Consider the following 124877-nt stretch of genomic DNA (forward strand, 5'->3'; position numbering starts at 1 on the left):
GACATCAAATTCCTCATTCTATGGATGAGGAAATAAATTCCAAGAGGATAATTTATTTTTTTAATTATTGTTATTATTATTACAGGTGCTGTACAAGGCACCAATCTTGGTTCTGGGCATTCAACAGTGAACCAGACAGATGCGGCTTCTTGCCTTAAAACACACAGTTAATGGAGGAGCTGGAATCAGAAATGAGTCTGTGAATTTCTAATTGGCACAACTTGCATGGGTCAAGTACTGACTCTGGACCAGGCCCTAAGTATTTCACCTACAGTAAGTCTTGAAATCTTCCCGAACTTTAGTAAGGAGGAACATGTCTTTCCACTCCTGATGTCTCCTTCTGTGTGGTGGGAGCTCAATAAATGTAATAATCCTGGCTCTTCTCTCGACATCTGTGTTAGGAAAGAGTAATAGCTCATGAGTAGCCCAGCACTTCCCCTTCTTTAGGACTGTGCTGTCCTGAAGGGAATGTTCTTTGCTCCTTCAGGCCCAAAGACAAATAGAGCAGAAGGAGGCCTTTTTCGATCTTGTGAGCAGGAAGAGAAGTTTCATACTGGGGTTTTAAATGAGGCAGCTCTCTGTCAGATATCAGCCCTCTCATCAGTAAAATCTCTGTCAGTATGTAGGCAAGAGAGAAGCATTTCATAAAAATGAGTAAGTAAATGAGCGCATACTCTCATATTTATACCATCTCAAACCAACCAGTTTCTCTCCAGCATGCATATCTGTGCCTTGTGCTCTGATCTCATCTGCCACAGCAACCAGGGAAGAGTACCTTAAACTATTATCCATATAACCTTCCAGGATCATTTGGCCCAAACAGCAGAGCACCTTGCACAGCAGCCTGGACCTGTTGCAGATGGTACATTAAATTAACCATCATACCTTCTAAACAGATTTGGTCCAATTTCCTCAGTTTCTAAATTGTGAGGGTTTGTGGTTGGACTTTTTGAGAGACAGAACAGTGAGATGATAGGAACATGGGATTTATAGAATTAGAAGACTAAGATTTGAGTCTCCCCTGGGTAAATCTGTCTAACTTTGAATCTCTGTTTTTCCTCTAGATAACAACACAGATTGTCTTACTGAGCTCACCTGATTGTTTGAAGCCCAAAGAGGAAAAGGAATGTGTAAGTGCTTTATAAACTGTAAAGAACTCTAAAAATGTTAGTTGTTTTATAGGCTTAAAGGGCAATCTTTTAAATCATAGTTCTTATTTTTCCTATGGATTTTAAGCTTCATTTTATACAAAGGTGGTTTTAAGTTTTGATGATTCATAGTGGACGGCTGCTGCTAAGTTGCTTCATTCATGTCCAACTCTGTGCAACCCCATAGACGGCAGCCCACCAGGCTCCCCCGTCCCTGGGATTCTCCAGGCAAGAACACTGGAGTGGGTTGCCATTTCCTTCTCCAATTCGTGAAAGTGAAAAGTGAAAGTGAAGTCTCTCAGTCGTGTCTGACTCTCCTCGACCCCATGGACTGCAGCCCACCAGGCTCTTCCATCCGTGGGATTTTCCAGGCAAGAGTACTGGAGTGGGGTGCCACTGCCTTCTCCTCATAGTGCACTGCTGCTGCTGCTGCTGCTGCTGCTGCTGCTGCTGCTGCTGCTGCTGCTGCTGCGTCGCTTCAGTCGTGTCCGACTCTGTGCGACCCCAGAGTCAGCAGCCCACCAGGCTCCCCCGTCCCTGGGATTCTCCAGGCAAGGACACTGGAGTGGGTTGCCATTTCCTTCTCCACATAGTGCACTCAGTTCAGTTCAGTTCAGTCGCTCAGTCATGTCTGATTCTTTGCAACCCCATGAATCGCAGCACGCCAGGCCTCCCTGTCCATCACCAACTCCTGGAGTTCACTCAGACTCGCGTTCATTGAGTCCGTGATGCCATCCAACCATCTCCTCCTCTGTCGTCCCCTTCTCCTCCTGCCCCCAATCTTCCCAGCATCAGAGTCTTTTCCAATGAGTCAGCTCTTTGCATGAGGTGGCCAAAGTACTGGAGCTTCAGCTTTAGTATCATTCCTTCCAAAGAAATCCCAGGGCTGATCTCCTTCAGAATGGACTGGTTGGATCTCCTTGCAGTCCAAGGGACTCTCAAGAGTCTTCTCCAACACCACAGTTCAGAAGCATCAATTCTTTGGGACTCAGCCTTCTTCACAGTCCAACTCTCACATCCATACATGACCACAGGAAAAACCATAGCCTTGACTAGACAGACCTTAGTCGGCAAAGTAATGTTTCTGCTTTTGAATATACTATCTAGGTTGGTCATAACTTTTCTTCCAAGGAGTAAGCGTCTATTCAAAGGCTGAAAACCATGCTACTAAGCTTTCCCATCTTCCAACCAAGATTATTCACTGAATTAATGTAATCAACAAATAAAAACCTCTCTTCCATTGCTGTCTACATTTTAAACCATTAGTCTTCTGTATTATATAATGCTTCTCTCAGTGACTTCCTTTGAATTTTGAGCAGATTTGTAAAATCCTTGCACACTAGGAAGGAGCAGCAGTACACATAAGAACTGGAGTGGAGTTGGGGAAGGATAAAAGAAAGGCTGCAAAGGAGGTGAAAGACAGAGAAGCGTCTAGGCTGTACATTTCAACCAAAAGTACTGATAAGGAAACAGGAGGGGGCAGAAAGTCACCAGGAACAAGGGAACATGGGTTCCAAGTAGCACCTTTACACGAATTGTTTAAAGGTTTGCTCCTTCTGATCAGTCTACCAAATCTCAACCTGAAAGTCAGAAGAAATGGATTCCAATCCTGCCTCTCTGACCATCTGTGTGACATTGGGCATGTAATTTTGCCTCCTGGGGTCTCATTTTTCATTGTCTACAAAATAAAAGTTTTAGACAAATATTCTCTAAAACCATTTCCACAACAAATATCTCTAATTCTAGCAGAGAGCCCATAAATTCCCTCCTCTTTCAACATTTAAGTCTTATCTTACTCAGGGGAAAAATTATCTTAGAAGTGTGATAAGTAGTTGGGATATGTGTGTGTTTGTGTAGAGGCTAATGGTAAAGTTACATCACAATATCATAAACCAGAGAGAAGCATTTCATAAAAAATGAAAACAGAGTAATTAAGCAACTGTACTCTATCATATTTGAACCATTTCTTGTATAAGCAAAGCAACTTCCCAAGAAGTTGTTCCAGTTATAATTGTACTCTGATATGTTCATAGTCCATTTTAAAAACTGTTGAGCATTACAAACGCTACTTGAAATATTAAAGAGTACACACCAGCCTAAAAGCATAGTCTTCTTGACATTGCTTTAAGTCACTAAGAGAACAAATAAAATATGTACAATAGTTGTTAAATCCTCAATGCATTTTCTTCTTGGCTGTGGAGGACAGACTCTCCATGTTTTTCTGTATGGTGATAATTCTGTTCACTGCATAAGTGGTAGTGGTGGTATTTTAAGTGCTAAAATCTGACTCATTGTGACCCTATGGACTGTAGCCTGCCAAACTCCTCTGTCCATGAGATTTCCCAGGCAGGAATACTGGAGTGGGTTGCCATTTCCATCTCCAGGGAATCTTCCTGACCCAGGGATCAAACCTGTGTCTCGTGCTTGGCAAGCGGATTCTTTACCACTGAGCCACCTGGGAAACCCTCACTGTGAAAGCAGGTTTAAGCAAAAGGAATAATATAAAAAGTTCAGCTATATAACCTCAGGCATTGAAAACAAAATGGTTTGGGGAGGGGATTCATTGAATCAGTATTAATCTTTATGAAAATCTGGTGAAATCAAAGGTATTCCTGTGTCTTTCATATATTTCCATAAACTGTTAATATGTTTGGCACCTATTATAAAATGCCAGGGCTTCCCCAGTAGCTCAATGGTAAAAGAATTTGCCTACAATGCAGGAAACATGAGTTCAATCCCTGGGTTGGGAAGCTCCTCTAGAGAATGAAATGGCAACCCACACTAGTATTCTTGCCTGGGAAATCCCATGGATAAAGGAGCCTGGCAGTCTACAGTCTATGGGGTCGCAAAGAGTTGGACACAACTTAGCATGCACACATATACATGCGCACAGTGAATGACATCTACCTATATCACTTTGCAAATGTGCAAGGATATCCGATAAATTTCTAGGCTTACTTGAAATTACTCGGTCAAGGATGTATACATTTGTGATTTTAGCAGATACTGCTGGAGACTTTTACATTACCACTTCCCTGCTCCACTCCCTAAGCAGTTGAGAATTGTTGCAGTGTAATGACAGATGTTACTTACTGACAATGGCAATGCTTGTTCTCCATGTTAACAGTGTGGAGGCAGAAAAAATAGAATCATCACACCCCCTCAGCTTCTTTTGGCCAGTATTTCTGATTTATGAAGGAGAGAATCCATTTGACCAGGCTTGTCGTGTCCAGCCAAGCCTCAAGGTCTCCCAGAGTCACTAGCCTAGGGTTGTTTACCAGCCTTGGGTCACATGCTCAACTAGAATTCAGTCTTGTGGCTTAGGGTCAGTCTGATGAGCCTGGGGCTGCCTCTCCAGCAGGGGTTGTGGACAGAACAGGGTCTCTTCAGAAGGAGCCTCAGCAGGCAGATACTGGAATTAGGACATCTACAGGGTGACTGTAATCCCAGTTTTCCCATGAGGGTCCCAAGTTAGGTCTATGGTTTGGCATCATTACCAACAGTTTGGTTAAAAATGGCCCAGTTTGTACTATAACTTACTAATATTGAATAAAGTCGGACAGTGCTGTTCATATCATGTTGAAAGGAGCCTGGGGTTTGTAAAGGTGCCTGGGAAGAGACTTTAAGAGGGAAAAGGAGATGCCAACCAGGTGGGATTAGGGCCCCATTGCCACTGTCTAATGTGACTGAGAATTTAAGCTTGTAATAAATAAGCATATTTCTATCTAATAGGAGTTAGACGGTTCTCAAAACTTAAATCACTTGTCTTGTCTCTCCTGACACATGTGTGCTACTGGGCATTTTCTCCACCAGAATAGATCCTTGAAAACCTTTCAAGGCAGTAATCCTTTGACCTCTGCAGATATAATATCTGCACTTACCTAGTGATTTGACAGTGCAGATGTGGCCCGGCCTTAAACTAATGGGCCACTCGTGGCTATTAACAGGAGCTTCCTTAGCAGTACTTTCACCTCACGGGGAGTCAGAAAGTGGAGCCTGGTTTAGGTGAGAGAACGGGAGAGAGTGACACTGAGCTCAGTTCAAAGATGCTACACTTTGATTTACTTCCAAAGCAGGATGTAAGCAGTGCAAAGGATAGACATGAGGTAAGGCAGATGCAGCTGTCTATTGCCTCCTTTGTTTTTCACAGAGTCATCATAAATTTGTTCATCTTGGCAGCCTGAAGAGACTGAGATGTCTGGGAGGTTAGGGGAGCCCAGAGGTGTGGGCTCAATATCTTTCATACCTCCAGACACGTTAGCAACCAGAAACAATTTATGCTGCCATATAAGGCAAAAATGTAGTTACTCAGTAAGTCATTTCATGCAGGCTTATGTCCAGATTCCAGACCTTGAAATGCTTGCTGTGCCCAGCCTGGGGCAGTTGCTCCTTATCTACACCTGGGCGGCAGGGTGTAGGAGTTTTCCACTTATTTTGTAGGCAGGACCGGCCTTGGTCTACCACAAACATATTTAGCCTTTAAGTTCTCAAACAAACTCTTGGCCTTCTCCTGAATTAACACAGGCTAAAGGACATCTGTGTTGATTCTGATCATCTATCTCTGTGGGCAAGGCTTTCCATTTTGTTAATCACTGTGCCTCATCTCTTGCTGATTACCCTTGATTGCAAAAGCCCAGTTCTTCAATTGCTGCCTGATTCTCTTTGTCCTTCAGAACTATTCCTTCTGGGAAACAACTCATCCCTTACACACATGCAACTCTCATCATTTTCTCCTCATTTAAAATGTTTATTCTCTCTATTTTGGTTTCCATCACAGCTATTTGCGTCTTCTTACCAGCTCTTCCAACAGTCCCATGGTCTTTGTACTCCCTGGACAAGACAGAGTCAAGAGGGTTCATAAAGTACCCCCACATCTATGCACGATCACAGCAAACATGGCAGTGACTAAAAAATGGCCACTGACAACTGATAATGTCATTAGCCTGTACCATGCTGGACAGATGCAATTTTGCTATGGAGCATAGTTTTGTTTAAATCTATGAAAGTACATTGGTTTAAGCTTCTTAAATAAGGTAGTTTCCTTTCCTCTTTCTCCTGTTTCATTTCTTTCTTCCTTTTCTCAACCTCTCAACCAAAGATAGCTTAGGATCTTTTGTGGAGTCCAAAGAAGCTGATTATGGCTTGAAGGATGGAAAGAAAATGAGTAAAATGGCCAGTGAAAACAGGGAGGCTGCAAAAATAAAAAGGAAGAAGGGTGGAGTAGATCACTGCTAACTTGGATCTCCTACATGTCCATAAAATTAGAATTTAATTTGTATCAGTTTGCAAAAACAAACACAGGTCCAGCTCCACCTTGCTAGCCCCTCCCAACAGGGAAATATTATATTATAGAAGGAATTATACTAAAAGATGATTATATTTTCCACACACCACTATTAGGCTTGGCTTTCTGACTTGCTTTGACTAAGGAAATATGAGTAGAAGGGACACGTGACTTTTAAAAGCGATTGCATAGTTCTGCCATTGCTCTTCTCTCTGCTCTAAAATGACCAGTGTGTCACAGGTAGTGATTACTACTTCAGTCCAAGTCCCAAAATAAAAGTGACATGGAATAGAACGTTAATGAGAAATTAAATCAAAAAGCAACTTTTGTTGTAGCAAACCACTAGACTATCAGGATTTCATGTTATTGCAGTATAATGTACCTTGACCTAATTGAAGAGACATTCATTCCAGAAGGCAGACAGAACACAAGTCGGATGTGGGAGGAGTAATACAAGTCAAGGAGATTGTGGCACAACGAGACAGGAGATTTAGGTGCCAGTCAGACATCAAGAAAACCTCCAGTGAGAACAATATAGGCTCTGACAGCAAGATCCAGGATCAGTTCAGTTCAGTTCAGTTGCTCAGTTGTGTCCGACTCTTTGTGACCCCATGGACTGCAGCATGCCAGACTTCCCTGTCCACCACCAGTTCCCAGAGCTTGCTCAGACTCTTGTTCATCGAGTCAGTGAGGCCATCCAAGCATCTCATCCTCTCATCCCCTCTCCTCCTGCCTTCAGTCTTTCCCAGCATCAAGGTCTTTTCAAATGAGTCAGTTCTTCGCGTCAGGTGGCCAAAGTATTGGAGCTTCAGCTTCATAATCAGTCCTTCCAATGAATATTCAGGACTGATTTCCTTTAATATGGACTGGTTGGATCTCCTTGCAGTTGAAGGAACTCTCAAGAGTCTTCTCTAACATCACAGTTCAAAAGCATCAATTCTTCAGCACTCAGCTTTCTTTATAATCCAACTCTCACATCCATACATGACTAATGGAAAAACCATAGCTTTGACTAGATGGAACTTTGTTGGCAAAAGAATGTCTCTGCTTTTTAATATGTTGTCTAGGTTTGTCATAGTTTTTCTCCCAAAGAGCAAGAGTCTTTTTATTTCATGGTTGCAGTAACCATCTGCAGTGATTTTGGAGCCCCCCAAAATAAAGTCTGTCAGTGTTTCCATTGTTTCCCCATCTATTTGCCGTAAAGTGATGGGACCAGATGCCATGCTCTTAGTGTTTTTAATGTTGAGTTTTAACCCAGCTTTTTCACTCTTCTCTTTCACTTTCATCAAGAGGCTCTTTAGTTCCTCTTCACTTTCTGCCATAAAGGTAGTGTCATCTGCATATCTGAAATTATTGATATTTCTCCTGGCAATCTTGATTCCAGCTTGTGCTTTCTCCAGTCCAGCATTTCTCATGATGTACTCTGCATAGAAGTTAAATAAGGTGACAATATGCAGCCTTGACGTACTCCTTTTCCTATTTGGAACCAGTCCATTGTTCCATGTTCGATTCTAACTGTTGCTTGTTGACCTGCATACAGATTTCTCAGGAGGCAGGTAAGGTGGTCTGGTATTGTCATCTCTTGAAGAATTTTCCACAGTTTATTGTGATCCACACAGTCAAAGGCTTTAGCGTAGCCAGTGAAGCAGAAGTAGATGTCTTTCTGGAATTCTCTTGTTTTTTCTATGATCCAACAAATGTTGGCAGTTTGAGCTCTGGTTCCTCTGCCTTTTCTAAATAAATCCAGCTTGAACATCTGAAAGTTTTCAGTTCACGTACTATTGAAACCTAACTTGGAGAATTTTGAACATTACTTTGCTAGCATGTGAGATGAGTGCAATTGTATGGTAATTTGGACATTCTTTGGCATTGCCTTTCTTTGGGATTGGAATGAAAACTGACCTTTTCCAGTCCCATGACCACTGCTGAGTTTTCCAAATTTGCTAGTATATCGAGTGCAGCACTTTTATAGCATCATCTTTTAGGATGCCTCAACACCTAGCCTTAGGTTAATTGGCCTGTCTTGCAGTAAGCAGACCAAACTTGGAATCGGTAACAATTGTTTTATGTGTGTTGTCAACATTGTTGCTGAGATAGATAACTCCTGCCTGTACCAGATACAGAATATGAGGTCACAGTCATACATACAGCCTAGCTCTCTGGGATGCAGGGGGGCAGTATGGTTCTCAGAGCATCACCATCACCTGGAAACCTGTTGAAATGCAAATTCTTGGGCCTCATCCAACACCTACTGAATTTAAGATTCTGGAAGTGGGGCTCAGTGATCTGTGCTTTAACAAGCCCTCCAGGGATTTGATTTACATTTAAATTTGAGAACCACTGCCTTAGTGGAATCAGTTGGAATAACAAGCATGTAGTCTTTTTCTCAAGGAACATCTTAATAGCCCCAGACTAAGACTCAGATCGATGCCACACCCTCCTGAGTTTATTAAATGATCATCCACTCCAGGTTGCCAGCAGGCCTCACTGTCTTCATGCATCTCAAAGTGGAGGAAGTGATGGGTAGGTACATAGACAAATATAACTTTCACTGATCTCTTGTCTCCTTTTGCATAATGTCCACATAAGACTAAAGAGGCCATTGATGAAATCTACACTCTGAGGTCAATATTATCTCCATTTCCACACAAGAAAACAGGGCTGTGGAAACTTTAATAACTTGCCACAGCCATAAGGTTAGTAAATGATGGAGTTGGGTTTTAAATCTAGTCAAACATCAGAATACACTGGGCACTTGTTTGGAACATTCCCAGGTGCATACTTTAAGAATCCTGCTCTGAAAAATACTATCTACACTGATTTAACAGCAAATGTCCAAAGTGCCCTACTGTTGCATTAACCTGTTGTCACCAGTCATTTGCTTTCCAAAATAAGGGAATTGACTCAAACATTAATAAAAGAAGATATATCGATAATTCTAACTTTAGTATAGACATATTGTTATTTCTCTTAAACTATTTGCTTGGTAAAATTTCTGCCAAACTTAAGGGCAAGCGATGTTGACCTCTGCTGAACTCCAAGCTTTACACAGCTCCCCTGGGATATCTAATAGGCCACTCACACTGAACATGTACAAACAGAACTGTTCATTCCTCTTCCACAAACACTTGCTTCCCTGATCCTTCCTATCTCAGTAAACACACCATAGTAGTGGTCAAGCCAAAATCTCAAGTGTCATTTTTCATTCCTCCTTATCCCATATATGTCTACCTCATCAGCATGTCCTCCAAAATGTATTCTATAACTATATACTTTTCCGTTGCTACTGCTACCACCTTGTCCAAGCCAATCAAAATTCCTTCCCATGGCTCTGAAAGGCCTCATAGGATCCAGCCCCTGATGATTCCCTGACCTCATCTCCTCCATGTTCACCCTTGCTCACCTTCCTCTGCCCCTCTGGCTACCTTTCTGTTCTTTAGCAGGGCTGTCTCTGTGGCTCTTTGCTGCCATAGGGCAGCGATGCTGTTCCCTCTATCTGCAAACTTCTTTCTTGGAATCTTCACTTGACTATCCAATATATCAGCTTTCAGTTCTCAGAGCAAATGTCAATTCCTAGGAAAAACCTTCTGTAACCACCCTATCTGAAGCAATGCATCTCTACCCCATCACAGTACCCAGTTTATTGCCTTCATGGAGATTCAGAGCATGCACCTCCAAATACACTGCTTTGGTGTATTTATTATTTTGAGCTGAAGACAATTGAGAAACAGCAGATGCAGCAAGGGCTCTCTGCTCTTAACCCTTTCTACCTAAAAGCATGGCATAAATTTCCAGTGAAAAAAATGCCCCCTTGGTATCAGAAAAAATAAAACATTCTTATCTGGAGATGAATTGATACCAAGATGAATCTGCATAAATAAATCTTATTGTAATAAACTTTCCCTTCCATTAGGTCCTCTCATATTTTTCCTAGTCACATTTTCACAATTTACTACCTCTAGAAACCTAAACCCTTTCCTTTTCACGTTACTTTTCCACAATTTATCACTCTTTGTTAAAATGGTGTATAAGCCCCCGTGTCTCACTGCTTCTTTAGGGTTTTCCCTTTAGGGTTTTCTCTTTCCTCTTTAAAGCCCCCATACCATATAAAAATATGAACATCAGATAAAGTGTGTATGCTTTTCTGCTACTTAATCTGTCATTTGTCAGACAGGTCCAAGCTACAGATCATAAGGAAGAGTTTTTCCTCCTCTATGATTGCACTTATCTACCAAAATCTATATTGTTTATCCTGGAGTTGGTGATGGACAAGGAGGCCTGGGTGTGCTGCAGTCCATGGGGTTGCAAAGAGTTGGATACAACTGAGCAATTGAACTGAACTGAGCTGATGTTTTGTTCAATGTCATCCCCACTAAAATGAAAGCTCAGTGAAGATAGGAAATTATTTGCTCTGTTTACAATCATATCTATAGGCTTAGCACATAGTCATGCCCCATGAATGAGTCTCTACAGAGGGGATATAGTTTAAGTCCCAGGAAGAGTGAGATATTTGAGAGAGAATATTGATGGGAAAGTCCCACTAACTGGCCACCACCAATAGAACTGTTTGTTTCTGGTCCTCAGCACAAGCTACTACCCTAATAGAGCATTTACTAAATGCTCAGGCAACAGAGCTAGTTTAAAGAGAGAAGACAACTGTGAAGATTTGAAGGAAGACAAAGTAAATGGCCAGGAAAGAGCACTGTAAGGTACACAGTAAGAAATCTAAAAGTAGGAAAAATACCAAAGAACAAAAGCTTAATTTTAAAAAGCAGTTTTAGCAAAGAATCCTAGGGAGAGAAAACGGATGGAGCAGCAGGTGGATACCATCAGGGAGAGAAAGCAGGAAAAAGAGAAAGACAAATACAGAGAGGGGATGGAGAGAAATTAGATAGTAACCCGTATTCTGTTCAACAGTGAATTCAGACTAACTCAGGTTTGAAGCAGGGACGTTTGCTGGGTTGACAGTGATAACAACCCTCCACCAATAGTGGGTTTGCCCAGGTTTATCACAGTCTCTGATGGCCCATGATGGCCTCTTCAGATTTCATGTGCCTCCTGACCCTTCCCATGAAGAGCCTGCTGTGGTTGATCTGAGGTGCCGCTACTAGAATGACAAATTAATAGAAATTTATGTAGTGTGTGCTGCTGCAGTGATGCATCTTCTCTGGCAATTGCTAGTTTATTAGCCATGAAGTACCTATTAAGTGTTTGTGTAGGAAAGTATCAAAGCAGAAAACGAAGTGATTAAAAAAAATTTTTTTTTAATTTATATGGCTGCACTAGTCTTAGTTACAGCACACAGGGTCTTCAATCTTCATTGCAGCATCTTTTTTTTAAGTTGCAGGATGCAGAATTTAGCATGTGGGATCTAGTTCCCTAGGCAGGGAGTCCAGAGATTGAACTCAGGCCACCTGCCTTGGAACCTCAGAATCTTAGCCACTGGACCACCAGGGAAGTCTGAAATGACTTTCTAAAACATGAACTTTTGTTCATGTTTGAAAAGGTATAAGGTGTTACAGACATAGACACACACACACATAAACTGAGAGCTTCATAAACTGACATAGAGACTGTTCTAAATAATCATTTCTGCTTTAAGCTAATATTGTAGGAAAATTTTGTGTTTCTTTTTAAAAATTGATTTTTAGAAAAGGAATGTCACAAGGGAAATTATAAATAGAAAATTGTGCAAAAATAAATTTGATGATAAGTTCTCCCCTTGTCAAAATAGGCCTGGGATAAAAGGAAATGAATTTGAAGAGATTTTAAATTGCATCATCTCTTTCTCTCTAATCCATTTTCACATCATTTGATGTCACTAATGTCACTATATTATTAGTGTAGTGGAATTAGTATCAAACAGCCCTATATTTGCATTCCAACTCTAGTTAGTAGACCCTTGCTGGGTGAGTCACATAATCTCTCTGAGCCAAGTTTTTTTCATCTATAAAATGGTGACCGTAGGATTGGTAAGGATAATGCAAGATAATATGTATAAAACATCTGGTACAAAGTAGTGTGCTATGCACAGTCCTAGTGATTATTACTAATTACATTCATATAATAAATGTTTGTCATGTGCCTTTGGTAAGGTAGGCATTGTTCTAGGTGCTAGGGATAAATATCAGGGCTACCTGTGGGATTTTATACAGATCATATACAAAGCAAATCCATAGACCATCATTCAAAAGAATACTGTACCTGTGAGCTAGGACCATACAATCTTGGGAACCATACTTTGTTATTCTAACAGTGGAAATGGGTAAATCTTACACTCTCATGAGAGGAATAATATTTATTATTATGGCTTTACATTTTATAAAATCGCTCTCATTCGTTCACCCTAAGAGTAGCTATTTAGTAAACCAATAAGTGCTATTTAAGCAGTTACCAAATATTCAGTGCTATGCTAGGTGGAATAGGCAATGTAGAGGTAAGAGGGCTTGCCTTATATCTGAAATTAAGCAGTTTCAAATTCAGTTGAGAAGTCGAGATACAAAAAATGGGGACAGATTATATTTAAGTACTAATTTGCACAAGATAATTAAGTACAGACAGATCTCACCTTGCTTCAGTGTAGAATGTAAAAATGACTATGCAAGCTGAAGCCGTACCAAGTGATCTTAATCAATCAGAAATATCATGATTATTCCAAGACATTTAAAATTTTCTCTGAAAACATTAAAAATCCTCTTAAGTCTCCTCTTAAATGTATAGGAAAAAGAAAAAAGTAGTAAATACTGACAGTCTGTAAACTATAAAGCATTAGAAATATTGAGGATTAAAGTATTTTATTTCTTTGTGAAAGCCACATCAAGAGTAGTTTCAACTGTACTTATAGTCTTATCATATAACTTGCTATAAATCTTTTCCATGCATTGGCAAAATTGTCATTTCTTTCTAAGTTTGGATCAGCTTCCAACATTTTATCCCTTGCATGTTCGCTGTTGTGAAATGTCTCCAAGAGCTTTTTTAATATGACGTCTTTTCCTGGATTCACTTCCTCTGGGACATCATCACCCTTTCATCACAACCACTTTCCTCTTTAATGTCATTAGTTTGTTCACTAGGTGCCTCTGGCTGCACATGGAGAAGGGCTCACACTGCAGCAATGCCAATATCACCACAGTCTGTTATTTCTCCTATAATTCCATTCACACTGGATTCAGATTTTACTTCCAGCATTATCTCTTTTGGTACTTGGCTGCGCTTTCCCCATTGTTGATCAATTCCCTCTTTTGGTTAACCATTTCTGTAAAATGTCACAGAGGTTTATCTCTGCGAGACAAGGAAGCAGGGCAACTGCACACTTTGCTATCTCTGTGATAACAAACAAATCTGGGTGAACTGAATAACAGACGCGAGGTGACCATACAGGCTTTGGAGGAAGTGATGTGATTAGTCATGGATCGTGATGTCCATCTGTTATTTACATAGTGATTGGTGCACTGAAGTGTTAGGAACAAAGTTTGTACTTCATGCACTTGCTGCTGCTGCTGCTAAGTCGCTTCAGTCATGTCCTACTCTGTGCGACCCCATAAATGGCAGCCCACCAGGCTCCGCCGTCCCTGGGATTCTCCAGGCAAGAACACTGGAGTGGGTTGCCATTTCCTTCTCCAATGTATGAAAGTGAAAAGTGAAAGTGAAGTCGCTCAGTCGTGTCCGACTCTTAGCGACACTATGGACTGCAGCTCACCAGGCTCCTCTGTCCGTGGGATTTTCCAGCAAGAGTACTGGAGTGGGGTGCCACTGCCTTCTCCAACCATAGAGCATGCCGAGTAAGATATGAACTGTGTTATTGCGGGCCTAGTATTATTAATTAATGTGTAATAGCTGAAATCCACACATATCAAAACCATGTAAAAGACCTCCTATTCTACGTATCTTTGTTAGATTTCAGAGTATATCAATAGAAAAATATGTTCTCATGATAGAAAGCTATCTCATATGTTATAACCAAATTGGATTAAACACGAAAGGTTAAGGGTAATACATGAAAGCAAAGTGTTAAACATGTACCTTAACATAAATAAAGCTAATAAATCTCTACTAAGTCACAGATTAGTACACCTAGTATAGAGTGCCATGGCACCAGAGGTCAGAGTTCAGTGGTTGGTGGTGTTTTCTCACACTTTTTTTCTCTTCTATTTTTACCTTTTTGTTTTCCTTTTCTCCTAGTTGAAATTCGGATACAATTAAATATAATATATTTTATTGAAAATAGCAACACAGAACCTAATTTATATAAGTGTTATAGCTCTCTATCTCCCTCCTCCTTTTTACCCTTCTACTTGATCTTTCTATCTGTGTGTAAGCACCCAGATAATGTTTTTCTACTCATAATCATGATGAAGTCATTATGAAGTAGTGGAAAGTGGAATGATTTTTTTCATGTTCATATCTGTACTATGTGTAGTGTTCAAATTCTTCATGACAAGGATTGATGAACATGTTAAAAGCAGTAGCGATTTTCCTCAAAATCAAAACAATGAAATTTGAATGCATTGTTAAAAATAACTGAAGGAAATCTAGAATTTTCCTCACTGGCCAAGCAAAATTTATGAGAATTTTTCTGAGGCAGGCACAATTTGGCATTTTTACTGGGAAAATAGGTACTTGATCTTTTCCTCTGTACTCATATTATGAACTTGATTCTTCTTAAAGGGAACTGACAATAGCCATGGGTCTTCCTAGAAAACAATCAACTGCTTATTCTTTAACTCTCTCTGGTCTGCTAAAAGTTATTCCTCTACTATAAAGATCTTACCAAATTTATTTTGTTGTTGATAAAATTGTAAACTCCACGAGAACAGGGACCATATCTTCTTCATTCTTGTACATAGGCACTGATAAATATTTGTGGGTATAAAAGTTTAAAATTTTTTTTCTTAAAATATAAAATCAGTGCTTTGCTATGTTAAGAGTAAAGAGCTGGTTTAAAAGTCTGCCTAAAATTTTGTTTTGTTTGGTTTTCAAACTCAGAGCTTTCCAGTTCAGGACTGTCAACCTTCCCAGACTGTATAGAGAGGCTGAAGATTCTAGGAAAACACTCAGGTTTACATTCAAATATTATGTAATCATCAATGCGGTGGTGGTTTAGTTGCTAAGTTGTGTCTGACTCTTGCAACACGATGGACTGTAGCCTGCCAGGCTCCTCCATCCATGGAATTCTCCAGGCAAGAATACTGGAGTAGGTTGCCATTTCCTTCTCCAGAGGATCTTCCTGACTTAGAGCTTGAACCCAGGTCTCCTGCATTGCTGGCAGATGATTTACCGACTGAGCTATGAGGGAAGCCCAATCATCAATAGTAAGTGAAAATGAGAGAGAAGCCATCTGAGTCTGTTTTACATTCCTTTAAATTTTGCTTCAAATAACACTTTTTTTATAGTAAAACATATTAGTGTTTATTATTAATACATTTATATAGAATAGCTACGTGTTTCTAGCACACTTTTTTTTCCCTAAATTCTAGTTGAAAGATGGGCTTTGTCCTTTTGTCCTTGGTTGAGCAGATCAATTTAAAAAAGAAGAACAAACACCTAGTTACACTGTATTCTCAACCTTACTATGGATAAAATCAGGATTGAGGTTTTTAAAATCTGTTTCTCTTCTTTACATTACCTCCTGGGAGTTCTGCTTCTCTGTTAGCCTCAATTTCTATTGACACAAAGAGTAGTTCTAAACCTCTCTCCTCCCCTGCTCTGTCACCTCCAAAGCCTCTTTTATTTTATATTTTTTGTTGTTTATAATAGATGTCTCATGATCCCCTAAGAGTTAGTATCTTGATAGAATTCTCTCCCTTCTTAATCACCAAGGTCGCTTCCAACTCTGACACTTGAGAGTCCCTCACAACAGTTTTTCTCATCTGGTTGTTCTGATTTGTCTCAATTTGTTCTGTTTAGAGTTCGTGATAACTGCTTCCTCCCCTTCATTTCCACCACTCCTGAATGAATCCTAATCCTTCTTATGCCTGGATTGTCCAACAGCCTCTACCCAGAGCCCCTGACCCCAACCCAGTCTGCAGTCAGGAGGCAGAACAGACTCTCAGCTACCATTTTCATCCTTGTTCTGCCCGCTGGAATCTACAGCAATTCCCTAAAATTAACTGCATTTTATCAGCTTCCATTTAAGAGTTCCATTATCTACCTCCTTTTCTTATCAAATTATGCTACTTTCTTGTTGAAAACTGAGCATTTATAATCAAATTATGCTGCTTCTCTATGGGAAACCTCATTTCACTCCAGACTCCTTACCAAGGCCTAATAAAGTGTCTGCCTATCTTTCTGACCTTGTTTCCTACTGTGCTTGTCACAGTTCACTTGTTTCTTTCTGTTCCTTCTTGCCCAAAGCCCTTTACACTAGCTTTTCCCTCTGATGTGAAAGTTCTCTGCCCAGATCACTGTATGACTGGCTTTTTCTCATCATTTGGACTCAGTCAGCAACTGCTGATTCCTCAGAGAAGTCTTCCCTGATCATCCCATCTACTGCGCATTCTCTGCTGCTACTGTCACATTGTTTAGTTTTATTTTATTCATAGTACTTTATATCATTTTTCACTTGTTTATTACCTGTCTGTGCCACTGGAAAAACCAGTCCACAAAAAACCAGGATCTTGGCTCTCTTGTTTACTGCAAGGCCTAGAACAGTGCCTAGCACACAGTTGCAGCTCAAGAAGTATTTCTTGAATGAATGATAGTGACATGATTTCTACCCCCTAATTAAATCAAGCCATTCTCTGTGCTGTCTTGCCTGTCCATTTACAAATTCTTAATCAAGAATTTTCTTTATTATGTTCCCTTCTACTGAATTCCCCTATTGTTCCTTCTTATGAATTTGTATTAATCACTTCCTTCAAGATCTAGTGGGCTTCCCTGGTGGCTCAGAGGTTAAAGCGTCTGCCTCCAATGTGGGACACCCAGGTTTGATCCCTGGGTCGGGAAGATCCCCTGGAGAAGGAAATGGTAACCCACTCTAGTATTCTTGCCTGGAGAATCCCATGGACGGAGAATCCCATGGACGGAGAATCCCATGGATGGAGAATCTCATGGACGGAGAAGCCTGGTAGGCTACAGTCCATGGGGTCACAAAGAGTCGGACACGACTGAGCGACTTAACTTTTCAACTTTCATTAACTTTCAAGATCTAGCACAAATGCCGCTTGCAAAAATCCTTCTCAAATTCTTCCTGCCATGAGCATTCTATTACTTCTCTCCCATAAATTCACCCTATGGTTTTCATATCATCTTGTGCTTTAAAAAATATATCAATGTGTTGCTTTTTAACTGCAATTTGTGTGTGCATGTGTGTGTGTGTGTGCCTTTTGAAGTCATCTAAAATTGTTTTCCTGTTGAAAGAAGGTGTAGTTAAGTGATGGAAGCTTTGGAATGGGAGTCCTAGAGAACAATTTCAGGCCACTTTGAACAGGCTACTTCCCACATCTATAAAATGGAAGAGTTAGTCTAGAACAAAGGTGTTAGTCTAGTTAGTCTAGAACAAAATGGCAGCCTACAGGTTGAATGGGACGCATGCATGTGTTTCATCTGGCCTGAGGAAAATTCAAATTAGTTGGCAATGTTAAAAAATTGGGAAATTTTTGGAGAACTTGGAATTCTACCCTCTCTGGAAAAAAAAGAAGAAAAAGAAATCAACAGATGGGACAATAAGAAGCCTACATTTCTACATGGGAACAAATCCCCTGAGAAGGAAAGTGACTATCCCTTAACACAGGGCAGGAACTCTCTGATGTGACATGGTGCCCTAGTTGCCTGATATTTCACTTGTTTATGCTAACTGTCTGTTAAGAGTGTGAATATATAACCTCAAGATTGTATCAACTCTGAGGTCCCTTCTAACTCTATACATCTATCAGTTCAGTTCAGTTCAGTCGCTCAGTCATGTCCGACTCTTTGCGATCCCATGAATCTCAGCACGCCAGGCCTCCCTGTCCATCACCAACTCCTGGAGTTCACTCAAACTCATGTCCATTGAGTCGGCGATGCTATCCAGCCATCTCATCCTCTGTCATCCCCTTCTCCTCCTGCCCCCAATCTCTCCCAGCATCAGGGTCTTTTCAAATGAGTCAACTCTTCACATGAGGTCGCCAAAGTACTGGAGTTTCAGCTTTAGCATCATTCCTTCCAATGAACACCCAGGACTGATCTCCTTTAGGATGGACTGGTTGGATCTCCTTGCAGTCCAAAGGACTCTCAAGAGTCTTCTCCAACACCACAGTTCAAAAGCATCAATTCTTCAGCACTCAGCTTTCCTCACAGTCCAACTCTCACATCCATACATGACCACAGGAAAAACCATAGCCTTGACTAGACAGACCTTTGTTGGCAAAGTAATGTCTCTGCTTTTGAATATGCTATCTAGGTTAGTCATAACTTTTCTTCCAAGGAGTAAGCGTCTTTTAATTTCATAGCTGCAGTCACCATCTGCAGTGATTTTGGAGCCCCAAAAAATAAAGTCTGACACTGTTTCCACTGTTTCCACATCTATTTCCCGTGAAGTGATGGGACCAGATGACATGATCTTTGTTTTCTGAATGTTGAGCTTTAAGCCAACTTTTTCACTCTCCTCTTTCACTTTCATTAAGAGGCTTTTTAGTTCCTCTTCACTCTCTGCCATAAGGGTGGTGTCATCTGCATATCTGAGTTTATTGATATTTCTCCCAGCAATCTTGATTCCAGCTTGTGCTTCCTCCAGCCCAGTGTTTCTCATGATGTATTCTGCATAGAAGTTAAATAAGCAGGGTGACAATATATAGCCTTGACGTACTCCTTTTCCTATTTGGAACCAGTCTGTTGTTCCGTGCCCAGTTCTAACTGTTGCTTCCTGACCTGCATATAGGTTTCTCAAGAGGCCAGTCAGGTGGTCTGGTATTCTCATCTCTTTCAGAATCTTCCACAGTTTATTGTGATTCACACAGTCAAAGGATTTGGCATAGTCAATAAAGCAGAAATAGATGTTTTTTTGGAACACTGTTGCTTTTTAAATGATCCAGCTGCTGCTGCTGCTGCTGCTGCTGCTGCTAAGTTGCTTCAGTTGTGTCCAACTCTGTGCGACCGTTGGTTGGCAATTTGATCTCTGGTTCCTCTGCCTTTTCTAAAACCAGCTTGAACATCTGGCACTTCACGGTTCATGTATTGCTGAAGCCTGGCTTGGAGAATTTTGAGCATTACTTTACTAGTGTGTGAGAATTCTAGATAAATATATCTTATCTCTCTACCAAGACTTGAAGTTCTTGAAGGATAGTGCCTGGTTCTTTTTCTTTGCTTATGCAGAGTATAGTGCTCGGATAAAGCAGATGCTTAAAAGTTGTTTGTTGAATGTTAAATTTAGTTATATATACAAACATGCCGTAAAAACCAAATACCACCTAATAAAAACTTTATTACAAATGTTTGTTTGGCTTTTATAAAGAAAGACATCATATCAAATGCAATTAAAACACTAACACAGAGTTTATATGATATGGAAAATTTAACTCTGGACAGATATCAACCAGACATGAAGTTTCACATAGGCAGGAGGAAGGAAATGTCTCTCAGTCTCCTTTGTATGTAACTCCCACTAACAGTTCATTGTAGTTCTGCGGGTGCATCAAGAGCAGATGGTACTCAAGAGATGAAAAAATATTGCTATTTGCCCTCCCAAGTAACAATCATGTGTTCAACAGCTGGGACTTGCTGAGACCCTCATTTGTTATAATACCAATTATTACCTTTGCTGTATTCCCACAAAACCACAAAATATTTGGCGTAGTTCAAGACCACCATATTTAATAAATCCCTGTATTCTTTCTGCAAAAATCCATTAACTTTTAAGGGAAACACATCACACTAAAATATTTTCCATGGATTAACAGCAATAGATATTAGAGTCCACACCCAGGTTGGGCCATATATGGTACACTGAAGTAAATAGAAGTGTTAAATCTATTACTGAGGGCAGATTTGGTGCCAGGGTTGTCAAAGACTATATTCTGAACACTTTCTTCTCAATTTTTTCTATTTCCTACTATTAATATAAAGAGTACTCATAAATGACATAAATATTTCATTTGAGAAAAGACTGCATTACTCAAAAATGTCTACAGTAACAAAAGACGTAGTTGATACTGAGCCATCCCCATTAATACCAGAATAAGTCTTTTTTATGAAGTTTGAATAATTGTAATATTTGGAAAATATTTTAGAAATTTACATTTATTTGGAACATTATATTCTAAAGAATTAAAAGACAAAAATGCTAATTAAAAATGTCAACAGTTAATTTGGACTATTTTAACCTCTATCATGTGTACAGGACTGAGTTGGTGTGTACTTTTATACTATCTATGAAAATGTGGCTTAATAAGTAAATGAATAATATAAATAATATTTGAAAGGAAGCATTTACTTACCAAAGAAAGTAATTTGTCTTCCAGCACTTGAGATTTCTTTTATTTATAAAGCATTCTATTCAAAGTATAGGCAAGACCAGACCTTCTTGGATATGCTAATTATTTTTATCTATTTACCAAATCTAGGTCTTAACTGCCAGTACTTGTTAGTCATTTTTCTGGTTACTGTATGTACTTGAAAGTAATAAAGCTGCATTTCCTTCAAAATGGCCTAGTTGGTCCAAATTAGTGAGTTTTTCTGTATGTATTTGTGTTTGGGTTTGGATAATTTTCATCTTTCACTGATATCTAAACCATTGCAAATTACACAGTTTACATATTAAAGAAATCTAGTTGCACCCAACAGTGAAAAGTAGAGTAGAAGAAATGTTTTGCAATCTGTGTGATTTTAACCTTGCTGAGTCTTGTTTATAAAATGGGGGTGATAGTATCTATTTCCTAGGATGTTTTGAGATAAAGATAATAGAGATAAAGCAAGCATTCTCTCAGTAAATGTTATCACGATCATTCCTAATATGTGTTGAAGATCCTATGTAATAAATTATGCATTTTCTAATTTATCCTGCATTATTCCCATTTTAGGGCTTCCCTGGTGGCTCAGAGGTTAAAGCATCTGCCTCCAATGTGGGAGACCTGGGTTCGATCTCTGGGTCGGGAAGATCCTCTGGAGAAGGAAATGGCAACCCACTCCAGTATTCTTGCCTGGAGAATCCCCTGGACGGAGGAGCCTGGTTGGCTACAGTCCACGGGATCGCCAAGAGTCGGACTGCAGTTCTGAGACTGGTTTTCATAAACACTTTGTAGAAGCAGCCTCAGTATTTTGAGGCTATACCCATCGCAGGGAATATGCATCATCCCCTATCCACCCCCTCCTCCACACTCGGACACTCTCCATTATGAATTGAGTCCTCAGAACTTCCTGTCTCTTTACTCCCCCAGGGTTTTCAACCACAGTCATCTCTGACATGTATTTTTACCCTCCTAGTCAATTGCTTTCTTAGACCCTTCTGTTACTCTAGTCAATGTCTACTTCAGCACATGACTTTCCATGGTTATAGAGGAAGAAGTTGGCGTTTGGCTTGGTTTAGAAATGTTGTGCTTTCCAATTAGTACCACTCCCTGACCCAGTAACTTGAGGGAGCACATGGCCCTGAGTGCAGAGGTGACTCCCCATGAAGCATTCTTTCCCTAGGATCTTTTTCCCTAGTCACTTGAAGCAGGTTAGCGGAAGGAGAGGTATGGTGGTGGTGGTGGTAACCGTAGTGATGGTGCTGGTGGTAGTGATGGTATTGGTGGCAAGTGGTGACAAGTGGTGGTGGAAAGAGTTTGTTCAACCACATCTGCATTTCACCCAACAAATATTTGTATGGATGTAGGATTTCATTCCGTTCTGATAAGTGGAACTTACCAAAGTTTCATGGTTTATCAGAAGCATATGATATTAAAACTGAAAGTTCCCAAGTAAACAGTATCTCTATTCCTCAAGTGGCATATGTCTTCATATGTTTGGTTGTATTTTTTTCCTTTAAAATTTAAACTATCTCTCACCACTTGCCTAAAACAAATGCTTTTAACAGAAGGCCAGGGAGGGAATTCCCTGGTGGTCCAGTATTGGTGTTTTCACTGCCATAGGCCCAGGTTTGATCTTGGTTGGGGAACTAAAATCCTACCAGCCCAGCTGTCAAAAATCCCCAAAACAAACAAAATGCCACAAAAAACCATAATGCCAGGGATAGCATGGATTCAGGTAATGTCTCAGTTCTTGGGAATTCTAGGTATGGTACCTATGCTAACAAGACTGTAAGCTCCTAAATGGATTCTACATATTTTATGGAAAAAAGACAATATTGTACTTGTCATGTTGAGTAACTAAACAATTTAGAAGAAGAAATGTAGCTCTAAAAGTTACTTTATATCAACAAAGAATTTCTGGATGTGTTTAGAGATCACAAGCTGCCCACCTAGGAGCAAAAGGTATTTCAATGAGCTCAATCTCAGCCTTAGGAGAGGCAGATAGAAGAGTAGACTAAGACCACACCCTGTGGAAAAGCCTTAGGACAGCCTCAAAACAGCACATAAAAGAACACGGATGAAGCTTGGGTAGGGTGCAGAACAAAATTTCCTGGGCTTTTTTATGGCTCTGTCTGTTCTTGCAGTCTGTGACCTCAGGGCTCCACAGCCTCCTTCCTGGGTCTGTCAAAGGGAGGAATGCACCTCTTGGCCTGTGGAGACAACCTAAGCTCTGTACTGTGAAACTCACAGACCCTTTGCTCTAGGTGTGGTCAAAAGAACAAAATTATTATTATAATTACTAGGCATAATTTGAGTCACTCTGCATCACATCTTCCCTAAATGTGTACCCTGGATCTACATGTTGTTACCAAGAAAAAAGGTGACTGCAGGACTAGGAAAAGACTTCTGTTGAAATGATGGATTTTGCACTGTTTTGTTTTCTAGAACCTGTCTTAGTAATCACCTACAAAGCTACAATTTTGGCAACATGAGCTGGCAACCTAACCTAACGTTGCTGTATCTTGGATTATGGAAGTGTCTTTCCACATGTCCAAACCTGCCACATTCTCTTCCTACCTTCCTCCATGCTTCATCAACAATGCCTGCTTTTTTCAACCACCTGGGTCTTCATGTGCACCACTCAAATACAGCAGCCAGGAGCCAGTGTGGCCACTGAGCATAAAAAATGAAGCCAGTCTGAAGTGTACACACTGGCTCTCCAAGACTTAGTATGAAAAAAAGGAAAATATCTTATTAATAATTTTTCACATTGCTTTCAGGTTGAAATGAAAGTAATTTGGATGTATTGACTTAAAGCATGATTAAAATTAACTTTACCTTTTTCTTTTTTTTTTTTTAACTATTTTTGACTGTGGCTAAGAAAGTTAAAAATTACAAATGTGGCTTGCCTTTTTGGCTCAGATTATATTTCTATTCTACAGTGGTCTAAATAGTTTCCAGTCCTTTGCATTAGCCAGCTCTATTTAAGAAAAAAACATCTCCTTAGACAATAGCTTCTAAAAATGTTTAATCTCTTTATAGAAATATCAAATAGTTTCCAATGGATTATCAACTAAATTTAGGTATCCAAACAGCCAGTGTATGTGTGAGTCGCTCAGTTATGCCCGATTCTTTGTGACCCCATGGACTGCAGCCCACCAGGCTCCTCTGTCCATGAGATTTTCCAGGCCAAGGATACTGGAGTGGGTTGCCATTTCCTTCTCCAGGGGAACTTCCCAACCCAGGGATTGAACCCGGGTCTCCTGCACTGCAGGCAGATTCTTTACCAACTGAGCTACAAGGGAAATTTAAATCTGTTAAACTGTAGATCAAATAATTGGTCAAGCAGTGATACTAATACATTTTTTGTGTCATGCAACCATATTGTTCATTGAACAAATATTTAAATCACATGCGTACTGTTTTCAAGACTACGACAGGCTCTGAAAATACAGCTGATAAATCTGAGGAAAGTTTTAGATGCTTTCTGCAGAGGAAAAATATATATATATATATTTATGTATAAATTTAATTTTAGGTTCTTGTGAATCTTCTGAAGCCCATCCATGAATCCTAAATTAATAATTTCTAAATTTGAGAATAGAGTATGGGCTTCAGTGCCAGACAGATCTGGTCTTGACTACTGACTCCACTAGTTATTCAGGTGACCTTGGGCTATATGTTATTTTCTGTAAGTCCTAGTTTCCTCATTTCTAAGATGTGGAGGTTTGAACAAACAGTAGGATATAAGAAGAGTTAACATAGAGATACATAAAGGCATTCCTTTCTTTGTCTTCCTAAGCACCCGACTATGTAGATGCTAAATGGATCATAAATATTATTTCTCACCTTGCCTTATGTGAGAAAATGAGTCAAAAGGATAAGTTAGAAGATGGATTCTTCATGTCTGAATCTTCCTTTCTATGTCAAGTCCTTAAATTATGTAGCAGCCCTAGAGGTTAGTTGTTTAAACAAAAATAAGACTTTTACAACCAAGCCATGACCTTTCAAATAAGTTGTTCAGAAATGGTGTGTAAGCGGTCTGGGGCAATTTGTCACTACAGAACTGAGAACACATCTGCCCACACCTTGAGAGATACGCTGTGGTATGTGCATATGTTTTTCTGTGGTTTGAAAACAGATTCGTGACTGCAGACCTTACAGATGGGTTCCTGTTTGGGACAGGTTATTTTGTTTGTTTTTTAGAAAACTGTCATTATATATATATATATATATATTTTTTTTTTTTTTTTTTTTTCTTATAGGCAGTCTGAAGGCAACCTCCAGCAGGAACAAGCCGATGCAAACTTCAGAATGTTAAGTGTCCCTGAATGAATAAGAACTTGGGCTAAGAAGCCAAAGCTATTCCTATACTGCCTGTCCTTCCAATGCCACACTCTGGAATGATCCATCTTTCAAATTATTAAGTAAAAGGTACAGTGACTCACCAACTACCAGGCGGTGAGGGTAAATCAGCCTTGTCATAATTTTACAGACTTCTCTTTCCACTCATGAAAACAAGTTATGTATGGTATTTACGTACATCTGTGTTGCTGGGCATTTTCCAAATGCCTCTTGGAGAACATTAAACAGGAAATTGATGCCACAGGGCAAATATTCATTCTTCCCATCCTCTCTCACAAAAACAAGTACAGATTTGCTGTGGCTAGACTGACTTCCTACAGTGTGCTGTTGCTTATTCGATTTTACACTAGAAAGGAAAAAAAAAATCTCTGTTTCAATTTAGAGAATGTTAGAAATGGCTAAAATGCATAAACAAAAAAGCTTCCCTCATGAGAGCACTGAAGTATAGAATTCAGTGCTTTACAAAAATCACAAAATTCAAAGGTTAATTATTGTTCTTCATGCCTACTGATGAAAGTCAATTTGTATCACATTAGACACATCAAATTTGGTTTAAACAGCATGTGTTCTAATTTTCAAATGAAAAAGCTTTAAGCATCTGGTCACTGCAGCTTTTCACATAGGGTTAGTATCTCTTTCCAACCTGTTACAGTGGTCTTTGGTTAGTGGCCTCCTCAGGTCCACTTCTCCCTATTTACTTCCTTAGCAGCCCAGAAAATATCTGGGGATTCATGAGGCTCTGGAAAAACTTAATCTTCCAGTCCCAGGAATAGAGAATGTGAGTCAAGTTAAACTATTCAATGCATTCTCTCCCCCAGCCACAAAGATTTATTCAAAGAGGGCATGTAATCTAAGCTCATCCAATCAAAGTGAATCTTGAGGCATTTTCTGGGGAAAAAAGTCATTCTGTTTTTCCTGGTAAACAAGAACACTGAAGTAATTGGCACTCATATTAGGGTCATAATGGGGATCAGCCTTGAAATAAAGCAAATACTATGGAGGGCAGAATAGAGAAACTGAATTAAACTAGGCCCCAGATATCACCATTTTACTGCTGGATCAAGCTTGGCCTGAAGCTCTGACTCTACACCATTTAACAATATAAACCATTAACTTCCCATGTTGTTTATATTAGCTTGATTCAAGGTTTCTGTGGTTGTTTCATAAGTCCCATACCTATCTGTTAGAAAACACTTATAAAAGAAAGGGAAGAGGATAAAGAGAAAATCTAATGGGTTACTTTGGAGGTTAGTTTTATAACTAAATATAAAAGGCCAAGGTGAGTAAGGAAAAGAAGAGCGATTGCTATTGAGAACAGGATGAGGCAAAACCATGTTTCACAGTGATGAGTAACCACCATAGTAATGTGGGTGGGAAACAAGTCAATCTATGTATCTTCCTGGGCCCAGGCAGGGGTGGGGTTTAGTAGCAGGAAGGGTCTACCCTGAGGGTAAGACCCTCTCCATCAGCTCTTGGATTGAACTACTTAGCAACATATGCTGTTTACAATTTCAAAGTCATTTGACCTCCATCCTCTTAGTTGCTCCTGACCACCTCTCTCTGAAGAATTATAGATTTTTGATATGTCCCATTTTATGGATTGGGAAACTAAGGTCCAGAGACTCTAAGCTATATATATACTAAGCAAGCAGTAGAGAATGGGCATACAGCTCGGATCTTCTCAAGCATATATCAACCTTGAAAGCTGTCCTTTTTGCATTATATTTAGTATTTTGGGTCCTCTAGAGTGAGGCTTGGAGGTATTGACAACTGGCTTCATTCCTGCTGTTTCTTCCAGTTTTCCCTTTACCAACATTAGCCAGAGTTTATTTTGTCTGGTGTAATTTCCTTCAGTAGTGTATCATGTTCTGAAAGTGTCCCCTCTCTACCTCCCATGACCTGACACCATCAGAACTCCAATTTCTTCAGCCCCTTAAGAGAATGAACTGCAAGGAATGGGTTTGCTGAATGAATGCTCACTGAGATGTGAAAGGCTGGTAATAACTTTAAGTGTTAATCCTATCTCTGAACTTTATAAAGTACTTTATAAGTAGGTATTTGGAGAGATTTTGACTTCCATCAGAAGGAGTTAATCTCTCAGTGAAATTTCAGGCAGTGTGGCAAATTGGAGGCAGAATATGTGGGGTAGGGGCCCTTCCTGGTAATCTTGCTACATAAACCAGTCTTCCTTCCTCTACTCACAAGGCTCCGCTCTGCTCCACCCCACGACTTATCAGATAACTTTAAACACACCTTGATCCTTATACAGAACTACTCTTTCACCAGCTAACTTGGACTTGATCACTCCCAAAGTAGTTCCATACATCTCAAAGCTTGATTCAGCAGACTCTCCAAAGAGCTGCCTGCATGACAGCACAAAGCAGCCTGCAGGCACTCCAAGAGCCTGGGACGTGGATTTGACAAAGATACCATGTTATTCAGGTTTTTTCAAGTAGCAAGATGCAGAGGCCTACTTGGGATACTTCAGGAGATGGAAATTACTAGAACAATAAATAGGGCACTATGGAGTTATAAAAAAGCAACTTTTAGCTGGCCAGGTCTCACAGAGAACCAGAATGTAGTACAGTGTGCAGCAAGAGCTTCTGACACCCTCATGATACAAGAACTCTGGTCATCTGATCATTGCCTCAGGCTTATTTATCCTTGCTCTAGTGAGTCCACTATTGTGACTCAGCTACTGTCTATCTTCATTTATTTATCTTTCTTTCTGACTCAGTTTTCCCCACTTCATGATTTCTACTACCTCAACGCTTGTTTTGAGACTTTGAATCACATCCCTCTGGATCTCTGTTGTTCTCTCCTGCCTGTAACCTACTTTTTGTCTCCATTCAAAGACTCCAAGAGAGGATATGTTTGGGTCCATTGGTTATTGTCTAGTTCTGAGCATTTACTTTGGGCTAAGTTCTCAAACTAGGCCCCCTCATGAGTTCCCTGTGGACCAGGCAACAACCCCTGGTTTAACTAGTCTTGTGCTCCTGAGCATGGCAACCCTTGGCAGGTCCCTGCCATGCTAAAGACTCCACCTGGGAGAGTTCCACCTCATCTCCTTTTAGCAACAATTCTTTCCCAACCAAAACAAAAACAAAGACTAGACTAGGCACAACAGAATGACAGGTCACTGTATACACAGTGTAAAGTACTAAGTAAGTGTAAGGTGCTAAGCGACATGTGAGAAATAAAGTAGGAAAATACTAGGCTACTAAAAAAACATGATCTCATTTAATTAAGACCTAAAGAGAGTGTTATATATTCCAAATGCACCTTAAGAACAAGATAGTTGGGAATCGCAATGGTAGTTCAAAGGAACACAAAGTATAGGAGCTGGAAAGTACATGGCAGGCCGCTTTTCCAGCCCTCTCTTCATAGTTGGAAGAAGCCCATAGAAGTTAACTGCCCACTTAATTAATTCACACAATTGATGGTGGAGCCCTGACACCTGGCCAGTAAACCACCAGTCTATATTTCTGAACTAGTAATGGATTTTTCCTTTCTTAATGATGGAATGGATCACATTTAATGCTCAAAGAACTGTACTGATTGTACCAGTGAATGTGGACAAGGGCAAATAGCAAAGTTGGAACATAGTGGTTTGAAGTATTTATACAAAATAATGTCCGTGTTTTCTACAGGGTATAGAACATAGTGAGATGTAACAGAAAAAGTCCAAAAAGTAAGAGTTTAGAATCTCAGATTCAAGTCTTATTCCTGCCACCATGCAGCTGTGTACATTTGGACTACTATCAACTTTCCAGGCCTCAGGTTCTTCATCTCAGGAAAAATTAGGCCAGACAACCACTCAGACCCCATGTACCCATAACTCCTCCAGCTCTGCCTATTCTGGCAATAACAATACCCACTTTTTAGAATTAAGTTCAGTGGGCCAAGAGTACCCAACCAGATGATTGCCAGTTGACTAAACTAGGATTTAATAAGATGTTATCAGAAGTATCTAAAGGCAAATGGACTATGAAATGTATTTGGCATTTCAAGAAATCTTGGCTTAGATTTGTTACTATTTCCAAAATTTAGGAAAGGCATTTAAAATCCTAACATTTCATAGAGAAAAAAAAGAAAAGGGTTTCTATAGTGTACCATATATGGAGACGCTTAAGTGTGTCTTTATTTCTGGTAAGTTGAAAATGGAAGGGACATGACAATTATCCAGTACACAGAGTGGCATTTTAATATACTGTATCAGTAATAAATTTTGATGAATGTAAAACTAAAACTGGATTATGTAGAGAGAAGGGTCTCCTGCTTGGAAGTTATACTCTGAGTTTGCCAATAAGTCTTTAGACCACTGGCAGTTCCACCATGGATGGTTGTACCTTGAACAAGGCTAAAGGGTGCCACTCACATAGAACCTATGTGGGTAGTGCCCTCTGGAGCTGTACACTGCACAAGTCACAGTGTACTCTGTAGTGACCCTAACCATGGAAACAATAGTGATTTCTTTCAGAATGCCATGTGTGGTAAATGAAACGTAAGCAGTCTGCCTGTCTTACTAGCTCTTCTTGTATTTAGAACAAGCAGATATTCAACACAAAATTATTTCAGCTGGACAAAGAAAACATATTTTTATTTACTTAACCAACTCTCAATCACTATTACATTGAGTTGTAGTAAATACACAGTACCAAGAATAGCCTGGATTTTAATCCCAGCTTTTGCATTTCCTACTACTTCTGTGAGCCTTGGGAATGCTACTTAACCTCTCTATATATCAGTTTCCACATATAACATGAGGATGTTAATAGTACCTGATTGTAGGGTTTTTATAAGAACTGAATTAAACATGTACATATTTCAAAATCCTTAGAACAGTGCCGGGCACATACTAAGCTTTATGTATGAATTTGTTAAATAAGTAAAAAAAATACAAGTACCTGTTTGTTATCATTTCCTGACTATTCCATAGTCTATCTATTAAACAAAATATTATGTTAGTCATAGTACACTTCCAGTTATACATCTGACTCAAATTTTACTGAGACAATAATTAAAGCTAAGAGAAAAATAATATATTGAGAGTTGTTTAAAACCTCTCCTTCTCTAAAATAGACTAGACATGAGAAATAGGAGTTACATTCTTAGCAATAAGGTACTATTTAAGATTTTGAAACAAATTTTAGGCTCAGTATTTGGGACATAAGTTGGATTGTCAGTAAAGCTGAACACCTTCTTACAGGTTTCACTTCTTCTTCCAAAGTCATAAATATAAATTGCTTTCATTACGAGAATATGTAAATTCAAAGAAGTTAATTTGCTCTACTAATTTGAATTTATTACCCAAATAGCATAACAACAATATTAGAAGGAAGGAAATACCATTAACACTTATTCCCTAACACATCAGTTGTGTTTATTTTGCTTTGTTTCTTTCTATACCAAGTGGTTGAGGGAAAAAAGTAAGATGCTTAGTAAGCCTCAGTCATCTGTCCTCTTTCCTTATCCACTGGGAGAAGTTTTCATCCATTCAGTAAATATCTGTTGAACATTTCCTATTGTGCCCAGCACTGTTCCAGGTGCTGGGATATGGTTATGAACAAGACAGCCTAAGGCCCCAGTCCTTAAAGAACTTAATTCTAGTTGGGAATAAATAAGTAAATCAATAAATAAACAACATAATTCCAGACCTTTTGGGTTCAGGGAAGTCCCCTCTGAGGATATTTGAACTGATAGAAGAATGTTAAAGGAGGTATTAATATAAGCCATCCAAACGAGCTGATGCAAAAGCCCTAGCATGGGAGCCAGCTTAACATATTCGGGGAAGCAAAAGGTGGCCAGCGGGAATGGGATTTGTCAGCAGAGGCCCAGGAGATAGGCAGGAGTCAGCTTAATAGGGCCTGTAGGCCATGGTGAGGAGCTTAATATTTTATTCTAAGTGCAACAAGAAGCCTTTGGAAGATTTTAACCAGAGGTAGCACATATCCTATCGTTACTCTTAGGCTACTCTGGTTGTTAAGTGGAGAGTGAATTATGGTGAGGCAAGAGCACAAGATAGACCCATTAGTAGTCTATCCAATCACAGTAGTCAAACCAAGAGAGGACGGTGACTTAGACTCAAATGATGGCAGTGGAAATGGACTAGATGGAAGTAGCACCTACTAACTTCCCAATGGATTAGATGCAGAGAATGAGGGAAAGGGAGAATCTAGAATGATTGAGATCTCAGTTTTGGGGGTTAAGCAATTGGGTATATGATGGGAGTATCTACTTAGACTGAGAAAGAAACATATTTAGTTTGTAATGCCTATTTGGATTTCAACTGGAAATGTCCTCAGTTGGATACACAAGTCTGAAGCTTAGGTAAATTACATATCTGGGAGACATCAACAGATAGTAACATTTAAAGCCATGGAACCAGAAGAAAATGAAGAAGAGAGAATAGAAAATTAGACCCCGGCAACAGTCCAACTTTCAGATTTCAGGCAGAGGGGAAAGAGCCAGCTATAAAAACTGAGACTAGCTCAATGGTTTAGGAAGAAAACCAGGACAATGTGATGTTTCTGAAGTCCAGAGCAGAAAATGAGTCAAAAAGGAGACAGTTCTTATGGATGCAGTTAATAGGTCAAGTAAAGTGAGAGTGAAGACAAATCCATTTGATTTGGCAATGTGGAGACTTCTGGAGATTTTGACAAGATCAGTTTTAGTGGAGTCCTAGAGATTAAAGCTAGACTGGAGTGGTAGAGATTGAATAAATGTAATGCAATTGTAGTAAAAATCTAAATAGAAAATTTCTTTAAAATTGACAAATTGATTCTAAAATGTATATAGAAAAGAAAAGGGCCAAGAATAGCCAAATTACTCATAAAGATCAGTGGGAGATTTTTCATATAAGATACCAAGACTTGTTAAAAATCTAAAATAGTTATGGAACATTGATATACGGACATGCATGGCATTGCATAGTTTCCCTGGTGGCTCAAACAGTATAAGAATCTGCCTGCAATGCAGGAGACCTGGGTTCAATTCTTGGGTTGGGAAGATCCCCTGGAGAAGGGAATTGCAACCCACTCCAGTATTCCTGCCTGGAGAATTCCATGGACAGAGGAGCCTGGCGGTCTATAGTCTATAGGGTTGCAAAGAGTCAGACATTACTGGGAGACTAACACTTTTGCTTTTATCAAGACTTGTTAAAAATCTAAAATAGTTATGGAGCATTCATATATGGACATGCATGGTCAGTTTTCATTCCAGTCCCAAAGAAAGACAATGCCAAAGAATGTCTAAACTACCAAACAATTGCACTCATCTCACACTCTAGCCAAGTAATGCTCAAAATTCTCCAAGCCAGGCTTCAATAGTATGTGAACTGTGAACTTCCAGATGTTCAAGTTGGATTTAGAAAAGGCAGAGGAACCGCAGATCAAATTGCCAACATCCATTGGATCATTGAAAAAGCAAGGGAGTTGTAGAAAGCCATCTACTTCTGTTTTATTGACTGTGCCAAAGCCTTTGATTGTGTGGATCACAACAAACTGGAAAATTCTTAAAGAGATGGGAATACCAGACCACCTAACCTGCCTCTTGAGAAATCTGTATGCAGGTCAGGAAGCAACAGTTAGAACTGGACATAGAACAACAGACTGATTCCAAATAGGGAAAGGAGTATGTCAAGGGTGTATATTGTCACCCTGCTTATTTAACTTATATGCAGAGTACATCATGAGAAATGCTGGGCTGGAGGAAGCACAAGCTGGAATCAAGATTGCCAGATGAAATATCAATAACCTCAAATATGCAGATGACACCATCTCCCTTATGGCAGAAAGCAAGGAAGAACTAAAGAGTCTCTTGATGAAAGGGAAAGAGGAGAGTGAAAAAGTTGGCTTAAAGCTCAACATTCAGAAAACTAAGATCATGGCATCTGGTCCCATCACTTCATGGGAAATAGATGGGGAAATAGTGGAAACAGTGGCTGAATTTATTTTTCTGGGCTCCAAAATCACTGCAGATGGTGATTGCAGCCATGAAATTAAAAGACGCTTGCTCCTTGGAAGAAAAGCTGTGACCAACCTAGACAGCATATTTAAAAGCAGAGACATTACTTTGCCAACAAAGGTCCATCTAGTCAAGGCTATGGTTTTTCCAGTGGTCATGTATGGATGTGAGAGATGGACTATAAAGAAAGCTGAGCACCAAAGAATGACACTTTTGAACTGTGGTGTTGGAGAAGACTCTTGAGAGTCCCTTGGACTGCAAGGAGATCCAACCAGTCCATTCTAAGGAAATCAGTCCTGAATATTCATTGGAAGGACTGATGCTGAAGCTGAAACTCCAATATTTTGGCCACCTGATGTGAAGAACTGACTCATTGGAAAAGACCATGATGCTGGGAAAGATTGAAGGTAGGAGGAGAAGGGGACAACAGAGGATGAGATGGTTGGATGGCATCACCAACTCAATGGACATGAGTTTGAGTAAGCTCCAGGAGTTGGTGATGGACAGGGAGGCCTTGCATGCTGCAGCCCATGGGGTTGCAGAGAGTCAGACACAACTGAGCTACTGAACTGAACTGAACTGATGCATGGCATTGCATGACAAATTATTTAGTCAATGGAATGGCTGGTTATCTATATGGAAAGAGTAAAATTGAATTCCTACCTCACATCATTCTGGTGTATCAGTTACAGGTGGATCAGGGATATAAAGTGAAAGCCAACATTATTTTGTGCTTTAGGAAAAAATTTTTTGAAATTTTATAACCTCAAGGTAGAGAAGAATTTCTTAAGATAAAGTTCTAACCATTAAAGTAATTAATCATAAATTTGCATTAAAATTAAGAACAATTTATTTCTCAAAAGAGACCATTTAGAAAGTGAAAACTCAAATCACAAAGTAGAATAGGGGAAGTTTGCAACAACTACAACCACAATGGATTAGAATCCAGGATATCTCAAGATCTCCTACCAATCAATATCACAAGACAAGTGACTTGGCAGAAAAAGCAAAGAACATATAAAAAAATTTCATAGTAGAAAAATCCTTAATGACAAATTGACATATGGAAAGACAAGTGTAAGTCCGTCAGTCATGTACAACTCTTTGCCACCCCATGGACTGTAGCCCACCAGGTTCCTCTGCCCATGGAATTCTCCAGGCAAAAATACTGAAGTGGGTTGCCATTCCCTTCTCCCAGGGATATTCCTGACCAAGGGATGTAACCCAGGTCTCCTGTATTTTAGACAAGAAAGATATCCTGCCTTTTAAATAAATTTTAAAATGCAAATTAAGATGATAATGAGATAATACTTTATACATCTGCTGAACTGACAAAATTAGGAAGTCAAGCAATACCAGGTATTGAAAAGGAGGCAGTAATCAGAAACTCTTAGAAGTTCTTCTGAGATTTCAAACTGGTAAGACCAACTTGAAAAACTATTAACATTATTTTATAAAATTGAATAATCACATAGCCGAACAATTCCATCCCTGATAATATCCTAATGAAATCAATGGCTTGTTCATTGCCTCACTCTTCATAACAGTACAAATGAGAAACAACACAAACATCTACTGACCAAAAAATGGATTAATAAATTATAGAACATTCTCATAATACATTATGTTTAAGTGTAAATGTTTTACATTTAGAATGAACTGTAGCTACATCTGGAGAAGGCAATGGCACCCCACTCCAGTACTCTTGCCTGGAAAATCCCATGGATGGAGGAGCCTGGTAGGCTGCAGTCCATGGGGTCGCCAAGAGTCGGACACGGCTGAGCGGCTTCACTTTCACGTTTCACTTTCATACACTGGAGAAGGAAATGGAGCCCACTCCAGTGCTCTTGCCTGGAGAATCCCAGGGACGGGGGAGCCTGGTGGGCTGCCATCTATGGGGTCTCACAGAGTTGGACACGACTGAAGTGACTTAGCAGCAGTAGCAGTAGCTACATCAAACAATATGGAAGAATCAAGGTCCATACATAGAGAATGATACTATTTTTTATAACACTCAAAACCAAAAAAAATAATAATAATGCATCATATTTTTTGGTGATTTGTTCTTGTCATTCAGTCACTAAGATATCTGACTGTAACCCCATGGGCTGTAGCGTGCCAGGCTCCTCCGTCTTCCACCATCTCCCAGAGTTTGCTCAAATTGACGTCCTTTGAGTCAGTGTTTGGTGATGACAGTATCCAAAACCCAACTCAAGTTATCATCGCAGACCCATGTCAACACAGGGCTTCTCTGAGGAGCAGACAGTTTGAATAGGTGCAACTGAAGAACTGAGGAATAAACTTTTTGTTCTGTGATTTGTCACAGAAGGTCTTCAGAAAGTTCACACATACACACATGCCCTGCCCTGCCCTGCCCAGGTCTGACCCAGAGGTGAGGGGCAAGGGAGGAACCTAGAGCACTGGAATCTGAATCTGAATTTGTGGGTGGTTCCTCCCTCAGCTGCAGAAGACCTTTTCATCCTGTGGAACAGGAACTTGCTTTATATCCTATCCAATGTATTCCTGCTCTGTGGCTTCTTAGAATAAACTATGGTTTATTGGCTCTTCATAGCCTTTTGTGTGCTTCCCCAGTGGCTCAAATGGTAAAGAATCTGCCTGCAATGCAGAAGACCTGGGTTCAGTCTCTGGGTCAGGAAGATCCCTTGGAGAAGAAAATGGCAACCGACTTCAGCATACTTGCCTGGAGAATTCTGCCGACAGAGGAGCCTGGTGGGCTACAGTCCATGGAGTCACAAAGAGTCAATATCTTCTATTTCAAAAAGCCAAATTTTTGCAGATCAAAAGATCTTACCCTCGGGCTATTTTATCTCCCTCAGTTAGTCAGTCAGTTCAGTAATTCAATCATGTCCGACTCTTTGCAACCCCATGGGCTACAGCACAGCATGCTTCCCTGTCCATCACCAACTCCCGGAGCTTGCTCAAACTCATGTCCATTGAGTCGGTGATGCCATCCAACCTTCTCATTTTCTGTCATCCCCTTCTCCTCCTGCCTTCAATCTTGCCCAGCATCATAGTCTTCCAGTAAGTCAGTTCTTCACATCAGGTGGCCAAAATATTGGAATTTCAGCTTCAGCATCAGTCCTTCCAATGAATATTTCAGGACTTTTTCCTTTAGGATTGGTTTCATATCTTTGTAATCCAAGGGACTCTCAAGAATCTTCTCCAACACCAGTTCAAAAGCATCAGTTCTTCTGCGCTTAGCTTTCTTTATGGTCCAACTCTCACATCTGTACATTACTACTGGAAAAACCATAGCTTTGACTAGATGGACCTTATCTCCCTAGGTAATTAAAAAACTGTTTTGAAATTAAAAAACCTAGGCAGTGACCTCTTTGTTCTCTGCTGTATCAAATACTCCTCCTTTCCTAGAACAATAAGCCTAGATTCAAGGTATACTTTTAATGGCAATGAGGGTGAGAAAAACATAAACTACTGAAAAATTCAAGAGATATTAAAAATAATATTTTCCTTTGCTTCTTAGCATAGGATTCCCTGCCCTTCAGAACAAGATCCCTTTCTATCATTCCAGTTGCTCTGCCTGATACTCTATCAATGCATTTTGCATTCAAGCTACAACTGATTTCATACTTGTTATTCCCAAAGCACAGAGCACTTTGATGGCATCATGCCTTTGCACATGTGGTTTCCTTTTGCCTGAAATACCTTCCTTTTAAGCCTGCCTCCTCATTTTATAAGATACACTCCGGAGATTAAGCTATTTTCTGTCAGTGCCAAACCCACCTTTCTCAGGTTAGAGCTGTGCAAACCAGCTTCCTTTTTAGCCATCAGAATTCCTGTTGGTTTCTGTCAATAGAGGGCACTAAAGGAAGACAGGGAGATAGGAAGGCATGAGGAAGTTGAAGGGACTAGTTCCTTCCTATTTGCTTGCTGTTTCTGTAAAGTCACCCAGCAGTGACCTTTATTTTGACAACAGCAGTTGTTTCCATCCCTAGAAGAACCAGCTTCATCCTACCTTCCTCAGAAACACCAGCACCAGCCAGTCATATCTCCTCCTCCAAGGCCTGCATCCCACCTGTGCATAGTATTTCATTCAGCTTCTAAATTCTAATAACTCTGATCTCTTCCCTTGGTTTGCTCAGACCTAGGAGGTGGTAGTTGCTTCCTGAAGTTGTTGTCTGTATGAAACCTCAGTGTTCCCTTTTTGCATTTTCAGTTCTCCAAGACCTGACTAACTAATTTCTAATATTAAATTTTCTCTGTTGGAATTCTTAATGTGCTTTTGTTTCCGTGACTGATTCTTGTTCTTTAAGTGAAAGCAGAATATGCCACCTCAAAATATGCCATTTTGACATAAGTATTATTTAGAGCCGAAGGAAACTGAGAAGAAATAGATACAAGAAAAGCCCTGTGCCCTCTCCCTATTTGCCTAAAAGACATAAATTTGTAAAGGTGTTCCCCATTCCCTTCTCTATCAGGAAGAAGTAATTACCCCAGAGATATCTACTTCACAGACCTTACTGGTTAGCCTTTATGTTCCATTAATTCCTCCATATATTTACCTTCCGCAATTTACTGCCCTAGAAACTCAAAGTCTTTTCCCTTTGTCTAGTCACTTTTCTAAAAAAAAAAAAAAATCTATTATTTTTTTGGCAAGATGCTATGAAGCACAAGTTCTAAACACCCCTTTGAGTTATTCATCACTGACTGCCCCCATGTATGTGTGCAATGCATGCACTGATAGATTTTTGCTTGTTTTTCTCTTGTTAAGCTGTTCTTTTGTCAGCCTAGTTTGCAGAGTCTCAGCCAATAAATCTTGGATGGGAAGAAAGAAAAGATTTTCCTTCCCTACATAGGACTACCTGGACCATTCATGCACTCCCTCCTCATCAGAGTGTTTGTTTTTGTGCTTCCCCACTACCTTTCAGATGACTCCTTTGAACTGCTTATCAAAATATGTTATAATGACTTTCTTATATGAATGTCCCATTCCTGGGTTAGTCTCTCAGAAGTAGAGATTTTTGTCTTATTCATCTTTATGATACCTGTGCCTGTCACAGTAAATATACACTCAGTAACTTGTCCTTGAATTAACAAATGAACAATCAAATGATTGCATGAATACTATAATAGTGATGCATTTTATCCTGCTAAAACTACAATGACATCTCTTTATCTATAGAATAAATCCCAAAGCATCCCTCAATCTGGCCCTTTCCTCTTCAGGTTTATCTCCATCCCACCCTTTTATTTCAGCCACATTGTATGGCTCTCAGCTCTCAGAACATCCCTCCAGGCCTCCATCCTCACTGTCCTTTTGTTGTCAGAAAAATGGGGTGTGAGAGGATAGTCATGTTCCAGGTCTCCAGTGAATCCCTATCACTGGCCGCCAAGTGAGGATCCTTGGCTTTGCACAGGAAAGAATTCAAAAGCAAGCCATAGTAAAGTGAAAGCTGGTTTTTTTTAGAGAGATACACACTCTAGGAACAGAATGTGGCCCATCTCAGGAGGCGAGAGTGGCCCTGGGAGGTACATATTCCATAGACAGATTGCAGTCCATCTCAAAAGATGAGAGGACCCTGAGGTGAGTGGGTGGTTAGTTTCTATGGACTGGATAACTTCGTAGGCTAAAGTAAAGACTGGGAGGAGCATTCTAACTACTTTGGAGAAGAGGTGGGGATTCCCAGGGTTTGGGGCACCACCCACTTTTTGGCCTTGCAAGGTCAACCTTGGAGCTGTCATGGCATCTGTGGGTATGACATTTAGCATATGCTAATGTATTACAATGAGTGTATAATGAGGCTCAAGGTCTGCTGGGAGTCTAATCTTTCACCATCTTGGGCCTTGTATATTCTAACTGGTTTTTGTTGTATCCTGTTGTTCTTAATGGTTGTGTCATTCTTTTAATGTTCGTGCCCTGCCGCCTTCCTTTCTGTCTCACTTTATTCCTAAAATGCTTTGTTTATGTCGACTTCCTTACTACCCTGCAAGCTATTTGTGGTATTCCTTTATTTTCACTGTCTAGGAGAGTCCTGGGATATAGTAACTACTCAATGTATAATTATTAAATAAGCATTTCCATACTACTGTAGTTTCCATGATAATTTTTGGTCTTTGCACAATACTTTATGTAGGTTATGTGCCACAATTTACTTAATCACTACCTTATTATTGGATATGAAGATTTCTTCCAGGTTCACTATTATAATCAATGTAGTAGAGTATTTTTTGTGCAAACAGGTTGTTTTCTCATAAAGAGAGTTATTGTTGTTGTTGTTTTTTTTTCTTTTTCTTACAAGAAGGGTAGAATATGAGTTAGTGGGGAAAAAAAGAGGAGTTTCATTTTTCCCAGTTGGTGTCAATGATGGTAGGCCATTGATGGTAGGTTAGAGGATAATTAGGCTTCCCTGGTGGCTCATATGGTAAAGAATTTGCCTGCAATACAAGAGACCAAGTTTGTTCCCTGGGTCGGGAAGATCCCCAGGAGAAGGGAATGGTTACCTACTCTAGTATTCTTGTCTGGAGAATTCCATGGACAGAGGAGCCTGGTGGGCTAGAGTCAATGGGGTTGCAAAGAATCAAACACGATTGAGCAACTAACACACTTAGAGGATGATTGAAAGGGGTCCTCATGTGTTTGGAAGACCAATGAAATAATTTGATTCAAGAGTTAAAATAGTTTCCTCGGTTCAGTTCAATTTAGTCTCTCAGTCGTGTCCGACTCTTTGTGACCCCATGAATCGCAGTACGCCAGGCCTCCCTGTCCATCACTAACTCCCGGAGTTCACTCAAACTCATGTCCATCGAGTCGGTGATGCCATTCAGCCATCTCAGCCTCTGTCGTCTCCTTCTCCTGCCCCCAATCCCTCGCAGCATCAGAGTCTTTTCCAATGAGTCAGCTCTTCTCATGAGGTGGCCAAAGTACTGGAGCTTCAGCTTTAGCATCAGTCCTTTCAAAGAACACTCAGGACTGATCTCCTTTAGAACGGACTGGTTGGATCTCCTTGCAGTCCAAGGGACTCTCAAGAGTCTTCTCCAACACCGCAGTTCAAAAGCATCAATTCTTCAGCACTCAGCTTTCTTCACAGTCCAACTCTCACATCCATACATGACCACTGGAAAAACCATAGCCTTGACTAGACAGACCTTTGTTGGCAAAGTAATGTCTCTGCTTTTGAATATACTATCTAGGTTGGTCATAACTTTCTTTCCAAGGAGTAAGCATTTCTTAATTTCATGGCTGCAATCACCATCTGCAGTGATTTTGGAACCCCCCCAAAAAAAGTCTGACACTGTTTCCACTGTTTCCTCATCTATTTCCCATGAAGTGATGGGACCAGATGCCATGATCTTCGTTTTCTGAATGTTGAGCTTTAAGCCAACTTTTTTCACTCTCCTCTTTCACTTTCATTAAGAGGCTTTTAGTTCCTCTTCACTTTCTGCCATAAGGGTGGTGTCATCTGCATATCTGAGGTTATTGATATTTCTCTCAGCAATCTTGATTCCAGCTTGTGCTTCTTCCAGCCCAGCATTTCTCATGATGTACTCTGCATATAAGTTAAATAAACAAGGTGACCATATACAGCCTTGACGTACTTCTTTTCCTATTTGGAACCAGTCTGTTGTTTCATGTCCAGTTCTAACTGTTGCTTCCTGACCTGCATATAGGTTTCTCAAGAGGCAGCTTCCAAATCAAGATACTCACGTCCAAGTATTCTAGACCAAGTATGTCTACATGCCTGAATCCTCATTGTCTCCAGCTTCTCTTTGAGCACACAGAAGCAGAAAGAAATTAGGTGGCATTTGACCTTAGAAATGGGGTGGTTGGAGTTTGAGGAACAGGATAATATATAATTAGTTAGTTAATAGAAATGAAAATCATCTGAAATCACCCTCTTTTAATCATACCAAAGTTTGATTTCACTCTATTTGGAAACCTCCAAAATATAAAGGAATCTCTTAATACATAAAACAGAAACACTCATGAAAATTTGTCTAAATAGAAGTTCCCTCTATTGAACTCTCTTTTCCTAAATAGTTTTCATTTTGTAATTGGAGATGTGTTTCCAACATAAAATGAAGTCTAGCCTGCATTCTTTCCTAAGCTGTTTTCTGACCACTATAGTTTCAAACAGGTTTAGAATTGCCAAGTTAAAGAAGAGAGAGATAGACAGAGGAGAGTGATGCAAGCCTAAAACTGACTTGACTTCTAGCTTTGGGACATAAAGCTTCATGGACCTGTGGCCTCATCCATAAATTGAGTAGAAGATCCCCAAAGCTCTTTCTAACTCTGGCTTTCCAAGACCTTAGATGTTTTAGTCCTGATATGTGCAGAGACCTCAGTGAAGCTCAAATTAGCTTTTGTCTTCCCTAAGTTTCAAGAACACAGAGCACAACCCAATTCCCTTGCAGGTATAAGGCATCTTGCATCCCCCTGTCCAGATTTTTTTTTTAAAAAAGGCAAAAAAAAGCTCAAAGAATTAACTGTTCCTGACACCTCAGGAAATGTGTGTCTACTTTATTCATTATGATTTGTATGTTCTCCTTCCTCCAGATCTTTATGGAACCTGACTTGAACTCCTTTTGCATTCTTTGTTGACAGAGAGTCCTGAAATAAATCTCTTACAATCTGCAAAAGACATTGTTGCCCAATTTAGCTGAACCTAATCAGGAGAAATCTAATCAAACTGAATGGCTTTTCCTTGCAATTTATCAAGACTGTTTTTAATTTTATATTGCTATTGTTGTTGTTTTTAGCCCAGAGTTAAAGTATTCATAAGATTTGGAGAAATCACCCTGGGCCTACCACATGCCCTGGGCTTTGTTTGCAGATAATGAAAGGACTGCTGTCTTCTCTGCCCCTTCAGGTTTACCCACGATTTGTCAGAAGAAAAGGCATTCATACAGCTCCATGTTTCTTTTTTTTTTTCAGTTCCTCCAATTTCCTCTCCAAAAGCACATGCAGCTGTTTATAAAATGCCTCTATTTAGAAGTCCTCTTTAGGAGGCAAAAGGAAATCTTAGGCTTCTTTCAGACAATGTTTTGTGAATGAGGCTGAGAATAAATAATATATTACTGTTTTTAAGGAGAAAATTAATTGCTGCCACCCCTACCAAGAGGAATCAGTATCCTCACCATGGACCTCTGCTTAGGAAAAGTGGCATTAACCAGCCGTCTCATCAGATTGGGGGCCAGGACTGCCATGCTCCAGGTTTAACTAGCTGGGAGGGACTGTTTTCAAGGGGAATGGAGGTCATTAAACAGGGCAGCCCTTATTTGGCTATCTCAGCATTCTGAAGTGATGCTAGACATGGAAAGTGATGAAAATCAAACAGGAATGTTCAATAAGGGCAACTGGTCACTGTTAGGAAAGCAGATTTCCCCTGTACTATTCCTCTTTGTTTGAATTCAAGCAGTGAACATTGCAAAGTCCAACTAATGTGATAAATGATCCAGTAAGTCATGACACAGTGCAATATATATATTTTAAATACAAACCAGAATTTGTCATTTAGTTTGAATGTTGCTTAAAATTAGAACTATTCTTTTGTCACAATTATAGCCTCAGTTTACTAAAGGGCAGTATTTCAGTTCCTTGTCTTCATAAGCAAGCAATTGCATATTCAGCAGTCAATAAACTCTTTTTTTTTTAACTTTTTTTTTTTGGCAAAGCAATGTCTCTGCTTTTATTTTTTATTTATTTTTAAAAATTTTTATTTTTACTTTATTTTACTTTACAATACTGTATTGGTTTTGCCATACATTGACATGAATCCACCACGGGTGTACATGCGATCCCAAACATGAACCCCCCTCCCACCTCCCTCCCCACAACATCCCTCTGGGTCATCCCAGTGCACCAGCCCCAAGCATGCTGTATCCTGCAGCAGTCAATAAACTCTTATTGAACACCTACTGTGTGCTAGTCTGATTCTGATTCAGAACCTTGATTCTTGTCCCATGTCACCACATTATTTTTAATGCAAAAATTAAAACTAATATGTTATACTTTAAGGTCTTTTCCTGTTTTTCTGTAGGCTGGCAGAGAGAAAATTGTCCAGGCAACTTCTACTACTACTGAGATCTGAAAATACAGTCCTAAAAAGAAAAAAAGTTCACTGCCCATGTGGAGGTGTCTTTCTTTCTCCAGAGAGAAGCAGATGGGTAAGTAAATAATTGAAAAATAATTATAAATAATTGTAAATTTTCAGTAATTAAAAAAAACTAAAACAGGAGCTTTTGATAGAGACTGGCAAAGTAAGGGATATCTCCTCTAAGGTGATTGTGGAAGACTCATTCAGGAGGTCTCGTATGATCTTGGGCTTCCCTGATGGCTCAGTGGTAAAAGAACCTGCTTACAGTGCAGGAGATGTGTGTAGGAGATGCAGATTCAATCCCTGGGTCAGGAAGACCCCCTGGAGAAGGAAATGGCAACCCACTCCAGTATTCTTGCCTGGGAAGTCCCATGGACAGAGGAACCTGGCAGGTTACAGTCCATGGGGTCACAAAAGAGTCAGACACAACCTAGCAATTAAACAGCAACAACATACGATCTTAGACCTGAATTATGAGGAAGGCCCCAGTCATGGAAAATCTGGAGAAAGAACCTGGGGAGCATTCAGGGAAAGCCCCAAGGGGGTTCCTTGGTGTAGTCAAGGAATAAGAAGGACAAGTTGCTTGCAGGGCTATGAGTTAGAAGAGATCTACGAGATGAGGTCACAGAGGTGGGAAGGAGCTGGATAATACAAGTCCTGTCAGTTCAGTTCAGTCCAGTCGCTCAGTCATGTCTGACTCTTTGCGACCCCATGAATCGCAGCACACCAGGCCTCCCTGTCCCTTACCAACTCCCGGAGTTCACTCAGACTCGCATCCATTGAGTCAGTGATGCCATCCAGCCATCTCATCCTCTGTCGTCTCCTTCTCCCCCTGCCCCCAATCCCTCCCAGCATCAGTCTTTTCCAAGAGTCAACTCTTCGCATGAGGTGGCCAAAGTACTGGAGCTTCAGCTTTAGCATCATTCCTTCCAAAGAAATCCCAGGGTTGATCTCCTTCAGAATGGACTGGTTGGATCTCCTGTAGACTATGGTAAAGTACAACTGGATAACTTTGAAAGACTGCAGGGTATCAATATTATTTGTGCTTTAAATTTATCATTCTGGCCGATTTATGGAAAACAGGTGGAAGCAAGAATGCCAGCTTAAAGTAATTGTGATAAGCAATTAGCAGCTTGATATTGTCAGAGAAAGGAAATAGAGTGGATGGATTTGAGATGTTTTAGAAGCAGAACCTCTAAACTTGCTGAATAATTAGATATGGAGGTGAGGAAAAGGTAGGAAACCAGGAAAAATGTTAAGGTTTGAACAACAGAGAATGACAGTGTCATGAGATGGAGAATTGAATTCACGGAGGAAAAGATTTGATGTGAAGGTAGGAATGGAGAATTCTTTGCAGCCTGTTACATGGGAGATTTCTTTTGGACATCTGACTGGAGATATGAAGACTGGAGAAATAAAGTAGGTACAGTTGGTTTGTAAAAGATGTTGTAAAACTATGGGAGGAGAGAAAAGTAGGAAGCCCAGGACTGGGCCATGAGGCACTCCAACATTAGAAGTTCAGGACAGAGTGACAAGGAAATAAGCGTAGTACTTAATATACTATAAATGGAGGCCAAATGCTGGATATAAAATGCATTAGAGGAAGAATCAAAGGTGTCATAAACATGCTGAAAACTGCAGCACTCGGGCATGTTAACTTCCTGCTGTGGTGAAAATAAAGATGAAATTCATTTCATCTGAGTTAGCAAATATCATGGAAAAATACATGATCTTTATTCCATGAGGGTATTTATAACACGTGACTGTCTCTGCATCACTGCCACCCTTGTAAACAGTTCTTCAGGTGCCGTGATTTGTCTCAGATAGGGGTGCTCTGTGTCCTGGGATGAGTTTGGGGAAAGCTATAGCACACCTGTGTTTATTCATGATTTGGAGAGTCCTATTTGGTAATACTGAGTCATTTCCCCAGTGCTTCAAGAAATTAGATAGGGTGGGAATCGTACTTATATGTGTAAAATCTCTGGATTAGTTCTACAGGACTGATGGTCCAGTCTAGTCAGTTCTTAGAAACCAAACCCTTCAGGTCTTCTACAGGGACAGCTCTCATGTTAATATGAAACATGAGGCATGCCTACACTAATCAAGACAGAGTCCAGTGGCCCAGGCAGTGACCAGGGGCTTTGGAACCAGGCCATCTGTCTTCAAACCCCAGCTCTGCCATTTTCAGGCTACGTGTCCTAAGACAAGTTACCCAAGTTCTCCAAGTCTCAGTTTCCTCATCTATTAATGATGACGATACTTCACAAGCTTGCTATGAGCTTTAATGAGATACCATGTGCTGAGTGACTAACCCCGTGCCTCGATGAGTTGCTAGGAGACCCTCAAAAAATCTTGGTCTCGTCTCTCTTCATTCCAGTAACACACTCTAACCCACTAAAACCCCAGGTAATTCTAATTCTGGCCCCATTCACTACATTACTTTTTGAATGTAGAAATTAAAACTAAAATGTTATACTCATAGGTCACTTCCTGAATCAGTGATCCTTTTTGTGAGCTGGCAGAGAGGAAATTGTCTAGGCAACTTCTACTGTTGTTACAGTATGAGAAAAATTCTCATTCAGGGAGCAGCACTGTTTCTCAGCCTGGTTAATTTCCTCAGCATTGGGACAGTGCTGAAACTTCCTATTTAAATTCTAGAATTTGAATTTAGTATCTAAACCCAGTAATAACAGAAAAACTTCAGAGCAACTGCTTGCCAGATTTCTCTATGGTACACGGTTCAATAAATCTGTCATAGAACCATTGCCATTTTTTCTCATTTGTTAATTCAACTAGTATATACAAAGGCCCTACTAGGTGCCCAACACAAGGTAGACATGGGAGTGACCATGATGAGTAAGGTGGACACAGTCCCTGCACTCACTCTTGCACAGGCCAAGGTTAGACAGCCTGTTCCACTGGCAGAGAAGTGATGTCCCTCCCCTGCTCCATTCACAAGAGGTCATTCACTTACTTGCAAATGCAACTTGTTTAAAATTCCTGGAATTGTTGGGAAACAGGAACTAAAGGTTATTGCCATCTTTTCCCAGACAGCTTTCTCTTTAATTGAGGAATAGGATCTACTTCTTTGTGTGTATATTTTTAATTATAAAAATAGCACATACTTGCTTTAAAATGTGTTAATTTCCCCTAAAGTGGGAAGCTTCTTCTCCTTGCCAGAAGAGAAGCAATTAGAATTCGGTATCTACACTTCTCAGACTTTTTTCTAAGAAGATACGAATGCATATCTGTGTATACCCACTCCCATGTCCCATAGATACCCAGTGTTTTGTCTGCTTTGTTTTTAACAAATATCATACTGTTCTGTAACTTGACTTTTTTTACTTTGCAGTGTGTCATGGACATATTTCAGCATATTAATCTAACTGCATTTTTAGTGTGCTACACAATAGTTATAGGATTAATCAATCATACTTGTTTTTTAACCACCTTCTATCGCTAGAACTTCTAGTTGTTTCCAATTTCTTGATATTAGGGACAATTACTTAGTAAATGTTCTTGTACATATATGTTTTCTCATTTGTATGGCTTATCTGGACTAGAATCCTTTAAGTGAAATTGCTAGGTCAAAGGAGTTGTGCCTTTTAAACTTTGAAAATGTAAAATTGCCTTCAAGAAAGATGACACCCAATTTAGTTTCCTGTCAACACCATGTGAAAATACTCACTTCCTCCCTCTCTGAATATTATCATTCTTAAGTTTGCCAGTCTGATGGGAAAAATGGAATTACATTCTAATTTGCAAACTTTTGGTTTCTACTCTGACATGTAAAAAGCTTGGAAAACACCATTTTCTTACAAGGAAAATCTGGACAAGCTGAAAATCAATGACTTTTCTTAGGTCCATCGCAGAATTTAAGTTTCAAGGTAAACCACACCCTTGAAATCTGGAGAGACAGGTGCATCCAGAGAGAGACAACAGAAGTCAGTGGACCAATAAGGGTGTGACCGCTTAATTTAACTAGTAATTGTGACGAATTGCTGGAGGCAGAGTATGGACTAGTGTGACTGAGAAACACCTGGGGCCCCAATCGTCAGAAGGCCCCCCAGTTTTGAAGTGTTTCTTCCTCTAGGAACCCCACCACATTCTTATGGTGAGGATCTGAGGAAAACCTTCTCCTTCCTCCTGAGATAGGAAGGCAGAGGGAGGAGATGGGAAGAATAGCAAAGATATAACCCTCCTGGATCCTTCTCCATAGTAAAGTCTCACTCTCCAGGGACAATACTGAAACTGTATCCCACTTGGAGGTGGGCACTTCCACCATAGCCATGCCCTAGCCTTCCTGTCTCAACTAAAACAACCTCCCAAAATATAGTTAATAGGACACTGGGAATGGAGTATGGGAGAAAGTCCTATACTTAGTGAAGAGGGAGAGAAACACTTCTAAGACACAGGCCTGCCAAAGATGAACTTAATCAGTTTATAAAAACTTCCCTTCCCCTATACCTTACTGCCATTCCAATAAGCCTTCAATGGATTACAGCTGAAAGATCTGCAAAGTCCCGTGGCTTTCCGAGTGGAAGTACAAAGGGAAGACTGAAGCCAAGAGAGCACAGAAAAATAAGAACACCAGAGGAATTTGAACCCTGTGGAACTTTTACAACAAACATGAAACATAGTCCAGCTCCAAGCCAGATTAACATAAATCCTTACTCTAAAGCCTAATTACCTCACCACCTACTACAACATATCAGGTTTTCAACCAAAAAAATTACAAGGCATACTAAAAGATAAGAAAAAAACAGTCTGAAGACACAAAGCAAGCCCCAGAACCAGATTCAGATATAATACAGATGTTGGAATTATCAGACAAGGAATTAAAATAACTATGATTAATATGTTAAAAGCACTAATAAAATGAAATAGAAAATCAGTAACATCAGCAGAAAGATGGAAACTGTAAGAATCAGAAGGAAGTACTAGAAATGAAAAACTGTAATGGAAATGAAGACTTTCTTCAGTAGGCTCATCTGCTGGACACAGTGAGGAAAAAGAATGAATTTGAAGTAGCCCAATAGAAACTTCAAAAATAGAAACTCAAAGAGAAAAAAGAATTAAAAAAAAAATAACATTCAAAAATACAGAGTAAAGTAAGTTAGAAAAAGAAAGACAGATGTTGTATATTAATGCATGCATATGGAATCTAGAAAGATGGTACTGATAAACCTATTTGCAGGGTAGCAGTGGGCTTCCCTCATAGCTCAGTTGGTAAAGAATCCGTCTGCAATGCAGGAGACCCCAGTTCAATTCCTGGGTCAAGAAGATCCGCTGGAGAGGGGATAAGCTACCCACTCCAGTATTCTCGAGCTTCCCTTGTGGCTCAGCTGGTAAAGAATCCACCTGCAATGCGGGAGATCTGGATTCAATCCCTGGGTTGGGAAGATTCCCCTGGAGAAGGGAAAGGCTACCCACTCCAGTATTCTGGCCTGGAGAATTCCAAGAACTGTACAGTCCATGGGGTCACAAAGAGTTGGACATGACTGAGCAACTTCCACTTCCATTTGATACTCAGATGTAGAGAACAGACTTGTGGACACTAGGGGAAGAAGGTGGGACAAATTGAAAGAATAGCATAGAAACATACATTCAGTCAGTTCAGTCGCTCAGTCGTGTCCGACTCTTTGTGATCCCATGGACTGCAGCATGCCAGGCCTCCCTGACCATCACCAATTCCCAGAGCTTACTCAAACTCATGTCCATTGAGTCAGTGGTGCCATCCAACCATCTCATCCTCTGCTGGCCCCTTCTCCTTCTGCCTTCAGTCTTTCCCAGCATCAGGGTCTTTTCCAGTGAGTCAGCTCTTCGCATCAGGTGGCCAAAGTATTGGAGTTTCAGCTTCAGCATCAGTCCTTCCAATGAACATTCAGGACTGATTTCCTTTAGGATGGACTGGTTGGTTCTCCTTGCAGTCCAAGGGACACTCATGAGCCTTCTCCAACACTACAGTTCAAAAGCATCAATTCTTCTGCACTCAGCTTTCTTTATAGTCCAACTCTCACATCCATACACAACTACATATACATTACCATGTGTAAAATACATGGCAAGTGGGAATTTGTTGTGTGACATGGGCTTTCCAGGTGGTGCTAGTGGTAAAGAACCCCCCTGTCAGTGCAGGAAACATTAAGAAATGTGGGTTTGATCCCTGGGTCAGGAAGTTCCCCTAGAGGAGGGCATGGTAACTGATTCCAGTATTCTTGCCTAGGGAATCCCATGGACAGAGGAACCTGGTGGGCTACAGTCATGGAGTTGCAAAGAGTTGGACATGACTGAAGTGACTTACACACACAGACCCACACACACAGGGGCCTCAAACCAGTGCTCTGTGACAACCTAGAGGGGTGGGATGGGGGGGAGATGGGAGAAGGAAGGAGGGGATATATGTATAACTGTGGCTCATTCATGTTGATACATGGCAGAGGCCAATAAAATATTGTAAAGCAATTATTCCCCAATAAAAAAAGAAGGAAAAAAAAATGGTGAGACAATATCAAAAGGGCCAACATGTGTGTGATTGGAATGCTGGAAGGAGAAGGGAACAGAGCGTAAAAAAGATTTGAAATAATAATGTCTGAGAATTTTCCAAAATCAGTTATAGATAGCAACCCTCCACAGATACCAAACAAGATAAAAGAAAAATTCAAAACCTAGGCATTTTGTTTCCCATCTCTTTTATTACAAGTGGAGTTTGGAATCCTGACAATTTGTCTTTTTTTCTGTTAATTAACTGCTCATATTGTTTGACTATTATAGATTTACAGGAATATTTTATATATTATGTATAGTAATCCTTTGTTATGTACATGGCAGATATTTCTCCCACAACTTTGTCTATGAAGTCTTTAACCATACTCTAATATTGAAAATATGTTTGATCAATTTTGTCAACCTTTTTTCCTTAATTTCTAGTTTTTATATGCTTAGAGATGCTCTTTAACATCCCCAAATTATAAAAAAAAAACACTTCTTTTTTTCTTTGAATACTTTTTTATATTCAGTGCATAGCTCTCTAATGTATATGGAATTCATTATTGCATATGTTATGAGGTAAAGATATACTTTACTATTTTCTAATTGAATAGCAATTTTCTAATATCAATTACCAAATAGTCTATTTTTCCCTCCATTAAAATTCCACCTTTATTATTAAAAGATATATATTGAAAGTTCTATCCTTCATCTACCTATTTATGACAAACTATTTGGACCTTCAATTCCATTTTAGGGAACTACTGATTTATTTCCATGCTAAAAATCACTTTTTATAATTACTATAGCTTTATATTATACTTACATGCTGTATTTGGTTGAAGCATGTCAGTCATTTTTCCTTGTTCTGCTTTTTCAGCTCTCTTTGCTATTTTTACCCATTTGCCATTTAGAATGAGCATGTCATTTAATTTTTTTTAATAAAAAGATCATTTATTTGGCTGTGCTGGGTCTCAGCTGCAGCACGTGAGATCTTCAGTCTCTGTTGGGGCATGCAGGATCTTTAGTTGTGGCATGTGAACTCTTAGTTGCAGCATGTGAGACCTAGTTCCTTGACCAGGAATCAAATCAAGGAATCCCTGCATCCAGAGCATAGAGTCTTAGCCACTGGACCATCAGGGAAGCTCCATTTCATTTTAAATAATGCTAGTGGAATTTTGATTGGAGTTGATTAAATTTAGATGTTAATTTAGGAAAAAATCAACAGCTTTATAATCTGGAGTCTCTCCATCCAATAACATGGGCGTTTCTGCCATTATTCAGCTCTTTCTTTATATCCTCTTGGGTAAAGTTTTATAGTTTTCTTCATATGGGTCTTGTATACTTCTTGTACTGCTATTGTAATTGCAATTCTTTTAATTATAGTAAAGCTTTTTGGTTTTTTGTATATCAATATAATATCTGGTCACAGTAGTAAATTTTAACTCTTGTTAGTTCTGATTTTTTTCCAATTAATTATCTTGGATTTCCTAAGTAGCTTTTTATAATTACAAATGACAACTTTTCTTTTTATTTCTACCACTTACTTCTATTAATAATATATTTTTTCTTACCTTATTACAATTTCCCAATACATTATTAACTAGTAATAATTATATGTACCCTTTCAAAAATTAATGGGGTTGCTTCTAATGTTTCACTCTTATGGATAATATTTATTATTTCTGATATCAAATAAAAAGTTTTCCTTCTAGTTTTGTCTTGCTAATAATTTTCAAAAGGTCCAGGCATTCATTTTTGATATATGTTGAAGCATCTATTAAGATGATCATGTGGATTTTTTCTTTTAACCTATATATGTAATGGGTTACTTTAACAGATTTCCTAACATTTATTAAATTTATTTTTGCATTCTTATGTTAACACTAGTTGGTTACAGTATTTTATTTCTGCAATGCATTTTGATTTGCTATTATTTTAAGATTTTTTTTATATTTGATACTTGAGTTGTATTGATGTAGTCATTTCTTTTTCTTCTTTATTTTTTTAAATTGAAGTGTAGTTGACTTACAATATTGTGTTAGTTTCAAGTGTACAGCAAAGTGATTCAGTTATATATATATATATTCTCTATATATTATATATTCTATATATTTAATATATTCCATTTCAGATTCATTTCTCTTATAGGTTATTACAAAATACTGAGTATAGTTCTCTGTGCTATACAGTAGGTCTTTGTTGGTTATCTATTTTATATTATAGTAGTGAGTTTACATTAATCCCAAATTCCTAATTTATCCCTCCTCCATCTTCTTTGGTAATCATAAATCTGTTTTCTATGTCTGTGGATCTATTTCTGTTTCATATATAAGTTCATATGTATAATTTTTTTAGATTCCATATATAAGCAATATTGTGATATTTATCTTTGTCTGGCTTACTTCACTTCATATAATTTCTAGGTCCATCTATGTTGCTGCAAATGACATTATTTCAATCTTTTTTTCCTATTTCATTCTTTCATTATGATCACGAGAATAATATTCCTTTGTATATATTACCACATCTTCTTTATCTATTCCTCTGACAAAGTACATTTGGCTATTTACAATAGCTTGCATGTCTTGGCTATTGTAAATAGTGCTGCAGTGAATATTGGGGTGCATGTATGTTTTTGAATTATGGTTTTCTCCAGATAAGTGCCTAGTAGTGGCATTGTAGGATCATTCTTTGAGTTTTACTTGTAGGTCTACTTTTAGCTTTTTAAGGAACAGCAATATTGTTCTGCATAGTGACTGTGCCAATTTACAGTCCCACCAAGAGTTTAGGAGGGTTCCTTTTTCTCCACACCATCTTCATCATTTGTTATTTGTAGACTTTTTGATGATTGGAACTCTGGCTGGTGTGAGGTGATACCTCACTCTATCTTTCTTTCTTTTTTTTTTTTTTTAAACTGGTATATGTTTTGTGCTAAGCTTAAATATCAGCGTTATATTGTCCTTATTCATTAGATGGGATGTTTTCTTGCTTTGTCTCTGCTCTATAACAATTTAAATAGCTAAGGAATTATCTGTTCCTTGAGGAAATAGACTCTCGGAAACTGGTATACTTATTATATATACTTATACCAGTATATACTTACACCAGCTTTAGGAGAAGGCAATGGCACCCCACTCCAGTACTCTTGCCTGGAAAATCCTATGGACGGAGGAGCCTGGTAGGCTGCCGTCCATGGGGTCGCCAAGAGTCGGACACGGCTGAGCAACTTCACTTTCACCTTTCACTTTCATGCACTAGAGAAGGAAATGGCAATTCACTCCAGTGTTCTTGCCTGGAGAATCCCAGGGACGGGGGAGCCTGGTGGGCTGCCATCTATGGGGTCGCACAGAGTCGGACATGACTGAAGTGACTTAGCAGCAGTAGCAGCAGCATACCAGTTTTATCTTGTATAACTTTCAAGACTTTCTCACTGTTCTCCCTGTTCTGAGTCTGCTAATGGTACCCTTTCCAGTTTCTTAGTTCTGCTGTTGATTATTCTGACTTTTCATATTTCTTGTGTCATTTCAATGAGATTTTGGGTAGGGTATTTAGTCAAATGTCTTGAAAGACTTTCCATCTTTTTGTATACTCTCAACTAGAGCAAATAATATAGAAATTACCATATCCTGAAGGCTTGCTAGAACTTGCCAGTGAACCACCTGAACCTGGGCCACCTCTTCATCTATGATTTATTCCAGTGTACTTCTTCCAGAACTCAGAAAAAGTCAGTCTGTCTGCAGGACTTGAGATTCACCTTTGGACATTGTCATTCAGGAGGACACACTGGTCTCACATATTCTACCCTTGGGAAAAAGTTTTGTTTTGTTCCCATTACAGCAAACCCAGCCATAGCTTCTTATGTATCTAGAATGGCAAAATCAGTCAGCTATTTTTCTATCTTAAGTGTTCCCTCTTGGTTCCACACTGCATTTTTAACCAATATAAACAAAATATGGAGTGTAATTTTTTAAAATATATCAAATATTTGAAGTGAGTATTGTCCTGATAAGTTAGATTACCAGATATACAAGCTGCACAGTTAGTCACTGGTAGTTCTTGAAAGCAGAGAAGGCAATGGCACCCCACTCCAGTACTCTTGCCTGGAAAATCCCTTGGACGGAGGAGCCTGGAAGGCTGCAGTCCATGGGGTCGCTAAGAGTCGGACACGACTGAGCGACTTCACTTTCACCTTTCACTTTCATGCGCTGGAGAAGGAAATGGCAACCCACTCCAGTGTTCTTGCCAGGAGAATCCCAGGGCTGGGGGAGCCTGGTGGGCTGCCATCTATGGGGTCACATAGAGTCGGACATCTCTTGAAAGGAGGTTGGTAAGTCCATCCATAAGTTTGATGCGTCCCCATCACGTGTGTTTAGTCTCGCATTCCTTTGGAAGGAACAACCTGGAAGATTTTCTGCAGTGAAAGAGTTAATGGATTCAGTCAGTTCAGTTCAGTTCAGTCACTCAGTCTTGTCGGACTCTTTGCGACCCCATGAATTGCAGCACCAACTCAAAGATGAGTAATCTGTTAAGCACATGAGGGGTTGAGAGTAAGACATCCAAAAATCAGCAATAATATAAGAAGAAAACCACCTCCAGAAATCAGGCTTATGGTACAAATTTTTTTTTTTTTTACTATAAGACTTATTTTATGTTGCAAATTCCTACGTGTCCTCATTAAATGGATATATGTTTGTCACTGGGAAAATAATATGACTTTAGAAAGAATGATGAAACCTTAGTCTTGAGAAGGATGAGTCATGAAAAACAAAAATGATTTAAAAAGCATCCAGAAGGGTTTCATTCACCAAGAACTGAATCTTTCATAAGATTTAACTTTCACACTTGAGCGATTTGTATAATTGCTACAATTGCCACCAAGTCCTCATGCAAATCTTCTGATTTTCCTAAATGAGAATTGCTAGCAGTTGCTTGTAGTCATGTGCTGCTGCATGACTTACCCAGTCTCAGCCCCATACTCAAAAAGGACCATAAGCCTGTTAGCATCTTTCCCCAGGTTCAGAGAGTTTCAGGAATCTTTGAAGTTGATGGTGCAATGGAGCAAAGCTTTCTGTTCAAAGGGCAGCATCTTCCAGAGCAAGCTGATTAAGCCTTATACCAAGCACACCCTTTCCTTGTTGCTGAACTGAGCTCCATTCCTTCTCCCCACCATATTTGGGAAGATGCCATTTGGGGAGTGGGGGGAATTTTCCCAAATAACTCTCCACAGAGTTCCATCTCCTATAGCAATTTTAATGACTGAGCATTAAGAGCCAAAGTCTAAACTGTGCCCAGGAGTTCATGAAAGCTGCTGAATGTGCCTGCTTAGGGAACACGGCAGGGGATTTTCTGTCTTAAGTAGCAAGGCACGCCATGCAGCTGGAATCAGAAGCAGGCCCTGAAATGTTCACAGCGTGTTGCAACTGAATGTTTTTTCTCTTCTTCAAAAGATAAACTCTCTTCCTCAGAAGTTTTGATTTGTTTTCTCTGAATTTCAAAAAATTATACAGGGAGGAGAGACAAGCAAGCAATTCCATAATGTCTCTTATACGGGATCCACTTTCTAACAGTCTGTTGTGTTTGCAAAGCTTTACTCTGCTGTATCACAAGGCATGGAGATGAGTCTGTGAAAATCTCTGAGGTGGAGTGATGGGGATGGGACAAAGAGGAAATAAGCTTATATCAAATCTTAACTTGGGCCCAGAAACTGTGCCTGCACCAGTCCAGAACAGCAGAGAATACCATCTTTTTTTTATTTTAATCTTTAAATTTCTGTTCCTTTTTCTTTTTAACCAAACCGCAAAGAACCACAACCTTTCCCAAATGAATCACAGAAAATCCACAGTTCTCAGCATTTATTTTTAAATAACGCATGTAGTCATATTATGGAGTCATAAATAGCTTATATGAATCTAAAAACTCAGGTATTAAAAAATGTGTAGCCTTCTAGCCTTAATTCCAAGGAAATGTTAAAAGCTATTTATTTTTGAAGATCAGCATTATTTTGGTGACAACCTTTGAGGGTTTTCCTTTACTGGTGAAAGACAGTGATTCATCTTGCCCTCACTAAGGCAAACCCAAGACAAGCTTGCTGATTCTTTAAGAGGTAGAGACAGGGGAACTTGTTAGCAAACACTTTTCCTTGTCAGAGGCCAATTATTTTTTGTGTGGATTTTATCAAATACCTTCCAAAGAAACTGCAATGTCTTTCCTGACTTTTTTTCTTTGCAAGAGTCTCTTTCTAAGAGCACATGCAGTCCTAGGTAATTGTTTCTCATTTGTGTAGGAGTCACTGTCTTTTTATATTTGCTTGTCTGTTGATTTCCATAGAAATCACGCTTGCCCTTCTGTGAGGAGTACAGGAGTCAAGGCTCTGATGTGACCTCTGATCGTGAGAGCAGGTCCGCACAGATGTGATGCAGAGTTTCCCAGCTCTGAAACACGTGTGAGCACACAGAACTCTCTTTCCTTTTCAGTCTCAGAATCAGTGGGTTTATTGGGCTAGTGCTGACATAAAAAATGAAATGAAACATCTGAGTGTAACAGCTGCACAAAATTTGGAGTCGTGTAAACTGGTCTGACATCACACATTCTGCATGTGAGTTCCATGAGTATTCTCCATATGGTGCTAATACAATAACATGCCTACAAAGTCCCTGTGGTTTATGGCATGACGAGTTCCAGAGCTGAGGAAATAAAGCCAGGAAGCCCACACCATTTGCTGAATGGAACTGGTGCTGGGTAATGTCTCAGACTCACTGAACCACTCAGGGTCACTAGGAACAAGAAGCCACGTTGGACACCGTACCAGCAGCAAGTTTTATGCTGGTGACTCTAGTTCCCTCTCCTCAGAAGGAGTAGGAGAGAAGTCTCACAATGCTTTTTGCCTTACTCCATAGGAAAATAGATGTAGGAGTGTAAAGGAATTGCCAAAGACAGCCTACTTCTTCCTGGCAGTCAGGAAAAGGCAGGTAGAAAGAGAGAAAGAGAACATATTAATAACAGCTCGACAGAAGTCTTGGCAAGAGGCAGCAATCCTTTGCTGAAAGGCTAGAGTCCTGCCCAGGGCACACAGTGGCATTGATCAGATCAATGACGCCCCACACTGACCCCAGCTATAAACAAAAGCTGCACATGTTCCCTTTCTTCTGCTCAAGGTGGGTGGGGTAGGAGTAGGAGAGTACAGGCATTTGCCTAGTAGTTCGTGTTCCTCTGACAGGCTATACATGTGGCCTAGAAAAAATTCTGTTCTTATTTAATTTTTAAAAATGACCCAGAGACACTTGTTTATCTGCTGGCTAATTAACCTGACAGAGGATGACTTACAGAAAATATTTAGTGGCAGCTTGGCTTTCCCTCTTCACTCAGCGTAATGCTGGATTGCTTCCCTTACCATCAGTTTCCAGGCTCAGAAAATCCACACTGCAAGTGCAGCATTGTAAACAGATTTCTCTGATAGACTTTCAAGGTCAGTGAACTTATTGAATGCAGCACCTATTTGCATGAGAGAATTCATAAGTGAATATATCAGGTTGGGGTCCATCATATTTTAGGGCAGCATCTATTGGCTATATGTGACAGTGCATTTTAGCTCTGTTGGATACTAAATACATAGAAGCAGAGAGAGATCTCCCAGACTGGATTTCAAGAGTTGCAAGTGTAGAGACCAAGAATCTTTGAACCCAAGTGAGGATTTTCATGGTCTGAGAAAAGGAAAGGGAAAAATAAAAGGTGTTTAAATAGGAGAATTTAAATAGGATAATAATTTTTCCTTTAAATAGGAGAAATCTCAGATCAGGAGAGTAATGAACATTCTCAGAATGTTATAAAGCATTTCAAAATACATAAAAATCAACACTTCCTAGCAAATTTTTTTCCTCCAGTGAAAGATATCTTTAGTCATCTTAAATCATTAGCAGAACAGAATTATATTAATAGAAAATCACTTCATAGACAATTTTACTAAAATTTATTCACTCCTGTAAAATTGGAAGCACCTGTGACTTTGACACAAAATGTAAGATAAAGTTCAGTTCAGTAAGAACTGTAAGATAGAAGGTGGGCATAATACCAGAATCCGGAGAAGGCAATGGCACCCACTCTAGTACTCTTGCCTGGAAAATCCCCTGGACAGAGGAGCCTGGTGGGCTGCCGTCTATGGGGTCGCACAGAGTCAGACACGACTGAAGCGACTTAGCAGCAGCAGCAGCAGCAGCAATATCAGAATCATTGTATAGTACATTGTAAGGTCAGTTGTAAAATTCTCCTTTACTTTGACCATCTATGCCATGGCTTTCCTCTATCAGAATGGGCAATGTAAAGATGATTGTTAACGCAAAATAAATAGGTTTATAAGGAATTCTGGTCTAATCTCCCAGGGCTCAAGGTTGTGGCTTAGAATCACTACAACTGAGATCAGAGAGTCTATTTGGGGGTTCTATCCAAGTTCTAGACCCTTCTCTAGTTGCCCCAACGGAAATCAAACAAATTATACAGTGCTAATAAACTGTGTGGTTGTACCTGCCTCTGCCAGGCATACTATGGTCCTGATACATACTGTTAGATCACCACACATTATCTTTCAGGTTTTCTGCACAGTCTTTTCCAAGCAAGGCAGCCTTGACAACTTGTCAACGGGGTGTTATTCTCTTAAAATGAAGTTGTTTTCTTTTTGCCTGAGAATGACTTTCTCAGAGATCTGGGAACAGAAGCAAGACTGTACCTTTCACTGCCCCTTTAATTTAAAGGAGAAAAAAAATCTCTGTAAGCTAATATGTAGCTTCATTGGTGATTATAGTATTGCAAACTTCTCTGATTTAAACCAGAAAACAGGAAATGTCACCCTATTCAGCTGGTAGAGAAGAAAAAAAAACATGCAGGTGGATGGTGTGAAATTTAAGCAGACTTGGGAAAGAACTAATCCATGTTTGGAATTCTCCACTGGAGATGTGTTTTGACAGTTTTCTGGTAGTTTCCTGTTTTGGTTTGCCTACTTCATGTTAATGCATGAGGCAGCATGATATAGCTGAAAAATCATGTGTTTTGAGGACAAGTGTCCCAGTCCTGTCATTTTCAGCTAGCTAGCCACCTGTTTCTCTGAGCTTCAGGTTATAAATCTGATAATTGAGGTAATGACACCTAATGAGTGGCTGTGAGAAGTAAAACAATAATGAATGTAGAAGTACTTTATATTGCTGCCTCCTACGTGCTAGCTGTGTGACTTTGTGCAAATTACTGAAATCTCTATGCCTAGGTTTCTTCATTTGTAAAATGGGATTAGTGGTACTACCCTTGCTTGAGTTGTGGTGAGAATTGCATAAGTTAATACATGTAACGGAGAAGGCAATGGCACCCCACTCCAGTGCTCTTACCTGGAAAATCCCATGGACAGAGGAGCCTGGTGCGCTGCAGTCCATGGGGTCGCTAAGAGTTGGACACGCCTGAGCAACTTCACTTTCACTTTTCACTTTCATGCACTGGAGAAGGAAATGGCAACCCGCTCCAGTTTTCTTGCCTGGAGAATCCCAGGGACAGCAGAGCCTGGTGGGCTGCCGTCTATGGGGTCACATAGAGTTGGACACAACTGAAGCGACTTAGCAATACATGTAAAGTGCTCAGAATAGTGCCTAACATACAGTATGCTACTGCATACTTAACTCTGAATGTTTTCTGTTATTTCTGTTTATTGGATGATATACATAGGTTATTTATTTTTTCAGGGGTACTTCACTTTATAATTTAAATACAGCAGAATTTACATTTATACTTCAACTATTACTGAGTATTTTGTTCAAAACACTAAGATAAGTGCTGTTGGTATTGTTTAGTTGCTAAGTTGTGTCTGACTCTTTGGCAACCCCGTGGGCTGCATATAGCACGCCAGGCGTGCCTCTGTCTATGGGATTTCCCAGGCAAGAATACTGGAATGGTTTGCCATTTCCTTCTCCAGAGAATCTTCCCAGCCCAGAGATTAAACCCACGTCTCCTGCATTGACAGGTGGGTTATTTACCACTGAGCCACCAGGGAAGCCCCAAGTGCTGTATACAAGTATAAATTAGGGGGATAGTTATCTATATTGCAAAAGGAAGTAACAACACAGTGCTTCAATTTAAGAATTCACTTTGACAGTACCCACTATTGTTTTCAACACAGCTTGAAGTACAGAAGACATGTAATGCATCCTTCAAGGAGTATTTTACATATATTTTTATAATTCTAATATTCATGCATGGTCATTGCAGAAAATTTTAGAAAACACTGATAAGCAATGATAATTATTATAACTATATATATATATCTTTGTAATAAAAATATACATCATGTGTTTTATAATTATAATAATCAAATATAATTGAAATCACCTACATTGTCACCACCAAGAGACAGCTATGTCTCACGCTTAGGTTTAAATTATTTTGGTCTTTGTATGTGTGGTGTATGTGTGTATATAGGTGTATGCAAAATTAGAATCATACTGCTTTTAAAAACTTAAAACATCATAAACTTCTTTCTGTGTTACTAAATATTCTTCTCTTTTTGTTATTATGCAATTTTTGAGAAATTTCGAAATAGTTTTGGACTTAAAGAAGAATGGTAAAAATCATGTAGAGCTACTTGAAGACTATGCAAATATTCTGTTTCTACTTAAATAATTACCCACTCTTTTTATCATACTTTGGTGGATATTGCCTGCAGCAATGATTACTGTGGGATTTTAATGGTGATTTTCTATTTCCCTCATGTACCCTTCTGCATTTATTTATTAGTATTATTCTCTGAGGAAGAGCTGTTCCTTCTCTCCCATATATTTATTTAATTTATATCCCTGTGGACTCATGAACATTTATTTTGTTCTTTTTGCTATAATCTAATATTGTACTATTGCTTTTAATTTTGTTGTTCAAATTGTTTCAGCTTTATTATTGGGAGCTCTTTCATATCGGCTCCTGTGCATTTTTATACCACTTACTTTGAAACATGGCAGGTGTTCCAGGATCATCAACAACTCCAGTCCCTGCAATCAAAAGAGATCCCTGATCTCTTATATTGGAGGGTGATATTTAGAAACCAACACCGCCAGGAGCTAGGTATTTTCTTTGCTACCAAGGTGTCACTGTTTCTAATCCCTGTCAGGAGATAGAACCAGGAATACATCTGTGTGTTTAAGTACACACTAACTCATGCATAAGCACATATCTATATTTCGGTACCAATTTATAATATATATTTACACTTTCTCAAATTTAAAACATGAGTGCATATTGATACCTTTAAATCCAGTTGAGCACCACAGGAGTCACTATAGCCTTCCCTGTTTTCTTATATGTTAACTTCCTTCTTTCTCCAATAGTGAAAAACCTGACTCTGATTATCTACAGTATATTTAGTTGTTTGTTTAATACAACTATCCTAAATAAGTAGTGTCAGAATTCTTAGTCCATCCCCCTGTGAGAAACAACTGAAGCACAGTGTTTGTGTACATTAGCCTTACATAAAATCAAAACAGTTTATCTAAAGTTACTTAGGATGGCTCCTTCAGTGTGCTTGTATGATCCATTTATAATAACTTAAATGCAATCGTCACAATCTGCACCCTATCTTGCCTCCCACATTCTGATAGTTTTTGGTTATTTTTTTTTTTTTAATATATGCTTCCTTGGTGGCTCAGCTGGTAAAGAATCTGCCTGCAATGTGGGAGACCTGGGTTCGATCCCTGGGTTGAGAAGATCCCCTGGAGAAGGGAAAGGCTACCCACTCCAGTATTCTGGCCTGGAGAATTCCATGGACTATTCCCTTCAGTGTGCTTGTGTGATTCATTTATAATAAGTTAAATGCATTCGTCACAATCTGCACCCTATCTTGTCTCCCCCATCCTAATAGGTTTTTTAAAAAATCTATTTATGTAATAAAATTCACTTTTGTGGTGTACAGTTCTATCAGTTTGGGCAAATGCACAGAGTAGTATTATGAACCATCATTTTATACACAATTCCATCATCCAAAAGTTTCTCCTGCTGTTCCTATAGAGAGAACTTTCCCCCAACCCATGATCCATCAATTACTCATTGGTTTTCCTCATTATGATTTTGCCCTTTCCAGAGTGCTGTGTGACTAGAATCAAACAATTCTGGGTCTGGCTTCTTTCACCTTGTAAAATGCAGCTAAGATTCATGCATGCTATTTTATAAATCCGTACCGATTTTATTGCTGAAAGAATTCTATTATATGGATGTATTAAATTTTATGGAACATCAAGGTTGTTTCCAGTTTTAAAGCAGCTGTGAATATTTACTTATCGGTTTTTGTACGAACATATTTTCTTTACTTTTGGGTGCACACCTCAGAGTGGGATTGCTGGGTCACGTGGTTGGTATATGTTTATCTTTTTAAGAAACAGCTGAACTATTTCACAAGTGGATGCACCATTTTGCATTTTCACCATTTTTCATCCTTATCAGCACTTGATATTGCCAGGTTTTTTACATTTAAAATAGTCAAATACATATATTGTAGTATCTTATTGTGGTTTTAATTTATATTTCCATAATGCTTAATGATATTGATCATTTGTCTTATGCTCATTTTTCATCTGAATATGTTCATTGGTAAAGTATATGTTCAGATCTTTCTTTCATCTGTTTTAAAAAATGGGTTGTTTTCTGATTTCACAATTTATGAATTCTTTATATATTCTAGACATTCTTTTTGCTATAATCTAATATTGTACTATTGCTTTTAATTTTGTTGTTCAAATTGTTTCAGCTTTATTATTGGGAGCTCTTTCATATCGGCTCCTGTGCATTTTTATACCACTTACTTTGAAACATGGCAGGTGTTCCAGGATCATCAACAACTCCAGTCCCTGCAATCAAAAGAGATCCCTGATATCTTTTATTGGAGGGTGATATTGAGAAACCAACACCACCAGGAGTCCTTTGTTAGATGTGCTGTTAAAATATTTTCTCCTAGTTTGTGATTTACCTTTTCATTGTCTTAATGAAAAAGCAAAAGTTTTTCTAGATAAATTTTTTTTATTTTAATACAGTGCTGCTGCTGCTGCTGCTGCTGCTGCTGCTGCTGCTGCTAAGTCGCTTCAGTCATGTCCGACTCTGTGTGACCCCATAGACGGCAGTTTATTAATTTTTTTCTTTCATAGATCATGGCTTTGTTATCATATCTAAAAACTCTTTGCCTAACTCACGTTTGCTCGGTGGTAGCACTATTAACATTTTAGACTGGATAATTCTTTGTTGTGGTGGGCTGTCCTGTGCATTTTAGAATGTTTAACAGTACCCCTGGCATATACCCATTAGATACCTATAGAACCGCCCCCCCTCTTACCCCTGCCACCTACTCATGATGATCATAAATGTTTTAGACATTGCAAAATGTCCCCTGGGCATAAAGATGACTTTGTTCAGAATCACTGGCCTAATCCAAGGCCATGTACCTCATGTGTTTTTTTCTTCCGTGTTTTCTTTGCGAAGACTTTTGGTTTTATGCTTTGTATTTTAGGTCTATGATCCATTTTAAATTAATTTTTTGTGAGGTGTGAGATACAGGCTGAGGGGTTTTTTCTCTTTTCATATGGGGACATTTAGTTGTTCCAGTACCATATGAAGAGACCACCTTCTCTAATGAATTGTAGTTGCATGACTCTCAAAACATAGTTGACTATATTTATGTTATTTCATTTCTGGTCTCTCTCTTCTGTTTCATTGATTTATATATCTATTATTTCTCCATTACCACACCATGTTGATCACTGTAGCATCACAGTAACACTAAATTACATAGTGTGAAACCACCAACTTTGTTGGCAATTCTAGTTCCTTTGCCTTTTCATATAAACTTTAAAACCACCATGTTAATACCTATATACAAGCCTGCTGGATTGTTTTATTGGAATTACATTGAATCTATATGAGGAATTTGGGAGATTTAACATCTTAATAATACCAAATCTTCTAGTCCAAGAACATGATCTATTTTTCCATTTGTTTGGATCTTCTTATATACTTTTCTCAAGTATTTTGTTCTTTGCATCATACAGATCCCACCTAATTTTTTTTTTTTTGATTTTACCTAAGTTGGAGCTTCTTGGTGCAATTGTAAATGATATTTTTATTTTAATTTTGAATTTCAATCATTTAGTGCTAGTATATAGAAATACCATGGTTTTGTGTGCACTGACTTTGTATCATGAGACTTTGTGCTATGCTTAGTCACTCAGTCATGTCTGACTCTGCGATCCCATGGACTGTAGCCCTTCAGATTCCTCTGTCCATGGGGATTCTCCAGACAAGAATATTGGTGTGGGTTGCCATGCCCTTCTCCAGGGGATTGTCCCAATCCATGGATCAAACCCAGGTCTCTCACGTTGCAGGCAGATTCTTTACTGTCTGAGCCACCAGGGAACTCACTTATTTATTCTAATCGCCTTTGTGTAGATTCTTTAGAAATTTCTACATGGATATTTTGAGTTGGATAATTCTTTGTTGTGGGAGGCTATGAATAGAGATGATATGCCTTTTAATTCCATGTCTTGTCTTATTGTAATGGCTAGGTTTTCCAGTATGATGTTCAATAGAGGTAGTGAAAGTGGGTATCTTCTCTATCTTAGAGGTAAAATATTGAGTCTTATACCATTTAGTATGATGTTAGCAAAAGGCTTTTTGTAGATGTCTTTTATTAGGTTTTAGAAGTTCTCTTACTAGTTTGCTGAGAGCTTTAATCATGAATGGAGGTAGAATTTTGTCAAATGCTGTTTTTGCATCTATTTTCTTCTTTAGTCTGTTAACACAGTGCCTTACATTGATTTTCAAATGTTAAGCCAGTCTTACATTCTTGTGAGCATGGTCATGATGTATTATATTTTTTATATTCTCTGCATTAAATTTGCTAACATTTTGGTAAGAATTTTTTTCCATCTGTGTTCATGAGGGATATCATTCTGTAGTTTTCTTCTCTCGTGATGTTTTTGTTTGTCTTGATATTAGGGCAATGCTGGTGTCATTTCTATTTTCTGAAAAAGGTCTTGTTGAATTTATATTATTTCTTTCTTAAATGTTTGATAGAATTCAACAATGAAACCATTTGGGCCTGGAGATTTCTTTTTTAAAGATTTTTTAAGTACAAATTAATTTCTTTAATAGATCTAGGACTGCTGGTTTATCTAGTTTCTTCTTGAGTGACCTTTAGTAACTTGTGTCTTTCCTGGATTCCATTACATTTAAGTTGTCAAATTTCTGGGCATAGAGTTGTTCATAATATACCCTTATAATCTTGTTAATGTTTGTAGGGTCTGTAATGATATCCCTTCTTTTGTACCTGATATTGGTAATTTATATATTTTTCTCTTTTTTCTTGGTCAGTCTGGCCAGAGGTTTATCAGAAGAATCAGCTTTGGGGTTCATCAATGTTTCTTTATTGTTTTCTGTTTTTAACTTCATTGATTTGTTTTAATTTTTATTTTCTTTCCCTGGTTTATGTGTAACTTAAGTGTATCTTGCTCTTGTTTTTCTAGGTTATAAAGGCAGGAGCTTAGATTGTTGATGTGAGACCCTTTTTCTCTTCTAAAAGTACTTAATGCCTAAATTTCTCTCTAACACTACTTCAGCTGCAGTGCACACATTTTGATATGTTGCATTTTTATTTTCTTTCAGTCAAAACTCTTTTTTAACTTCTCTTGAGGTTTTCTCTTTGTTCCATAGATTATTAGAAGAAGACTCAGTTCCAGTATTTGAGTACTTTATGATATTGATTTGTAGTTTTAATTCCATTATGGTCTGAGAATATACTTTGAATGGTGTCTATATTTTAAAGGTTGTTTTATTTCATAGAATATGGTATATATTGGTGAATGTTCCATGTGTAGTTGAAAAGAAAATGTATTCTGCTGTTGTTGGGCAGAGTGTTCTATACATGCCAATTTGGTCTGGTTGTTAATAGTGTCCTTTAGGGCTTCTATTTCCATGTTAATTAACTATTTGCCTCTATTGATTGTGCTGTGCTGTGCTGAGTTGCTTAAGTCATATTTGACTCTTTGTGACTATATGGACTGTAGCCCACAAGTCTTCTCTGTCCATGGGATTTTCCAGGCAAGAATACTAGAGTGGGTTGCCATTTCCAGGGCATCTTCCTGAACCCAGGGATTGAACCTGTGTCTCTTATGTCACCTGCATTGGCAGGTCAGTTCTTTACCAGTAGCACCACCTGGGAAGCAGCCAAGTAATCTTCTATTGATTGAGAGCATCCCTGGTAGCTCAGCTGGTAAAGAATCCACCAGCAATGTAGGAGACCCCAGTTTGAGCCAAGTAATCTTCTATTGATTACTAAGAGGTAATTGTACATTTCTCCTTTCAGGTCCATCTCTTTTGCTTCATGTCTATGAAGTTGTGCTATTAGGTACATTCACAAGTTGATTGGTTACATTTTCTTGGAAAACTAAATCTTTTATCATTATGTAGTATATACCTCTTTCTCCCTGATAATATCTCATTTTGGTTTTCTTTGATAACAGCTGCTCCAGCTTTTTTTTTTTTTTGATTAGTGCTTGCATGACATATTTTCCTTCATTTATCCTTTTACTTTTAACCAATCTGTCTTTAATGTGAGTTCACTTGTTCCCTCTGCACTTTTTCTTTTCCTGCTTTCTCTTGTGTTAATTGAGAATGTTTAGTTATTCTGTTTCATCTCCCCTGTTATTTATTACTCTTTCCTCTTTAAAAAAATTGTTTTTAGTAGTCTCTCAAGTGGTTTCACCATACATCTTTAATTAATCTGGTCTGCCTCCAAACATTATACTCTTTTATGGAGCTAGCAGCAATACCGTCTCAATTCCTCCCTTCTATCCTTTGTGTTATTATTTTCATACCTTTCACTTTTACATGCACTGTGAACACAGAACACATTGCTACTATCATTGCTTCCAACACTGAATAGTTATCTTTTAGAGCAATCAAAGATAAGAAAAGAAATGAATTTTATTTTACTTCATTTATTTATCCCATTTCCATGATCTTCATTTCTCTGTGTTGATCCAAGCTTCAGTCTAATATTCTTTTTGCATGAAGAGCTTCCTTTAACATTTCTTATAACACGAGTTTCCTAGTAATAAATTTCTTCAGTTTTGTAAGCCAGAAAAAGTATTTTTCTTTTGTGAAAGGTATTTTTGCTGGATAGAGGATTCTGGGTTGACAGGGGTTTTCTTTCTTTTTTTTTTCTTTTAGTACTTTAAAAATGTCACTTCACTGTCTTCTGGCTTGCATTATTTCTGAGAAGAATTCTGTTGCAACTCTTCTTTGTTCCTCTGTATGTTTCTTTTTCTGTGGCTTCCTTTAATGTTTTTTCTTTGTCAATGGTTTTCAGCAGTTTAAATCTTATGATATACCTAGGTATGTATGTGTGTTGTATCATCCTACTTTTATGCCCTCTGAGCTTCTTAAATCTGTGGTTTAACATAAAATTTAAATAAATCTTGGTCATTATTTCTTCAAATGTATCTTGTGTCCCCCTCTCTTCTATTCCTAGGATTCTAATTATGCATATATTAGAATATTTAATATTGTCCTATAACTCTTGGGTATTATGCTTTATCTTTCATCCCACTCTTTTTTCTATTTGTGTTTCATTCTTGGTAATTTATATTGACCTATCTTCAAGTTTACTGATTCATGCCCCATCTGTCTCTGTCTATTAGTGAAACTGTCTAAGGCATTTTTTAGCTCTATTATTGTGTTTTTCATTTCCAGCATTTTGATGTAATTTGATTCTTTCTCATACTTTCTTTCTCACTGCTTATATTAACCATCTGATCTTGCATGTTGTCCACCTTTTTCATTAGGGCCATTAACATATTTAAAATTCCCTGTCAGATAGTCCTAACATCTGTGCCATAATTGTTTCTGGTTCCAGTGTTTGCTTAGTTTCTTTGGAGTCTATTTTTTCTTGCCTTTTCATATGCCTTTTAATTTTCTGTTGAAGCTAATCATCTTGTATAGCTTAGTAGAGACTGGAAAAAGTAGTTTATAAGCCTTAATATGAAAGTACCTTTCCTTCTGTTAGACCTTTGATGAGATGACTTGAAGCTTTCTAGGTTTGGATTGCTGTGCTTTTCTTCAGTATATCACAGCCTTCAAATTTTTCATAGACCTACCTTGTGCTTAGGTTGGAAGTGAATTTACCAGAACAATGTCTGTTTGATTCTGAATTTTAGCTGTTCTCTTTGCATTGTTTCTCAGCAAGAGTTTCTTGGTCTACTCTTATTTTTCTTCCATTTCTCTCTCAGTAGTATTCTCCTATTGTTATTTAAGTAACTTGTTGTTGCTAGTTTGTGGTGGGGAGGTATGGTGCAGGAATCTATCCTGTGTCCTGAATAAGCCTCAGTCTTAGGCATGCATCATATGAGATATGGCATTTCAGTTCTCTTACCCTATCCTGGCTGTGTTTGTAGGCTCTGTGTGTAATCCTGTACTGTGCTGTGCTTTGTTGCTCAGTCATGTCCAACTCTTTGAAACCCCATGGACTGTAGCCCACCAGGCTCCTCTGTCCATGGGATCCTTCAGACAAGAATACTGGAGTGGTTGCCATGCCCATCCTCCAAGGAATCTTCCTAACCTAGGGATCAAATCCAGGTTTCCTGCATTGCAGGCAGATTCTTTACTGTCTGAGCCACCAGGGAAGCCCAATACTGGAGTTGATAGCCTATCCCTTCTCCAGGGGGATCTTCCCGACCCAGGAATCAAACTGATATCTCCTGCATTGCATGCAGATTCTTTACCAGTTGAGCTACCAGGGAAGCTCTATTATGTGTGTGTGTTAGTCACTCAGTCGTTTCCAACTCTTTGCAACCCCGCGAATGGTAGCCCGCCAGGCTCCTCTGTCCATTAAGTTCTCCAGGCAAGAATACTGGAGTGGGTTGCCATGCCCTCCTCCAGGGGATCTTCCCAACCCAGAGATCAAACCCTGGTCTCCCACATTGCAGGCAGATTCTTTACTGTCTGAGCCATATCCCTCCCTTATTTTTTGCTTCTGCTCCTTTCACCCATTTGCAGTGAGTTTTCTCCAATGCCTTAAGGGTAGCAGTGCTTGATGCACTTTCCTTCTAAAGATTAAGGTTTGTTTTTTTTTTTCTCCATAGGAAGTAGGAGAGATAGATTCAACCAGTATTTCTTGCCCCTCCCACAAAATGACTCTACAACTCTCCTAGCTCTACAACATGATAGATCCAACTTAGGGCTCTTTCCAGTCTTTTCTGTGAGCAATTGTAGGGGTTGTGGAGAAAGAGCCTGAAAGAAGTATAAATTTCCCCAAATTCTGTGGCCCTCGGTTTCACACTTGCCTGTCAGCCTGTCAACAAAGGTCTGTCTAGTCAAGGCTATGGTTTTTCCAGTGGTCATGTATGGATGTGAGCTGGACTGTAAAGAAAGCTGAGCGCAGAAGAACTGATGCTTTTGAACTGTGGTGTTGGAGAAGACTCTTGAGAGTCCCTTGGGCTGCAAGGAGATCCAACCACTCCATCCTAAAGGAGATCAGTCCTGGGTGTTCATTGGAAGGACTGATGCTGAAGCTGAAACTCCAATACTTTGGCCACCTGATGCGAAGAGCTGACTCATTTGAAAAGACTCTGATGTTGGGAAAGATTGGGGGCAGGAGGAAAAGGGGACGAAAGAGGATGAGATGGTTGGCTGGCATCACTGACTCAATGACAAGGGTTTGGGTAGACTCCGGGAGTTGGTGATGGACAGGACAGCCTGGTGTGCTGCAGTTCATGGGGTTGCAAAGAGTCGGACATGACTGAGCAACTAAACTGAACTGAACTGTCAGCCTGTATTCTGTCTTCACCAACTTATCAGCTATTTCATTTAAACTCATTTACTGGTATTTGAGGACTTCCCAGATAGCTTAGTTGGGAAAGAATCCGCCTACATTGCGGGAGACCTGGGTTTGATCCCTTGGTTGGGAAGATCCCCTGGAGAAGGGAAAGGCTACCCATTCCAGTATTCTGGCCTGTAGAATTCCATGGACTGTATAGTCCATGGGGTCACAAAGAGCTGGACACGAATGAGTGGCTTTCACTTTCACTGGTATCTGAGTGAGCCACTAGGAAAGCCCTAGTGATAGGGAGACCCTGGTGTTCTTACTGTATATGGTGACTGACTCACAATGATAGGCTCTAAGAAGAGTTGAGCTCTGCAGATAGCCTCATGTTTGCAAAATTCTTTAGGAATTTCAAGTGCTGTCACCAAGTTGGTTTTAAATTACACATTGTAATCATGCATTTCAGTCATAAATTTATTGAGAAATACTCATCATTGACTTCCCTGGTGGTACAGATGGTAAAGAATCTACCTGCAACGCAGGAGGCCCATGTTGGATCTCTGGGTCAGGAAGATCCCCTGGAGAAGGGAATGGCAACCCACTCCAGTATTCTTGCCTGGAGAATTCCATGGACAGAGGAGCCTGGGAGGTTACAGTCCATGGGATCGCAAAGAGTCAGACATGTCTGAGTGACTTAACACATACACTGGTATCTGATGACATCTACCCCAAGTGAATACTTTGCATTCCCTTTCTCTCTACAGACCTTGTCCCTTCCTTAGGTTTTAGATCTGTTGCTTGCTTTGCAACTTCAACTCTTTTATAAGTTAACATAGAAAAGTTATGATTTTGAAGTTAATGCTCTCATTTTAAGAGTGGTGCTCCTTTTAGCTCTTTTCATTCTTTCCTTCCATTTTAGTAGCCAAACTAGATTCCATTAAATGAATATATAATCCACTTTTTAAAACCAATCCCAGTCCTTTATATTGTACTTTTAGGCAATTTTCCATTTTTTTGCTATTATAAATAAGGTTGTGTCACCCTTGTAGATAAATCTATCTTTGATTATTTACTTTCTATTCATTTACAACCTAGAGAGAGAACAAGCAGGCATATCAGGAACAATTAAGTAATGATGTAAGGTACCATAAAATGAATGCCCAAAATAGCATTCTAGAATTCAATACTAATAATGAGTCATAATGAAATTATAGTGGTGCCTCACATCTGTGAAGAACTTAATATCCTTCACACTTATTAACCTTTTGATTTTAACCATAATGCCCCATTTTCCTTATTAGGAAAATAAGACTGTTAAGGAATGGAGCTGGGACTTGACTCAGTATCTCAGGGAATATCTTCATAAAAGAGGAGATGGGCCTGAGCTGAATCTTGAAAGATAGGTAGCTTAACAATAGGCAAAGACAGGAGAATACATATCCTGATGAGAAGGCAATGATGATGTGGAGACACAACTATGTATAACTTATACATATCTGTACAATCTACAGAAGCACAGATTGAGACTGAAAAAGGCTTGGACTATTGAATTCTGTCATTGATGTGTTTCTTGTTCTCATTTTAGAATAAATGATACCCATATCAGATTATCTAGGTGGTTAGTACCAGGGGCTTGACCTGAGAGTAGGAAGCCTCCAGCTCAGCTGTTCTCTGCGTTTGACTGATTTAATCCATGTGTTCCACCCAAACCAGGAAGGGAGCCAGCCTCTCCTTCACCCAACCAAGTAGAGTTCAGTGTTTGGGTGGAAAGGAAGATGCATTCCAGCTGTCCCCAAAATGAAGAAAAGCAGAAGATGGTTCCCCCACCCCCCTTCTTCAGTGAAATAAACCTGACCTTCTGATAGGAGAGTCTGTCTTGAATCAGAAATGGTTTAACTAAATCACAACAGGAAGCAGCTCCAGTTACAGCCCAGCTTGCTCTAGGTCCTGATGGATGAAGATAACATGCCACCTGGCTTCATGAAACTCTGGGTGTAGCAGGTAGTTGCCCTAAGGGGCCTATACAAAGACTTTGCCTCTGGAATTTCTGCTATCAGAACTACCTGCAGGAGGAATATTTGCCAAAGTTAGAGGCAATAACCCAATAGTTGAGAACCCTGTCTCTAAATGTAGTTAATTTCTATTTAATTAGCCAGTAACTACATTTAAAATAAACAACAGTTGGTAATCAAAACCAGGAGGACAGAGGATGAGCCGTTGTGTGACAGGATAGAATTACTAGGCCAAAACAAAGTTGGAGGAAAGTGAGAGACATGCCGTTTCAGAGAAAACAAGGTTGAGAGAGGAGGGATTGTCAAAAAGCAGCTCATAAAGATTTGTATCAGCTTTTCCTTGTGTTTGTTAGCCATCAGTAAAACTGATTTTAATCACCAAGTGGTCTTTAATTATAAAGCATCTGTTCCTTTATTAAATAAAAATTAAAAGCACATGTAAAGGACAAGTTAAGAAACTGTCAAATGGGATGAGAGTTTGGCACATCCTGGTACATCCTTGGTGACAGAGGTACAGCTTGGGACTGGTTTCCAGGAAACCCCTCAGCTCCCAGGGCTCTTGCTGACACCCTGGCTGCTGGTGGTATGCATTTGTAGGCAAAGGGGCTGCTCCCTTGGGGAAGATATGTGGAATTTCCCAGAGCTGGGGCGAGGTCCCTCTCTCTACCAATTCATCCCCTGCATTTGTAATCCCTGCCTTTTCTGTACCACTGAAGATGTCTTCATGTGTCTTATGAAGACATCCTTTCCTCCATGCTATTCTTCACTGGGTGAGAGAGAAGGAGAGAGAATGAAGAAGGAAAGGGGAAGGGACTGGGAGAAGAGAGGAGAGCAGCTCTGGGGCCCCAGAGTGTGAGCAAGTTTCAGTTGAGCTGTTCTTTTAGGCAAACATTTTCTAATTAAACTTTAAACCCAAACCCTTGTTTCACCTCTCTCCAAAATGCAGGATGTGTCTCCCTTCTGGTTAGCATGAAATGATTTCTTCTCTTTCCTTCATTAGAAACTGGAATTGATCTTCTTTAAAGATAAAAATTACATTTCTGCTTAATTCCTATTTGATTCATTTGGAACCAGTGCATTTTCATCAGAGCAACTAAAAAGCCCTGTGAGAACCAGCTCAGAAGAAGGAATGTACAGAGGGTCACGATAAGTAGCACTTCTCATCAGACCTGTTGCCCGGGGATGTTAAAGTGCTTTTTAAAATGGGGACTAATAAGGCTACTCAGCTTTTACTGTTTTCTAAGAGCCTCAGCTAAATTAATCATGGCACAGAATAACCCTTCCTGTAAGGTAAAATAATGATTCCCGGTATTTTGAAAGCAATCGCTGATCCACAAAGAGGGAGGTAACGTCTCCCTGAACCAAGATTAAAACTCCACTCCCTTCCTGTCATCAAAGGCCAGCTTGTTTGTATCCGAGCGGGGCCTTGGGAGAGCCAGGCGCTGGGTCGGAGCAGCCGCAGCCGCAGGAATGGGAGGCCAAGCAAGACTGAGGCTGTGGAAATGCAGGCTGGGGTGGGGGCTGTTGAGGCTTTGTTTACTAATGACATATTCTCCCTGAAAGTGGTCAGGCATCCGCGGGGCTTCCAGCTCAGGGACTCAACCCAGCCCAATCCTATCTAGGAGGGGCTGGCTGCGCCCACTGGCCCAGGCCACCCACACACTGGCACTCCGTGCACATGGAGTCCAGCTCCCCTCCCGCATTAGCTACAGCGTGGATTCCTGGTCACATCTGCACAGCCAGAGTGAAAGCCTGTAATTTCCATAGAATCCAGTTCTTTTGAGTCAGAGCTGCAGATGAATGTTTGTTTTATTTTTCTTTTCAAGGTGATTACACATCCTTTGGTTGTGGGGAAGCCTGGGCTATCACAGAGAGAAGAAGCTGAGTGAATTATTTAAAAAGTATGCAGCAAAGGCCTGTGGATCGCTGGGGAGGTGGGATGGCATCTCTCCCTCACCTGGGGGCGGAAAGCAGAAAGGACCCCAGAAGGCTTGTTGGACACCAGTTTAATTCAGAAAATAGAGCAGCACTTCACCTCGCATGTGCTGGGTGGGGAATTGTAAAAGAGGACACAGTCAAAATAGTCATTAAGGCCAAACCAGAGTCAGCCCAAAGCCAGGCCTGCATTCCCAGGAACCTGCTGGGCCATGGTATTTGCATACATCAGTCCCCAGTCTCCATTGTCTCCCACAGGAAGAACTTGTTCTATTCCATTAAGAACGCCTGAATATTTTATTGGCTAAAAACTAGGGGCCTGGGCTGGATGGTAAACAAGTTTGGAGTGCTGTTTTTGAATTGTGTTTATGTTTTATACATGGAACAGTTTTAAGTATTTTTTTGTTAAATTCAAAACACTCCAGAAATTCTGCAACTTGAGGGGACAACCACTGCAAAAGTTCCAGGGCAACATTTGGACACTTTCAAGGTTACTTCAGGGACTTGAATGGTGAGAAACAAGAAGGGACAACTTTTATTAAGAAAAACATTTTAGTAGCTGAATACAGAAATCAAAACCAAGAGCAGGCGTTCCAAATTCATATTGTGAAACGCCTACAAAAAGATTCTTCTGTCACAGTGTGGAGAGTTCATCTTTTCATCTCATCAAGTGAAAATATACCCCAATTCCCGAGTAGGTATTCAGTTCAAACAAGGGAACAGGGGAGGTGTTCTCATTCGGCAAACACTCTGCGGACTCCAGTCAAAGATCCCTGTGGTCTAGGCTAGTGAGAGAAAGGGGTGCCCTCTGCCTGGCTGTGGCTACGCAGAGATCAGCTTTCACAGATGCAGGCAGGAGAACAAAGAGCAGGCTTCATCTGCCCGCACCCCACAGGCCCATGTGCAGGGGGAGCGCCATTCCAGTGCCCATCACATGGCCTCTGTGGCATAAAAGCCTTTTAATAATTCTGATTTTGAATATCAAATTGAAATGAAAAGTGCATTTAGGAAGGATGGGCTGTAACCACACTGAAATGCATGTTCTATGCAAACAGGTTGAGCAGGCGCTGGGGGCCAAGCTGTGGTTCTCAATTTGGCTGCACATTGCCCCACCTGCTCTAAAATGTACTGATGCTGCCTCCCTATCACCATCCTACGCCCTCCCCAAAAGTATGATTTATTGTAACTGACCTCAGATGTGGCCAGGGGCATCATGATTTTTTAAAGCTCTCCAAGTGACTCTAGGAAGCAAACTTGAGAATAGCTATAGAGTGATTTAAGACAGCATTTAAGGCCGCTCCATCATCTAGCCCCAGCCAGGCTTTTTGACCTTCTCTTTCTCCACCCCCATCTCAGCCTGTACATGAGACACAAAGAGACTTTCTCACTATGCCTGAATGTACTTTGTTCATTTATATTTTCATGCTTTTATGCATCCACATTGTCTCACTCTGGTCACCAAAGAAAGGCCAGTTAAAAGTCCTCTGTGCAGCCTTCCCTACCTGTCACCTCATCTTCACCAGTGAGTCACTTCTTGCCCCTCAATCACAGTTGATAGCTTTTCTCACATTATATTAACAACGTCTGCTTATCGATCTGCCTGTTCTCTCTCCCCAGCTGGAATGTGGACTCTGCTTTCAGCAATGAGCACCAGATATGGCAAGGCAGGGGTTTCTATGAATGTTTATTGAATGAAAGAATGAGTGAATGAATGCCAATCTTGATATTGCTGATGTTCCATCACTTTGATCCCAATTCTCTGACCATAGTCCCCTGCGAGACCAAGTTAGTAATTTGGAGGTGGCAGCCTGTAATCTTTGATAATCAAACTAGGGTTCATACACTAGAGCTTGGCTATATTATCTGAGCACTTGTTATAAATGTAAAATTTGCATTTTAATGAGATCTCAAGGTAATTCATATGTACAGCACAGTTTGAGCTATATTTTTTAACAAGTTCCCAGGTGGCTTCTATGTAGCCAGTCTGCCAACCAGTACTGGGACCCACCATCTTAGAATTTTATTTACTGGATGTAGTGAACCCTGTGTAATTGCCTACTGCTGCTGTTGTTTAGTCGCTAAGTTGTGTCCGACTCTTTCTTGAGCCCATGATCTATAGCCCGCCAGGCTCCTCTGTCCATGGGATTTCCCAGGCAAGAATACTGGAATGGGTTGCCATTTCCTTCTCCAGGGAATCTTCCTGACCCAACAATTCAACCCTGTCCCTTCTGCACTGGCAGGTGGATTCTTTAACACTGAGTCACCTGGAAAGCCCTGATTGCCTACTAGTTACTTCTGCTCTCCCTTTCCCTTCCTTGCAAAGCCCTGATTTTGTTCAGTTATCAGGCCTTCACCTGTCAAGCCAGTGCCTCAGGAAACTTGATCCCACCTCCAGCCCAATAAGTGGACCTGATTGGTCAAAGGCATGGCCTATCTGTCTGGCCAGGGATCAGTTCAGGAATGGACGTGAGACCAGATTCAGGAATGAATATGAGGGTAAGTAAGCTAAGGGCAATACAGAAAGTTTTCTCTTTCCTAAAAGAAAGGCACATATGGGAGGAAAAAATCTCTCTTCTTCAGGAAATTCTTCTCTTTCCTGCATGTGATCCCTTGAACTGCTGCTACCACCTTGCCACCTGCCTAAGGAGGAAGGTCAATGCTGAGGAACCGGAGCAAAGAGATAGGAAGAACATGAGTCTATGGCATTGTTGTGCCTTGCTGTCTCTGGACTTCTTTTATGGAAGGTAAAATTTTTTGTTGGTGTTTTTTGTTTGTTTGCTTGTATTTTTAACCGTTTAAACCATTTCCAATCCTTGCAGCCCAAAGCAGTCATTGATATACTGAATATCTTACTAAATTCATTCAATCAATAAATATTTGATTTATTGTGAAGCATTATGTTTAGTACCTTAAAGTGTTATACCCAACCCTCAAGCAATCTATTACTCCCATCTTATAGATGAGGAAACTGAAACTTAGAGCAGTAAAATGATTCATTAGATCAAATAGCTATCAAATGGTAAAGACAGAATCTTAACCTAGGTCTAAGTCCAGAGCACATGTTTTGTCCACTCTCCCATGCTTCCTAGTTTGAGTAGCTTTATTGCATGAGGTTTAAGAAGATCAATAGTTCTCAATTTTTTAAACTTAAGACCCTTTTATATTCTTAAAAATGATTTAGAATCATGAAGATTTTTCACTTATTTAGTTTTTAACTACTGATACTTAACACACTGAAAATTAAAATGGAAATTTTTAAGGTATGTATTTAATTCATTCAAGAATAGTATTAATTAACTCATCCAATACTCACTTCAGTAATACAGTTTTTTTGAGAAATAATTTTCCAAAATTATTATTAATTTTCCAAAACAAAATGAGGTAATGAGAAGAGTGACATTGTTTTACACTTTTGCAAATCTCTTTAAACCTGGCTTAAGAGCAGACAGCTGGATTCTATCTACTTCCACATTTAGTCTGTATTGTTTTAGTTAAAGTATACAGAGAACATCTGACTTTGCACAGATGTGTCATTGGAAAAGAGAGGAGTATTTTATGAGCTCTTTAAGATAATTGTATACCCTTTGATACTACACCAGAACTGTACAAGTGGTAGTTTCTTAAAGGTTAGTTGCAATGTGGAACTTAAAAATGAAAGAGTGATTTTCTCATCTCTGTTGCATTAAAATCCAGTGATCCACTTTGTAGTTTGCAGTGATCTTTTACCCATGCCTAATTTTGTAATACCAGGCATTGGTCACTTGGAAAATGTTGATTCACTGAGTTATGCAGATCTTCAAAATGTAAGATATTCATTGGCTGATACAAGTTTTCAAAAATTCTAATTTTTTTTGAAGGCTCGATTTTACCACTGGCAACAAAATACTGTCAGTTATTTTCTTGAAAGTAATAGGCTTGCTTGTTTATTTTTGAAAAAAAAAATATGCTAAATGCCCAAGTTTGAATAACTGTAATTTATTTCTGTTTTTCTTTCAAGTAAAATTAATGGTTCTTGACAAAGACAGCTAGTTTAGCTTGTAACTCAATTACACAAGTGCTTTTCCTTGAGACAAACATTGTACTTCAGTTTGTAGCAGATGTTCTTTATGCTTATTTTCCATTTCTTCACATAAAATATTTTAAAAATATATGCTTAAAGGTCTAGATTTAATATAACAAATAATGTTAATGGCTTTGTCAAAGACATTCTTTTTCTAAATTTTATTTATTTATTATGGTTTTGTCTGTGCTGGGTCTCCGTTGTTATGCATGAGCTTTCTCTTGTTATGTTGAGTGGGGCCTCCTCTCTAGTTCAGTGCTCAGGCTTCTCTCTGCAGTGGGTTCTCTGTGGAGCACAGGCTCTGCAGCATGCGGGCTCAATAGTTGCAGCACGCAGGCTTAGTTGCTCTGTGGCATTTGGAACTTCCTGAACCAAAGGTCAAAAAACCGTGTCCCTGGCATTGGCAGGTGGATCCTTAACCACTGGGCCACTAGGGAAGTCCTGTCAAAGACATTCTTCAATGAAAGAGATGGGGCTTTTTTGGTACTTTGAGTGTGTGACAGTGAATGCAATAACTAATAGTATTGTTTGGTACCACTGCCTGGACTTGAGCTAAGGCACCAGAGGTTTTCACCACCTTGACTTGTGTATCATCCATGCAAATGTCAACACAGTGAAAAAGGTAAATGGCATCTTAGTATTATCCTGAAACTAGTTTTGACCTCATGGGCCACCTGAGATGGCTTTGGACTCCCCATGTGGCCACAGACCACACTTGGAGAACACCTGCTGCTGCTGCTGCTAAGTCGCTTCAGTCGTGTCCGACTCTGTGTGACCCCATGGACTGCAGCCTACCAGGCTCCTCTGTCCATGGGATTTTCCAGGCGAGAATACTGGAGTGGGTTGCCATTGCCTTCTCTAGGAGAACACTACAGTGGGTAATAATTTCATGAGCAACAACTCTTAGGAAAATTTCTGGATACAAAGTGATTATTGCAAGGGTCTGGAAGAGACTGAGTTCTATGTCACATCACGGTCTGGCCCTGCATCTGGGGCAACTTCACTACTGACCCAGTAGCTTCCATCACACAGGGTCATTAACAGAGGAGTCTTAGGAGTGTCCAGGTGCTGAGGTGTTTGTGCCAGAGGGCACAGGAAATTGGCTTACCCAGTCCCTGTGCTGCTAGTCACAGATGCACTTATAACACTGCAAATCCACAACCAGCTTCTTTGTTTCCCTATTCGGCCCATAAGGCAATTTAACGTGTATTATGCTTAGACATGAACTATTTAATGTGATCTGATTTCTGTTTATAATTCTTAAAATACTTCTATTTGTCAGATTGTCTAAGCCTTACTCTTGGGATAAAATTTCTTTTGTACTGAATAACTATTAAATAATGGAGGTTTTGTGTCATTCTGAGGGGCATCAAGACTCTCTCTCTCAAGCAGCCTCTTTCCCCTGTAGCTTGCCAGAAGCAGGCATCTTGGCAACACAAAACACCAAGTCTGAGGGCATCTCACTGAGCCAGACCCTATTTCCAGGAAAGAAAACCCATGTTCTTGAGCCAGAACTAATTCTCTAATGGCTGGGATTTTCCTTTCTCTTGCTAGAGATGGAAGAATGACAATGGTTTACTTGAATCCCTACAGTCGGAAAAGCCACCCAGAAATTCCAGCCTGCCAGACATTTCCACACCAGGGATACTATCCCTTGACTTGTGAATACACTGAGGAATTTGCCCTGGCACCATGTGAAGGGTTAAAAAAAGATCCTATTCCTTACAAGCAGCTATGCCTAGGGCTGACTCAAACTGGGGAAAAGGCCAGTCATGCCACTGTCCTGCTATATTTACTGAACAGATTTCTGAAAGTGCAGCAACAAGACAGACAACCAAAAAATTTGACCTGAATTTGTTTGGTAGAATGATAGTTTCTGCCTTGCTGTTGCACTGCTGTAAAAAAAAAAAAATAGTAATAATAAATGTGATCTGAATATGGCAGGGAAGGAAGCTTAGACGAATGGCTCTGAGCTTTAGCAAGCTTTTTAAAAAATATTTGAGCTAAAATATTCTTTCCTTCAGGGTCACCTGGCCTTTTGTTCCCCTTGGAAAAGACAGCTGCATTATACATTCCTACTGTCACTTCTGTGCTGGGAACACAAGAGCTGTAGTGATTTCCTGGACTCTATATCTCTAAATCTTCCCAGGGAATTCACCTAACCTCCATGCATCAGGTCCAACCACACCTTGGAAGGGAGGGAGGAGAAAGCAGGAGTTATAAAACGTACTTGGGACAACAATTTCCCAGATCTGGATCAAGTTAGTTTTATCTGTATGACATGCCTGGCCTTTGAATGCTTTTGAGCTTGAGAACAAATATTATTCTGGGTGATCTGCCTTTTACCTCCTTATACCCTACTGCCCTTTTCACAGTGAGCTTTAAAAAGATATATCTATTTATTTTTCTTCTTTAAAAATTGAAGTGTATTCTTATTAGAGAAATGCAAATCAAAACCACAATGAGGTACCACTTCACACCAGTCAGAATGTCTGCGATCCAAAAATCTGCAAGCAATAAATGCTGGAGAGGGTGTGGAGAAAAGGGAACCCTCCTACACTGTTGGTGGGAATGCAATCTAGTACAACCACTATGGAAAACAGTGTGGAGATTCCTTAAAAAATTGCAAATAGAACTGCCATATGACCCAGCAATCCCACTGCTGGGCATACACACCAAGGAAACCAGAATTGAAAGAGACACATGTACCCCAATGTTCATCGCAGCACTGTTTATAATAGCCAGGACATGGAAACAACCTAGATGTCCATCAGCAGATGAATGGATAAGAAAGCTGTGGTACATATACACAATGGAGTATTACTCAGCCATTAAAAAGAATACATTTGAATCAGTTCTGATGAGATGAATGAAACTGGAGCCGATTATACAGAGTGAAGTAAGCCAGAAAGAAAAACACCAATACAGTATACTAACACATATATATGGAATTTAGAAAGATGGCAATGATGACCCTGTATGCAAGACAGCAAAAAAGACACAGATGTGTATAGCGGACTTTTGGACTCAGAGGGAGAGGGAGAGGGTGGGATGATTTGGGAGAATGGCATTGAAACATGTATACTATCATGTAAGAATCGAATCACCAGTCTATGTCCGATGCAGGATACAGCATGCTTGGGGCTGGTGCACTGGGGATGACCCAGAGGGATGTTGTGGGGAGGGAGGTGGGAGGGGGGTTCATGTTTGGGATCGCATGTACACCCGTGGTGGATTCATGTTGATGTATGGCAAAACCAATACAGTATTGTAAAGTAAAATAAAGTAAGAAAAAAAAAATTGAAGTGTAGTTGGTATACAATGTTGTATTAGTTTCAGGTATACAGCAAAGTGATTCAGTTTGGTATATATTCTTTTTCAGATTCTTTTCCCTTACAGGTTATTACAAGGTACTGAATAGTTCCCTGTGTGATACAGTAGGCCCTTGTTGGTTCCTGTCCACTTTATCTATTTTATGTTTCAGTTCAGTTCAGTTCAGTTCAGTCACTCAGTCATGTCCGACTCTTTGTGACCCCATGGACTGCAGCATGCCAGGCTTCCCTGTCCATCACCAACTCCTGGAGCTTGCTCAAACTCATGTCCATTGAGTCAGTGATCCCACCCAACCATCTCATCCTCTGCTGTCCCCTTCTCCTCCCACCTTCAATCTTTCCCAGTATCAGAGTCTTTTCAAATGAGTCAGTTCTTCACATCAGGTAGCCAGAGTATTGGAGTTTCAGCTTCAGCATCAGTCCTTCCAATGAATATTCAGGACTGATTTTCTTTAGGATGGACTGGTTGGATCTCCTTGCAGTCCAAGGGACTCTCAAGAGTCTTCTCCAATACCACAGTTCAACAGCATCAGTTCTTCAGTGTTCAGCTTTCTTTAAAAACATGAACATTTTATGTTTAGGGGCTTTTTAGGTGGCTCAATGGTAAAGAATCTGCCTGCCAATACAGGAGATGTGAGTTCAATCCCTGGGTCGGAAGACCCCCTGGAGAAGGAAATGACAACCTACTCCAGTATTCTCGCCTAGGAAATCCCAGGTACTGAGAAGCCTGGCAGACTACAGTCCTTGGGGTCACAAGGAGTCAGACATGACTTAGCGAGAGCAAGTATTTTATATTTAGTGTGTATACAGCGAGCTTTTGCTTAATATTTTAACTCATTATTTTGAGGGCAGTTCTTCCTTTCCTCACAGCCAGCCCTCCAAGCACAGTCTTGATATATTATTTCTGTGCTGTACTAAAAAGGACAAATGAACCAATAAGCTGGGGGACTCTGTGTTCTAGTTCTGTCCTAAATGATCATAGTTATTGGAAAACTCACATCCCTGTCTTGGCCATCATCTATAAACTGGGAATTTGGAGAAGACAGAATTTCTAGTGGTTCGTAAATCTGGGGACCAGAAATACACTTTTTGCAAAGCCTCCTTTTCAAGCACCTTCTATTGGTCATTTTAAGACAGCAGAATCTCCCCTGTGCTAAAAACAAGCTTTGGGGACCACTGGACTTCATGGGCTCTAGATTCTTTTCAACCCTAACATTTTTTTTCTGTCTCTCTCCAAGTGCTGAATGTTCCCCCTCACCCTGCACTAACTTGTGCTTAAATTGCCAGAGTGTCTTTGCCTTCCAAGTGGTCCATATGGCTTCACGTGCTTGTGCTCAGTTGCCCCAGACTCTTTGTGACCCTATGGACCGTAGCCCACCAGGTTCCCCTGTCTATGGGGTTTTCCAGGGAGAATATTGGAGTGGGTTGCCATTCCTCCTCCAGGGGATCTTCCCTACCCAGGAATCAAACCTGCATCTCCTGTGTCTTCTGCATTCCAAGCAGATTCTTTACCACTGAGCCATCAGGGAAGCCCTCCCATGGTTTTAGGTAACTCCCTATTTCTCCAGGCTGTAGTCTTGATCTTCCACAGCCTAAATTAAGAGATGAGCAATTTGGTGATTTTTAGTACCTTTTTAATTTAAAAGAGTGAAAGGGAGACTCCTGGAAGTCAAGATTGGGTCAAAGTATATTCCCAGGTTGGGTCAAAGGACAGTAACTAGGCAAATAAGTGAGGCAAAACCCCGCATTCCACAGGTCCCAGTACCTAGCAGCCACACAAAAAGGTTTCTGGAAAGAAAAGATTCCTACTGGTTTCCAGGGGAGCAGACAGCCTAGGAGAGCTGCCTGGAGCTGCTTACCCAGCTCTACCCCCTCCCCTCATCCCCTGCAAGGCACCTAGGACTTAGCTTCCCACTGCTGTGACCTAGAATGACCAGCTCGCACCCACATTGCCGGCCTGAATCTGAGAACCTGGGGTGCACAAACACTTCATCCCTGGAGGTGTTGTATTGGTGCCTGTGTGACCAAGGTCAAAATGCAGTCTCCTAAATCCCCTGATCCTGTTATAGGGCACACACTACAGATTAAAGAAAAGAAGTAAAATAAATAAATAAACAAAAACAAACAGGAAGGGAGAGAGAAAGGGAGAAAGCCAGTTGGCTATGCATCTGTAGAAAAAGTGGGAAAATCTGGGTGGCCTTACAGGAAACAAAGACAACCAAAGAGGGAAAGAATGCAGGCATACAGAGATGCACTGTTAATGATACACATGAAAAAAACAACATAAAAGATGATCTATTCATATAGAAGGTAAGCATTGAGAAGGGGAGTAACTTGACATGATTAATCCCTTTCATGTTTACTCCAGGAGACTAGTAAGGCCTCTCATTTAAAACAAAAGCACTGGAAGTATGATTTGCCAACAAGATCAATGCTAAAGCAATATATTAAAAATTGGAACAAAAATCTGACCATATTTACTTATACATTTCCTTAGGCAGGTATAAAAAAAAACTATCAGGACAGTTTCAGTTAATATACTTATCAATCTGAACCTACTACAAGAGAATGTAAAATAAAGTGATAACATTGGTCAAGTTGTTGCAGGAAGGGGGACCCCTTCCAGGGCCCAAAATTGGGCTCTTGTCTAACATTCAGAAATGAATTGTCCAAGGAGACACATGTGCTGACAAAGCAAGAGATTTTATTGGGAAAGGGGGCCCGGGTGGAGAGCAGGAGGGTAAGGGAACCCAGGAGAACAGCTCTGTCACCTGGCTTGCAGTCTCGGGTTTTATGGTGATGGGATTAGTTTCCACGTTGTCCTTAGCAAATCATTTTGACTCAGAGTCCTTCCTGGTGGTGCATGCCTTGTTCAGCCAAGATGGATACCGGAGAGAAGGATTCTGGGAAGTGGTCGGACAGGTGGTGTCTCCTTTTGACCTTTTCTGAACTCTTCTGGTTGGTAGAGGCTTATTAGTCCCCTGTTCCTTACCAGGACCTCCTGTCATAAAACAACTCATGCAAATGGTTACTATGGTGCCTGGCCAGGGTGGGCAGTTTCAATCAGTGTGCTTCCCCTAATAAAGGGCTTGATATTAAGAACTAAAGGAAAATATCTTGGCCAGTCAGAAAGTCAACAGTGGCATAACTGCTTAAATATTTGGGACTGCATAATGATTTAAAATCTTAGGTCAGTCAATAGTTGTATAACTTTAGAGAAATTTTCCTAAATTTCCTTGCCTCGGTATTCTCATAAATAAAATAAAATAATACTATGTTGTCTCTGTTGTGAGAAAATGAATGATGTAAAATGCCGCCATAATTCTAATGAAAATGTAACCTCATGCAGTGAATTAAACACTCTCATCTTTTAAGAACCAATGGAATATTGTTTTTAGAAATAAAATAAAATCTTCTGAAAGTTAGCCAAACCACAAAGAAAAAACAGTTGAAAGACAAAAAAATGGCTGACCCAGCTTTTGGCTGTATATCCTCTTTTTAATAAAGAGACAAGGCAATCATGCTTTATATCTTTTACTAAGAATTCATTTGGAATGACTTCCCTATATATCCTAATTAAGTTTCAGAACCCAGTGAGTTTAAAGAAACTACATTTCCTTTACAGGGTATGTTGCTTATACCTGTCACAGGAATATTTGGCCTATTTAAATGCCGCAGGTGTGTGAGAACAGATGGTATTGGGAAATGGGACATATTCAGGCAGAGAAAAGACTGCCAAAATCCGGCTGGAGATGAATGCTTTAAGAGCAATGGTGTTTTTTCCTTTCTCTTACTCAAGTGTGCATGGGGAGCAGGTACTCTGTTGGAGCCAAGTCCTGGAGCCTTAATTTGATTTTTCTTTCTTCCTTTTCTGTTCCGGAGTGTGAGAAGAGCCAAATACTTAGAAATATAGGCTAGTTCAGAAAACCACCTTGAAATCTATGAAGCAAACCTCCCTAAGAATGGTGGATATGGAGTGAGTTGTCCCTTTATGCATAGAAAGAAAAGCAGAGGAGTGTTTCCTCCTGGATAGGGTGGGGACAGGGTTCATGGGTTTGGGACATGATGGTGGTTTGCTCAAGGGGAGGCAGGTTGATGCTGACGCCCATCCTGAGCCATCATTCCCAGCCTCCTGGCCTTCAGGTGTCTGTGCACATGAGCTCAATGTGCAGGTCACTGAGAATGTCCATAGCTGGGGAGTCTGCCTGATAAGAAGTGCAAGAAGCCCTGCCACAGACCAAGTGATGCTAGAGCCATGTCCACCCCAAGAAGTCCTGTAAACTGACCAGCTCCATCTTGCCCAGACTCCAACTCTGCCCCCAGACCTCTCCTTCAGGGTTTGCTTAGCCAGGGAGATCAGCAGCCACTGGTTCCCAGGTCACCCTATGCCCGGCAAATGGCACATTGATCCCAAAGGTTTCTCTTACCTAGGCTAGAACTTCTCTCACTACACACATGTGAGTCAGCAGAGACGAGCAAAGAGCTTAACCTTCTGACCTTGGCCAGTGCAATGAGAATCCTTCTGCCTGGCCTTGCAAGGGGCAGGGCAGCCCCTGCCCACCGTGAGGGCACCAGGACAGCTGGTTGCTGCCTGGTGCTGGGGTCTCTGTCCACCTTCTGAATGTCCAGGCCGGCCTCTGTCTGCAACCCTTCTGCCAGCAGCTCACCCAAGAGCATCCAGCAACTCACAAGATCCCTACACAGCCACACTTTCTGCTCAAGACCAGCTAAACCAAACCAAATCAGGAATGGGGAGGGCCAGGTCAGGGTGTTCCTATTGCTCCGGAACTGGCATTTAGAGTCCCATCTGAGAAAAGAGGTGCTAAATGCCTCACATTCAAAAGGGAATTAGTAGAAACCAGAAGCCATACTCTCCCCACCCCCACCCCACCAACCCCTACCCCTTACCTCCCTTGGCTTTCTAAGGGGCAACAGATTAGGCTTTCATAATCAACTAATCAACACCCATCAGATCACCTTCCTGCTTCTTTTACATGGTAAAGAGCGGTGAGGGTGGGAGGTGGTGGGGGTGAGGGGAGGAGGGTTGGGGGTTGGAGGTAAGTTCAAAGTAGGAGGTGATTCCCTTCTGTGCTCCACTGTCCACCCTGCTCAGGCAAGAGAACTAGGGAGAGGGTATGCTGAAAGAAGGGAAAGTGCATCTCCTTCCCCAGGTGGACATCTGCTTGGGCTGTGAACTTGCAGATCTCTCCCTTTGCCTGCATGAACCGGAGATGGTGGCAAGGAGTCTGTACCCAGAGAAATCGCTGGTCTCAAGCTGCCTCACCAGGATCCATTCCAGAGGGCTGCCCTCTCATAAAGGAACCCAGCAGCACACAACCCAGTTGTGTAGTTAGCCACTAGGCAGAGCTGGGAAGTGGCAGACGCAGCCTCACTGAGCTGGATCTCTCAGATCAGGAAACCGTGTGGTCCCTTCTTCCCTACACCTTCTCATCTCAACAGGCTTGACCTTAAAATTAACAGAAGCTCAGTCACGTCTGACTCTTTGTGACCCCATGGATTATTACAGCACGCCAGGCTTCCCTGTCTATCACCAACTCCTGGAGCTTGCTCAAACTCATGTCCATTGCGTCGGTGATGCCATCCAACCATCTCATCCTCTGTTGTCCCCTTCTCCTCCAGAAGCAGGCTGGCATAGAACTAGACTATGAGAAGGTGGTTGTCTTTTTCTTTTAATGGACTGAAAGTGACCAGAGAGTAATGGGATCTACCCAAGATGTGCTAAGGGAAAAGCTTTTTGGTTTTTATTTGTAAGTTTATTTTGTTTGTTTCAGAGTAAATCAAATTTAGAGGTAGTGATTGGAAAAACTAAAACCACTTCATGTTTAGACCCCCACTGGGTTGAGACTGCTCAGTGAGCAATTATGCAGTCATAAGCACTGAGGGGGCCACGAAAGTGTGGCCTAGATAAACGTCTAGATGCATTCCCACTCTGAGATGCCAAAAGTAGGGAATCCATTTGAAAGTGGGCCACACCCATCATTGAGATTCAGTTGTGTGGGGGTACATCTGGAGGAGAGTGGGATTAGTCAGTCTTGGGCTCCTGTCTGAGTCCTGAAGGGAAGGTGGGAGGAGATTCTGAAAGTAAAACTCAAAGGAACAACTTCCATTAAAATTGGGATGACGCTGGTTTTAAAGCATTTCCTTAAAGTCATATTGATCTTAGTGCAGACTTTCTGCTGAAGATGAAAAGTGTTTTGATTCACAACCACTGCATCTAAAGCTGCACTGTCTAATACAGAAGCCACTCATCATATAATGTTTAAATATAATTTAACATTAGATTTAGCTAATATAACTCAGCAGACTCTTTAACTATAATTAAAAATTCTACTCATATCACACTAGTCATATTTCAAGTGAGCAGTGATCTCATGTGCCTAGTGTCTACTGTATTGGATGGTGAAGATACAGAACATTTTTATCTTGACAAAAAATTCTATTAGGCTGCTCTGCTTTAAATAAAGTTATTTATTCAACAATGGAAGAGAAAATGGCCAAGCCAGATCTCTGAGATATCATATGATATATACAAAATTACACATGCCAAACTTTATGGACAAGTCAAAGGTTAAAGTGACACAGAGAGAGGACAAGAAGTAGCCTCATTATTGCAAGGGACATGGTGAGCCCTGAGCTCACACAAGTCCAGGAGGCCTAAGTTCTCCTGTGGAAACTCAAGGGTTACCATGGACGAGGCCTCAGGGCCAATCACTAAAGAGGTGCTGACGCCTGGGGAGGTGATGCCCAGCAGAGGTGGTGCTTGAGGAAGGAGAGGACACATGGTAGGAGGGACTCCACTGTGATAATCATTTCCCTTCTGGCAACTCTCAGAAACTGAGACTTTGAGGGATAAGAGCCTGGGAACCTGTGTTTAAAGTATCCTGTTTTTCTCATCAGGGCAGGACATGAGAAGTAGAAGATGAGGTCTGATAGTTGCATAATGTTGTATTACTCCACATTACTCTAAAATTTAGCAACTACACACAACAATAATTATTTCTTGTCTCTCGTAGTTTCCCACAGTGGATCAGGAATTTGGGATCAAGCTGGTAACGTAGATCTAGCTCAGGATCCCTTACAAGATTGCAGTCAAGATGTCAGCTGGGCTGCAGTCATCTGAAGGCTTAAGTGGGGCTGGAAGGTGCACTTCCAAAGTGGCGCATGCACGTGTCTGGCCAACTGGTGCCAGTTCTTTGTAGCACGCCTGAGTGCTCTTCATGTGGACCTCTTCACATGAGCTTTCTGAGTGGTCCCCCCAACACTGTGACTGGCTTCCCCCAGAATGAGAGCCTCAAATAGCCAAGGCAGAAGCTGCAAGGCAGTTTTTGGACCTAGGCTTGGAAATCATACACCATTGCTTCTGCTGCTTTCTCTAGTCACACAGACCAGCCCTAATTCAGTGTAGGGATGGACTACACAGGATATGATTTTTAGGAAATAAAGTTCACTGAGGGTCATCTTGGAGGCTGGCAACCATAAGGCCATACAGAACAAAGAACTGCACATTATCAGGATGTATAATCAAAAATCCCTCAGTTGCAAGTGACAAAAATCTAACTCAAATAGTTCCAAGGTGGGGAAAAAAATGCTGAGAGAATGTGTCTACTAGCACACGTAACTGTAAAGTCTTGCTGTGGCTGGATAAAGGTGCTAAAATGATGTCTACAAGTTCTGTCTCATTCTCAGATCAGCTTTCCTCTTGTGGTAGTAAGATGACCACCTTGCTCCAGGCTTCCATCTCCAGTTTAAGAAAGAGAAACTTCCTCGTTCCTGTTAGCGCCAACAAAAATCCTAGCAGGCCTTCTATTGGCTAAAATATTTATCTTGGAACCAATCACGGGATCCCTTTCAGATATGGGGCTCTGGTTGGCCAGACCCAAATTACATACCCATCCCTGGACTGGAGTGCTGTTATTAAAGGAAGGTAACAGTGCTAAGCTGGCAAAATCCATCACAGTCACTACATCTGTATGTATCTGGCTTTATAACAGACGATTACATCACATTACACTCATCCCCTTATGATGAAGACTGGCAATGCCAAGCTGCCAACCAGAAAGACATCATTGTTTTTCATTACCCCCTCTTATAAAGCTGGAGGTAGACATCCTTCTGTGAAATTTGTTTTGCACAGTCATGAGTAGAGACTTCTCCTGGGTTAACCAGCATTAGTCAGTCAGTCAGTTCAGTTGCTCAGTCATGTCCGACCCTGTGGACTGTAGCACACCAGGCTTCCCTGTCCATCACCAACTCCTGGAGCTTGCTCAAACCCATTTCCATCGAGTAGGTGATGCCATCCAACAATCTCATCCTCTGTCGTCCCCTTCTTCTCCTGCCTTCAATCTTGCCCAGCATCAGGGTCTTTTCCAATGAGTCACTTCTTCATATCAGATGGCCAAAGTACTAGAGTTTCAGCTTCAGCATCAGTCCTTCCAATTAATGTTCAGGACTGATTTTCTTAAGGATTGATTCATTTGATCTCCTTGCAAGAGTCCAGGGGACTCTCAAGAGTCTTCTCCAATACCACAGTTCAAAAGCGTCAATTCTTCAGTGCTTAGCTCTTTTTATAGTCCAACTCTCACATCCATACATGACTACTGGAAAGACCATAGCGTTGACTATATCTCTAAATCTAGGTGGTCCATGGAGGAGCCATGGCTTTGGTTTCTGTTGATCATAATACATCACTTTTGTGTGCTCTGGTGTGCCTCTTTGCCAGGAGATGGAAAGAGAGAAACTTCCCAGAAAGACCTATAAAATGTATGATTAAGACTACTTTATTCAAAAGAAATATATGCTTGTATATGTAGGGAATAATAAATACAGTGACAGCTCATTCATCTAGACCCTGGAGAACTGATTTATAATATATTCAACCCTTCAAATCACAGACTATATTCCTGTGTGGAATAAAGCTTTTATAGACCATATAAAGCACTCACACAACTATACATTTAACCACTCATTTGGATATTTATTGATTCTAATTGAGCATGTAAATGTATAATTCTGGACATGTTTGATTTTTCTAGTTTTGCAGCCCACAACAGACTTAACAGGTGTGGCAAAGTGCTGTAGAACATCTCAGTGTGCCAGTCCAGGAGGTATCTGATGGTTGTGGTTGCTAGGACTATGGTGGTATCCTCATTCTTGCTGCTATTTATTTAACACTGGCAATGGGTAAGGTGCTGTACCTACCACTTTTATAATTCATGTCTCATTCAGTCATGACAATATCCCTGTTAAGTCAGGGCTATTGTTTTCTCCACTTTATAGGTGGGAAAATAGAAGTTTAAGGGTGATGTCAAGTTATTATGAAAAGGTAGAAGATTCACTTACAAGATCTATTTTCTGACCAGGCTTGATAAAATGACCTTGGGATGCCCTCTGAGTCTGAGATTCTCTCTTCTTGGAATATGGGCTTCTACGTTCATAGAACTTTACAAGTGGGTCTGAGGAGGTTGTTTAATGGAACTGCCAATGTCCCTATTGGATGCCTTTAAGTCCCCCATCGGGGCCCATGAGGGGAAGCTGGGACAGTGGCTGACCATGCAGTCTCTCCTCAGAGAGATTTGGACCCATATCTCTGTGGTTTGTCTGATTCCTACGGGTACATTTTTCTGGTCAACCCATGAACACGAGATCCACTGCTACTTTGGGTGTGTGTAGCCTCAGCCACCAGCATCCCCCACGTCTCAAGATAACATGGACACATTCAAAGAATTCTTTCTTTAAAGAAGGTCATCTTTGGAGTTGAGGTTGGATGCAGGAATTCCTGAGGCTCCTGCTCTAATTCGCTCCCCTGCTCTTGGTTCAGCTGGTTGAGCAAAGAAGTCATCAGCTTGAATGTTTTCTTAGCCTTGGCCAATAAGCACATGGGGGGAAATCAAGTGTTGGTTTTCTTTTCTCCCAGTAGCAAATTATGAGGCCCTCTGGATCCCTCACAGTGAGGATGGATATGGTAGTGGGAGGGAGAAATGTTTGTCAAGACTGTTGGGAGTCACTGAGATGATGTGGTTTTCATAGATAGGGTATGTGGATATGTGTGTGTATCTGTGTGTATGTGTGTAAATGTGTGTCTTCACAACCCAGTGCCATCCTCCGAGACCTGAAATGAAGCTGGAATCATCCATGCCTCTGAATACCAGTATCTCCAAAGAGCTCAGGAACGTCATGGTTTCCTGCTACTCAGACCTGTGATGTGAAATGTTTCAGCTTCCGACCCTTGGCAGTTCTAATGCACCCATTGTTCTTTTTGGCCTGGAACTGACCCTTACATCCATTCAGCAAACACTCGCTGTGCTGGGCAGGGAAGAGGCATCAAGAAAGAAAATCCAGATATCAAAGTTTAGCCTTTAAAAAATAGAATTAATTACTGGATTCAAATTCTCCACAAAAACTGTGGATTCAAATTCTCCACAAAAACTGAGGGCACAATGTTCCCTTTCAAAGATGGTTCTTTTATTTTTAGACTTTACAATATATAAAGATCAAATATACACCCATAAGGGTGTGGTGCTGACTGCTGCTTAGGGGAAAACACAAAGGAGAGGACACAGAATTTCCCCATTTTCCTTTTTTTGTAACATTTTATCACCTCTTAGTGACTCCCCTGCCCCAAATGTCCCTGCTTTTAGGACATTCTCTGCCAATGGGGGAAAAAATGAAGCTGCATAATAAATTAACTCAAAGGGAAAAAATTAGGAGTGTGTTGAAACATTTTATGGCACCCAAAAGCAATACATTTTTAAAAAGACAAGCTCTAATGAGGAGATAGGGCTTCCCAGGTGGCTCAGTGGTAAAGAATCTGCCTGCAATGCAGTAGACCTAGGTTCAGTCCTTGGGTCAGAAAGATCTCCTGGAGAAGGGAATGGCAACCCACTCTAGTATTCTTGCCTGGAAAATTCCATGAACAGAGGAGCCTGGCAGGCTATAGTCCATGAGATTGCAAGAGTCAGATACAACTTAGAGACTAAACAACAGCAACAGCCAAGAGGAGACACTTTGGAGAAACAAGTTTCCCATTTTTCTGTTTGTTTGTTTGTTTTTGGCAAGGGGAAATCCAAGAGCCTCAAATCAAGGAGAATGGGAGAATTTCCTAAATTCTCTTCCCAGGAGAATCACTTCATTGACTACGTTAAAGCCTTCAACTGGGTGAATCACAACAAGCTGTGGAAAATTCTTAAAGAGATGGGAATACCAGACTACATTATCTGCCTTCTGAGAAAACTGTATGCAGGTCAAGGAGCAACAGTTACAACTGAACATGGAACAACGAACTGGTTCAAAATTGGGAAGGTAGAAGTCAAGGCTGTTTATTATCACTCTGCTTATTTAACTTACATGCAAAGTACATCATGTGAAATGCCTGGATGAGTTACAAGCTGGAATCAAGCTCGCTGGGAGACATATGCAGATGATACCACTGGAATGGCAGAAAGTGAAGAGGAACTAAAGAGCCTCTCCACAGGGTAAAAGAGGAGAGCGGAAAAAGCTGGCTTAAATATCAGCATTCAAAAAACTAAGATCATGGCATTTAGTCACATCACTTCATGGCGAATAGATGGGGAAAAAATGGAAGCAGTGACAGATTTTATTTTCTTGGGCTCCCAAATCACTGCAGATGGTGACTGCATCCGTGGAAGTAAAAGACGCTTGCTCCTTGGAAGAAAAGCTGTGACAAATCGAGACCACATATTAAAAAGCAGAGACATCACTTTGCCAACAAAAGTCCATCTAGTCAAAACTATGGTTTTTCCAGTAGTCATGTTCCAATGTGAGAGTTGAACCATAAAGAAGGCTGAATGCTGAAGAATTTATGCTTTCGAATTGTGGTGCTGGAGAAGACTCTTGAGGGTCCCTTGGACTGCAAGATCAAACCAGTCAATCCTAAAGGATATCAGTCCTGAATATTCATTGGAAGGACTAATGCTGAAACTGAAACTCTAATACTTTGGCCACCTGATGTGAAGAACTGACTCATAAGAAAAGACCCTGATGCTGGAAAAGATTGAAGGCAGAAGAAGGGGATGACAGAGGACAAGATGTTTGGATGGCATCACTGACTCAATGGACATGAGTCTGAGCAAGCTCCAAGAGGAGATAATGAAGAACAAGGAAGCCTGTCATGCTTCAATCCATGGGGTCACAAAGAGTCGGACACAACTGAGCGACTGAACTGAACAATTCTCGAGTGAGATTTTGTACGTCGGTTGTCTTTGTTATCATTTCAAATGGGTGTTCAGAGTCTATTTTAAAAATTTATTTAACTTCTTTCAAACACATGTAAAAGGGTAGAAAATAGTATAATAACTCTCCCTATGAGTATTACCTGCTTCTGTAAGGATCAACATATTGCCTTGCCTTTCTGTAATTCTGTTCAGGTTTTTCAATGATAAGAAATGTTACACTTCCTGTGGTAACCTATGCTTGGTATTTTTAAAACATTCTGACAGCTGATGCTACCTTCTAAGGAAGACAAAAAAAGCAAGATAGAAAAACCTAGTGTTAAGTCAGCCCCCTAATGACAGATAAGCACAGTGACTCTCTTTTTGACTGTACAGAATTCATCATCTCGACTGCCCCCTGAGTCTATGAGATATGTCCGCAGACAAGCTGACTGCCTGCACCGTAGTCAACAGTCGGTAGCATTAAGCTCCACCTGAGACAGATGTGTTTCCAAAACGCACAGAGGGATTTGCTGGCCTGAGCATAGCAAAAATGTGATAACTGAAAAAAAAAAAAAACATAAAGTGGGATCATGCCCACCCATCCCTCCAGCTAGACTGCATGTTTTGTGCAGAAAACTATGTCAGGGTAGCTCCTCCTCAGGGTAAAGAAAGAAAGAGCTATGGCCTGAAGAAGCCGTGGGCCTGGTATGCTGGGAGGGTCTGCTCTTCCAGGGTGTGAAGCTGGTCATGACAGACCCAGGGATGTGCGTACTTTGTTTAGCAAGGTGCTCAAGGTTTGGCACTTGTCAGTAGTTTCTATGGCTCAGCATTCTTGAATCGACAGTCTGATGCACTAATACCTGCCCATGAGAACTCACAGCTCCTAATGTTTTTTTATTCAAAAGTTAACCATTGAATGGAAAACAGACCAGCCAAAAAGACTCTACCCCAAACAAACAAAATACAAATAGAAAAACAAACAGCGCTGTTCAGAGCTCAGCTCTGTTGACTGTTCAGAGCAGAAATCAGAATTAGGCATCATCTAGTTCTTTCAGAGAGTCCAGGGCAGAAGACAACTCCCAGGGTGTCAGCTGTGGTCTGAAGTCACCGGAATCTGGAACCCATGAAGAAAGGGTACAAGGATTCAAGGTAAAGGCAGCTGTGCGTTTGGTTTGGTTGTTTTGTTCTGGCCCTGCTCACCTCAGGAACATGTGAGGTCAGACACCTGGCCCTAAGAAGGCTGCAAAGCATCTGATCCTACTGCACGTCTGCCTGGTCTCCTAGAAGGAAGGGCTTTCCTGCGGCGGAAGCTGGCTTACTGTGAAGCTTACCAGAGCTCATGTTCCCGAGGGGTCACTAGCCTGCCTGCCCGACTCCCTCCCGTAAACAATGCCCTTTGACTACAAAGTGGTGAAACTTATCTCGGGAGCCAGACTTGGAAGTATATCTCGTTGCTGTTTGGTTGCACTGGGTAGGTGACACACTTGGAACACCTCAGAGGACAGAGGGGTCAAAAAGGTGTCACTTTTTACCTAAAGCACTAAAACCTGTTAATCATGGTTAAGAACAGGGAGGGGAAAGAAGGGAGGACAGGAAGGAGAAGAGGAGGGAAGGACAGGAAGTTCCTTTTAAATTGTGGGAGAGTCCTGGGGAGACGGTCCCTTAGTGATGCCACATCTTGCCCTGATAATCTTCAAGCTCGTTATGTCCTTTTTTTTTTAAACTGAGGTATAGTTAGTGTATAATATTATATAAGTTACAGGTGTATAACATATCGAGTCACAATTTTTAAAGGGTATACTTCATTTATTGTTATAAAGTATTGGCTATATTTCCTGTGCTGTACAATAAATCCTTGTAGCTTATTTTTTTTTGCTGCTTCAAATTACGTTTTATTCAAAGTTAGGACACCAGTTCAAAACAATGCAGAAATAAAAAGGACCATTTTCTTTTTTTGAGAGGGGATAATATTTTATAGTTATTATAAAATATTGGCTATATTCCCTGTGTTGTACAATATATCCCCATAGCTTATTTATTTTATGCACAATAGTTTGTATATCTTAATCCCCTATCCCTATCTTGTTCCTCCCCTCTACCTTCTCCCCACTGATAACCACCAGTTTGGTCTCTATATCTGAGTCTGTTTCTTTTTTGTTATATTCACTAGTTTGTTTTATTTTTTATGTTCCACATATAAGTAATATCATACAATATTTGTTCTTCTCTAACTGATTTCACTTAGCATAATATCTTCCAAGTCCATCCATGTTGTTTTAAGTGGCAAATTTTCATTCTTTTTATGGTTGAATAGCATTCTGTTGTATATGTAGGCCACATCTTTATCCATTTACCTATTGATAGACACTGAGGTTGCTTCCATATCTTGGCAAATGTAAGTAATGCTGCTATGAACATTGAGGTTCATGTATCTTTTCAAATTAGTGTTTTTGTTTTCTTTGGATATATACCCATGAGTAGAATACTTGGGTCATACAGTAGTTCAATTTTTAGCTTTTTTTTTTTTTTTTGAGAAACCTCTATACTTTTTTCCAAAGTGACTGTACCAGTCTGCTTTGCCATCAGTAGTGTACAAGGGTTCCCTTTTCTCTACATCCTCACCAACATTTGTTATTTGTATTCTTTTGTTGATGGCCACTCTGATAGGAGTAAGGTGATAGCACATTGTGGTTTTTATGTCTTAATTTCATGTGAAGTTTACCTTTGCATTTTTCATTACTATTACAGCAAAATGGCTTTCTCTCACACTTTCTGTTTTTAAAGTTGCTTTATTCGTCTTATCACAATATTGGTTATTTCCCCAAGTGAAGAAAAACATTGGACAAAGTGGGAGATAGCAATTTAACCATTAACTGCCACCCATCCCCCATCTCCGTCAGCAATCACAGGACCAAACACAATGCGTCTTCCACGCCCTGCTTAACATAGCAGACATCACCAGACATCACCATATCACAGAATTTGTTGGGGCTAATTCAGGTAATTGCAACTTCCACCTGAAGTATCTGGACAAATGCCCATAGCCACTGGCTACCCATGGCTTCTTGGAAAATAAATGCCTGCCAGGGGTAACATTTTGTTTTTCCTGTGTGTAAGAAACTCAGCAGTTCTGGGAACTATTTGCCCACATTTAGTAGGTCATTCCTCCCTTGAAGGGATTTGTATAAGGAGCCAAAGGAAAGGGCTCTTTCTTTCACAAAGCCCGCCCGAATGTCTCTCTCCTGGGCCACCTGGCCCTCCTCAGCCCTGTGCTTTTGTTCAGCTGGTGTTGACATAGGTTAATTACACGGTCCTGTGTTTACACGTGAATCTTCTAAAAGGCAGGCAGCAAGTGAGCTGCGTGAAGGTAAGTTGTAAATCTCATTTACTTGTCCTTCCATCTTTCAAATATCCGACTGGTGGGAAAAATTCACACACATCCCTAGGATGCAGGTAAACAGCATCATCCCCTCTGTGTCAGTGAAGAAACGGGGATATGGTGGAACTTTCTGATTCAGGGTCCCTGTATGGTCAGGCCATTCAAGATGGCTATCCTCTTGTCCTCTGTATCCCCAGCTCGACCAGGTCCTGCTTCTCTCACATGACTACCCAATTCTCTTAATTATAGGGCATAAGTAGTCCCTGGTAACTGAGCCCACCTGATATTAATTCCCGCAGAAGATCTCGCCAGAGTAACAAAGATGGCGGCCGCATCCTGCCCACTGTCGTCTGCCGCACTAGGCGGGGTGTCTCTCCAGGACCCTGAGTAAGGCTCCCCCTGTCTGATAGACCACTGGCATCTCTGTCTCTGTTCTGGGCTCTTTCTTCAGTCTCTGGGCTGGATGACTACGAGGCTTGCAGCCATGCAGGGTGCAGCCCAATGGCTGCACAGCAAGCACTGTCAGCCACAGACCTAGCAGCACTCACGGGGTGAGGCTCCTGGGCCTCTGCTCCCACCCTGGGCAGCTTCGCCTCTCAATAGCATGTACTCCCAGGGTGGCTCAAATTTGACAAAGGGAAGAAACATGAGGCAATGCACATTTTAAAAATGCAGCACTGATTGAGTGCTCAGAACCTCAGCTTGTCAAAGCCTCTAGCTCTGTATTAGAATTATTGAGGGCCAGGCTTTTGGTGGAATATATAAACTGGAAGTTTTACAAAGGCAGGGAATGTTGATGTTTTCTTGGCCGTTGTATGGCCAGTGCCTAGACCTGCTCCTGACTCATGGTAGGGGCTCAGTAAATACTAGATGAAGGATGAGGAATCTGGGCTGTGTTCTGTTAGCCTCAACGCTGACAGTTGGGCCTTGGCTGGCTTGTGCCTTTGTGAGTCTTGTACCTCCTAGAGTGGTGGTATTAGGAGTATGGCCTTCGGGTGGGGCCCTCGTGTTTTCTCTTTCTTCTCTTTCTGGCACAGTAAGAACATGACCATTCACAAATCAGGAATAATCTTCACCAGAGTCGGGCCAAACTGGCACTCTGATCTTGACTTCCAGCCCCCAGAATGGTGAGAAAATAAATTTGTTTAAGTCAAGGGTCCCCAACCTCCAGAATCTAATGCTGATGATCTGAGGTAGACCTGATGCAATAATTATAGAAATAAAGTGCACAATGAACATAATGCTCTTGAATCATCCCCCATCGCCAGTCCATGGAAAAATTGTCTTCCATGAAACAGGTCCCTAGGCCACTGAGTATCCTGTATTGGTGGCCCCAGCTGACCAAGGTAATAACCGCATATGGGCTTTTCTCATACAAACTTGATGCAGGGTTAGACTATACTCATGGCTGCCCTGGAAACCCATCCACAGGTTCTTGACAGAACAGTTCTGTAGAGGATTTAAAACTACAGAGAAAGCTTCGTCCTTAATCTTGTGCCCTCACCTCTGCACAGCTGAGTGGAGACACTGGCTCTTATTTGGTGTTCATTCAAAGGGGAGGACTTAAGCTGGGCTTGGCGAAATGAGCCTTTCTACGGGGCAGCTTTCTTAATTAGAGGGCATTTGGTTTCAGAAAGATTCAGTGGATCATATGAGTGGGAATCATAACCTCACTCCTCATTCCATATGCCAGGAAGTGTGTCTCTCTCTCCACCTTTTCCCCTTAGGCAATTTAAATCACTTGTGGGAAAAGTCTTACTTCCTTGACAGAAAATCTAAGGCAGGCAGACAGATGTTTGACAACCTGTACGGAAATATATTGGAGAATCTTAACTGAGACAGGATTTTAGCGTTACCTTTTTCCAAAAGCGTGTATATTTCTTAAACATAAATATAACCTTCATTTTTCTTTGAAGGATATTTTACAAAAGGTCTGAAAAATATATGAAAAGGAATTATCTAGAATCCTTCAGATCAACTTGGGTCCCTACATCTTTTTTAAAAAAATTAATTTAATTTTGACTGTTGGGTCTTTGTTGCTGTGCGGGCTTTCTCTAGTTGCAGTGGGCAGAGGCAACTCTTAGCTGCGGTGCACAGGCGGCTTCTCTCATTGCAGAGCACGGACTCTAGAGCGTGCGGAATTTAATAGTTGTGGTACATGGGCTTAGTTGCTCCACGGCATGTAGGATCTTCGCAGATCTGGGATTAAACCCATGTCCCCTGCATTGGCTGGTGAATTCTTTACCACTGAGTCACCAGGGAAACCCCTGTGAAAGGCTGCCAGAAATGAATTCCCTGGAGGTGGTATGTCTGGTAGGGAGGAAGTAGAGAGCTGACGACTGAGGCTGTCTTTGGACAGATGGCCCTGCAATGGCTGCTTTCTCCAGGGTCTTCAGATATGGAGAACCAGGCCCAGGGGGTGACTTCAGGACTACTCTTTGGGGGTGCATGGGGGACTTGCAGCTGGAGGTAGGGGTCAGCTGGGAGACTTATTGTAGAAGCTGTGCTTTCGTAACACTTTAAGCTTGAGAAAACACTCACTGTCTGTTTAAAGAATTGGCAAAGGTGACGAACGAGGATTAAAGGGTCTAAACCCCAGAAGCCTCCCCCTTGACTTGGCACTGGCTCCTGAAAGCCTACATGCAATTGCTATATAAGGAACTGAGTTAGCAGGCTTCTCTAAGAATTCTGAAAAATGTACTTCCTTTAGCAATGAAGATGAACCTACTTCCTGCATTAAGACTGAGAAGTCTTTTCCAATGGGAAAATTCACATGGCATTGCCCTATATCTCCCAGAATATATAACGTCCAGAAAGCTCAAATAACATTTTCATGTGTTCCTGGTGCCAAGCCAGTTAATGGGCGGCAAGAAATGTTCATACCAACAGTCATTACTAAAGTTTCCCACACGGCTGAATCTAATTAATTAGGCCTAGCTGAAGCTGCCAGCCACGCCCGGGACCCAGAGCATAACCCTTAGAGGATTTAGAAACACCCCTTCGACAAACACTCATTTATTACCACCTGTATTCAGTGAATCACCTCCATAACAGATACCGCCAGACAGAACTTCCTCAAAACCGGGTACTTTATGAACTGAAAGTCCAAAACTGCTGCTTTATTTTTCATTAAGATCTCTCTAGGCTCTTAATAGAGCAATGGTGCTTGACATTCTTTACGCCACTTTACAAATGTTTGAAAACTGTTTTGACACTTTGACACATAGTTTGCTTAAAATGAAGGATAGTGCGATTTATTTTTGTTCAGGCCCAAATCAAAGAATTAGATGGTTTCTACCAGCCCAATTTGTTTTCCTCAGAATTATAGGGGCCTTGTTTTCTCTCTGAGGCCTGTAAAATATTCTCAGAATGGGTTAAAAACTCCTCTAAGTAGCACCCACCTTTCTCGTTTGAGGGCTCCGGAAAGTTATCCCAGCACATATGTGCATCCTTTGTACCAGAGGTACCTTTGAAGCCAGGGCTTCATTCAACACATGCACATTGAGTGCCAGTTTTGTGCCAGATTCTGTTCAAAGTACTGGGTCATTGTGCTTCCTGCCCTCCCAAGGCTTACCTTCTAGTAGGCGGTGGCAGGGTAGAGGGAGATAAAAAAGAAGCAAGGTAGTTCTCTGATAGTTACAAATGATGGTGATATACAAAGGATAATGCAGGGATTCCCAGCCTCAGGGATTGAATGCCTGATGATCTGAGGTGGAGCTGATACAATAATAGTAGAAATAAAAGTATACAGTAAATGAAATGCACTTGAATCATCCTGAAACTATGCCTCCCAACCCTAGTCTTTGGAAAAATTGTCTTCCATGAAACTGGTCCCTGGTGTCAAAAAGGTTGGGGACCAAGGGAATGGGCTAGAGTGTGCCTGAGGATGTGTGTGTTGGGTGCTCAGGGAAGTTTTGGAGGGAATAACATTTGAGTGAAGACGTGAATGACAATATGATGTCAGTTGTATCATGTTCTGATACTCTCTGTATTTAAAGCAATTCCACAAATAAAAACTCAAATAGAGCAGAGATTAGGAAAGCATTGCTCTTTCATACTTTTTTCTTTTTTGAGTTGAGGGAGGTAGGCAAGGAGTGCTGGTAAATGGTTCAGTCTCTAAGGTCAAAATTGCAATATCCACTAAAATTAAAAATGCATTATTTGAAATTCCCTGATGGTCCAGTGGTTAGGACTTGGCACTTTCACTGCCAGGGCCTGGGTTCAATCCCTTCAGGAGGAACTAAGATCCTGCAAGCTGTAATATGAGGCTTAAAAAAAAAAGAATTATCCTTAGACCCAACAACCCTACTTGTAGAAATTTATTCTGTAGACACAATGGCATATATGCAGGAAGATGTGTGTATGTGTACATATGGATGTTTATCACAGTATAGTTTGTAATAGCAAAAGACTGAACAGCCCAAATGTTCATCACTAGGGGATTGGCTAAATTATGAAACATTCATATGAGAGAACACTTTATTGTCATTAAAAAGAATGAGGTTGAGCTCCAAGATAAATTTTAAGGCAGAGAAAAACATTCAAGAATTATGTTTACTATGCTATAATCTTTTAAAAAAAATATAGACACATTATCTTTGGAAGGGTATACAAGGAACTCATAAAATTTTGCCTCAGCAGGGGTTAGAGGAGAATTAGGGAAATGCTATATATTCTTTTGTAACTTCAGTATTTTTCACCTTGTGTATGTCTTAGCTATTTGATAAACATGTTGAAAATAGAGCATTGCAGTATAATTATATATAATCTTCATACAAAGATCTTTTCATGTGTACTCATACATCACAGTTCTGGCTGGAAAGAATTTTAAATGTTAAAAGGGGAAAAGCTCTTAACATCAGTGTGTAATCGTCTTCTTGGCTAGCTCGATGTGTGGGCATTTCTCAGTCAGGCTTGGATATGGCTTCAGTGAGAGTGAGTTTAGGACATACTGTAAGAAAGGCATTTTCTCTTAGAATGGGCCTCCTTTTTTGGAAGACAGTGTACTCATTTCTAATCCATTTGAAGATTTGAACAACTGAGCTGACCAGTGTTCAGAAGAAGAACTGAAAAAAGATTTTTCTTGAAAAATACCTTCTAATGCATATGCAATATTATAATCTTCTAAGTTATAAGAGGCCTGGGTTTCTAAGAATGAACTTGTTCCAGCAGGAATATTTTTCTTAGCTCTCACAGCTATTTCATGTTCTGGTCCATGTATAATTATGGCCTGATAAGAGTCTTAAGCTACTAGTAAAATGTTTAAGAAATATGGTGGAAATCAAATGTTTTCAGATGTCTGTGTTCAGAGCATAGTCTGTATGGTTTCCTGCATCACTGTGCCAGGGAGGACAGCAAGTACTACTTATAACCTCTATTCTTCATGGTAATAAAATCTGCCCCATGTTAAATAAATCATATATGCATATAAAAGTTTTATTGAAAAAATTTGCCATCGATAATCTGCAATAGCCATGGAAATGACATTCAGTATCTATTTTAAAAATGCATTAAATATGTATCTAGTAGAAGTGTGAGGAATTAATTTGCTTGTAGGTGGAATTTCCATCAGCTGCAAGGTGGCTGTGAGAATCCAAGCCAAGGCAGAGCCTGGGGAATTAGCACAATGGCCTGAGGTTTGAGTCCCAGTGGGGCTGCAGAAAGGAGAAATGGCTCATTAGGAAAAAAAAAAAAAAACTATGGTAACACTCCAGGGAACAGCTGCATGTGAAGCTGAGTCAGAGCACAGCCTGATCAAGGAGGGGCACAAGGAACAGAAAGGGTTCACCTTCAACACGTGGCAGCAGCTTTGAATGCTCCATTCAAGAAGAGAATGCCATCCATTCTTGGCAGAGGTTCCCCACTCTGGGAAGCTGGCACAACACTGATGAAAGGTGTGTTGGAACTTTGGGCTCCCGGGCCATTGGCTTGCCCTGCCGCCTGAGCCCCAGAGGAGGAGGCCAGAGTAAATATCCCTGAAGGCCTTTCCAGGTGGTAGTCTGTTATCTATTAAAAAGCGGGTCACTGGTGAGGACTGGGCCCACTCCAGATCAGGGTACCCTGTCCTCATGATCAGGTTTCAGGGCAGGCTTTGGTGGCCCTTGCAAACACATGTTTTCTGGTATTCTTGGAGGAGGAAAGGAAAGAGTTATGCTGTGGGCACTGGCTAGTGGATGTGGAGAGAGAGAAACCTGAGAAAGAGAATAATTCAGGTAAAACTCTAGAAATCAAGACTAAGATTGGTTGACTCCAAGAGGAGCTGCTCATACAGGCAGTACATGTTTGCAAGTCCTGTGGAGATCAGGGAGAGTGAATAATCTGGGTTTCGACTTGTATTTCCCACCTTCTATTTTTGAGATTCCTCTTTAGAGTCACAACCCTGAGTCACATGACTTCATGAAGCATATTATGTCACTAAGGTCAAGGTCTTCAGTATTAATGACAGACTTATTTCTTCATCTGTCTTAGAATCATTGAAGGTTGAGTAGAGACCTGACTCAGTCATTTGGCAGATAAGGAAACTGAAGACTATAATGGCTGGGTAACTTGGATGAAGCTATCAGAAAAGCTGGGACTAGAGTTTAGCTTTCCTCCTCCAAGCTGAGTCCTTTGCTACTTGTAAAGTAACATTAATTTCCTACTTTTACATTCTACCCACACCTCTGTTCACTCCATTTCAAACTGGTCCATTTCCCTATCCCAAAGAGAATGAATATGTTGATTCAGCAGGAGATTTTAGAGAACTGAGCTGAGAAAGCACACAAACCTATAGATAAGGCTCACTAAGAGTAGCATGACTGGAAGAGTCTTAATTGACAAATAATGTCCAGGCTTAACAACACTTGAGATATATAAAATGACACCAGCTCAAACATATGAAATACAGAAGACAGGGTTAGCCTTTATTTTCAGGGAAAGCCACACCTTGGTTAAGGACCACACGTCATCAGCTGGCTGGTGTTTTGACACGGTCCGGGACTCTGCCCTTAATCATTATAGGTAATATTCACGCGGTGCCAAGTGAAAAGGGATTTGGCATTTTCCAGTTCAGTAAATCTAAACAAACCACATAATTTGGGATGAAGTAGTTTGTGTTTTACCAGAATTTTCCAGTTCTGCAATCCGTGTTGATCAAATCAACTAAATCATTGCTACTTTAACTATCTGTGAAAAAAACCTGGTTTACACTTACCTTGCATCTCCTCTTGCACATCTCCTGATGATGGTGAAATATCCCTTTCTCCTGAGTCACTATAATTTCTTCCCTCCCTCCCTCAGTGAAGCGGTGCTGAGATGCACAGTGACACTTTGGAGACATAAACTGCCTTATATTTTTATGTGTCTTATTTTGAAAGGGAAAGTGTTAGTGTCATGGAATTCTCCAGGCAAGAATACTGGAGTCGGTAGCTATTTCCTTCTCCAAAAGATCTTCCCAACCCAGGGATCAAACCTAGGTCTCCTACATTGGCAGGTGGGTTCTTTTATCATCTGAACCACCAGAGAAGTCTTGTTTTAGCTAATCTTACATTAACCTTATTCCTTAAGAAAGAGTTGAAAATTTTGTGGCTCTTCTTCTGTTACCTCTGTATTCACTCACTCAACAAATATTATTTATTGACTGTTCATGACACTTGGTTTCTTAAAAAAAAAAAAAAGTTACTGATGATACAAAGATACCATCACAGAGCTCCCAGTCTAGTGGTAGAGACATACCTTTAATTAAATTACAACAAAAGAGTGTGGTAAAAGCACAACAGCCTTTGTCTGGATAGTGATGAGAAAGTCTGTCCAAAGCCCAAGCCCTATTTTGTCTCTTCTTCCACTGATTCATCTGTAGTCCTCGACCTTCGTCCTTGAAGGAAGGCACTACACTGCCTCCCCACTCCACCCACCGTCTGAAAGATGGCGGGTGTTAGGGGCAGTAAACACCCGCTCCTTCATTTCACCTCCCCTTTTATCTCAGTGACCTGCTTTCACAGGCAGATGTGCTATAGTTCTGAATGAAGATCTCAAAAGTGGGGTGTAAAAAATGATCAACAGAGATGAAAGACAAAAATTTGGAACATCTATTTACATTCATTTTAATCTAAAACTGTTTAAGAAAAATCTTGTTTCCCCAGCTTTGAACTTTGTCACAGGCTAATGGACAGAGAGGCCTGGCATGCTGTGGTTCATGGGGTCTCAAAGAGTTGGACACAACTGAGCGACTGAACTGAACTCAGGCCTGTCTGTTGGATGGGTACACATCGTGTACGGTAGGCGTGGTACCCTCATGAAAAAGAGAGGTTCCCAGAGCAGATGGAGACACTAGCATTCTTTTCCCTATTGGAGTAACATATGGCAGGTTATCTCTGCTTGGTTGAGTGGATTTAAGGATTAGATCACCCTAAGTCTTGTGTTGGCAAACTATAGCCACAACCAAATCCCAGCTGATACCTGTTTTTGTAAATAAAGTTTTATTTCCACAGCCATGCTCCTTGGTTTACTATCATCTTTTTAGTATTATCAACAGCTGAACTGAGTAGTTGCAAGAGACTATATGATCTGGAAAACCTAATATATTATATTTCTATCAAAGCTCTTATAGAAAACGTTTGCCAAACCCTGTCTAAATAATTTTATTTTTGTAAAATTTTACAAGTTGGGTATAGAGAATTGTGACCATGAAAATCTTAGTCTCATATGTAGGTTCACTGGTTATCTTCTGACAAAAATGCTTGAAAGAACGGTAGCATTAAAAATGAGTTATAAACTTTTATTTTATGAAAACACTAATGTTTCAAAGTTGCTGACTTTTCTTCTGATGATAAATAGCTGATACTAGTGACCTAGAAGAGATTTTTGAAAAAACACAAAGCAAGCAATTTTGTCTTTTCAACTGAAATTGTCTTTTCACTTTTAAACATTGCACAAAAATATATTTCACAAGACATCTACTTTAGAGAAAACATTTTGAAAAAGAATATTTTGATGTGTTTCCATTTCATGTAATTCTGTTTCTAAAAAAATATATATATCACATAAAAATGTTCTCATGTACCTTCTTAGAAACATTTGGAAGTGAAAATTTCCATTTAAAAGTCATCTAAATGAAGAGTTTCAATGGAATTTAAAGCTATATGCTAAAAATACAAAAATACAACACCTTTTTTATTAGTTTACAAGAATGACTGACATCTAGAAGTATGAATATTTATTAGCTGAATTTCAACAGAAAATTTTGTCTAAGGAGGTTAAAAATGAAAAAAATAGGTATTAAGATTTACTAAGCTTAGTCAGTGATGGACATCTTCCATTTGAGTATTTTCATGATATATTTTTCCCAGCTACTACTATTATTTTTAGTAAGAACAAAAATATTTTTGTACATTTAATAAATTTAAAAACACTACAGTTCTTGTCTTTAAAACATTAAAAGCTGTTTATATTATAGTTGATTTATAATATTGTGTTAGTGTCATGTGTACAGCAAAGTGATGATTCTGTTATACATGTGTGTATATCCATTCTTTTTCAGATTCTTTTCCCATGTAGGTTATTACAGAATATTGAGTAGAATTCCCTATGTTACACAGTAGGTCCTTATTGGTGATCTATTTTATTTATAGTAGTATGTATATATTAATCTCAAATTCCTAGTTTGTCCCTCTTCTCACCTTTCTCCTTTGGTAACCAATCATAACTTTGTTTTCAGTATCTATAAGTCTGTTTCTGTTTTGTAAATAAGTTCATTTATATCATTTTTTAAAACTCCACATAGAAGTGGTATCATAGTATTTGTCTTCCTCTGTCTGATTTATATCACTTAGTATGAAAATCTCTAGGTCCATCAATGTTGCTACAAATGGCATTGTTTCATTCTTTTCTAAGGCTAAGGAATATTCCATTGTATATGTGTACCACATTTTCTTAATGTATTTCTCTGTTGATGGACATATAAGTTGCTTCCATGTCCTGGCTATTCTAAATAGTGCTGCAATCAGCATTGGGGTGCATGTATCTTTTTAAATTATGATTTTGTCCAAATATATGCCTAGGAGTGGGATTGCTGGATCATGTGGTTTAGTCACTAGGTCATATCCGACTCCACAACCCCATGGACTGCAGCACACCAGGCTTCCCTGTCCTTCACCGTCTCCCGGAGCTTGCTCAAACTCCTGTGCATTGAGTTGGTGATGCCATCCAGACATGTCATCCTCTGTCACCCCTTGCTCCTCTTCCCCTCAATCTTTCCCAGCATCAGGATCTTTTCCAGTAAGTCAACTCTTCCAATCAGGTGGCCAAAGTATTGGAACCTCAGCTTTAGCATCAGTCCTTCCAATGAATATTCAAAGTAGATTTCCTTTAAGATTGACCAGTTTGATCTCCATGTGGTCCAAGAGACTCTCAAGAGTCTTCTCTAGGACCACAATTTGAAGGCATCAATTTGTAGGCCCTGAGACTTCTTTATAGTCCGACTCTCACATCTGTACATGACTACTGGAAAAACCATAGCTTTGACTATATGAACCTTTGTTGACAAAGTGATGTCTCTGCCTTTTAATATGCTGTCTAGGTTTGTGATACTTTTCTTCCAAGGCACAAGCGTATTTTAATTTCATGGCTGCAGTCATCATCTGCAGTGATTAGGGAGCCCAAGAAAATAAAACCTGTCACTGCTTCTGCTTATTCCCCATCTATTTGCCTTGAAGTAATGGAACAGATAGATGAGGAAACAATGGAAATAGTGACAGACTTTATTTTCTTAGGCTCCAAAATCACTGTAGAGGGTGACTGCAGACATGAAATTAAAGGATGCTTGCTTCTTGGAAGAAAAGCAATAACAAACCAGGACAGCATATTAAAAAGCAGAGGCATGACTGCCTATAAAGGCCCATCTAGTGAGAGCTATGGTTTTTCCAGTAGTCATGTATGGATGTGAAAGCTGGACCATAAAGAAAGTTGAGCGCCAAAGAATTGATGCTTTTGAACTGTGGTGTTGGAGAAGACTCTTGAGAGTCCCTTGGACTGCAGGGAGATCCAACTAGTCCATTCTAAAGGAGATCAGGGTGTTCATTGGAAGGACTGAAGTTGAAGCTGAAGCTCCAATAGTTAGGCCACCTGGTGCGAAGAGCTGACTCATTGGAAAATACCCTGATGCTGAGAAAGGAGGAAGAGGGGATGACAGAGGATGAGACGGTTGGATGGCATCACCAACTCAATGGACATGAGTTTGAGCAAATGCTGGGAGATGAAGGACAGGGAAGCCTGGGATGCTGCAGTCCGTGAGGTCACAAAGAGTCGGACATGACTGAGTGACTGGACAACAGCAACAATGGGACCTAGATTTTTACATGTCTAGTTTTAAGCCAGCATTTTCACTCTGCTCCTTCATCTTCATCAAGAGGCTCTTTAGTTCCTCTTTGCTTTCTGCCATTAAAATGGTGGTATCTGCATATCTGAGGTTATTGACATGTCTCCTGGTAAACTAGATTCCATTTTGTGATTTATCCAGCCCAGCATTTCACATGCTGTATTCTGCATATAAGTTAAATAGGGTCACAATATACAGCCGTGACGTACTTCTTTCCCAATTTTGAACCAGTCCATTGTTCCATGTCCAGTTCTAACTGTTGCTTTATGTCCTACATACAAGTTTCTCAGGAGGCAGGTAAGGTGAACAGGTATTCCCCTTCCCTTGAAGAATTTTCCACAGTTTGTTTTGATCCACACAGTCAAAGGCGTTAGCGCAGTCAGTGAAGGAGAAGTAGATATTCTTCTGGAATTCCTTGCTTTCTCCATGACAAAACAGATGTTGGCAATTAGATCTCTGGTTCCTCTGCCTTTTCTAAATCCAGCTTGAGCATCTGGAAGTTCTCAGTTCACATACTGTTGAAGCCTAGCTTGAAGGATTTTGAGCATTACCTTGCTAGCGTGTGAAATGAGCCCAATTGTGCATTTGTTTGAACATCGGCATTACCTTTCTTTGGAACCAGAATGAAAACTGACCCTTTCCAGTCCTGTGGCCCCTGCTGAGTTTTCCAAATCTGCTAGCATATTGAGTTGAGCACTTTAACAGCATCATCTTTTAGGATTTGAAATAGCTCAGAGGGAATTCCACTGCCTCCCCTAGCTTTGTTGGTAGTGATGCTTCCTAAGTCCTGCTTGACTTCACACTCCAGGATGTCTGGCTCTAGGTGAGTGACCACACCACTATAGTTATCTGGGGCATTAAGGCCTTTTTTATACAGTTCTTCTGTGTTTTGTTGCCATCTCTTCTTAATCCCTTCTGCTTCTGTTAGGTTCTTGCCATTTCTGTCCTTTATTGTGCCTATCCTTGTATGAAATGTTCCCTTTATATCTCCAATTTTTTAGTCTTTCCCATTTTGTCATTTTCCTATATTTCTTCACATTGTTCACTTAAAAAGGCTTATCTCTCCTTGCTATTCTCTGGAACTTTGCATTTAGTTGGGTATATCTTTCCCTTTCTCTTTTGCTTTTCACTTGTCTTCTTGTCACAGCTATTTATAAGTCTTCCTCAGACAACCATTTTGCCTTCTTGCATTTTTTTCTTTTGGATGGTTTTGGTCATCGCTTCCTGTACAGTGTTATGAACATCTGTCCATAGTTCTTCAGCACTCTACCAGATCTAATCCCTTGAATCTGTTTGTCACCTCCACTGTATAATAATAAGGGATTTGTTTTAAGTCATACTTGAATAGTCTAGTGGTTTTCCCTACTTTCTTCAATTTAAGGCTGAATTTTGCAATAAGGAGTTTATGATCTGAGCCATAGTCAGCTCCAGGTCCTGTTTTGGCTGACTGTATAGAACTTCTCCATCTTTGACTGCAAGGAATATAATCAGTCTGATTTCAGTATTGACTATCTGGTGATGTCCAACAACTCTACAGTTATCTCTTGTGCTATTGGAAGAGTATGTTTGCTATGACCAGTGTCTTCTCTTGGCAAAACTCTGTTAGCCTTTGCCCTGCTTCATTTTGTACTCCAAAGCCAAACTTGCCTGTTACTCCAGGTATCTCTTGACTTCCTATTTTTGCATTCCAATCCCCTATGATGAAAAGGACATCTTTTTCTGGTGTAGTTCTAGAAGATCTTGTAGGTCTTCATAGAACCACTCAACTTCAGCTTCTTCAGCATTAATGATTGGGGCGTAGACTTGGATTACTATGATACTGAATGGTTTGCCTTGGAAATAAACCAAGATCATTCTTTCACTTTTGAGATTGCACCCAAGTACTGCATTTCGGACTCTTTTGCTGACTATGAGGACTATTCCATTTCTTCTAAAGGATTCTTACCCACAGTAGTAGATATAATGGTCATCTGAATTAAATTTACCCATTCCCATCCATTTTAGTTCACTGATTCCTAAAAGGTTGATGTCCACTCTTGCCATCTCCTGCTTGACTATGTCCAATTTACCCAGGTGGCGCTAGTGGTAAAGAACTCTCCTCTCAATGCAGGTGGTGTAAGAGATGCGGCTTTGACCCCTGGTTTGGAAGATGCCTTGGAGAGGTGCATGGCAACCCACTCCAGTATTCTTGCCTGGAGAATCTCATGGACATAGGAGACTGGCAGGCTACAGTCCATGGGGCCGCAAAGAGGCGGACACAAATGAAGCGACTTAGCACACAGAGTGGACCTAACATTCAAGGTTCCTATGCAATATTGTTCTTTACAGCATCAGATTTTACTTTTACCACCAGACACATTCACAACTGAGCGTCATTTCCACTTTGGCCCAATCTGTTTATTCTTTCTGGAGCTATTTCTCTGACACCTACTGAACTGACAGGCTCGTCGTCCGTGTCGTATCTTTTTGCATTTCCATGCTGTTCATGCGGTTCTCAAGGCAAGATTACTGGAGTCATTACCTTCTCCAGTGGACCACGTTTTGTCAGAACTCTTCACCGTGACCTGTCCATCTCAGGTGGCCCTGCACGGTATGGCTCCCAGCATCACTGAGTTACACAGGCTGTGATCCATGTGGTCATTTTGGTTAGCTTTCTGTGATTGTGGTTTTCTTTCTGGAGGCTGTGGGAATGCAGTTCTCGCTTCTTCTGTCTCCCCTCTGATGAATGGGGATAGAAGCTTGTGCAAGCTGGATCATGTGGTAGGTTTTCTGTTTTTTCCCAAGAAATCTCCGTATTCCTCATAATGGTTGTGCCAACTTATATTCCCATCAACAGTGTAAGAAGGTTCCCTTTTCTCCGCACCCTCTCTAGCATTTATTATTAATAGATTTTTTTATGATGGCCATTCTGACTGGTGTGAGGTGGTATCTCATTTATAGTTTTGATTTGTGTTCCTCTAATAATGAGTAACTTTTCATGTATTTTTTGACTCTCTGTATGTCTTCTTTAAAGAAATATCTATATAGATCTGCCCATTTTTTGGTTGGGTTGTTTGCTTTTTTTTTTGGTATTGAGCTTCATGAGCTGTTTATATATTTTGGAGATTAAGCCCTTGTTGGTCACTTCATTTGCAAATATTTTATCCCTTTTTGTGGGTTGCCTTTTGCTTATGGTTTCCTTTGCTGTGCAAGACCTGTAAAGTTAATTAGGTCCACCTTGTTTTTTAAAATTTTTATTACTCTAGGAGGTGGCTCACAAAAGATTTTGCTGCAATTTATATCAAAGAATGTTCTGCATATGTGTTCCTCTAAAAATTTTATAGTATCCAGCCTTATATTTAGGTCTTTAATCCATTTTGCATACATTTTTCTGTATGGTGTTAGAGAATGTTTTAGTTTCATTCTTTTACATATAGCTGTCCAGTTTTCCCATTACCACTTATTGAAGAGACTCTTCTCCATTATATATTCTTGTCTTCTCTGTTGCAGATTCATTGACCATATATGTGTGCACTTATTTCTGGGCTTTCTGTCCTGTTCCATTGATCTCTATTTCTGCTTTTTGTACCAGTACCAAATTGTTTTGATTGATGTGACTTTGTAATATAGTCTTAAGCCAGGGCACCAGATTCCTCCAGCTTTGTTTTTCTTTCTCAGGATTGCTTTTGTGTTTCCATACAAAAAATTTTTTTAATTTAAATTTATTTTTAATTGGAGGATAATAGCTTTACAATGTTGTGTTGGTTTCTACTCTACAGCAACATGCATCAGCTATCAGCTCAGTTCAGTCGCTCAGTCGTGTCCGACTCTTTGCGACCCCATGAATCGCAGCACACCAGGCCTTTCTGTCCATCATCAACTCCTGGAGTTCACTCAAACTCACTTCCATCGAGTCGGTGATGCCATCCAGCCATCTCATCCTCGGTCGTCCCCTTCTCCGCCTGCCCCCAATCCCTCCCAGCATCAGAGTCTTCTCCAATGAGTCAGCTCTTCGCATGAGGTGGCCAAAGTGCTGGAGTTTCAGCTTTAGCATCATTCCTTCCAAAGAACACCCAGGGCTGATCTCCTTTAGAATGGACTGGTTGAATCTCCTTGCAGTCCAAGGGATTCTCGAGAGTCTTCTCCAGCACCACAGTTCAAAAGCATCAATTCTTTGGTGCTCAGCTTTCTTCACAGTCCAACTCTCACATCCATACATGACTACTGGAAAAACCATAGCCTTGACTAGAGGACCTTTGTTGGCAAGGTAATGTCTCTGCTTTTGAATATACTATCTAGGTTGGTCATAATTTTCTTCCAAGGAGTAAGCGTCTTTAAATTTCATGGCTGCAGTCACCATCTGCAGTAATTTGGGAGCCCCCAAAAATAAAGTCTGACACTGTTTCTACTGTTTCCCATCTATTTCCCATAAAGTGATGGGACCAGATGCCATGGTCTTAGTTTTCTGAATGTTGAGCTTTAAGCCAACTTTTTCACTCTCCTCTTTCATTTTCATCAAGAGGCTTTTTAGTTCCTCTTCACTTTCTGCCATAAGGGTGGTGTCATCTGCATATTTGAGGTCACTGATATTTCTCCCAGCAATCTTGATTCCAACTTGTGCTTCTTCCAGCCCAGCGTTTCTCATGATATACTCTGCATATAAGTTAAATAAGCAGGGTGACAATATACAGCCTTGACGTACTCCTTTTCCTATTTGGAACCAGTCTGTTGTTCCGTGTCCAGTTCTAACTGTTGCTTCCCGACCTGCAAATAGGTTTCTCAAGAGGCAGGTCAGGTGGTCTGGTATTCCCATCTCTTTCAGAATTTTCCACAGTTTATTGTGATCCACACAGTCTATAAGTATACATATATCCTTTCCCTCGTGAGCCTCCCTCCCTCACCCCCGTATTCCACCCCTTTATGTCCTCACAGAGCACCGAGTGGGCTCCCTGAATTGTGCAGCAGCTTCTCGTTAGCTATCTGTTTAACGCATGGTAATGTATATATGTCAGTGCTACTCTCTCAAGTCGTCCCACTTTCTCCTTCCCCTGCTGTGTCCACAAGTCTGTTCCCCATGTCAGCTTTTCCACTGCTGTCTTGCAAATAAGTTCATCAGTAGCATTTTTCTAGATTCCACAGATACGTGTTAGCATGCGATATTTGTTTTTCTCTTGCCAACTTACGCCCCTCTGTGTAACAGGCTCTAGGATCATCTACCTCACCACAGCTGACTCAAATTCATTCCTTTTAATGGCTGAGTAATATTCCATTGTACATATATACTACATCTTCTCTATCCGTTCATTTGTCAATGGACATCTTGGTTGACTCTATGTCCTGATGATTGTAAATAGTGCTGCAATGAACATTGGGGTGAAAAAATGAACACTGGGGTACCTGTGTCATTTTAAGTTATGGTTTTCTCAGAGTATATGCCCAGTACTGGGATTGCTGGGTCATATGGTAATTTTGTTCCTAGTTTTTTAGGGAATCTCTCTACTGTCTTCCATGGTGGCTGTGTCAACTTACATTCCCACCAATAGTGCAAGAGGGTTCCTTTTTCTCCACATTCTCTTCAGCATTTATCGTTTGTAGATTTTTTTATGACGAGCATTCTGACCAGTGTGAGGTGATATCTCATTGTAGTTTCGATTTGCATTTATCTAATAATGAGTGATATTGAGTATCTTTTCATGTGCTTTTTGGCCATCTGTATGTCTTCTTTGGAGCAATGTCTATTTAGGTCTTCTACCAATTTTTTTGTTTGGGTTGTTTTTCTGATATTGAGCTGCATGAGCTGCTTGTGTATTTTGGAGATTAATCCTTTGTCAGCTGCTTCATTTGCAAATATTTTCTCCCATTCTGGGGACTTTTTGTTTTGTTTATGGTTTCCAAGGCTGTGTAAAAGCTTTTAAGTTAATTAAGTCCCACTTGTTTATTTTTTAGTTTTCATTAGTCTAGGAGGTGGATCAAAAAAATATTGCTGCAATTTATAGAGTGTTCTGCCTGTTTCCCTCTAAGACCTTTATAGTATCCAGCCTTACATTTCGGACTTTAATCCATTTTGAGTTTATTTTTGTGTATGTTAGATGTTGCGTGTGTGCTAGGTCGCTTCAGTTGTGTCTGACTCTTTTCAATGCCATGGACTGTAGCCCACCAGGCTCCTCTGTCTGTGGAATTCTCCAGACAAGAATACTGGAGTGGGTTGCCGCTTCTTCCTCCAGGGATCTCCTCAATCCAGGGACTGAACCTGCGTCTCTTTTCTCTCCTGCATTGGCAGGCAGGTTCTTTCCACTAGCACCACCTGAGAAGCTAGAGAATGTTCTAATTTCATTATTTTACATGTAGCTGTTCAGTTTTTCCAGCATACTTATTGAAGAGGCTGTCTTTTCTCCAACTGTATATTCTTGCCTCCTTTGTCTTAGATTAATTGACCATAGGTGCATGCATTTATTTCTAGACTTTCTATTCTGTTCCATTGATCTATATTTCCATTTTTGTACAAGTACCAAACTGCTTTGATTACTGTGGCTTTGTAGGATAGTCTGAAGCCAGGGAACCAGATTCCTCCAGCTCTGTTTTTTCCTTTCTTAGGATTGCTTTGATTCTTTGGGATCTTTTGTGTTTCCATGCAAATTAAAAAAAAAACTTTTTTCTAGTTCTGTGAAAAATGCTATTGGTAATTTGATAGGAATTGCATTGAATCTGTAGATTGTCTTGGGTAGTATAGCTGTTTTCACAGTATTGATTCTTCCAATCTAAGAACATGGTGTATCCATCTGTTTGTGTTATCTTCTATTTCTTTCATCAACATTCTTATTTTCAGGGTATAGGACTTTTGCTTCTGTAGGTAGATTTATTCCTAGATATTTTATTGTTTTTTAAGCAGTGGCAAATGGGATTGTTTCCTTCATTTTTCTCTCTAATCTTTCACTGATAGTGTATAGAAATGCAAAAGATTTCTGTGTATTAATGTTGTATCCTGCAAGGATTTTCTATGTATAGTGTCATGGTTATCAGCAAACAGTTACAGTTTTACTTCTTCTTTTCCAATTTGGATTCCTTTTATATCTTTTTCTTTGATTACTGTGGCTAGTAAACATACCAAAACTATGGTTAAGAATGAAAAAATTACTATAATGATTTAGTAAGCTTTGTCAGTGATGGACATCTTCCATTTAGATATAGTCATGATATACTTTTACCAGCTATTAATATTATTTTTTTAGCAAGAGCAACAATATGTATATACATTTAATAAATATAAAAACACTACATTTCTTGTTTTTAAAACATAAAAAAAATTTACTTCATCTTTCTCTATTTTCATATTTATTTTATAGTGCATATAATTTATTAGTGGAGAAGGTATATACATATATGTATATAATTTATGAATAAATAAATATACATAGATTATAGTGCATGCCCCAAAGTTTTTAATTATGGGAATGTATCATCACAATAATTGGAGACCAGTGATTTTCAAGTATGAGTTTGGACTTTAGCAGACAGGTTTAAATAGGACTCTGCCACTCACGGGCTGCATTCCCGTGATCTAAATAATCTATTATAGGTCTTGTTTTCTCACTGTAAATTGAGATAAGGCCCACAAAGCATTTAATAGAGTGTACCATGTAGTAAATGTTCAATAAATATCATGAATGTTCGGTAAACATCAGTAGACATTATCATTGTGCCTAAGTATTTGCAAGTTCTCCAGTCTTCCAGGATCACCCTTTTCTTTAATATCACAATAAATAACTCAGTTCCTCCCACCTTACTTATTTATGAGAAGACCAGCTTATGCCCCTGAATTTCGGTAGGAGGTGCTTAAATTCTTTTGGTGGTTACACTTCTCTGGTGGCTGCTTGATGTCTCTATCCCGGCTCAATTGTCCATCACCTGTAGTCTTTCATCCTATTCCTTCTCTACATGACTTTCAAGAGTGGACATAATCTCCTTTCCAGCATTCCTTGAGACTCAAGATTATTCTAAGATTTTCCTTAAGATTTGTGGATAACAAAAGGTAAATACAGTTTGCTATTGTTGTTCAGTTGCTGAGTTGTGTCTGACTCTTTGTGACTCCATGGACTGCAGCACGCCAGGCTTCCCTGTCCTTCACTATCTCTGAGTTTGTTCAGATTCATTATCCATTGATTCAGTGATGCTATCTAAATATCTCATCCTCTGCCACCCTCTTCTCTATTTGCCTTCAGTTCTTTCCAGCATCAGAGTCTTTTTCAATGAATTTGGCTCTTCAAATCAAGTTGCGAAAGTATTGGAGCTTCAGCTTCAGCATCAGTCCTTCTAATAAATATTCAGGGTTGATTTCCTTTAGGATTGACTGGTTTGATCTCCTTGCAGTCCAAAGTTCTTTCAAGAATCTTGTGCAGCACCACAATTTAAAAAAATACAGTTTACCCTGTATTTACCTTGTGTTACTAAGGGAATCAACTTAAAATCTTGATATCACACAATGTCCTTCTGAAGTTCATGGACCGCTGTCCACTGTTGGGAATCTCTTATTGATTCTGTGTGGCTTTGGGCCTGGTCTGTCTCCCTGTTGTTAGCACTAAGAACTTTTGAGAACTTTCTTCCTTCTTAGTTCTTCCTTGAATCATTGCCCCAGTTTCTCAGACCACTACAGGCTACTGTGTCATGCCAATGCCTTAAACATAGCTGCACTCTGAGCTTTAAACTCCTCCAGGGTGCTATTCACACCGATGTGTGAGTAACACTTCCTGGAGTTACACAGTAAGGCAGCCCTGACCCTTTTCACCATGAGTGAAGGTGGTGAAAAAGCTTCACTTTCAAAATCAAGACTCTTTTAACATATCTTCCTAAAATTAAAAAAATAAATAAAAATTGCCATAGGTCTCTCTTTTTTACTAAACAATTAAAAGCAGTGTTTGAATCTACTGTTTTTCTTTTCTGACTTCAGTGTTATCAGATTGAATTCTGAGGCAGGGATCAAGGTCAGAATTTTTTTTACTTTCTTTGTGAGTCTTTATAATGGAGCTGGACACTATATAATTTATTACCCCTACTTTCTTTCTAAATCAAGTACTAGATGTCTGTTTTTGCCCCCTCTTTCAACCACCACTACTACGAATAGCAACAAAGCTATCATCACTATCATCCCCACCATGACCTACATGACCTCCTTGGCCAAGAGCATCACTCTCTCCACTGCCACCATCACCGTCACTTTCTCCACCACCAACACCATGTCAGCATCAACACGAAGGACTGCCATCACCTCCCCCGTGATCATCATCACTACCACCATAGCTGTCACTACCAACTTGACTTTTCTGAGATCCTGTGGCAACTCTATGAAAAGCCATCAGAGCTCTCTGGAGGTCTTTCTTTTATCTATAGGTATGTCTGTGAGTTTCCAGCATTTATTTTGTTTTGTTTTTGTTTCTTTTTCGCTCATCAGATACCCTTTTCTTCCATTTCTGGAGAGAAGACCAGAATAAAACCAATGTCCCAGTCCTGATGTCTTATAGATCAGACATTGAGGCCTCTTCAGACTTGGCGCTGATCCTGAGCCTTATCAAACATATGGTCATAGTTCTATAATACAGTTTCTACCCTTTCCATCTTGTTGTCTCCCATCGTCTCCAGAGAACTTCCCTGGGCTATTTCTTGGCTCTAGGAAACCCTACCACCATCTAGACAACTCTAATTTTTTTTAAAAAGGGGGATGAGTTATTATAAGTGACCTCTTGCCTTTAGGGACTTCTTTAGGTGCTTGGCCATCCTATGACCAAAAATCCCAAGTCAGAAAAGTTTTCCATCCCCTTGGTACCATAGTAAGGGACTGACCACCTGCCATTAGTGGATCCAGTTAGTTTCTCATCTACTCATGGTCTAATGGGAGGTTTCTCATAGAACATCAACAACTGGGTTTCCTTTCAACTGGGGTGTCTATCAGTGCAGTGATGGACACCTTCCAATGGTGGCCTCATGATCGGCTGCCCCCAAAGTGGAAAACAGGCCTTTATAAGTAATGTTGGCCACAAGAACATAGCCTTCTTAAAGGTTTTCAGTCTTCTTTTTGAGTTGAACATGGTCTAATATAGGATAGAGAGGGGAAAAAATATTAATAAGTAATAATGCATTCCCTGTAATTAGGAGCACAGCTACAGTAGGAGTTAGAAACAAAAATTTGATACAGTACCTGGACATCTCAAGTAAGAAATAAAATTAACTTTGGTTCAATTACACTGAGTGAAAAGTGCTATACAGCATAGGTGACCTGAGGCTAGGATAAGGTTTTATTGGATCATAGCTATTCTTATTCACTTACACATCATCTGTGGCTGTTTTTGTGCTACAATGGCAGGGTTCAATAGCTGTGAGATTCTGTGTGATCCACCAAGTCTAAAATATTTATTATCAGGCTCTTTATACAAAAAAGTTTGGCAACCCTTGCTCTAAATAATGAATATTTTTTCTTCTTAGAAATGGTTTTTCTTTGTGTCATAGAAGTGAAGGCTTAACTTTACTTAAGGCATTAGATGTAGAGAGTAGTTGAAGCAGGGCTTCTGTATATCCTGCTAGATCCAGGGTGTTTGGTCCTAAAACTATTGATAGACAGAGTAGCCTCTGCCTTCAACCTTTAGTCCAATTTACTGTATTGGAGATTAGAGTCAAGACCTTGGCTGATAATAATCTCTTTGCTTAGTTCCTTTGGACAAATACTTTCTCAGAGACCTTGTGGGAAGGTGAAGTGATAGATCCAAAGCAGAACAGGTCACACTCTTGATGGGGTATTCCTGAGTTTCTCAGTCAGATACTACCTGTTAGTACCTTAATTGGGTTGGGAAGATCCCCTGGAGGAGGGTATGGCAACCTAGTCCAGTATTCTTGCCTGGAGAATCCTATGGACAGAAGAACCTGCCAGGCTAAAGTCCACAGGGTTGCAAAGAGTTAGACATGACTGAAATAACTTAGCATACATACATGATATTGTTTGTGTGCATGAATGGAGAAAGCTAACTGAGTTAGTTTGCTAGTAAATAAGACAATTTAAGTTTGTCATCTCCAAGTAGTTTTATCTCACTGCCACAAATTCAAGGCCTATGGTGGTCAGCACATCCTGACGTTCAGTTCAGTCGCTCAGTTATGTCCAACTCTTTGCAACCCCATGGACTGCAGCATGCCAGGCTTCCCTGTCCATTACCAGCTCCCGAAGCTTCCTCAAACTCATGTCCATTGAGTCAGTGATGCCATCCAACCATCTCATCCTCTTTTGTCCCCTTCTACTCCCGCCTTCAATCTTTCCCAGCATCAGGGTCTTTTCAAATGAGTCAGTTCTTCACATCAGGTGGCAGTTTCGGCTTCAACATCAGTCCTTTCAATGAATATTCAGGACTAATTTCCTTTAGGATGAACTGGTTGGATCTCCATGCAGTTCAGAGGACTCTCAAGAGTCTTCTCCAACACCACAGTTCAGAAGCATCAGTTCTTTGGTGCTCAGCTTTCTTTATAGTCCAAATCTCACATCCATACCTGACTATTGGAAAAAACATAGCTTTAACTAGACGGACCTTTGTCAATAAAGGAATATCTCTACTTTTAAATATGCTGTCTAGGTTTGTCGTAGCTTTTCTTCCAAGGAGCAAGTGTCTTTTAATTTCATGGCTGCAGTCACCATCTGCAGTGATTTTGGAGCCCCAAAAAATAGTCTGTCACTGTTTGCATTTTTTCCCCATCTATTTTCCATGAAGTGATGGGACCAGCTGCCATAATCTTAGTGTTTTGAATGTTGAGTTTTAAGCCAACTTTTTCACTCTCCTCTTTCACTTTCATCAGGGGCTCTTTAGTTCTTTGCTTTCTGCCATAAGGGTGGTGTCATCGGCATATCTGAGGTTATTGATATTTCTCCCAGCAATCTTAACTCCAGCTTGTGCTTCATCCAGCCCAGCATTTCGCATGATGTACTTTGCCTATAAGTTAAATAAGCAGGGTGACAATATACAGCCTTGATGTACTCCTTTCCTGGTTTGGAACCAGTCTGTTGTTCCATGTCCAGTTCTAACTGTTGCTTCTTGACCTGCATACAGATTTCTCAGGAGGCAGGTCAGGTGGTCTGGTATTCCCATCTCTAAGAATTTTCCACAGTTTATTGTGATCCACACAGTCAAAGGCTTTGGCATAGTCAATAAAGCAGAAGTAGATGTTTTTCTGGAACTCGTGCTTTTTCAGTGATCCAATAGATGTTGGCAATTTGATCTGTCATTCCTCTGCCTTTTCTAAATCCAGCTTGAACATCTGGAATTTCATGGTTCATGTATTGTTGAAGCTTGGTTTGGAGAGTTTTGCGCATTACTTTGCTAGCGTGTGAGATGAGTGCAATTGTGCAGTAGTTTGAGCATTCTTTGGCATTGCCTTTCTTTGGGATTTCCAGTCCTGTGGCCCCTGCTGAGCTTTCCAGATTTGCTGGCATATTGAGTGCAGCACTTTCACAGCATCATTTCTAAGGGTTTGAAATAGCTCAACTGGAATTCCATCACATCCACTAGCTTTGTTTGTAGTAATGTTTCCTACGGCCCACTTGACTTCACACTCTAGGATTTCTGGCTCTAGGTGAGTAATCACACCATCGTGATTATCTGGGTTGTGAAGCTCTTTTTTGTACAGTTCTTCTGTGTATTCTTGCCACCTCTTCTTAATATCTTCAGCTTCTGTTAGATCCATACTGTTTCTGTCCTTTATTGAGCCCATCTTTGCATGAAATATTCTCTTGGTATCTCTAATTTTATTGAAGAGATCTCTAGTCTTTCTTCTCTCTCCTTGCTATTCTTTTGGAATTCTGCATTCAAATTGGTATATTTTCCTTTGCCTTTTGCTTCTCTTCTTTTCTCAGCTATTTGTAAAGCTTCCTCAGACAATCACTTTGCCTTTTTGCATCTCTTTTTCTTGGGGATGGTTTTGCTCACCACCTCCTACACAATGTTGCAAACCTCCATCCATAGTTCTTCAGGCACTCTATCAGATCTAATCCCTTGAATCAATTTGTCACTTCCACTGTATAAAGGATTTGATTTAGGTGATACCTGAATGGTTTAGTGGTTTTCTCTTCTTTCTTCAGTTTAAGTCTGAATTTTTCAATAAGCAGTTCACGATCTGAACCACAGTCAGCTCCAGTTCTTGTTTAGGCTGACTGTATAGAACTTCATCTTCGGCTGCGAAAGATATAATCAATGTGATTTCAGTATTGACCATCTGGTGACGTCCATGTGTAGGGCCTTCTCTTGTGTTGTTGGAAGAGGGTGTTTGCCATGACCAGTGCATTCTCTTGGCAAAACTCTGTTAGCCTTTCCCCTGCTTCATTTTTGTACTCCAAGGCCCAACTTGCCTGTTACTCCACGTATCTCTTGACTTCCTACTTTTGCATTCCAATCCCCTATGATGAAAAGGACATCTTCTTCTGGTGTTAGTTCTAGAAGGTCTTGTAGGTCTTCATAGAACCATTCAGCTTCTTCAGCATTAGTGGTTGGGGCTTTACATTCTATATCTCAGTCCACAAGCAAACACTAAGATTGTGTAACTTTCTTAGACAGGCTTGTGACTAAGCCACTGCTCTCTGACAGTAATTCATTGCAAAACTGAGTAACAATGATTCACAAAATCTGCATTCCCACTCCTATCTAGCACTGACTTATATATGCCTACAAGTTAATTATAAATGAGACAACAAACTTTTTTTTTTAGAAAATGCATTCATATGGGTAGAAATTTACATTTAGAAGAAATTCAGCTGCACTTATGAGTGGTTGGAACTAAAGCTAGTAGTTACTGCATTCAGTTGGCTTAGATCATTGAGAATAATTCTCATTCGATTTATGATTGCTACTCTGAAGTAGAATAGTTTATTGCACTCAGCTTAGAAATTATGATTTAAACCCATAACGAAGATACTTTGAAATGCAAACCTTCCCTTCAAGTAGGACCTTTGTCAGAAAAGTGTGAGTTAATGCCCCAAATCCATCACTGCTGCTCAAAAAAAATTTATAAACTGGTGGCTGCATAAGGAATTCATATTAGCTTGGAAGAGTCCCACAGTCTCATATAGTTGGATAGCATCTCTTTACTGTACTCTTGCCACTCAGACCTGTTAAAATACTGTACTTAATGTGCTGTGAAACACTGAAGTGCAGTTGATGTATGTAGACAGAAGGCCCAACCAATGACAATTTGGCACCTAAAACTTAGAGGCTTCTGAACACTGTGTTGAGCCTCTGAGCTGATTTGATTAAGGCTAAATTTTAGGGTTAGATATAATTAAGGAGATAAAGTTATAAAACTTGAATTTAGAAATAGTCCAGCCCAGTTGTTTACAGCCTATTGGCTGTAAACTTTAGCAGCATGTAGGAATTATTCTAAGGAGTATATTAATACTCATGAGCCCTAAATCTTGTTGAGAAATTAAGTATATCCTACACATAAAATGTAGATATGGTTGTCATGTTAATATGAATTTGCTCTAAAAGATCACTGAATTCATAGGAGCTTTTGGTCATTTTCATCTTATTAATTAGGTACTTAAGCGCAATTAGGACTTCCCTAGTGGCTCAGACAGTAAAGCGTCTCCCTACAATGCCTACAATACCGGGGTCAGGAAGATCTCTTGGAGAAAGAAATGGCAACCCACTCCAGTACTCTTGCTTGGAAGATCCCATGGATGGAGGAACCTACAATCCATGGGGTCCCAGAGTTGGACACAACTGAGCAACTTCACTTTAAGTACAATTAAGCCCTTAAAATTCTAACATCATCAAAGTGGGTGGCTATCTGTTCTGGTTTGGAGAATTTAGCAGTATGCTAACATACAAATCTCCCACATATATGTAAGATTGGCTTCCCTGGTGGCTCAGAGGTTAAAGCATCTGCCTGCCGTGCGGGAGACCCGGGTTCAACCCCTAGGTCAGGAAGATCCCCTGGAGAAGGAAATGGCAACCCACTCCAGTACTCTTGCCTGGGAAATCCCATGGATGGAGGAGCCTGATGGGCTATAGTCCATGGGGTCGCAAAGTCGGACACGACTGAGCGACTTCACTTCAAAGCCTTAAAAGAACTGCCATCTGAGAGTTCTAGTCAGGCATTAGTCACCCAAAATATATGCTTAAGAGTGAGTAAAGCAATAAAAGACCAGCTAATAATGGTGATGAAACTCTTCAATAGCATGTTCTTTCTGCCTATGATGATGATAGCTTGTAAGGTAAGCAAGCTAAGGAAAAGTAGTCTTATTTCTTTATTTTGCCTGCAATAAGAGTACCTAAGTCAATAAACTAAATGAGTCTGTTTTTAAAACCTGACACTATCATTGCTAAGGAAAATGCTTCTGGCTTTTAATACTGAAGTATAGTTGATTTACAATGTTGTGTTTTCTGCTGTACAGCAAAGTGGCTTATATACATTTAGACATTCTTTTTAAAATATTCTTTTCCATTATGGTTTATCCCAGGAGATTGGGAAGTTTCCTGTACCATACAGTAGGACCTTATTGATATACGTACATCCTATATATGCTAGTTTGCATCTACTAACCCCAAACTCTCCGTCCATCCCTCTTCCTTCTCCCCTCCTCTTTGGCAACGACACATCTATTTTCTGTCTGAGTCATATGGCACCAATGAGTTTTTCATTTGTACCATATTTTAGATTCAACATTAAATGATATCGTATGGTATTTTTGACTTAATATGATAAATGCTGGTGCATCGATATTGCTGCAAATGGGTATTTCATTCTCTTTTATGGCTGAGTAGTATTCCATTGTGCATGTATACACACACACCACATCACCTTTATCCATTCATCTGTCAGTGGACAAAATGTTTTGGCTATTGTGAATAGTGCTGCTATGAACACAGGGGTGCCATGTTTCTTTCTGAATTGGTTTTGTCTGGATATGTGCCCAGGAGTGGGATTGCTGGATCATATGCTAATTCTATTTTTAGTTTTCTGAGGAACCTCCGTACTGCTTCTGGCTTTTAATTTGTATATAAATATTGGTTTGTATAGCATAAAAACTGGATTGTAAAGTCTCAAAGAACATTCTTATCATTTGTAGTCAGGAAGAAAACCTACAAAGATGAGAAAACTGACTACACAAAACCACTTACCTTCCTTAATTAATGGAAACCCCTCTGATTTAAAATGACCATACGGGACTGTTTGGGCATTATGTTTAAAAGTCATTTTCAGACCTAGTATCATAAAAATTTTTTTCTCAAAGATCAATATTTCAGGCCCTAATGATTATTTTTGTATCTAAACCATTTACTGAAGGTGGTTTATAGCAAAAAGGTGGATTGGGCTTTAGAATTTATAAATACAAAGGGCCCAATATTTATTAACCTTACACATGTAAACTTTCTCATCCACAGAATTATATGACACTGGAATATTACTTTGCAGACTCCTCCTAAAAATCTTAACCACAGTTCCAGCTTTCTAAAATGGTATAAATTACAGTGGTGCCAGGAAGGAGACAGATTTGCTGAATCCCTTTCAGTGTTTTAAATCCATGGAACCATTACAAAATTTGGTCTGCCTCCACAGGTCTTTGCTTAGTTAAAACATATAATACTATACATGAATTTAAAAATCACACTGGAGAGAAAGTACATCAAAGAGGCTTATGTTTACCAGTCAGGTCACTTTAGGTTAGCTGAAAGCAGCTAAGGCATTGAGGGGGTTCCCTGGTGGCTCAGTGGTAAAGACTCCACCTGCCAGTGCAGGAGACCCACTCAGGTGTTTGATCTTTGAGAATGGAAGATTCCCCTGGAGAAGGAAATGGAAACCTGCTCCAGTATTCTTGTCTAGAGAATTCCATGGACAGAGGAACCAGGTGGGCAGTTAATGAAGCTGCAAAAGAGTGGGACACAACTGAGCGGCCAAACAGCAGCAGCAAGGTGCTTGAGAGCGGATGAAATTTTTACACTTCCTTTTCATATGTCCTTCAACACCTGCTGAAGGGGACAACCTGGTAATATATATATTTTTTCTTATTATTGCTGTTTGCTAATATAAAACTTATCCCTTTCC

The 124877-nt window shown here is 40.1% G+C and overlaps 1 long non-coding RNA gene across 3 annotated transcripts; it reads left to right on the forward strand.

The window, feature by feature from the left end:
• The first annotated feature begins 1061 nt into the window (after positions 1 to 1061).
• On the forward strand, positions 1062 to 80876 carry LOC105603748 (uncharacterized). Of its 3 annotated transcripts, XR_009595202.1 has the most exons (6): positions 1062 to 1130; positions 25121 to 25289; positions 43202 to 43328; positions 75840 to 76012; positions 76097 to 76260; positions 79131 to 80876. It is a non-coding gene; the product is annotated as an uncharacterized LOC105603748 (long non-coding RNA). The 3 variants fall into 3 exon arrangements; XR_003586293.3 differs by having other exon boundaries at positions 76097 to 80876; XR_009595197.1 differs by having other exon boundaries at positions 75856 to 76012; positions 76097 to 80876.
• The last annotated feature ends 44001 nt before the right edge of the window (positions 80877 to 124877 follow it).

The sequence above is a fragment of the Ovis aries genome, chromosome 1 (genome assembly GCF_016772045.2).
Source record: "Ovis aries strain OAR_USU_Benz2616 breed Rambouillet chromosome 1, ARS-UI_Ramb_v3.0, whole genome shotgun sequence".
In the NCBI taxonomy this organism is placed as follows: domain Eukaryota; kingdom Metazoa; phylum Chordata; class Mammalia; order Artiodactyla; family Bovidae; genus Ovis; species Ovis aries.